Raw genomic sequence first — 144,179 nt, forward strand, 5'->3', positions numbered from 1 at the left:
CCGGTCAGCTAATGGGAGAAATAGCCAAGTATGTCGAACACACGTACACACGTACACACGGTTTCAGTATGTGTATGCAAATACATGCGAATTATTTGCAAGGTAGCAGGTAAACTGTGTTGTGTTATTAGACACAAGGTGTTTTATTTAGAAGAAAAAAGAGTTCTGTTCAGAAGAAAAGTAAGGCTCCGGTCATTTGACCTGATTATGCGTTGGATTACCTTTATGGGTTTTCCCAGCACAATAATATTTCTCCTTTCTGTTTGTGTGTGTAGATCTACTTTTATGTATGAGCAGTTCCCAGAGGTGATGAACATGCTGTGGACCAGGATGCTAAAGGACAACAAGAAAAACTGGAGACGAGTCTACAAGGTATGGTTCCAATCTGGTTGGCGGGTTAGTTGGTTTATTCCCAGGTGTGTGTGCTTGTGTTGTAAATGTGTCGGGTTGTACTGTGCAGCTCAGTTCTGTATCGTTTTATCAGGATTTAGGAAAGCTGAGTGCCAGGGTTTCTTCATTCCTGCAGTCAGACACCGACATGGGTTCCAGTGTTTACACGACTGGGTGGATCAAATCTTTTGAGATTTATTGATTCTCTGGTTTTATCTCTTTTTATCTTAGATACAATAATTATTTTATATATAGAGTGTATATATATATATTTGTATATGTGAATCCTGTATATGTATAGTGCAAAGATCAGAGCAGTGCATCCCAACTACATTCTCGAATCTTACCCACATATTCATGAGACTTAAATGCAAAGATTATAAATAATGCGAGAGCCATGAGTTTAGGACTAGGTACAGTTGAATAAAGCAGAACTGACTTCAAATTCTTTTAATGAAAGATTCATCCTTGCTGAGTGGTTCACGTTACGTCCCCTGCATGGTCTCTTATCACGTCTCTTACTCCATCTCTTACTATCTCTCTTTAACCTCCCTTTTCCAGGCTTTACTTCTGCTGGCCTATCTGATCAGGAATGGGTCTGAAAGGGTCGTCACCAGTGCCAGAGAACACATCTACGACCTGCGATCTCTAGAAAACTACCACTTCATCGGTGAGTCTCTAAATAAAAATGAGCTAGTTCTTTTTCTTCTTCTTCTTTACTTTTATATAAATTTGTGTGCAAAAAAGACGCTATCAGAAAGATCACTGAGTGTCCAAAATAGAATGTGTTCATCTTCTGGGGATCATTCTTGTGTACAAAACTTCATTTTGACCTGTTGATGGTTTTAGAGGAAAGTTCAAAGGTAACCAAACTTTTTATGACTGATCCTCTCTGGACAATGAACATCTCTGCAAATGTCATGGATTTAAACACACCTTGCCTTTAAAAAGGGTGGGGGACACTGGATGAAAGGTCAGAATGTCATCAAAGTTACTATTTACAAATGTCTCATGTTTGACTTTCTGTATGTGTGTGTGTTTTTCTTCTTCTGACCAGATGAGAACGGTAAAGATCAGGGCATCAATGTGCGTCAGAAGGTGAAAGAGATGGTGGAGTTTGTCCAGGACGATGACCGACTGAGAGACGAGAGGAAGAAAGCCAAGAAGAACAAAGATAAATACATTGGAGTCTCCTCCAGCAGTATGGGTGGAGGAGGAGGAGGAGAAGGAGGAGGAGAATGCATTAAGAACTGTAAGTAATTTATTACATCTCCTTTGACAGCTAAAGTCAGATAAAATGCTAATAATAGCTTCCCCTATCCAAACCCAGAGGAATTAAAATGTATTAGAGGAAGGATAACATGTTAAGCAAGTGTGAGCCTTTTTGAATCAAACATAAATTTCCTGTAATAATAAGGGATTTATAACATTTCTTTATTGATTAGTTGATTAATCACTAAGTTTATACATGTCTAAAAAATGGCACACATCACAGGAGCCCCCAAAATAACTTCAAGTATATGAAACAACATCCTCAAATTAGAAGTGTGGTGTGTGAGGATATTATTTAAAAGAGGTATAAATCAAAATACAAAACATTTTCAAGGTCCAAATTCTACAATGTGAGGATTTGCTGTAATTCTGTTGTTTTTTTGTATTGTGTAGGAGTGACCAAAAAAGTACTCAAGAATTTTAGAACTTTTTTTAGCAGCAATTTTCATTTTATTGTTTCAGTGTCTTTTATTTTTTATAGATCGGAATTTTTACACAACATTGTTCAGGGAAAATTAGGAGCTTATTAAAGGCTGTACATGTCAATTGGTGGATGCCTGTGAAACTGCTGAAGTGCAAAAGTCATGCTCTTTCTCTCTCTCTCTCTCTCTCTCTCTCTCTCTCTCTCTCTCTCTCTCTCTCTCTCTCTCCTTTTCCTTGTTATTCCCTCCAGCAAATGAGATGGATCGTAGTAAGTGGGATGAGGACTGGGATAAGAGCAAAGGGGCTTTCCCCTTTAGTGAAAAGCTTGGAGAGATCAGTGACAAGATAGGCAGCACCATCGACGACACACTCAACAAGTTCAGAAAGAAGGAACGAGATGACTCGCCCGACAGACTCAGGTAAACTTACAATGTCCTCATGCACAGTTTTTACATATTACATTATACTCATGTATGTTTCTAAATTGCCTGAATGAATGCTTGTTTTAAAATGATTTTAGGGTGTATACTGAAGTAACTACATGCTTATTTGGTTGGTAGCAGTGGTGTTATATATCAAATATCAAAACAATCACCCACCTGCTGCACATCAGAGGCCTTTTTGTGTTTAAATTATTTAAACCATTACGTCTTGGATTATCCATTACATAAACGAACACACACAGACATACAATAATTGCAAAGGAACCGAGTGGTGCTTCTTTTCATAAGTTCTTCGTGTCTGGTTGCCATAGTGACAACGAGGAGGACAGAGCATCGAGAAACGGTAGGCAGGAAACCCTTGAGTTCAAAGATGAGGAGGAAACTGTCACAACAAAGAGCATCCAAATCACACAAGCAACAGAAACCACCACCACCACCACACGGAAACGCAGCGGAGCAGCAAGCAGCAAGACTTTGGACCTCGGTGCTGCTGCTCACTACACTGGAGACAAGAGCCCGGAGGAGAAGGTACTGACACAAACACTCGCGCTTTTCCAAATTTCGTGTACATTTTCAAGAGTTCACTTTTAATCACCTTGTCTTTCTATTTCTATCTTTAGTCATCAGTCAGGCAGTCATCCAGTAGCGGTCTAGCTGACCTGCTAGTGATTGACCCTTTATCCAATCAGAGCACTGCAACAGGTAATTACAAACTATTACACACACAAAGAAATGAAAGAAGGCCAAGAAGGTTAATGTATGTGTCCTTCCATCCAGGCGGCAGTTCAGACCTCATTGGTGGCTTTGCTGACTTCTCCTCTCCCGCAGCCTCGGCCAGCCTCCCGACTTCCACTGGTAAACTTGTTTTTGCCTCTCTCAGCTCTTCCTGTTGTAATCTGAGGGTGCTTTGAAGCTTGTAGTTCGGTCAATTTGGTCCAGAAAGGGGGGAAATAATACATTGTTTTATCTTCGCTCTCCTGTGTTTGGTCTTGTTTGAATACCACAAACACATCGTACCAGAGCACGCTTGGACCAAGACCCTCCTTTTGAAGCAGTTTTGGTATGATAGTTTGTTCACACCAGGGTTCCACTGATTGTACTAACTGGGCAAACCTTTTACTGAGTGTGAAAGTCCACAGTGAAAAAAGCAATTTGAATGTATTTAGATTATTTATGTTTTGGATTTGTAGAATATGAGTGTAGGTTTAGGACACATTGAAGGAGTTGGGCAGTTCATGTCAAAATCCAAGATGAATGTTACAATCACAACTTAACATATCACAACTCTCTTGTGGCCAGCTGCTGCACCATCCAATGGGAACGGAGAATTTGGGGATTGGAATGCTTTCTCGGCCAATACACCAGTTTCGTCTAGCTCTGGTCCCTCAAAGCCCGTCACTGATCTGTTTGGCAGCGTCCAGTCAACCACAGCCCCAGCCTCTAATACTGCCCCACCTTCTGCCGAGCTCTTTGACCTGATGGGTGGAGGGAACCATCAACTAACCAATCCACATACAACACTGAGTGCCTCTCAGAGCATGACTTTCTCTCTGGGAGGTGCAACGCCAGGAGCTTCTGTTGCGATGCCAACCATGCCCCTTTCTCGCTCCCAACAGGTAGGTAGGGTGTATTTCACATGGAGGTCTAATTTGTCTCAAACTGTATGAAAATCTGAAAATGTTGAAGAAAATGAATTCCACTGAAAGAATAACTTAGAGGCTTCTAGTGTGTATTAAATGGTCCAGTTAATAGTCCAAATAGTGCCGAAAGGAACCTCTAAATTAGTGGTGTAAGTCCATCGGGTGGGAGGGTGGGCTAGGTAGGTAGATGAGATTAAACTAGATACAATGTATTGTTTGTTTATTGTGAACATCTACAATAAAGTGACCAAGATCAATTGCTTTCAGTATGTTTTGTTTTTTTGTATATGTCAGGAAAAACTTATTTATTTTTGTAAAATATTTGTAATTCCCTTTAGAGCTTGGGAGGAATGACATCTGCAGGACAACAGCAGAAGGTTGGTGTTGGAGGTCCAGGATCATTAGGGTCAACCTGGTCCGACCCCTCCGTTAACATCAGTCTGGACTTCCTATCAGCAGGCCTCAACCCCACTAAGACACCGCGCACACTCAACAATATCATCCAGCAACAAGGTATTATGTTCCATACTGTTATTCATTTTCAGTATTATCTCATATTCATTTAATTTCCTATATATTAAAAACTTGGTCAATCCATTCATCCATCCATCTCCTGCTGCGTATCTAGTAAACTTTTTATGTGTACGCTCTTTAGATTAGACTGGTCAGTGTAACTATCTGAACAACCCCAGTGGTTGAACAGGGTGGACTAACTCCTCCCTGTCCACATGTGTCTGTGCAGGAGTACCTCCGGTTAACCTGTTGACCCAGAACTTCGGAGGACTGAACCTCAGCTCTCCGCCCCACGTTACACCCTGCGGACCAACAGCCAATTCCATGATGGCAAGCAATGCAACGACGATGGGCATGCCCGCTCCCTTGGCATCGAGTATGCCCCTTTCAATGGCCACAGGGACCATGGGGATGGGGGGAATTCCTGTCAACCAAGGCATGATGGGAATGAACATAAGCATGAATATGGGCATGGCCACTCCTGTGATGATGGGTGGTATGGCTGGCATTGGAGTGCCAGGAATGGGGGCGGGCCTAGCACACTCCATCACCCCAGCTGTGGTTCCACCCAAACAGGATGCCTTCGCTAACTTTGGCAGCTTTGGGAAATGAAGGAGTGCAAATGTGTGCGAGTGTGAGTGTGAGCATGTCTGACATTTTGAGAGTGTGAACCAGAGGACTGATGAACTTGAAGACAACCTTGCATGTTTCTCTCTCTGCTTCTGCTGTCTTTGGTGAGCTGGCACCAGTGATCCTTCACCATCCCAGTCTGTTGACATGATCTTGGACGTAGGGGGGGAGTGCCCACTGCTGCCCTTCACCCATTTGATGTGTGAAATGATGTCACACAGAGGACACCTGAAGAACTGGGAAGGTGTCAACCCAGAGCCGCAAGTCATTACTTTCCTGTGGGGAAAGGCTCCTCCTCTTTAGCTGTTTTTATATAAGAACTACAGTATGTCCTCCTTCATTACAAAAAAAATAATTGCAAAAAGGTTTTTTTTTTCTGTAAATTTGCAGAGAATCAATCAGAAGGAGTAACTCAAATAAATATGGCATTGCTGCCTTCATTTTGCATTTTAGCCTGAGATATTATGTTATAAATAATTCAACCAAACTTTAATGCAAACATTAAGCCACATTATTGCCAGAGGGTGACTCTATTATTTTCTGTAACTCCTTGTGCGAACAGTATAACAGTTTAAAAATCTTGTTCGTACATACTAAATCCATACTCTGGTCTTCCAGCAGAGGGCAGGATGGGTCTATTACTTGGGACAAAATTGTATGTTTTTGAGCCATATTAGGGTGGCTAAATTATATTACATCCTTTTCCTCCCCTCTCCTCTTTGTATCAGGCTCAAAGCAGTTCACAGTAACTCAGTGTAAAGTAGAATGCCTACAGTTTTATTGATGTTTAAAAGACAACATGAGTGAAACCTTGAAGTGCTCAGAACAAATGTCCCTAAAATACTGTCTGGCTCTATATATCACAATAGTCAGTTAGTTAATAATGACAATTTCCTCTACTTTCCATTTTGGATGCCTCTGTCAGATTAATGCCTGATTAAAGGTTCAGTCAGTATTTTATTTTGAATACTAATCATTGATAGTATCTTTTGATGCCCACCCGACATTGTGTCACTTCAGACATGATGTTGTAGGACATGTGACTTTATCTAAGCATTGCTTTATGACCTGCATAGATCTCTTCTGTCTATTGTACTTTTTCATACAGACACTGTTGATAGATAAATAATGTTGTTTTTGTTAAGTATTTGCCAACTGGCTCGGGAAAAGAGGGTCAACGATGGTCACCATCTACAAGACTGAACATTACAATCCTCTATACTTCTTCCATGATTAAGGCAGTGACTCGCCTCAAAATGTGTGGGTCAACCCAGCAGTGTACCTTTTCATTTCAATTTTTTTTGCCAGCAAACATTTATAAGCCTGCAGCTCTCTTGGTGGTCACTTGGTGCACCTCACAAACTGTTTACCAGAAAATAATCAAATGGATTATACACATTGGAGGACATTTTTTTCGTTAGCTGAGTTTTAATAAATTATTTCCATAGTTGAGACCAATCTAAAGGGTGTCGGGGGTCTCGAGTGAAGTGTGTGTGTGTGTGTGTGTGTGTGTGTGTGTGTGTGTGTGTGTGTGTGTGTGTGTGTGTGTGTGTGTGTGTGTGTGTGTGTGTGTGTGTGTGTGTGTGTGTGTGTGTGTGTGTGTGTGTGTGTGTGTGTGTGTGTGTGTGTGTGTGTGTGAAAAAAGTGGATGAGTGTGTATGACTGTGTTTGGGTATAGTTTTCTCAGTTTGATGTGCAAATAAGCAGAGCCTATTGTCATTTCCTGAGGCACTGCACTCCAAATGACCAAATCTTTATTTTGTTACTCTCAGAAGAATGATTCCGTAGTTATGAGTTTAATATTTTGTTAGTTTACTTGTAAGGTTATGTTCATACAGGAGCTACCAATAGCATAATTTAGTTGACTGGAACCATGTTTTGGGGTTGTTGTTTTTTTTTGGGGGGGGGGGGGGTAAAGCTTGTTTCATTTTCTGTACTTCATTTGAAAATAAATTAAATTATAACATTAAAGATTACATCTTTTTGAAATGCAGGCTTTTGTATCATGCTCTGGGGCTGACTCCGGTATTTTCTTAATTTAATAAGACAGAAATTAAATTAAGAGAAATTAGAATATAATATACAAGAGCACATAAAGACAGAGGTAAAGTGACATGGTATGATTTATGGCATCAAGTCTAGAATGTAAGCACTGCACACCGGATTAACACATACTGTGATTAAAAAGTAAGACCTAGTGTTGTCCTTATTAATATACCCAAATAGAAACGTAGTATATGATGTAAAGATAGTATAAGATATTAACGTAATATAGTATTATATAGCATAGTATGGTATGGGGTATAATATATTTAGATATAAGGTGCAATATAGTAATAACAATATAATATAACATAGTAGTATATTGCAGCTGTATAACAGAATATTAAATGTAATATGGTATAGAATGGTATCTTACTGTATTGGATAGTAAAGTATATAGTATAATATAGTACATTAAAAAAAGTAATAATAGGCTATAGTTTTAAATAAAGACTGTAGTAGGCTGAGTATTTAACAGGTAACATAATTAATACAGAATCAAACCTTTATTTGTGTTTTTTTTCTTATAGAGGTTATTTTCTGTCATAAAACCTGATTTCGGTGGTGAATGCAGCTAATAGACTGGAATGTTCGTGCACCTCGTTAACGTCCAATAACGTTCTGTTGTTCGGGCAACCGAAGTGTTTTAATCTATCACAACCCAGATCTAGCTAAACCCAGAATAAAAGCACGGCCATGGACATACACCTCAGAAAAACAAAACAAGAACCGGGTCCGCCAAACAGAGACACGGGCCAGGATCCGTCAGCGGAGGTGGGAGGCAGTGGTAACGGCGGGACCGGGTCAGACACGGTCCCTTCAGGGTCACGTCCTCAGGTCGGTCCTGGAAAGCCGCGACCATCTGCGAGCCTGGCTACGTCACAGGGTGGACGTGGAGAACCCCTGAACCAAGACGCGGTCCACGTCACAACCTCACCACGACTCGGAGGCGACAGTCCGGTTTTTACCAGTTTTACCATCCTGCCAACGGAGGAAGGTGCAGTAAACCCTCAGGGCCGAGTGTGTGATAGTGCTGCTGGGATGAGGAGGGATGAGGAGGGACAGGGAAAAATAAAGATTAAATGTTTGGAATGAAATAAATTAAAACATCCTAATAATGAGATGGTAATTCAGCATTTTTATTTTCTATCTATGAGATAATCAAATCACGTCTTTATTGTGATTTTTTTTCTTTGCCTGGTGGAAATTGGTTTCCTTGACATCTGTGAAGTGTCTTGCAATCAGCATGGGTTATGTGAGCTTCAATTCACATATACAGAACAAATCATCTGTGCCCCGAAATGTATTTAATATTGAAAGGGAAGAAAATATATATGAGCATTTCATTAGGTGTTTTGTCTATCCATGTGTATTTTGGCTGTGAACCATTTTTGTTGTCTTACAGATTAATAAGGGAATCTTTGTCTTTATAAGTGATGACTCTTGTACTAACACAAACCTTGTGTATAATACTGAATGATTTCTACAACTGTGAGTGCACAAATCAGTCTCCCCAAATGTCCTCTTCAGATCTGAAGCAGTTGCAGTCTGGCAAAGGCAAGAATGGATACATTAAACGGCCACCAAATGCCTTCATTGTTTGGTCTCATATCCACCGCCGACATGCCCTGCGCAAAATCTGCCCTGGGGCCAACATGATAGACACCAGTGTTGTGCTGGGCTGTGAGTGGTCCAAGCTCAGTAAGGAGCAGAAGAGGCCCTACTATGAAGTGGCTCACAAACTGAAATACATGCACAGACAGCAATTTCCTGGTATGGACAATTACACAGCTGATTAGAGGATAATGAACATTTACTGCCAAGTTTTACTGTCAAGTCTTATGTGCAGATATAAAGAAAGACATGTATTCAGTTTGAATCTGTTCTGGTATGGATAATGAACCTCTGACTTTCACTTACTTTGGCTCTTTGCTTTTTTTTATATCATACCAGATTATGAGTTTCGCCCCCGGAAGAAGAAAGACATAGAGTTTTTGTCCTCAGGGCAGGGAGCAGGACAAGACCCTGGCTTTTCCTTCTCACAGGCCGTACCTCCAGCTGAGTCCAAGTTGCAGGGCCCCAGCGTGTATCCATATCCCACCATGATGCCCTACACAGTGGGCTACTATCCGTACCAAGCTTTTACCCCATGTCATCAAATGGGACTCTATTCCAGGGTCTGGAATAACCATCCAAGGTTAAGCATATTCAGTGAAATATTCCAGCTAGCTGATGTCTGAGAGCTGGTTTATACCCTTAAATACTCCTTAAATAAAGCACATTTACTGAATTTATTTTGATAACTCATAAATTAATGCAAATGTTAATCATGAAATGTTGATTTTTTTTTTTTATTGCTAACCCACAGTATCACTATAAAAAGCAAAAACAATTCTTCCTTTAGATTTCATGTTCCAATTGACTTCATGTGTGCTTATATCAGGTTTTTCTACAGATACACAAATGGCAGCAGCTCCCCGGAAGATGTGAGGAATTACCACAACACTCACCCGCAGAGTAACGAGACCACATCAGAGATTCAGCAGCAGTCAGATATTGACACAAGGCAGCAACGCCTTGCCATCAACAAAATGGAGTGCAAATGTGTGGATGATGTTGATGTTGTGGAGTGATCTAAGAGACATTCAACACACCAAAGACATCAACGGCAGTGATATTTAGAGTCATACATTTCATTTTATTGCAAAATAAATGAAATGCTCTGTGACTGTATCTGTTGGTCAGCTTTTATATGATAAATGTTCCAATACAAATACAAGTTCTGTCTTTGTTTGGATTTCAATAATCTGTAGTGTACACAAATGAATGCAAGGAACACACAAATCAAATTAAATCTGCTTATGAAAAAACATAATGTTACCTGAGGGGAGTTTCTCTTTATCCGATGCGAGTGTCCAAGGACAGAGGATGACATATGTAGTACAGATTGTAAAGCCCTCTGAGGCAATTTTGTGATTTGTGATTTTGGGCTATACGAATAAAATGAAATTGATTGTCAGCTGTAGAATATATTGTGCACTGGCACTTTACATGAGTTATTTGTCAAACACATTATTCCACTGCAAACAGATCAACAAAGATGACACTACATTAATTTGGCAGACACTTTTGTTCAAATAAGGGACTAAGAATGAGGGGACATGAATCTCTTTGAATATGTTTTTTAAGGTTATAGCATGCAGATATAAAAAAATTTAGGACACACAAAATACCCATCAACCCATAGTGATAATAGTTCAATTTATTATTAACAACACCCTGCACATTGACTGAACAAAGACATTATGGAGAACGGGACCCAATGATTGCTTGGCCAAGCAAGTATGAGAAAACCTTTCATCCAATCAGAGCTCACAGAACTCTGACTGCGTTGTGATTGACATCCAACCTCAGCGAATAGGAGAAGCAGACACCACTTAGGGGCGTTTCCAGGAAGAGAGTGGTTACATTTTCCTGTAATGGCGGAGCAGACAGAGAGCGAGACTATCGGGTTCAACGACAACAGGTCAGATAATAGCAGTTAAAGTGTTTGCATGAATACGAGCTCAGTGTGCTATTAACCACAAGCCCGCATTGTGTATGAAGTTGGGTAGGATAGGTTTCGGTCAAAAGGTTTCGGTAAACAGTGGTCTTACTTGTAAACGTAGCCATGCTAGCTAACTAGCTTCTAGCTAACTAGCCTGTATTGCCAAGCGGCTCGTCTCGGCTCTTGGCTCGTGGCACGCGGCAAACACAGGCAGCCAGATCAAACATGGCCATATGTTTCCCTCTCTCACCAGGCTGCCCTCCTTCACCATGCCCCGAGTTTGTGTTCAGACACAGCTCCTGTATGAAGTGTGCGCTCTGTGCTCAAATGTTAATGTAACATAGCCAGCTAGCTAGGCTATGCTACATTAATTAGTAAGCAGGGGCACACAGTTCAGTCCATTCAGTGTTTTGAATGGGCTGGCTCTCTGTTAACGTTAGCATAAGTTAGCAATAGACGACACCATCTTGAGTGTTTGATTTGTGTTAGGATATAAGTATGTAAAGAACATGTGGAATAATAAACACCTCACAGCTGCATAACGTACAGTCACGTTACTAACGTTACACTCAAAGGCTGCATAGCAGAAACATCATTCACATCAGTGTAATGAACGTGTTTCTGGAGCTCATTTGCTTTACATGTATCAGCAGAACCATATCATTACAAAAACATGGTTCTGTTATAATTGTGCAGGTTGTTCTGCAATAATATAACAATCAGAAGTGGGCCTTAAGTGGCAAAAGGTTGAGAACCACAGGTATAGACAGCAATATTATTGTGTTCTGTTGCCCAGCCTTACCTGTAGTTAGTTATTTTCAAGCATTATATCTACCTGCAGTGTGACAATGTTAGCCCTGCTCAAAGTGCTCATATCAGAGGTTTTTAAAGTTTAGAGATATGCCCCTGAACACTGGTTGTAACTTGATATTGTTTTGTGTGCTAGAATGGTGCAGCAGGCAGTACGGTTCCGTGGCCCTGCTCCTGCACCTGCGCCTGCCCAGACCCCAGTGTTACGAGGACCACCGCCACTCCTTAGGCCACCGCCACCTCCTTTTGGGATGATGAGGGGACCCCCGCCGCGACCCCCATTTGCACGTCCACACTTTGACCCCAACATGCCGCCCATTCCACCACCAGGAGGGATGCCTCCGCCCATTGGACCTCCCCATCTACAGGTGACTGTTTCCCATTCTTATACGACATGCATGTTTTTCTTTACAGAAGTGTGTTGCTGAACGATTAACTTTGTCTGCAGTGATGTTCCACATACCATTTAATCGAGAGAAATACAAAGACTGAAATTAGTTGCAGAATAAGTCATCTATAATTGATAGGAATAATACAATTACATATATTGTAATAGACCGTAATAGCCAAAATATAAGAGATAAGATAAGATAATCCTTTATTAGTCCCGCAGCGGGGACATTTGCAGGATTACAGCAGCATAAGGTAAAGTGCACACAAGAGACATAGTAAAAGAAAGACAAGATAAAAATAAAATGAAATAAAAAACGAGTATTAAAAAAAAAAAGCAATAAAAAAACAGTAAAATCCACAATAATTGAAATATTATATGTACAGACAGAAAAACTATTATAGCTATAATTGCACAGTGTATTTTATTGCACATGTGTCATGTACGGTATTAGATACTCAGAAACAACATTTAAATGAGAGACAGAGAACCCATGCAGGGCAGTTATGGGAGGAGCAAGCATGCTCATGAGCAGAATAACTTTTATCAGGAATTGACAAACCGCTGTCTAATATGAATTGGCTGAATGTGGGTCAATCATACATCTAGTAGACCAGCGTCATACTAGGAAATGTGGTACTAACCTGTTTCTCTGCTGTATATCGCAATAGATTAATCAATGTTGCAGCCTACGAATGGGACAATATAGGATTTTATCGCAGATCTTAATAGGAAAGAACATTAGAAAACATCACAAGTTGTTTTTTTTTATCCTTTATTTATGCTTGGGGAGGTTATGATTTATTTGAGATGGTTACTATAATTGTTGTTCACTAAAAAAGACGTTTCCTAAAAGATCTTTCCTATCTGTTATGCAATACTTAAACAACAACAAAATGTAAGTTAAAAGGGGATGTATGATTGTTCTTTTTTAGTGCTGTTTTAATCATATTTTTCAGATTATTTGGTTAATATCATGATCACAATTATTTTGGCCTGGATAATTGTTACATGGGGCTCCACGGTGGTGTAGTGGATAGCAATGTCGCCTCTCAGCAAGAGGGGCCCGGGTTCGGTTCCCGGGCTAGATGGCCTTCCCTGTGGAGTTTGCTTGTGTCCCCGTGTCAGCGTGGGTTCTCTCCGGGTTCTCCGGCTTCCTCCCACAGTCCAAAGACATGCAGCTTAGGTTAATTGAAGACTCTAAATTGCCCGTAGGTGTGGATGTGAGCGTGAATCATTGTTTGTCTCTATGTGTCAGAACTGTGATAGTCGTCAGACTAGATATGCAGATACGGAAAATGAATGAATGAATGAATAATTGTTACATGCAATTTTCATATCTCAAATGTATAGTGAAACCATTTGGCAGGCAGAGTCTGCAAATAAATTGACCACAAAGACAGCTTTAGTCCTCACTGGCATGAATAACAGCAGCACTAGCTCTTAGAACAAGACACCAGACAGAAACAAGGATTCTCTCTTGAATCATACAATTTGATGACTTGACTCCTAATTTGAATTCAGAGGATTTAAGTGCTGGCGGCTGGCTAAATAGTCAACTGCTTTTCTATCTGGCCACCAGGGATGACTGTAATTTGGCAAAGTATATTCCTAGCCCTACTCCTAAAAGTCTGAAAATGTAATACTGGGTCTTTATCTTTTGCTGCAGAGACCTCCGTTCCTTCCCCCTCCCATGGGGAACCTGCCTCCTCCTCCGGGAATGCTGTTTCCTCCTGGGATGCCCCCCGTTCCTTCATCTGGAGCCCCTGCACTCAACCCTACAGAGGAGATCTGGGTAGAGAACAAGACACCAGAGGGAAAGGTAAGCTCGAGATCATATGTAAGCACATCGTAGGGCCCCTATACTGGGAAAAGCAAGGAATAATTAATTTACAACTTTTACAGTCTTAAAGTTTTAAAAAGCATTTTTGAATATAGCGCTTAAGACAGAGGCAGAATTAATTATATTAGTGGTTGTTGTTGATGTGGAATTTGTTGTCTAAGAATGAAATATTTAGATGATATGAGACCTGAGATACACTGCAGATTCAGTGTTGCTAATCACTTGATTGCCTTCATTGCTTACTGCTTAAAGAAGCCACTGTCATACTATAAATTGTCATTTGCTTCATTTGAAAATCCCATTGTAAATCATATTAATATATGTAATAATGGACTGGATATTGGGCTGCCTTTCTAAACTAAGTCAGTTTGGGAGAAATCTTGCTTATTAAGCGGACGTGCAATGTATAACTTTAGCTTCAATGTCCATATAATCAACGGAATTGGTTGTCAACATGTACTCAAAAATCCTGTGGTGTGATTACGGGGTAGTTGATAAATATACATTTGTTGCCAAGCTTTATATTCTAGTTAATGTTTGTTCCCAAGTAATATGTTTTTTCTTCTTCTTAATTATCTCTTCTAAAGGCATATTACTACAACGCCAGGACCAGAGAGTCCTCGTGGAGTAAACCGGATGGTGTGAAGATCATCCAGCAGTCTGAACTCAACCCTCTTCTTGTAGCTGGGTCTGCGGGGCCGGGTCAAAGTGTAGGGGTGACTGCAACTTCAAGCTCAAGCAGTGTTAACACTACAGCCAGCACGACAGCCGCAGGCTCCCTAGTCAGGCCCTGTCCACAACCCCCTCCCGCACTCTCGCCTCCAGTCCAGACTCCACCTCCTCCCCCTCTGTGACCATTGCAGGTAAGTTCACAGTCTTATATGAAACAAACAAACAAACACACACACACACACACACACACACACACACACACACACACACACACACACACACACACACACTCACTCTAAAGCAAAAATAAAAATCATCTTTATTTGTGTTTTTGTATCTCAAAGCCACTATTGTAGCAGACATATCCCCTGTTGCCACAGTTTCCTCAGCTGTGGCTGTTTCTCCAGTCACTGTGGTTACTGTTTCCACGGTGCCCTCACCTGTTACGGCGGTGCAGACCATGCCGCTGCTTCCTGCAGGCCTTCCTCACAGTGTGGGTCAGCCCACTGCAGGCATCCCTACCTTCCCTCCTGTCATGGTGCCACCGTTCAGGGTGCCCTTGCCCGGCATGCACATCCCTCTACCAGGTAAGAACTACAGACTATGAGCAAGAAACTAACAGGCCACAATAGCTAGCTGCTATCACAGTGCTTAGAAACAGGTAAATAATCCTAGAAAGAATACTACAATAAGCTATCTTGCAGATTTATTGGTCATGCTCCATGAAATAATTTTCAGACTTAGTATTTAGTAAGTTAACCAGTAAAGATTGCTCCATTACTTCGATGCTAATGGGCTACTTAGCTTAGTTTTGTGACAAATTATATGCAGTTTACACTCTCTGTGAAAAAACTAACTCAGCATTATGGGTTTATTTTTGATTACAACAAAAGAGGGTAACCAGTGGACTCCAACTCTAGCTGCTATTGGAACACCGCATGAGGGGAGGATTATAAGAACACTCATGTAAATGTCACCAATGTCTCTGAACATCTTCCCACTGCATTTATCCTGGTCAATGATAACTGTATTTAGTTCAGTTAGCACAGATTTATCAGGTGACATTTTGTTTAGGGGCACATCAACAAGTCTTGAATGCAGTGACTTGAATTTAAAGTTAGACTTATGTTAAATGCATTTGTGTGTTTGCTTTCATGTTTTTTCTTTTGCTTTCTCTTCTCTGATTATTTTTTTCACTCTTTCCTTCATTTTGATAATTTGCTAAAATAAGCTTATTCTGATTAATTCTCTCTGTATATTGTGTTCTTTGTGGATGAAGTGTCTGGCAAAGTCAGAGTTACAATCTGACAGGACTAGTTGTAGATTAGGGCTGATTGTTATTCAGCTGACCAATATCTGACAGAGAGCTTCCCGATTGACTTGAGATTTGTGGTGTTCCAACAGTATACATTCCCCACTTTAGATGTGATTTTTATTTTTTTTATTTTATCATTTAATTTTTTTCTATTTATCATAATTGTTAATGGAGCAATGGCCTCAAAATAGATCTTAAATTGTTAACTTAATTTACACTGTGACCGCATCTGAAAATACATTAACTGTTGTAACATAACAATAAGGCACAGGCCTACACACACAAAAACTCTGTGTCCTGCTGTGTTCAACCAGATGCTTGCTTGTCCGTTGTTCTTGCAGGTGTAGCAATGATGCAGATAGTAGGTGCCCCCTGTGTAAAGGCAGGCCCAGGCCCCAACGGTAAACACCCAGCCGCTCGCATCTCAGATCTACAGTAGATGGCATGGCAGTGAATGGTGTCTATATGAGTCATATGGTATATATGGGAGCCCTCAAACAGTGGCATGGTGGTGAATGCTGTGTACATGATCCATCTGGTGTACAGTAGAATGTTCAACAGAACACAGGCTTGATTGTCTTGCAGACTTTATATCACCAGAATATTATTACTCAGAATAATAATAAGATATTTACTAACTGAAGTTTAATTTAGTACTCCCTTGTTTAAACCAACAAGATTTAAAAAATATTACTTGGTGCAAACATTAGAGTATTCAGCTCTCATTAAATGATGAATGCACTTTGTCCAGTTGGTTGGGCTTTGGTAAATGAGACTTGAAAATTAGCAACTAAATAGTTAGTTTAAGCTGAGCTGTTGATTGTTGGGATCAGTCATTATGAGGTGTGTGTTTGGTGACTATAAACTTGTTGGGACCGAGACCTCCTTGTTAGTTCAGTTAACGCTAGCTGGCTGCTTTTGCCAAGTAGAGACTCAGTAGGAATATAGCAGTAAGGGCTACATGTTGTGTGTTGTCTGCCTTTGTGGCATGGTTGTGTGTGTTGTCACTGCTTCGTTTGTTTGTCAATGTGGCCTGTGTTCGTTGTCAATGAGTTATGTTTCTTCTTTAAACTCTTTTCCTTCCTTAGAAAGAAAAGAGTCTAAAGACTTAGACTTGAGCTTTAGGCTTAAGCCGCTTCTTCCACAAAATGATGAAAACCTTATTCAATCACTCATCTTCTAATCTAATCCTCTAGATGACCAGGCAAATGGTTAGAGGGATAGCCCTTTTTAGGTTGCAGTGAATCAGTTTTATTCTGCCTGTGCAGCTCTCTCATTCCACTGGGACATGACATTTCACAAATGGATGTATAAACGAATGCATTTTCTAGAGTATAGTGCATTGCAAATACTAGATGTGGCTTAAACAGAAAGACGAGTCTCCACCAATCTCTCTTTCTTTTTCCTCTCTGACTAATGACAGGCATGCTTCCTGGCATGGGCCCGCCTTTAGTTTCCATGATGCACCCACAGCTGGCTCTCTCGGCAGCTCCTGCCTCCATGGCCGGATCATTGCACCTCCCTGAGTGGTCAGAGTACAAAACTGCTGATGGGAAAATGTACTACTACAACAACCGAACACTGGAGTCCACCTGGGAGAAACCACTGGCCCTGTTGGAGAAAGGTAGGCACTGCTGACTAATGCACACGCACACACAAGCTTTGTCAGCTCCAACATGATGAAATGATCCGCAAGGCTTGTAGTGCAACATAAATGGATTTGGTGGATGATGGGTGGTAGGCTCAAAAGCTTTATCCACTTTGATTTTCTTCTCACCAACAACACATCTGTCAGACAAGCTTTACAGCCAAATGCACAAAACCCCTGATCCAGCATTATCTGTCCTAAGATTTACCAGTGTGACTTGCAGCAGGTATACTTCCAGAACATAAATTCCTGGCAGAATTGATAACGAGCTGAATTTGTTGAGCTACACTACACTACTTTTAGTTACCTCGCTGTTTGTGTCTCTCCTCGCTATCCTCAGAAAGAGAAGCAGAAAGGATCAAGGAGCGTCTGGCCCAGGAGGAAGCTGAGGCGATGGAGATGGAGGACGAGGAGAACAAATCAGAAAACACTAATAATGTGAAAGAGGTATGTGATTGTAAAAAAACCAAAACTCTAATCTTTTAATTCCAAAGTTCATCGCTGCTGCACATCTGGTGCGCTTTGAGAGTAATTAATGGGAAACTGATCATAATTAAGTACAGTGTTGTCATGTTGTAAAAGGTTTACATTATATTAGTAATTAGGAGTTTAAGAAATGCTACACTGCACATAATCTATACTGCATTACTATTCTACATGTACTATAATGATATATAATGAAAGACACACATTTCTGAAATAAATCAATCATTAAGATATTGTTTAACAGTATGAATGCAATAGTAATGGAGATAACTGATTCTTATCAAGGAGCCTAAAGAAGAAGAGATGACTGAGGAGGAAAAGGCAGCTCAGAAAGCAAGACCAATAGCCACCAACCCTATCCCTGGCACGCCATGGTACGCACACTACATCACAGCCCACGGCTTCACAGCCCACGCCGTCACCCTACTCCACTTAATAGCAATGAACCTTATGCCTTTTTTAAAATATCAGGTGTGTGGTGTGGACGGGTGATGATCGCGTGTTCTTCTACAACCCCACAACACGGCTGTCCATGTGGGACCGGCCCGAGGAGCTGGTTGGTCGAGCTGATGTCGACAAGCACATCCAGGAGCCGCCACACAAGAGAGGCCTGGAGGACAGCAAGAAGACAGGTGAGGACAAACACTCGTTCACATACAGTCAGGGATAATGACATTCAGTGCAGCACATGATAATAGTCAAATATAAGCCAATTGTTTGATTGGTGTTATTCATAAATTATATGAATGAATTATCTGTTCAAAGCCACAAAACCAGCGGCCACAGAAACACAAGTGCATTCATGTTTTTTATACTGAGCCAGAGAGTTCTGCTATCACTCTTAAATGTTGTGCACTGCAGTGTGAGTGTTTTTTTATTTTGTGTCCTTGTTTATTGACATATTGATATAGGTAACAATAAGGAGGAGCCAGAATTAGCCATTGCGACTGAAGAAAATCAGGATGAGGAACCAACCAAAGCCAAAAAGAGAAAGTAAGTCATGTGTGACTCCCTTTACTTAATGCTATAGTGCTGGGGCGCCACAGTACCTCACCTGGTAGAGCGGGCGCCCCATTTACTAAGGCGCTGTCACTACGGCTCGGTTTCTAATCCGACCCACATACCTTTGCTGCATATTGTCCTCGCTCTCACCCCTTTCCTTTCTATCTTAAGTTGTATCAAAAAAGATATAACTTTAACTTTTATTTTCTATCTTCCTTAAACCTTTTTTGCATATGCTGTCTTTTCTTTCTACTTCGTCTCTCCACCTCTCTTGACTTTTGCCGTTTCACCCTCAGGAAGGAGGAGGTGAAGGAGGCAGACTCTGAGAAGGAAGCAGCAATGGAGGCAGAGCTCAGAGCTGCCAGAGAACGAGCTATAGTGCCACTGGAGGCCCGGATGACCCAGTTCAGAGAAATGCTGCTGGAGAGAGGGGTAATGCACATTTGTGAAATTTAACATAGCAATGTTATGAGTTTTGTGTAGTTGTTTTTTCTTTACTTTACATAGACAAAAACTTTTTAAACTTTTAATATAAACAAGTTTATATTGAACTGTCTTTCTAATGCTAGCATTGTCTATATCACATTAAGGTGTCTGCATTCTCGACGTGGGACAAAGAGCTTCACAAGATTGTGTTTGACCCACGTTACCTTCTGCTCAACCCAAAAGAGAGGAAACAGGTTCAGTCTCTCATTCTCGCAGTATTGTGTTATTTAATGGCCATTTAATTACATCTTTCAGTCATAATTTTGTTAATATGTCCTCTTCAGGTGTTTGATCAGTATGTGAAGACACGAGCGGAGGAGGAGAGGAAGGAGAAGAAGAACAAGCTGATGCAGGCCAAAGACGAGTTCAGGAGGATGATGGAGGAGGCAAAGTTTACACCAAGGTAAAGAAACAGGCCAGTTGTTCTACTGGTAGTTTGTGTTTAAAAAGACAGTATTGATATTTATCAGTTACTCTATTCTTATTATAATATTATTGTTCTGGGAGAGTAGGTTTTCTGACTTTTCTGTTTTATTTTAGAGCACGAGTGAAACGGATATATGATTTTATGGAACAGTTATTTTACAATCTTATTTGTTTGGTAGTTTACACACAATATTTAATATCACAATATATTATTACAATTTAACGTACTATGTTTTTGGTATTTTATTTTCTTCTCGTTTTTTGTGAAGAGGTCATTTCAAAGTTGAAACTGCAAAGTCTTTTTTGTTTTGTTTTATTGTTACAGAACAACGTTTAGTGAATTTGCAGTGAAACACGGTCGAGACCCGCGATTTAAGACCATAGAGAAGATGAAGGACAGGGAGGCGATCTTCATGGAATTCATCACCGCGATAAGGAAGAGAGAGAAAGAGGACTCCAAGTCCAGAGGAGAGAAGGTATCACCCGCTCACGTTCAAATGTCAATGTATGGTATCCCTCTAGAGCATGACTGTGGTGTTATTCAGCTGACCATGAGTCAAGGCCCTGCAGGCTTTTACCATCTGCAGGTCCTCTCTCCTGCTGACCATTTGTTTTTGGAAAGATTTCCAATTCTGATTTGTATGTGTTTGCTCCCAGGTGAAGCTAGACTTCTATGATCTCCTGAGTGAGCAGCACATAGAGGTAGGCCAGCGGTGGAGCAAAGTGAAAGAGAGGCTAGAGACGGACCCACGATACAAGGCTGTGGAGAGCTCCGCACTCAGAGAAGAGCTTTTCAAACAGTACATGGAAAAACAAGCAAAGGTACGAGCCGTTCTTTTTATGTGGGATGATTGCTTTGATACATATGTGCTAGTGACATGATGTACATGACAGCAGCTGTGAACTTAACCTTGCTTTTTAACTAATTGATTTTATAAATATCTGTGGATTGTTAACAAACGTGTACTAAACATTTTTAAAAGAAGGAGCTATAAATATTATTTCTGGAATAAATATGTATATCAGGACAGTTTGCCCGCTATGTGTATATTAGGAAGAGTTTCACGAGTTTCTTCACATCCATTCATAGCCTTTTTTGAGTCACTCAGATTTTAAAGTGTTCATGAAACCCAGTTTTTGACGCGTCGAGTAGCTGGTTTTATTAACATGGAGCTGATAAATTCCTTATGAGTAAAAACGAGTCAAAGCGTCTAAAAATGATGACTTCAGAAATAGAGTGAATCATCCGTAGCAGGTGATGAGAAGCTCCAAAACACTGTGACGGAGAAATCATTTTAGGTCCCAGGGCAAACATAGCTGATTTCTTCTAAGTGAGATTAATAAATCTGTTACCAAGTTTATTACAAGACTTCTCAACCTGTAAAAAACATGAGAATTAATATCCCTACATGAATAAACCAAGTGTGTTTTGTTTCTGTACATAGTCCTCATTGTTGACATCATATGACAAACAAGACTGATGCAGACCTCATGTGTCGTCCTCCACAGAGCGTGGACCTCGACAAGGAGCGAGAGATGGAGCGGCAGGCTCGTATCGAGGCCAGTCTCAGAGAGAGGGAGCGGGAGGTGCAGAAGGCTCGATCAGAACAGACCAAAGAGATCGACCGAGAGAGAGAGCAGCACAAAAGGGAGGAGGCCATCCAGCATTTCAAAGCTCTCATGTCGGATATGGTGAGATGCTCTGCAGCATAATTATTTCCCCATAATGTGATTTTAAAAAAGTGAATTATTTGAATTTTTATCAAAATGCATTACTGGTCAATTTTCAAATTTGATCAGAGAAGTTGATTGGATGGAGGGATAATCATTTCTGAACATTTGAGAAATGCAAGCATGTCGATGGGAGCACAAGACTGACTAGTGTTTTTTGTTCACTCATTCCTCAGGTACGGTCTTCAGATGCAACATGGTCAGACACTCGCCGTAACCTGCGGAAAGACCATCGCTGGGAGTCGGCGTCACTGCTGGAGAGAGAGGAGAAGGAGAAGCTGTTTAACGAACACGTAGAAGCACTGGCCAAGAAGAAGAAAGAACATTTCAGGCAGCTACTAGATGAGACCAGCATGGTGAGGAGTAAAAAGGTGCTAAAACCAGGAAAAGTTACCACTCATCTATACTAAGCTTTTCATTTTGTCTCCATTTGCTTTTTTTTTTGTGAAACACATTGGCACATATAACCGACATGGCTAGAAGGAACATAATACTTTTGATGGCATGTCCATTCATGTGCTTTATCAATTAATATGATCGACTTTCTTCAACTTGATCCCTGATTCTTTTTCTAAGCTTATTGATGGATTTTTTGTTTGTGTTGTAGATCACTCTCACAACCACATGGAAGGAGGTGAAGAAGGTTATCAAGGAAGACCCTCGCTGTATTAAGTTCTCCTCCAGTGACAGAGTAAGACATGTTATTTTGCTCATAAAATTCTAAAAATGTTTATTGTCTTTCTGACCACAATTTACTTGAGTTTTGTGAGTCTAGTGACGGGTTAAGACGCACCGTAGTTACATTGCAAGAATTCAGGAAGCAGAATGATGGGGGGGAAAAAGCAAAGTAGTCTTCCTGGTTAGGGAAGACAAACAGAAATAATCTAGAAAGACAAAAACTAAGAGCTCATCAGCCCAACATCGGCTGGCTTCTTTCATAAAAGTGTGGTGTGGTTGATATTTATCTGTCTATGATGTGAGTTTAATAAGGCTGAAACTGTTTCATCCATTTTTATCTGAGTTTTGTGTCTGATGTGTTAATTTGTGTGTTTGCAGAAGAGACAACGGGAGTTTGAAGATTACATCAAAGACAAGTACATCACAGCCAAAGCTGACTTCAGAACCTTGCTGAAGGAGACAAAGTTCATCACATACAGGTGTGTACACTCACTTGACATACTAGCTGAACAATATAAGTGTCTAATAGCAATTATATTATTACAAATTGTTTTGTTGCACATGTAATCAATATACACTGCTGATAAAAACAGTAAAAGTCCGACACCAAATGTATTATTCACATTTGAAATGGCTTTGGACCCCAAAAAGGAAGAATTGGATAACTAAAACTTTCCTTTAGCTGATGTCCCCACTGTGCTGCATGACAAGCAAGAATACTAACCATTGTTTTTCTCAAAGACCCTTCAATTTTGAATTTGTTTTCCAGCCCAGAAAAGCATAGATGACCAATTATGGCAATTATTTAACCACAACGGTTAACCAAATATTTCTCTTTGGGCCCTCTGCAGTCATCTCAGTGGTTCGATTGATGTTTAACTGTGATTTGTCAGCCTATAGTATGTTCAGCTGATATTTCCTGATTGATTTCAATAGTGCTAACTTGACACTAATCTTCTGTTGTCGTGTTTTAAGAATAGCTTTGCTCTAGCAACCCGCTAACATTACAGCTTATTACAGGCTTTGTCACTTGACACTTTAACAGTAACCTGCTCCTATTTAACATTTCACACATGTTGATGCCAAGCTTCCGGTTTCTTTGTCCAATGACTGGTGATTCTTTATTTAACTGTTGCTCAGATGGATCTTTGCGTGGTTGATGTACAGTGTTTTGTTTGCCATGTAGAAAACATTACTTTTATTGCAAACCTGTCATAGAAAATTAAAAATTTGTACAGCGTTTTTTCTACAACCTAAAAGCATGAATGTGATTACATATTTTAGAACGGCAGTGCGCATAAGCTTTAATATCTGCAGCCCAGAATTCTACACTGTTATACGACGAAAGTATTTACAAGCAACTCCTCTTGTCATACTTTTTCAATACTTCAGATGTGGTTTCAGTAAGTTTCCCACCACATTAAGCAAACTGTTTTTAACATTTTAAATGTATACAAGAAATCTGTTAACTTTGTACTTATTTTCCTGCAATGGGCTTGATCACTTTGGTACACGATTGGAGAATTCTTAGACAAGTAGCAGTTGAGTCTAGACAAGCTGCAAACATGTAGTGGCACAGGATGTGATGGTGATAAACATCTTGCTACTTTTTAACCATGACCAATCACAGTGACTTGTTGCAAAGGAAGGTCATGCGGTATAGAATTGTACCTAATGGAGAGCCTTGAACCAAAATCTGAACATCAGCTGTTGTACTTAAATCTCACAGAGAGGTTAGAGTTCATAGTATTAGCTTATTTCTTCTGAGTTCCTTCTGCCCGTCTCACATCCTCTCTTTCCTCAGGTCGAGAAAGCTGATCCAGGAGTCCGAGCAGCATCTAAAGGATGTTGAGAAGATCCTTCAGAACGACAAGCGGTACCTCGTTCTGGAGTGTGTCCCCGAGGAGCGCAGGAAGCTCATCATGTTCTACATTGAAGACCTAGACCGCCGTGGCCCTCCTCCTCCCCCCACTGCCTCTGAGCCGACCCGACGCTCTACCAAGTGAGCAATACATCATCTTCTTGGCCGGTGCCCTACTCCTCCTTGCCCTCCCTTTTGGCCAGAGCATGATCTCCCCCAAAACTCACCCTGAACCCAGCCTTTCAGGCCCACGGCTGGCCTCGCAGTGTTATTGCTGGGGCTCGTGTTGCTTAGAGATGTACCATAGAGATGAACGGTTATGGTCTCTGTGTTATGTCGCATCCCTGAAATAGCCCTTAATTTGAGGCAACAGCAGGGAACAGAGGTTACCTGATCTCAAGGTGAACCTTGAGCCCTCACCTCTGACCGGCCACATTAGAGGGAGAGGGATAGTCATGAGGCTGCTGCCCGAGCAGCCATAGAGGTGTAAGATAGCTGTTGTAAATGAAGATGAGTGTGTGAGAATGCGGGTGTGTGTGTGCGTATGTATGTGTGTATGTATGTGTGTGCGTATGTGTGTGCATGTGTCTGAGGCGTCCTTAAGCCTTACTGCTCCACTTTGCCAGTCATTGTTTCAGTGGCTCAGTGTGAATGTTAGTTTATGCTCAGTGGTTTACTCTGATGTTGCAGCAGTTTCTCTGTTGAATGAAATAAAGGCAACTTCCACTGTTTTTCAATATGTCGTCCTCTGGATTTTCTTTTCTGAATCAACACTTCACATGTAGTCTACTTATACTCTTATGTACAAGTAATACATTATGTTTTCTTTGTGGAGAATGATATAAGTATGATGTATAATGTTTAAATTAGCCAATGGGACTAACGTTAGTTTCATTGTTCCATGAAGTCCACCTTTTGACCGGTTCCGGAAGTAAATTTCTCATTCATTCACTCCTTTAACGTTTCAGAACATTCTTTTACATTTTTAAGCATAAAACTAAACCAACTACGAGATGAATCGTGACAATAAAACATTTTTATTTGTAGTTAAAAAAAAATAAACGACTTTGCAAATGGAAAAAGGAAAACGTACAAGAGAGAGTACATAGTCATCTTGTGCTGACGGCTGTGATTGGTCGACACAAGCCTGTTTTTCAAATCACGTGATGTTTCCGGAAGTGGACGTGAACCACCGTTGATTGGAGAACTGATCTGCATTGTCATGAAATCCATCTTTTGTGCAGCATCACAACCCCATTTAAAAACGCAGTCCTGCTCGTTTACAGCGACAGAGCCGGCTGACTGTTGTTCTGAACATAACGTCACTGTCGCAGTGAAGAAAGGAGCTAGCTCACGTTAGCTTTAACCTCATGTGCTAACCGTCTCTACAGCCTCTCTCCTCCTCTCCTCCCGGTCACCTCAGCCCCGGTGTCGCTATGTGCGGCCTCCTGCTGCCGCTGCTGCTCGTCGTGCTGTCAGCCTGGTCTGGAGCTGGAGACCCGGCGGGATCCGATCAAGTCGACGGAGCTCCGCCGTCTAAAATCGGCAAGAAAAGCCCCGTGTTAAACATACCCGTGTTAAACATACCTGTGTTAAACATACCCGTGTTAAACATACCTGTGTTAAACATACCTGTGTTAAACATACCCGTGTTAAACGTGTTAAACATACCCGTGTTAAACATGTGTTAAACATACATGTGTTAAACATACATATGTTAAACATACCCGTGTTAAACATACAAACATACCTGTGTTAAACATGTGTTAAACCCGTGTTAAACATGCCCGTGTTAAACATACCTGTGTGTTAAACATGCCCGTGTTAAACATACCTGTGTGTTAAACATACCTGTGTTAAACATACCTGTGTTAAACATGCCCGTGTTAAACATACCCGTGTTAAACATACCCGTGTTAAACATACCCGTGTTAAACATGTTAAACATACCTGTGTGTTAAACATACCTGTGTTAAACATACCTGTGTTAAACATGCCCGTGTTAAACATACCTGTGTGTTAAACATACCTGTGTTAAACATACCTGTGTTAAACATGCCCGTGTTAAACATACCTGTGTTAAACATGCCCGTGTTAAACATACGTGTGTTAAACATACATGTGTTAAACATACCCGTGTGTTAAACATACCTGTGTTAAACATACCTGTGTTAAACATATGCAGTTCACTAATGCATACCTATCCATAGAGGGTGTTACATGACTGACAGCTAGAAGCTTTTTCAGTATCAGTACATGTACATTTTGCAACTACTTTTTTTTTTTGACAAAGGTACAACATTGATTGTGCTGTAATTTAAATTCTGATATAAAAAAGAAAATGTGTTGGAACAAGCAACATGACATTGGAGTAATAATTATTTTCATTATCTTGTCCAGCCAGCAGTCTAAAACCCAAATATATTAAGTGTTTGTACAGTGATATTCAACAGAAAGAAGTCCATTTCCTATTTAAGATTGTCATTTTTGTTTGTCAAATTATTTGAACAAGCAATCAAAATAGTAGTAGAAAAATTTACTTTGAATTGGTTAATTGTTTCAGCATTAATTGGGACATACCAAGTGGTTAAATAAATCCAAAATGCAGAACAAGAAGTTAACCTATCACAGTCTGTTGCCTGCATCAGTAAAGTTAGGTTGAAGGAGGAGACTCTCATGATTTTGTATTGAATCATATACAGAGCGCTGTTTAAGGTAAACCCTGAAATGGAAATTCCCAGTGGGAAATAAATAATACAAGAAAAAGCTGCTCTACATACTTCCCACTACAGCATCACCCCAACAAAGACACCATTGTTTCTCATCTCGACTCTTCTGTCCAGCTGTAGATATGATGAATGACCACTAAAAGCTGCAAAATAACAGGAAACAAATATTGCTTTTTAATCGCTCAGTGGTGATTATTTTATATTATATATTGAGTAACATACATGTTATCATGTCTTAAAACTCCCAGATGCCTTACAATACTATAAACAATTCAGAATGATTAATGGTACTTAGTTTTCTTACACATCTCACTTCAAAGCCACATTATGGTTTCACACTTCTTCTTTGTCTTTGGCTATGATCGTCTGTGCTCCAGCGGTGGTCGGGGCGGGGATAGGAGGCAGTGCCACAGCCCATTTCCTGCGGCAGCACTTTGGCCCTGAGGTCCAGATAGACGTGTTTGAGAAGGGGGAGGTCGGAGGCCGTCTTGCCACCGTAACCGTTAATCACAACGACTACGAGTCTGGAGGCTCCATCATTCACTCCCTCAACCTCCACATGCAGGAGTTTGTCAAACAGCTAGGTTTGTGTACATACACACACACAACACTGAAAGCTTAATAGGAAAAGAATACAATAGGTATATGTGACTGCGTAGCATTCATTTAGCCACTGTTTGCATTTTTCTAGTACTTTTTATCGGAAAGGATGAGTGGTTGCATGTTCAATAGTCACAAGTGAGTTAAAAGAAGAGCTTGGCTTCAAAAACTGTAACAGAGGAGATTCCCAGTGGAACCCGCAAACATCTGTTCAGGTTTACGAGCTAAGAAAATGGGTTTCTTTGTGGAAATGAGTTGCACTTTTTGTAGAATACAGAGATCCCGTGTAACAGCGATGAAGATAAGTATCTCGCTTGATCAGAAACATTGTGTGCCTCCAGCAGATGTAAGCTGAGCAGGAAAAGTGATAATCAGTCAAGACAGATTGATGGTTTGAATTTAATAAGCAGCACTACATATGTGGCTCTCTAACTGGATCCAGTATTTAGTGCCCTGCCAAAATAATCAGACAACATGACTGTTTACATCTTATTATGCTGCATTCAATTTCAAAGTCAAGAAATGATGAGAGAAAAATACATTTATCAATGTCAAATCACAGTCCGTAAAATATATAGGGGAAAACATATATATTTTAATTTGAAAATGTTCAACTTTTTCAAATCCTCAATATTAAATTCCTGCCTGTGTGTATCTGTGTTTGTCCTTTGTGTCATCCTGTGTCTGCCCCTCAAGGTTTAAAGTATCGACGCAGCGTGGCGGGTAAGACAGCAGTGTTTAACGGCGAGGAGGTGATTCTGGAGGAGACAGACTGGTACCTGCTGGACCTGTTCCGACTGTGGTGGCGCTATGGCATCAGCTTCATACGCCTTCAGATGTGGGTGGAGGAAATTATGGAGAAATTCATGAGGTGAGCCAGAAATATTGGTGCCCTGTTTGCTTTGACAAGATGTATCTGTGGTCCCGCTAAACCTTGATCTATGCTCCTTTGTCAAAGCGTCAGACCTTTGTTGTAGATGTCTGACATGCAGGTGGTTGGAGGTGACGCCCTTTCGTTTATACTTGCACAACTTCAACATAATACGTGATTGATCTGCCTGGACTGCTCCACATTTAAACCCATCTGTTTCTTGTAGCCCGAGATATCATAGAGCTGATCTAAAGAGTATTCTTCACCTTTAAATGATGCCAAACTAATTTGCACCGCTGATCCAACAAAGTCAGGTTTAAACCTTCTATTTGCCACAATTTTTTTCATTCTATAACAAATTGAATCAAGATTTTTAAAACAATTACTTCAGGTAAAGAATAAATGAACAATACTGCCTCACAGTGTGGACGTCAATGGGTAAAACCTATGCTGAGCTTTTTATAATTTCCTCAGCCTGCAGCTGTTATCACTGAAAACTCAGTGTGTGACTTTCAGAACATGACATCTGTAAAAGTATGACAACAGAACTGATGTTTTTGATCAGCCAGTACTGTTTCAGATATCAGGGACAGTCAAATATGGCCAAGACAATGAATATTTAGCTGTAATTATGTTATTTTGGCTCTGTTTCTGTTTTAACATGAACCACACTTAGAAGCACTGTCTCTGTTCATTGACCTCTATTTCCTCCCTCAGGAAGTGATTTATCTCTTGTATCATTTTGTCTTTCTTGCACTCTCTAAATCAACAACTGTGGACCTGTATATCCCTCTGTCTGTCTTTGTCTTTTTGTTTTGTCACAGATTACTGAGATAGGAAGATAGGCTTTCAGATAGGAATGAGGAAATCTGCCCACTGATTTAGTAATTGATTATTATAATTGCTAGTTAACCATTTGTCCCATGTATATTACAGGATCTACAAGTACCAGGCCCACGGCCATGCCTTCAGCTCGGTGGAGGAACTATTGGACTCTCTTGGGGGGAGTGGCTTCATCAACATGACCCGGAGGCCGCTCTCTGATTCGCTACTGGAGCTGGGTGTGTCGCAGCGTTTCATCGATGAGGTCATCGAGCCTGTCATGAGGGTCAACTACGGACAGAACGTCAGCATCCCTGCCTTTGTAGGTCAGATGAGTGTGAAGAAATGAGCAGTAGAAGAAGAGGAGGGAGCGAGGTGGGGTTAGTGAGTAGAAAAGAGATGGGAAAGAGGAAGGCTGCAGTGCTGAGATAAGGGCTGATGTATGTAAGGAGAGAGGAAAGGGAGGGAAAGAAAAGAGATGTAGGAGATGTGGAAGGGAGGAGCGGGAGTCAAAAATAGAAGAGAGGGAAGAAAGGTGAGAGGAAGGGGTGACCTATGGGAGCAAGAGAACAGGAAAATGTGTGAGCAGCTGGTAATTGGTTTAAAGCACTTGGCCCTGCCTGTTGTCAGAGTGTTTGTGTGTGTTACAGGCGCTGTGTCTTTAGCTGGTGCCCAGAACAACCTGTGGGCGGTGGAAGGAGGCAACAAGCTGGTATGTTCTGGCCTGCTGAAGATGGCCAACGCTAACCTACTGCAAGCACAAGTCAGCTCCATCTCGCCTGTCTACTCAGGTACCGTCCACAGGAGCAGAATATTAGCCACTAGTAACCTGGGGCAAAACTAAACACCAAACATGTTTCCGGTGTTGTGTTCTGGTATAAACGTCATTAAAAGTGTCACTACTGGTGCAGACACAAGTATGGAAGTAAAGAAAGGCCACGATCATTTGAGTTTTACAGCAACTGAATACCTGATTATTAATTTTAACTACTACTTTACTTAATGGAGAAAGTTAGACACCACTGAAATGAAAATATTTTTCTTTGAAAACCATCTACAGTATCTGAATTTATTTGGTTTGCAACCTTCTCTTTGAAATCTTTTTCAGAAAGGTAATTTCTAAGAAAGAAACCTTTTTTTCCTGTCATAATAATGCATATTCATCACTGCAGTGTGAGAACACTTGCCTGTTGGCACAAACATCTTCAGACATGAGAAATGTGCTGAATGTTTCTAGATCATATCTGCCAGTTGATGCTAGCACTATATGGATTTTTTTCAGACGATATGATAATTACCTGCTCCTCATTGCCTTCAGCGATCACATAACCAATCATATTACATTTTTGTATTTTTATTATTCATAACCTGTAGTTTATGCACACCTGAGGGTGAGGAATGCAAAGAGGTAGTGAGCAAAGATGGATGATTTAATGTTCCATACCTCTGACTTCACCAAATCTAACTGACATCACTGTTGTCAACACAACATATTGCAATCATGTTGTCTTCCACTGAAACATCCACACCAGCAATGACCCCTTTTGCTTTCCAGTCAGTGTGCTGTGTTTGTTCTAGTTCTCCGAGTGTGGAGATGCTATGCTTGCTAACGGATCAGTATGTAGTATTTTGCAGCATCTAGCGGTGAGGTTACAGATTGCAACCAACTGAAACTTTACCTGCATGCCGAGAAAGTAGGAGAACTACTGCAGTCCATGTGAAAACGCCCTATTTATGGCCACTGTTTTGTTAGTCCGTTGTGGGCTCCTGTAGAAACATGGCAGCCGGCTCAGTAGATATAAACGACTCATTCTAAGGTAACAAAAACAACAATTCTTAATTACAGTTGAAAACATACTTGTTAAAATGATATTCCCTTTCTGCCAATAGATCCCCTAAATGTTACACACTGTTCTTTTAAGTCAATTAAAGCAGTATGGTTTCGTATTATCAGCTCTAATTTATCGGCTAAAATGTTTCTATCGGAATTATACATAAATGTATACTTTAGCTATTATTGGCTGCTAATTTTCGGGCCTAATATATAGTGCATCCCTAGCAGATACCAGTGGAGTGATTTAGATCAATTTGTATCTGAATCATGTAGTACAGTGTTGACATTGATTGTGTGTGTTTTCCTGACAGGGGAGGTTCCCCAGTACGAGCTGAGCTTCACCACAGCATCAGAGACGGGAGCAGAACTGTATGACATTGTGGTGTTGGCGACGCCGCTCCAGGCCAGTGTCAGGTCAGGGGTCCGGTTCCAAGGTTTCACCCCTCCCTTTGAGGAGCTCCCCGGCGACTATCACAGCACTGTAGCAACCATCGTCCATGGTTACCTCAACACCACTTTCTTTGGTTTCCCGGACCCTCGCCTTTTTCCCTTCGCCAGCGTCTTGACAACTGAGACGCTCGATCTGTTTTTCAACAGCGTGACAAGTGTTTGTCCCGTCAACATCTCCACTGGCTTCCGGCGTAAGCAGCCCCAAGAGGCAGGAGTCTACAAAGTGTTCTCACCACAACCTCTGGACAAGACTCAGCTCAAAACACTGTTCAGGTCAGCTGCTTCCTCCCTGGTAAAGTACTCATGGTATTAACCAGGGCCGCAACTAACTATTATTTTCATTACTGCAAAATTTTGCAATTATCTTCTCGATTAGTCATTGGGTTAGAGAATTGTGAAAAATGCCATCATAATTTCCCAAAGTTGACGTATCTATTTTGCTGGTTTTGTTTGACCATCTGTTCGAATCCCAAATATATTCAATTAACTATCATAACAGACTGACAAATATTCCCAATTCGGGATGTTGGTCAAATTTTGGGAATTTTTGTTAAGAAAATTTTATCAAACAACATTATCAAAATTATTGCAGATTCATTTTGTAAAAAAAATTCAAATGTAATGTAAAACATTGTCATGTTCACCAGCTTAGTTTAGTGTGTAAGCATGCTAACATTTGCTTATTAGCACAAACCAGAAAGTACAGCTGAGGCTGATGGGAATGGCATTAGTTTTGCTGGTATTTGTTCATTAACAAAGTAAAAATATTGACCTGATGATAGTGCTACATGAAAAGTTTTGGTCTCACAACTCATCTTGAGGGGACCATGACTGTTTGTATCAAATTTCATGGCAATCCAAATATTTGTAAAGATATTTCACTAAAAAACAAACACTACAACCTCATGGTAGCACTAGAGGAAAATTAAGGGTATCACCAAAGTTAGTGAGATTCATCCTCTGGGGACCATGAGTTGTGCGCAACACTTCAGTGCAATCTATCAGAAAGATGTTGAGATATTTCAGTCTGGACCAAAGTGGTGGACAGACCCACATTGCCATCTAAAGAGTACGGCGCTAGTGTAGCTAAAAAGCTGAAGTTTACTCATTTGTCAACGGCCTTGTAAAAAAATAATGGCAATGCCCTATCACAACGAGATCTTATTAATAATCAGAGTAACACATTTTCTTCTTTACTGTATCTCTCAATCTCTACTATACCTCTCAATCTCAGGTCATACTACTCCGTGCAGGTGACAGAGTGGCAGGCCTACCCTTGTTACGGCAGCAGTCAGGGACTGCCGCCTGTGGAGCTCCACCCAAATCTCTACTACCTCAATGGCATTGAGTTGGCTGGCAGCGCGATGGAGATGAGCTCAGTAGCGGCCAAGAACATCGCTCTGCTGGCTTACCACCGCTGGAACCGACAGACGGACATGGTGGACCAGAAAGATCTAATGCACAGGATCAAGACTGAGCTATGACCTGGTAAACTGAAAACCTTATAGCATCACAAAGCCGATGTATTAAGGTGCTAAATTTTACATTTCGACTGAAGTCTCTAGTGGCCAAGTATATTGAGACACATCCAAAAATACAACATACATTTAATTGACTGAATCAATGATAAATTAATTGAACATAATCTGACCCTGCCATTCTAAAGAAACTTAAACATACAAAAGAAAAACAAGTCAAGTCGAGTTTAAAATTCACTAAAGACAACCGTGGTCCTGCGCTACCTTTCAAAGATTGCTTTGTTTTCTATGTGAGAGACATTGCACATATGAGACAGTACTGGTTGAGGATTGATGCTAATGCTAGATAGTGGTTTTATCCAAAAATTCAGCTGCTTGAAGCTTTTCTTTGCCAGGAAATAATGAAACCAAGCAACCGCCGCACTTTATCTCAGTCGGACGTGAATGGACTCTTGAGAGCTTGTTTTATGAGTTGCCGCTGGTGCGAGTGAACACCAGTTAATATGGGTATTAGTTTAAGGTCACTGGTGATGCTCTGTGTAAATAAACATTGCTGTGGTCAAATTTAAGAAAAACACTCTTGGAATCAAGATTGAGAGCATGAATGAGATTCTTATAAATGGCTGCTTTCTGTCTGCGCTGCAACAGCTATGAGATATGAGACAGATCAGTGTTTTAACTGTCATATAATCAAAAACAACTGCAGCTCTGCTATTACTGTCTATACATTGTACGACTGTTAATGGATAGGCTGCTGGCCCAAATCTATAAATAGATTTCTGTAGGATTTTTTTTAAATTAATGAAATAATTATTCAGTGACTCATGGCAGGGGCCACTGGTTCTATTCTATGTTGCCCCTTTCATCAGACTGTTTCATTATCTTCCCTTCCTGCTGCTTTTGTTGCATAATACAGTGGAAAGAATTTTTTTCAGGGAACAGAGCCAACAAGCTTTCACACTGGACCGCATGAAAGCAGAGGACCGATCAGTGGAGCTGCTGGTGGTAATGATGACACTTTCACCCCGTTTTCTCTCAAGCCCTATAGCTTTATTGAGATCCTACATATAATAGTCGCTGTTATCTTTAAAAAAAACATTTGAAGATACAGTTGGACATTCGCTTTCAGAAATGGCAAGTGCAAAAAAAGTTGGCGTGATATGAAAACCCTGACTGTTGATTACCTTCATAAGACTGAGAATTGCTTGTTTTGTTCATTTAGAATTGAAAAACTGTGGATTTAGACTGAAGTGGATTTCTGGACTTGGAAAACCTTATTTAACTGTTGTCAACAGAAAACTTTGTTATTCGAAAGGGCTTTAGTTGACAGATAATGTGATCATGTTCTGTGATGAGAAAACGCCACAACCCTGTAATCTGATGGAATTGTGTCAAAACTCTACAATGGCGTCAGAAATCATGTTGGTCGATCTGTTATGAAGACTAATGAAATTATCTTTTTTTTTTTTTTTTTTTTATTTCACTCCGCAACAGCTTTTGTACATAGAAGAGTCAAATATTTGTTGCAACAGTACCTTTTATTATATGCTGTAAAACGAATGGACACAATGAGTATTATAGAACCATTTTGTGGATTAACCATAGGGATTGACAAAACAATCTCAATTCAAGGTCCATTTACTGGGCTTTTGAAGAGCTTTCAACATCATCTAAGAATCCACATGGACTGACAGACTGAGCAAACTCCATCCACTGATGAAGGTTGTGAGATGTGATTTTAAAGTGAAGACAAAGTGAGTATGGAGACCTTGAGTCAAGGTTATTATGTCAAACAACAGATCTGTGTGACTGTTCACACCTAACCACTATTGCTTTACAAATATAACTTTTTGCTAAATATAGCATGTATCAACATATTTCATCTGCCCGATAAACAAAATAATGCAACTGTTTTTAATCAATGAAGTGCACTATTTTGAGTGTTGATTAAATTAAGTTTGGATGGATTGCTATGAATTCTTTTCTTCTTTTTTTTTAAATACTGAAAACTCACTCTGATTTATTGTGCGCATTCAGGTTTTATTCAATGTCTAGTAATAATTGCGCAGAAGAAGATTGATTTGTTGAAAAACTACCATTGAGCACTGAACAAAATCTCTTTTCTTGCTAAATTTCACTCTGCCGGTGTTTGAGTTATTTAAAGTTGAACTGTCTTACTTGAATGGGAATAAAAAAGAAAGTTATAAAAGAGATATGTCACAACAGGAGGTCTACCGATGGTGGTTGAGTGTTTGCAAATTCTTACCACGTTTATTCCAGTGGATAGTTTTAAATTGTTGGTTTAAAGATTTAAAAATCAGATTCATGCGGTTAAATGGACGACATGCCGCCGCTGTGTGTCACTGTGAGGGGAGTTTTCATACTGGGCTCTAATTATGAGATCCTAAAGCTGCCTAATTGACCCACTAAATTATATATTTCAGCCTTTATGTCCTGAAATTGAAGAAGTGGCCATATATCTCAAGAAAGTCATTTGAGATCCTGTCACTGTCCTTTAGATCACTAATTATTTCATGTCAAAGATGCCAAAATTAAGTTTATTGGACCATCATGGACCCACACCTGCTAAGCTGTGTGACAGACTTCTGCTCTTCGTGAAGAAAGATTGATTCCTCATCTAATGATTTAAATGCTAAGGAAAATTACTGTATTTTCCAGCTGACCTCTTGTTAAGTGTTTGAAGATGAGCCATTTGAGGATGACGCAGTGTACTGTATTAATTATCAAGAATGTAAAACTTTCAAGGAAGTGAAAAGCATCAATAGGCAAACAACAAAGCTTATCCTCTTCTCCCCAGTAGTCTGTTTATTATGATGTTGTGTATAATGGGGCCTGTGTCTCGTCCTCTTTGGCTTCCCAGCAGAAATGGCACAATCACAATGCTGATAATAGAATGAAAAGGGAACATTCGAAACAAATAATCTCAAGACTCAGACATTTGATTAAATATGCTGCAACATGGGTCCCTTATGCTTATAAATGTCTGTTAAGTCACTATCGCTGAAAGAGGTGACACTGTGTTGATTGAGCCTATAGCAGAATGATGACGTATTACAACATACACTTAAATATATACTTATATATTTGCAGAAATTAAAACTGGTTGTCCATGATGACATTCCCGGACAAATAATGCTGTTCTACAGTTGTTCTCTGTTGTATAAGCACAACAAATGGATCCCACACAATTTTGCACACTATTAAAAACAAGACGGCAGACTGCTAAACTCAAACAAAATTCCATTGTTTACACTCAAATATAGTTCCTAAATCAACCAGGACTGAAATATCTAGGATGCCACTTTAAATCCTTCTACTGTATGTTGATGAGCCATCAGTCACCTCAGTCAAACTGCAGCAGTGGTATCCAGATATTTTACTTAAATAAAAGAAGCATTACCATCATGTTAAAAAACCTATTACAAGTTTAAAATACTGCATAACTATTGCTGAAGAAAAAGTACCAAAGTATTATTATCAAAATATGCTTAAAGTACCAAAAGTAGCTTAACCTATACAATGTATTCGCTATTTTTCATTTTGTATTAATAATCTAAATCTGCACTTAAATAGTTACTAAATGTAGTTAAGTAAAAACTACAATATTTGCCTCCGAAATGTAGCGGAGAAGAAGTATTGAGTAGCATTAATTGAAAATACTTGAGTAAAGTACAAGTACCTCACTGGGGATTGATCCATTGCATACATAAACAATCAATAAAACGGTACAAAAAATAGTTTATTTAAGTTTAGTTCATTTTCCTGATCTGTTTATTACAAAATAAACACTTTCTTTTAACCTTGAGCTATTCTATAGTAACATTTTGAATACTTATATAACTAATATGTGTGATTTTGTCGTGTGGAATTTTTATTTTTATTTTATTGTATTTTGGGTTTCTGGCAGCTATGTACTTTTTTAAATCGACAAAATTATCCGTCAGACTTAAACTAAATCTGTGCTAAAAAAAGAATAGTGTACATGTGTGGGTAAGAACAAAAAAGAATGCATAGAATTTGAGCATGCATTAACCAAAATGAACCTAGACTCCAGAGTTATTAACACATGATACATCATGTTGTGTGCCCTACATGAATGAAATTTGTTTAAATAATAACAATACTGTTGAATGGAAAGACAAGTCTCTATTCAGTAGAAGCTCACAAATTCCCCAGAATTCGCACACACTAACACACTGCATATTTCATCACATCATCAACGTGACTGAGCTCTCTGCAGGCTGTTTGATGTGTGTGTGATATCTGTAATCAGAGTGTTAGATCTGCGCAGTGGAAGCATGTACAGCTGCTGTGTTCATGCTGCTGCCAGCTTCAACTGACCTGCACAGATACATTGATCCAACGGTAGGTTTAAGAGAAAGATCCAGCAACTCGCTCTCTGTCCGCTGCAGGGTGGAGGTCAAAGGTTACTCTGAGAGATCCCTTGCATCTTGTGATGTTATTTTGTTCCCTGGCTCTGCTGTTTGGCCTGAAACAAGGCAGCTTTCAGGCCCAGTACTGTTGACGTTGGTCTATTTCTCCTGAGTAATATTGAAAGTGAAAGAGTAATTGTGTATTTTTCTCTGTGACTTCTCTTTCTCTAAAAGCTTCAACTAAGACCATAACTGCTTTAGAAAAATTATAATAGATGTATTTAATTTCTTTGTTTATTGTCTGTCTTTACCTGAGGTTGTAGCACTTGTTAATGGCTGGAGTCATAGTTTCTCTTTCCAGTGAATGTGGGGCGGTGGCTTCCTGGAACAGCTGGTTAGAGATAATTTATTTTGGACTGAGCTGAATAGAGACCGTTTGTGATTTCATGTGGATCAGGCAGTTGATTGCTTTTAACTTATCTTAAAACAGTTATCCACAGTTGGGACTGAATATTATACGTTATTGAGAAATGTAATCAATAAATGTTGTTGAAAGTTCACAAAGTTGTAAAAATGTGGAAAATCTTTGTCACAAAGATTATGATAAGAAAATAATTTATTGTAGAGTTTTCCTGTAAACAAAGCTCCTGTTCACATCCAGTGTCACTCACCAAAATGCATTACGAAGCACAAAACCTTTACAAAGCAGAATTATTATTTTTTTATGTTGAACCTTGCACTACATCTTGATGACATGCTAGTGATTACTCTTCTTCCCTGATGATGGTGCCATGCTTTGTTTCTCTGCTCGTTTTTCCACCTGTAAGACGGTGGGAAAGTGTGAAACCACTTGTCACCGTCATGCATGTATCCTTGTGCATGAGAACAAACAAAAAGGAGATCAACTTGCAAAACCATTTGCTCTAGAGTGCTACTACTTGTCAAAACTCCACAGGGAGCCTTAATGCATTCAAGTTAATGATGCCTTATATGTCTACACCAGAGTTGTTTTCATGGCATAGTGGAAAATCCCTAAACAACTGCATTCATGACCTCATGTGGAGAATTAACATTTTACAGAAAAAAAAAAAAAAGAAAATGTTTTTGAGAATGTCTTGCCGGTGCTTGGTCTTAACGAGACAAAGTAGATATTGGGGACGAACAACTTCAATATTTCTATCCAATGCAATATTACATGAAAACGGCGAAATGTTTGCACCCATCTCTGGGCTCTGCTCCTATTCGTCCAGCGCCGCACCACGTGGTCAGGCAGTCACGCGCTTTCCAGCAACCCGTCAGGAAGAAGAAAAACAAAACAAACCCGAGATATAGCTGTAACAGCGTGCGGACTCCATTGGAAAGAGGGTCCTGTTTTCCCAACGGGAGGACATACACGAGGTCCAAAACCAAGCGAGACGCATGCATGTGCGTCCTGAAAGTGAGTAGGGGCCTCGATTGATCCGTTTTGGGGGTTTCTCTGCTGGACGGAGGATGTGTGTGTCCTCCGCGGCAGAGCATTAGCCCGTGAAGCTAACGGTAGGTTGTTGTTTTGTATCGGGCTTCAGCTGGGATGAGGAAGGGGGCGGGCGGAGGCCATACTGACTGAGAGCTGCGGGTGAAAGGGAAACGGGATCCGTCGGTCCCGAATATAAAAATATTATAAAATAAAAAAACACAGTTTGTGGTAAAAACACTCACCGTGTTTCTTAGTGTGTACTGCAGTTTATCCAGCTCCTGCAGGAAGTGTTACGGTGTAGAAATGTAGTGATGATCTGAGAGACATTTCCGTTTCTTCGCGCTAAACCTGCACAGATATTGTGTCCCGTTGGTTTTGTTGATGTGTCATTAGCTGGTTGCTTTGTCCCAAAAGTGAGGTTACATGTCCCTGTCGGGGTGAGGATGTTTAAAACCTCCACTTATTGGAAGAAGATTGGCTTCTCTACTTTTAAACTGTCCAAAGCATGCTGCACCTTCTTACAACAGACTTACCTCTATTTGACCTGTCATTGTTTTAATGCGTTAAGAAGAACCTCATTTAATCTAATTTAAGTGTGTTTAAGGTGAGAGGACTTGGTGTGCCAGTGAAATATGCGACACTGACTTTTTGAAGGCAGCCCCGTGCTCTCTGTAGGTACACGCCCCCCAACAAGACACTCTGCTGCTGCGAGAAAGCTCGACACAGATACACATTTACATGCGATGTAAGTCAAATAATGCATCCGAATCAGACTTCTGTTTACACCCAGGATGTGTGTTAAGTAACGATGTGTCTGTGGAGATAGATTATAATGGATTTCCACCTCAACAACCCGCTGTATAGTTTAATTACAACCGATTTCGGTTAATACATGTTTGATCTGGTGTCTCCTCTTAAGTTTAAATACAAACAAATGTCACGGTTTGCTGCAAAACCTTATGTTGTGTTCAGGTGTCGTGTTGGGGGGTAGATTTGACATTAAATGTATTTTAAAATATATCTAACTAGGCCACGGGCTTATAGGCCTCCAACTTGTTTATCTTCTGCCTCAACCTAGATTGAAACGGGCTCTTTAGTAGGTAGCAGTTTCCGGGATTGACAGTCGTAGCGGCCATTCCCGCACGTCAGAAGGCGGGACGTCATTTCGGCTCGACCAATAGGATTGAAGGATTTGGTGGGTGTTGGCGCAACGCGTTAGATTGAGGTTTGTTTTGCTTTGCTGAGGATCTGTGATGAGTGCAGAGACTGGCGTGATGCTGGTGACATCCATGGATTCATTGGCGTTGATGAAAGGTAATTTGTAATTGATACCCGCCTGTTCGATGGGGATAATGCTGATGTTGGATGGTGATAATGATGATGGTGATAATGAGGATTTATTTTTAGATGTAGACGTTTGTGCACTATGACTGTGCTTCTTCAAAGCAAGTGAATCCATCACAAAGAGATGTAGAGATGTCATTTTTTGTTTTTAAGACATTGAGTTAAAGAATATTAATATTTTCATTACTATGTACTACTGTTTCATACCGTTTTCTGTAGTGTTTTGTGTTTTTATACTGGAATTGTAGGTGTAAATATATGGTTTTGTGAAACTGCAAAGCTCAGTGTGCATTCATCAGCAGTTGCAGTGTCTGTAGAGCTGGTCATTTTTAAAATTGCTTTTGTAACAAGCATTTGTAGCCTACAACATAAGCATCACATGCATCAAATTCAGGGTATTTTTAAAAGTCCCTTTTAGTATTTAATTGTTCTATTGTTCTTAACTTATTATCGTAATTAACTTGTGCTTGTGTGGTTATAGCAGAGGATCCCAAACAGAGATAGCAAAAAGAACCATGTTGAATCTTATTGAAATAACATGACCAAGAATATGATCTGTGTGTTCCTGTTTGCAAATATTTCTCATTCTCATTCAAAGTTAAATGCCCAAACATTTTTAAACACAAGGCTCTCCTTCTATATTGATGGTGAACTTGAGATCAAGATAGACTTCCTCATAAACTTTGTCATTTTGATTCAACTGACTTGGTTGCTAGTTGAGCATCACCAGCAGAGCTTTTCTTGTACTTTCAACTTCAGTGTTCTTGTGTCATGTAACTTGTTAGCAGAAGACATTGGTTGAAATGTGTGTGAGAGTCGGAGAGGAGACTGCTGGTGTTGACAGAGTTTGTTGTGTTGGAGTATAGTAAGCGTAGATAGTGTTATATAAATTATGCTCAATGTCATGGCAGAATATTGAGCTAATATTTGACAATGTGGATGTGATACGATGTTAGAAGTCTCCAAGTCAGAAACACAAAAACAAATAAACCGGATCTAACGAAAGATAATGAAAAATGTTTTATATTTCTGTAGGGTCCTTTCCATAATGTCGTCAGCTAAACAACAATCTGAGCCTGTCAGTGGTAAAACAACAAGCCCTTTTAGTGGACATACATAGACATTGAGAAGTTGCCCCGAGCGTTTACATCTACTGCTTGGCATCAGCCGTCTGCAGCATTCTTTCTTGCTCAACACTGGACCAATTACAAAAAATGTTGTTGCCATTTGTCACTTATACACAAGAACATGGTGAAATAGGATCCAGGTTAGAGATACCGAAGTTACCCTTTACATGTACTTAACGCTGTATCGTTCCAAAATTAATCTGATTAATTTACCTTGTTAACAGCATGCATATTGACCTGTCGTAGCAGGAAAAGTACAGGGGAGGCTAAAAACGTAACCATGGCTCAGTTTAAGAAATGATTGCAATGCAGCACAGCAACTAACAATGGTATTAGTTACACCTGTGTTTGATACGTCAATCAACAGTTTTTCCTCTGGTCATGTGTGCTCCCATTGCAATAGCTGTGTGACACCCCAAGGGGGGGCACCCCTCAACTGGCTTACAGTAATTCTCCTCTAGCTGTGTTGTTGTGTTACAGAGCTGCTGTGGATAAGACCCAGACATCTGTAGTAAAGAATACCTATCAGTTGTGACATATACTTGATGATTGTTTCTCAGTGCTGAACCCATACTCATACTCATTGGTCTGAGCTGTAGAAGGTAGTAAAATTGAGGTAATAGATGAGCCAAAATATTTACAAGTAAGACAAACAAATTAAATAACCCATCAAAATTTGTTTAGCATGTGTCTTTTAAATGCTCACCAGGATTACCCTGAATAGCCACATAGCAGCAATGAATTTGCTCCCTTAAGAGATGTTAATAGTGCAGAACTCTGGTGCAAGGGCTGTTCAGTGAACTGTAGAAGGAATTTGCACTGGTAGTGCACCTTGTTGACTGAGTGGGCCGGTCTCTCTAACCATGAGTTTTAACCATAAACCCATCTTGTGTTATCTGTTTAAGATAGATATCTTATCTGTCAATACGCAAGTGATACATTGTCACTGTTATTGATTTGCTAGTCCTACTGTCACCTACCTGGTTATACCACCGTCAAATAGGAAATTGCCATATGAGTGAAATGCTAAAAGTCCCAAACTTTATGCACAACTGGCTGTTGTTGAGCATCCATATTTTGTGTTTTGCAGCGATGTACAAACACATTAAAGAGTGTTGGATTAATTTCCTCACATGGTGTTCAGAGCTTCTCTCACATTAAGCAAATAGTCTGGCATCTCCTGCTTCTTATCCGGTAAGGAATCAGGGACCGACTGGTATCCGTGGGTAACTCATTCCAGATAAGACACTGCTGATTGGCCTACTTGGATCACGTCCAATGTTGTGAGGCGGAGAATGTGAGCTGTTTGCATGATAGTGCTGCAACGAGCACAGTCACCACAATCCTCCTCTTTTTGTTCAGACCTGAGCTAACAGAGACGGGTCGTTTGTTGATATGTAATATAATATGAATATTTATTTTTATTTTAACTCGATAAATGACAACAAATTAATTAAAAACATTTTTTTAATTATTACTTTTGCATTAAACTTTTTTCCACACTTGATTAATTAATTAATTAATTAATTAACAGAGTTTTAGTTAATTAATTAATTAATCCAGAAATTTGGAATGGTAAAAAACATTTTTTTTTCTTCAGCTATCAGATAATACTGCAACCCCAGCTGATGCTGCAAAGAAGACAGCGCTGTTGTCCAAGTCCATTTTGAGATCGTAAGCAGCAGCTTGTGCGAACTTGACATCGACACAGGAAACGGTGCATCTGTAGAGAGACTGCATCATAACCCCACATGTCAGAGTAAGTTGTCAAGAACATAGTACATTTTCTAAATTGTGTAAGAAGACATTTGATATATCCAACATGTGAGCTGCAACAGTTGAGAATGATAAAGCCATCGTGCATCATAACAGCATAATCAAAGTCAATCAAATTACGGAGAGTGAGGGTAGTGTTCTGTTACCTTGACTGGATGGTTTAAAGCCGGCCCTTGTTTCAGACTCAACTAAAACTCTCTGTCTCTATGCAGTTCTGAGATGTAAGCATGATGCTGCAAAATTCTGTCTTGTTGAGCAATTTCTATCTTCTTCAGTTTATTTATTTCTTTAGTGAACATTTCTGTTTCTGTGTATAAAATAGATTTTTCTGTTTGCCATTGAAAGGAAAAAAGGAAATCTTGTAAAGTTGGCTGGTAGAAAATCTGAAAATTTGAATCCTGACCTAAGCCCACTGTTGAGACTGTTGTGACTCTGAACCAAGCAAATTCCCTAAGTATAAGGGCTAAAAGAAAATATATAATGCTGGCAGGTTTCATCACAGAACTAAGTCTGACCAAAGCCGGAGAGAGGCATTCAGCTTGAGTGTTTTGGGGCCTGTCAGGCTCTGTCATAAATATCCGACTCTACATCACAGCCTGTGTCAGCTACTGAGCAGCGGGTTGGATTATATTTAATTCTGCTACTGAAAAATATTCAGTGCAGCTTTGCCTGGAGAGGTGAGCAGCGTTGTGACTTGTTTTCTGCATGTTTGTACACACACAGGCTTTCTGTTTCTTTCTGTGAGAGCAAAGAGTCTGGATCAATGCTGCTGCAGTTACTGTTGTGTACAGGCCATATGCTTCCTCATTCTGCTTCTGCTGCAAGTGACACCAGACACAGGTGTACTAGAAGGAAGCACATATTTTGATTATGATCACGATTCATATGTAAGAGGCTGAGCTTCCAAATATACTGTTTGTTATTAAAAGAATGTACATGTATATTTATGTCTTTAGACTTGTGTGCTTGCATGTTGTTTTGATTTTTACAAATGTGTTTCTTTGACATTAATTGTTGTACTCGGTAGTGTTGTATTGATGTGGTTTCTTTTCCACTTCCTGTCTCTATGCAAAGTACTGTGAACACACAGAGACAGAGCTCTGGGGTGTGAAGTTCATTTTAGTCAGTCAGCACCCTGTGAGAGGAAGTGATGTCGTCCCCCTGGCCTCAGAGGAATGGGATTGATGCACGATTGTGTGTCAGCTGTTCACTGCAGGGGTCAGGTCTCCATGCAGATTTTAATTTATTTGCTATGCAAAAGCAGCAAAGGGCCCAAAGATGAGTCAGTAGGTGGTGCAGGAAAGTGAGAGACTGCAAACAAGCAGAGAATAAGGGGAGGGTGGAATTTGATTATTGAAAATGAGGGTACGGTTAAACTTAATGAACACAAAGCAAATCAGATGCCCTCTGAACCAATGTTGGGGCTGTTGGGTACTTTCCGAACAATATTGGAGGCAGGGATTTGAGTACACACTGAATTTCTTATTCTTCTAAGAAGCTTACTCTCGCAACAACTTCCAGCTGCTACTGGGTAGGCGGAGAGCTGCTGTGCACTTTGCTAATGGACTTGCTGGTTCAGTGTGTTGGTTAGACGAAGGGACAATAAATAAAGAGAAACCTGCAAGTCTTTTTAAATGCAGACATATATTTACAGATTCTTTCAATACCAGACACCTATGTAACAAGAACCTTTACTATGAACACTCTGTTTTTTTAACTTCATGTCAGAGTTGAAACCATCAGTCAATTAATCAATTAGTCCATCAACAGGACAATAATCTGCATCTATTTTGTAATCATAAAATTCATTACCTAATTATAACGTCATTATTGTGAATATTTGATGCTGTTTTATATAATTTAAAACTGAATATCTTTTGGGTTTTGGACAAAACAGTTGAAGATGTGAACTTTAGGCTCTGCCAAACATTTCTACCATTATTTTGGACATTTTATAGACCAAATGATTAATTAATTATTTGATAGAGCAGTCATCATATTACTCAGTTACTCACGTAACACTTAAGTGAACGGTAGACTTACATTCTACGCATCCACGCACACAACAGGTGACTACTTAGATAAAGTCCCTTCACAGCGACTGACTGGGGAGACTGTCTGCTGCATGGCAAAGAGGATTTCTGGAGCCTGCCTGGTCTGGCTTTATCATAGTGATTAATTAAATCATTAACGAGTGCACTGCAAGAGCCTTATTACACTCTCTGTTTGTTAGAAGTCCTGTTTTAAGACCAAATTACTTCTATCTTTGACTGCATTATCATGGTAGTTAAATGTGATTTTACAGACATATGAAATGTCTTTTGCTCTGGGACAAATTTGCAGCAAGGCTAAGCTGCAGCGATTTATCTTTTACAATGATGTCTCCATTTTTGAAGTGATTTTTATTGGTAAGTTTTTGGGCTCTTAATATTTTACAATTTGATTCCCAAAAGTTATGGTTGAGTTATGCTCATACACTTCAAATCTTCAATTCAAAACATTGGCTTTACTTTTAAGACCTGGAGGTTGCCGCCTGGTTGCTGCTCGATCACGACTAGTTTGTATGACGTGTTGTTCGACCATGTTGGAAGGCAAAAGTGTTTATAGTTTTTAAGATTGGCCAGATTCAAAGCATAAGTATAAAGCTGGACGCCATGGAGAGGGGGGCAGTGCTGATTTAATATGAGGATAATGTTGCACATTTTTAGATAGTCTCTCCTGGAAGGTCATTCATAATGTTGCTCTAAGTTGTACCCATAAAAAGGGAAACATATAATCTTGTTGAGAACTACTTTCTCTCCTCCACTCAGCCGACCAATCACATTGCGATATTGGGTCCAAATGTCTGATTGCTGGTTTTGGAAAGTTACTGAAATGGTTGGACACAGCTCCCTCAATCAAGGGGTTCCCGAAACAAACCGACAAGCAGTTCTGATGGAGTACACTGGCAGCTTTAACCTGCCCTGGCTGTTAGTAGTGTAGCATTGGTTACCTTGATAATCTACACTGTTTAAAAGTGAGCGTGCCCCTTAGTCAAGCCCAAAGATAGCTGGCTATCCACTAATTTAGCTCCATCATACAGGCCTCTCAACAAAATTTAGGTCATGTCTGTGAAAGCGGAAGTGGACAAGAGGGGTAGGGGAGGAAAGAGGAGATTTCGATAGACTTGCGTGGCCCAGTGCATTGTTGACTTTAGGTCTAGCTCTAGAGATTAGACAGAAGGCCCAGCCTCCCATCCAGCAGTTATCAGTAAACAGAGGGAATCCCGAAGGCAACAGTTCTGCATTTTCAGAAGCACTGGGACAGTTTTTCCCCATGATGTGTTCCTTTAAAGATACAGAGGCTTTTTATGTGACAAAGTAAAGCCTGGCTTTAGGCAAGGGTATTTTCAAAACCTTAAGTAGTTACAGTTTCATTCACACTGTACTAAAGTGACGTGTTGCAACCTAGCAATGGAAATCTGCTCCTGATTTCACACTTTTTGGACCTGCAGTGTGAGACCACTTTAAGAGAGGATGGGATGTACCCCTCCATTATGAAATATTACCTGTTTATACACTTATTTATGCAGCTGCATGGTTAGATAACACAAGCACCAGAGAGGGTAGCGTGCTGCATGGCTGGCACTGAATAAAAGGACATTGATGATAAATAGTGGCAATAAAATGTTTGATGAAAAGGTTTCTAAATCTAAATTTACAACAACAAAATGCTGATGTCAGCCAGCTAGCTATTAGAGCTTGTTTTGCAGCCACACAAACATCATTTCCTGTTTGACTTTCTTTTCTCCGCATTGTGCATCTAAATTTCACCTTCCCAATTCTGGTCTGCCACACCAGAAGACCTGACTAACAATTGAAAATGGATTATTATATCCTCGACAATCATATCAACTACAGAGAAGGCAAACTAAATGCATATTTCCCTATCTGCAAACCACAAGAGACAAACTGGTTGTCTGTTTTGCTACTGCTATTTACTTACAATTCTGGTATCAATAGCTCTCACGGTACATTTCAAAAGAGGCAAAACAACTCTCCATATAAATAACATTGTAAATGATGGTGGGTTAAATAAACTGTATGGATATATTGATTTTAAGTCTGTATGCCTCTTGTGGTTTAGTGGGAAACAAACAAACTCAGCAGCAGTGGTTAAAATGTACTTGCATGAAACTGGTGGCTTATTTTTTGGTTTTGTCTCTATTTATTCTTATTCTTCTGCTCTGTGCACTCTCTGTTTTTTTACCACAGACCTGAAGCATACGGAGAACCACACCAGACCACAACAGATCAGACCAGACCAGGTTGAGCCTAAATATTGACACCATCCCTCTCCCCTTACCCCTCACCCTCAGCCTTGCAGGCTGCATCCACCAGATCGTCTCTTTTAAGCAGTAATTTATTGCTGCAGATAGGACAACCTCGGACCACTGGGACTGCACAGGAGACCCAGAGGTTCCCCTAGCTAGAGCTGTTTGCTGTGCCCTGCAATGCCTCAGGTGAGTGGGACAACAGAGGGAGGGCACACTGGTAGACGGGGTTCCACCTGCACAAAAAAAGTGATATGAAAAAAGATAAATTTTGGTGATAATGACTTCTACTACTGTTGGTTCACCATTTTTCATTCCTGTTGTGTTGCAGCCTAGCGTCAGTGGGATGGAACCTCCATTTGCTGACGCCTTTCAGAACTACTCCTTTGCTGACCAGGCCCTCACCAGCACTGAGCTGCTCGCCACCAGCTCTGACCCAGATTTCATGTATGAACTTGTAAGTGGTTTCGCACAAACACACTATCAAACACACACAAACAAACCAGCAATAGCCTTTAATTGCGAAACACCTGCAGAAAATATAGTCAGATTATCAAAGAGTTAGCTCAGATTTTTCTGCGTCGTTATTCTCCAATAATAATATAAACAATTTTATGCAATAAATATGGACATATTTTGAGTTACTTTGTCAGCTGGTCAGTTTTAAATATTTCAAGGTGGAATAGTAAAGCAGAAAAATGCAACAGTGAGATGTTTGATGAAGAGCTGCGGATTCTTTACGTGGTTGGCAAGATTCAGCACACATTTAACACTTCATCAAGTTAAACAGCTATCTTCTACCTGGCCATGTAGTATAGTGGAAAAACACTCCCACCGTGTCAGTGCGTCTTGAGTGGTCACAGTTGCTCACGGCTTGGCACGACTATACCCACCCGTATCAAAAAACAATATTAGGTTACATGTTACACAGCACAAGCTACCAACAAACAGCAGAGAGAATTTTAATTCACAGGACAGTAAGTGGAACACTGATGTTTTGTTTTTGTTAATTCCCTTGTATATGTAAGTAGAGTTTCAGACATTAACAGAAGAAAGCCAGACTTCCAAGTAAATTCAAATTCACACTGGAAAAACTGTAAATAAATGCGTGCATGTAGTCAGCTTGGCTGCCAGACTAACATTCAAAACAGAGAGGCCTGTGCCTAATTGTTTAGCGGCAGTGTGCCAATTGCCAGGCTCACAGGTGGGTGATGTGAGACAGCTCACCTGACACAACTCACGTTGGCAGCCACAGGTGTCTACCTCAATTTACCGTCCACTGTAGTCCAAACAATAGTGATTAACTGCTACACTCTCAATTTCTTGCACCATAGTAACACATTAATGTGGTAAATGAGTGTAGGATGATAGGTCATCTTCTTCAACCCTCCAGTTAGTTTTCACTGTGGACAGATATGGTTTCTGCAAACTCTTTTAGTGTATGTAAAATATTTTGTTATGATCTTCTCTTTCTCTCTCCTGTAAAGACAGTGAAGGATCTGATATTGATTTGCCTCATCCTGGTTAAATTCATACACTTCTGACAGAAAAACTAATTAGAATTCATAGACATTCACCTCCTAGGCTAATGAATATATATATTTGCCAAACTGTGCAATGGTTGTGTTGATAGTAAAATGAAAAAACTTAAATATAAAATTAAAACTTTGGCATAGTTTTAACATACTGTGATCACCGGGGCAATTTAACTGTGCAGTTATAGTAGATAATATATATATACAGCGGGTAAAATAAGTATTGAACACGTCACCATTTTTCTCAGTAAATATATTTCTAAAGGTGCTATTGACATGAAATTTTCACCAGATGTCAGTAACAAACCAAGTAATCCATACATACAAAGAAAACCAAACAAATAAGTTCAGAAATTAAGTTATGTGTAATAAAATGGAATGACACAGGGAAAAAGTATAGCACCTTTAGAAATATATTTACTGAGGAAAAAAAGTGAAGTGTTCAATAATTATTTTACCTGCTGTATATATATTCCTGGAAAATCAATTGAGAAACTGTTAATTGTTACAATCACCAGGTGAGAAGGACTGTTATTTGCTCAAACTTGACAAATTAATATACTTTATCACATTGATGCATAATTATTACAAAAATGTAATCTGGTATACTGCCACTCTCAAAAAAAATTCATGCACAATCCTTCGCAAATTAATTTTTATGCCAGTAATTGCAAAATTCGCGTGGAAAGAAATTCCCTTTTACTCTTTTGACTGTGATATTTTTATTAGTATGTACCGTAATATTAGTTTGCAGTAATCAGTTCTTGGCTTGTGATCTTAAATGTCTTTGCAAGTTAACAAAATCCTTTGAATACAATGGATCTGTTACAACAAAAAGTAAACTAAATAGAATGAGAAATAGACCGTCTTCTAACCTCCATTTTTCCTCGTTTCTGCAGGACAGAGACATAACCCACCGGCAGAGCCCCTGTCGGGACAGCATCATGGGGGACGGAGGCAAGGAAGTGGAGGGCTGTGTGGATCAGCTCATGGGTCTGAACGAGTGTGAGACAGTCTGCAGCAGCTCAGCGTTTGAACAGTGGGACTCCTACTGGGAAGATGTCACCAGGTACTGAATCATTTATTTATGTGCTGTGGCTTATTATAGCAAGAAAATAAGACATAAAAACATATTGATGAATCTAATGGAACTCAAATGGCATGTTAAAAGTGGCTTACATTGCCAGTAATTTTGCTTAACATTACCTACCTATTGTGCTCTAACCAGCATGGTATTGAATAGTAACCGTACAGGAGGTCTTATTTAGGGTCCACAAGATTTGTCTGTTTTTAATTGGCAGCAAATAACTTTGAGAAAGAATCGCCTGCTCACATGAGCCACTTAAAGTTGACCGGTTGAAACCAGTCGGTTTTGAAGCTATTGAAAGAAACCTCTTTGATTTTGTTGTGATGTTTTTAATCCCATGAAAAGACCAAAACTAACAATCAATTAATCCTATTAAGAAGGGCTGTCTTGTGTAAGCCTTAAATACTTATTCCTCTGTGCCATAGAGCTCCATCATTATCCAAAAACTATTGATATTCATCTTTGACCGCTGCACTGGGTCACATGTTCCTTCATTATGATCAACATGGTTACTGTAGATTATTTTGAGCCTCACCATCGTGCTGCTGTAAATATTCACTATTTACATACCAAATGTGTAGTAATGTGCAGCTGAAAATACACAAAAGCACTTTTTTCACCTGCTCCAGTAACATTTAAAGAAAAACGAATGTTGAAAAACAGTTTCTTCCCTGTCTGAGAGTCACGGGGACAATCTGTACCCCACAGTTGAGTACTTTTTTACGTAGAGGTTCCCTGCGTCATAAGGCTCAGGATGTCGGGATTTTATCTTTTTAGAAAGTCAAGGAGAGGTCAGTCTATGAATCTGTGAATGTTATGCGTTAGGACAGGTGCCTAAAGCTTTTTATAGCATCAGAGTTCACAATCACTGACCGGTAAACGTTGAGGCAGGTCATCTTTGTTTGACACAGACAGAGGATGATTTCGAGGCAGATACCGGTATTCCTCGAAGGGAGGGGCTGGTTTAAGAGGCCAGTAAACAACAAAGCTACTGGCTGACGCAGTCTCCTGAGATCTCAGGTGCTGCTTTGTCTGTCTTGCACCTATCCTGTTGCTTTGCTGCCAAAATAGTTTGTGTACTTGCTCCTCTGATGGAGAGTGTCAGCTAAGGGCAGACAACATTTTCTAAAGACTAAAGACGATTAAAACGGAGGTGGAATAGTGCTGGCTGTGGCAGGGTTGGTGGGAATCTTCTGCTAACAGGGTTGATTGAGGTCATGTTTCAGTGGAACAGAGGAAAGTTCTGTATCTTTTTGGCTAATGAGTGGGTCCATCTTTTACTACCTCGACTGTTCAGATTAGGCCCACAATGCTGTTTGGTAGCTCAAATGTCTAATGGAGCGTGTTTCTGGGTCAGTAGAAGTCATATTCTCTCTCTGAGCTCTGAGGCACTGTGGTTTTACAAAACATTAGTTTTCTTAACCTTGATCTATTTGTATGTTGTGGTACTGGTAGGAACAAGTTTGATTATCTCCAGGTTACATGGCGATATGAATTGAGGCACAGTTGCATCTTTTAGGATTGACATCTTTCAACTTTTCACTTATCCCAATCATGGAGCCATTGCAGTTCGAAATCGTGCAAAAGATATGTTTATATCTGCCCGGGCTGCTGCTAACAATTATTTTTATTATTAATCTCTCAAATACTTTATCCATGAATAGATTACTTTAGAAATTTCTGAAAAAGTAATATAAACTGTTTTCTAGAGTCAAAGGTGACATCTTTCAATGTTTTGTTTGGTCCAAATATATTAGCTTAACAATGATTATAAACATTTTGTTGGTGATGTTCAGGCCTTATTTCCTACATATTTGAATGAAACACAGCCGATAGTTACATTTTAAAGCTTGTTTACAATGAAAGCTTTGACTGTTGATACTACTGCATGTCTCTGTGTCTGGCAGATACACACGGCTGGCCAGCTGCGACATCTGGGGCACCAAAGAGGTAGATTTCCTTGGATTAGATGATTTCTCTAGTCCCTACCAGGACGAGGAAGTGATTGGAAGAACCCCGACTCTGGCTCAGCTCAACAGCGAGGATTCGATGCCTGTGTGTGAGGCGCTCTACCCCCCTGCTGACCTGATGCTGTCTGCCCCTCAGCCGGCCCTGCCTCCCGGTCACAGTAGGAGAGTCCTGGTCCCTGGCTCTGCACGGCCCTCCCTGAGCTCCACATCCTCTTCCCGTCCTTCCCGCAGCTTTCTCCCAGACTTCCCTGAAACCTCAAAAAAAGCCACCCGACCCGTCCCCTCCAGTACTGAGACTATGGCCAAGACCCAGAATCTCCTCAGTCTCACGCAGGACTACGGCCAAGCAGAAACCAAGACCCTAGGGCGAGGAACCAAGATGGCAGCCCCGACTTCTTACGGCACTGACTTTGTGCGGAAGGCTAAAGTCCGTGTGAGCGCTGTGCATAGAACTCAGCCCAACACGCCCTCCCAGATGGATTTTGAGAAATCAGATCCACCTCTACCTGTCTCCCAGCCACAAGACGAGAATGCCTGCACTTCAGCGAGCAACACCTTGGTGGTAATTCCTGTTGCTGCAGCCAGTAGCTCTGCCAGCCTGACGAGCTTTGAGAGGCGGGCAGGGGGGACAGGAAAGGAGACACTTGTTGGCTGGTCTGCCACCGTGCCTCTGCTGGTGGAGGCGAGCCAGGCCATGGAGGGCAGCACCTCTGAGCTGGGCAGCACCGACGATTGTGTGGCAGGGGCTAGCGGCGGTCCAGATGTCGAGGGCACGGAGAAGAGCAAGGAGGAGGAGCACAACTACTCTCTCTTCCTGACCCGCAACAGGCTGGCCGGCAGAGCCCACTCCCAGCTTGAAGAGGAGGAGGAGGAGGAGGAGGAAGAGGAGGAAGAGGAAGAGGAGGAAGACGAGGAAGATGCGGAGGAGGAGGAAGGCGAGGGGCTTGAGGTGGATGACGAAGACCACGATGAGGGTTTTGGCAGCGAGCACGAGCTGTCTGAGAATGAGGAGGATGAGGATGAGGAGGAGGAGGAGGATGAAGACTACGAAGCCGACAAGGATGACGACATGAGTGATGCCTTCTCAGAGCCAGGTAAAAGCCTGTCATCGTCATGCTTCTGGTTGTGTGTCACCAATCAATGGCTTGCCATTATTTGAGAAATTTGTTGGTTATTTCTTAAATTATTACCTTTCTGTCTTTATTTTACCCCTAATTTTCTTTCTCTGTCTTTTTTTTGCTCTGATTTCCTCTCCACTCTCCTGTCTTGTTTTCACCAGGCTGTGACATGGAGCTAATGGATGACATAAAAGGCCTGACAGCAGGAGTCTCCAGCCGGAAGAGAGGCAAGCGTCGCTACTTCTGGGAGTACAGCGAGCAGCTCACCCCCTCCAAACAGGAACGTATGCTTAAGCCGTCTGAGTGGGACAGACACACGCTGCCTAGCAACCTGTACCAGAAGAACGGGCCTCTCCATGGTATACATACATATACACACACACGTACATACAGTGTGTGTATGTATATATATATATATATATATATATATATATATATTATTACACAAGCGCGCACTGTGGGATGTAAGCCTTGCTTGTGATGTTTAGTCAAAAGCTTTCTGAGAATCTTCCAATGCATTTCTTTTCACCAGCTCTATCACACATCACTGCATAAAACGTGTCTAATACGCCTTTAAGTGGGGACTGCAGTACTGAGTCTCTCAGTGGGACTGTGACGGTTTGGACTTACACAACAGCAGCTGTGCACAGCATGTAGCAGTAATACTATAGTTTAAGTGATCACATGTTGTATTCTTAATTTGTCACAGCTGCAAAGCACTTTTATTGCATTTATTTTATCCTTTTGTTTGAATTCCTGAATCTATCTAAGTTAGCAGTGGTTTTGGAAAGAAAAAACACTGAAAATAAATCATTCCTAATGGGTGGCAGTCAAACACACACTCAATGACCGTTTTCTTTATAACTGAACCTGCTGGGTTCACACTGGATGTGGAAGTAAATTGTTGCGTAAGCAGTAACCTGGCTGTTCACACTAAAAGCTCATTTCTCTGTGCCAGTCATCAAGCAAACCCACTCTCGTTTCTATAGAGCTAATCTCTGTCTCACTGTCTGTCTGCCTTTGAGTGTGTGTCTGCTCGTTGCACTCGCTCTCTTTTTAGGCACAACTATCAAATATATTGTATAAGTTCAGAATTTAAAAAACACAATCACAAACAGCAGTGACATTAGGCTATTCTAATAAACAAAGTGAATGGATTTAAAGATTCGGGAGGGGAATCGGGGGAACTGAAACTCTGGGAGAATAGCATGGAGAGAGGGATGTCAAAAGCTTTAGATGCATTATTGTATAATTTATCAGAATGAGATCATTTATAATATATTTTTTTTATCTTTAATAGTAGATAACATTGCGTTTTCTTGCTTGATCTGTCGCGGCACGCATAGAAAATATATCAGCCACTGACACTATTGCTGGAGGTCAGTAGCCGGCCCTGTGCAAACACCCGAATTGTTTTTTAGAGAGACTGTAGGTGTACCCAACTGTGACTGAATGAGTGAATGACAGCAATAAAATGTCTAAATGCTCTAAAATATATTTAGTGAAAAGTGAAAAAGTATTTCTTCCACCTAAGCACTTCAAAATGAAGAGGAGTTTTGGCTGATAGAGGTGCAAACAAAAGTTTCATGAATATTATATTTTTCAGTCACAAATTATTTAACATAGAACAAATAATATTAACTTGGTAAACAATACGAAGCCAAGTAAAAAGAGCTGTCATACATACTCGTGTGCTTCATGACTGCTGCAACATTGAAATGGATGTGAGAGTCATCTTTAATGCCTCCTATCATTGGTTGTCATGAAGGAAAGTATATGCTGAAGAAATCTCGCCGCACCGACGTGGAAGACCTGACTCCCAATCCACGCAAGCTGCTGCAGATCGGCACCGAGCTCCGTAAACTGAACAAGGTGATCAGCGACTTGACGCCCGTCAGTGAACTGCCGCTGACCGCACGACCACGGTCACGCAAGGAGAAGAACAAGCTGGCATCCAGGTAACACATGCACGCATGTACTGTATGTAAAAACAAGAGTAGGACGAACCTTCTTTTAAAATCACACTGACCTCCACAGTATATTAGTTTTAAAAGGTTTTATTGCTTAGACCGTGAGTCTAGTTTTGAGTTCAGTTGTACCTAGGAAGTTTATTTGGGAGAATCATGTCATGTTTCCCAATGACTACTATTCTCTAAAAAGAGCTCTCTCCTGTTATGCGTAAGTAAACTCATCTCTTTTTTATCGTAGAGCTTGTCGTTTAAAAAAGAAGGCCCAGTATGAAGCAAACAAGGTGAAGCTCTGGGGACTCAGCACGGAGTACGGTACGTTGCTTACGACACAGTTTTTACACACAAGTTAATCAACCTCTGCATTCATTATTTTTATACCTTGATAAAGCTCTTTGTCAAATGTACTACTCTTAATCCACCTGTATCTACTTTAAGGCTTTGTCACATTCAAAATTGTTAAAAATGACCTAAAAGTGGTGCTGCCACCAACTGTTCCTTAGTGTGTTAACTTTGGTCCATGCTTGTTTGTGTGCTCCACCATTTGCCCTCCTGTAGATCGGCTGCTCTTCGTGATCAATGCCATCAAGGAGGAGATAGTTGCCCGAGTGGAGGACTCTTCTCCCCGTCCAACCAACATGGCTGACACTCTGGAGAATCTCATCCAGGAGACACTTGGTAAGAATTGAATAGGAGTACGACAGCTGACAGACTTAACAGGCAGTAACTTGGAAAATATGAATTACACACATTAAATGTACTTCAAATTACATTAAATTTAAATTACTATTACCATAATGAAATTCAAACACTGGAAGGTTAACAGCTCTTTATTTGAAGATTCAAAGATTAAAGAACAAAGAATAAAATATACATTACAGTCATTTAGCAGACACTTTTATCCAAAGCGACTTACAGTCAGTAGTATATTACATATCATTCACCCATTCACACACTGATGACAGGCTACCATGCAAGGTGCCACCATCAGACTAACTAACATTCATCATCCAGTCCACACCGATGGCAAGCCTTCGGGAGCAACTTGGGGTTAAGTGTCTTGCCCAAGGACACATCGACTGCCGAAGCCGGGTATCGAACCACCGACCCTCTGATTGGAGAGCTACCTTGCTCTCCACTACGCCACAGCCGCCCATATACCATACATACTTTAATGGAAGGCATTTCTTTACTATGTATTTGAGTTGATTAAAATATGTTGTATACAGAAAAAAAGGTTTGTAAAAAGAATTGCTGTCAGACATTAAATAATTACAAAACTCTCTGTTTTTGATAATGAAATATGGGTTAAATTATGATGTGACGATATCATTCAGGATTGGAAAAAACATAATCTTAAAAGAGCAAAATTAAACTTTTATGTAAGTGGTAAAGAAAAGCTAGTATGCTACAATCTACATGATTGGAAAAAAATCAAATGATGAGAAATAATATAGCTAAAGTAAGACCCCATTAACTCAATCACTATTGATCCTTATTATATTATAAAGACAACCAGGGGATAATACGGCGAAAATGTATGCATTTTACAAGAATATCAAAGAGCCCTTTCTGAAAAAGTAAAATTCTCTGGAGAAAATGTTATGGATACATGTATATGTATATGTATACTGTAACTGCTGTTTTTGGACACAAGATAGTTACATAAACAAGGTGTTTAACATCTCTGAATGTGTGTTCATGTGTCTTACTGCAGTGGCACCACCTGTTGCTGGGCAGACTTCAGATTTTGTCAACAAGATCTTGGAGAACACAGGACGGGGTGATCCAACCGGCGGGCTGGTCGGCCTGCGAGTCCCAACCTCCAAAATCTAGACAAACTGCGGTCCACTGAGAGGAGTGGTATTACCACCGTGCGGTCCCATTGTAACTATGCTCCCCTCTGCATGCCCCCTCCAGCCCAGAGTACATACACATTGTTAGTCACACAAACACACATACCACTCCCTGTGTGTATGTATGTGTGTTTGTTTAAGCCATGCACCTGTATGGCATACACCCTAGCTTACTGTCTATGCACACTGTGTGCAGAGTCAGTGTGTCACTGTCTCCCAACCCATTGTCAGCATCTGTTGGGAAAAGCGCCTCTTAAAGCAAGTGATGGTTAGGTGTATAGCTAATAGCACGTCCGAAATCCACTGGTGACTATTAGATGTGTTTAACATAGTGTTGTGTAGGGTCGGTTTTGTCGGAGGTCTGCCTCCGGGGCGGACACAGAGACAGTCACACGAGTGTAACCACTGGAATACTTTCACACAGTTTATTTGAGGTTGTAATGATAGAGGAATAATTGTTACACATCAGACACCATCAAAGGCTGGAAAAAGTTCCGGTTATCATTTCCTAGAAGAGTCTCACCTTACATGGCAACACAAAATGAACCCACTCCAATAAAAAGTACTTTGACGAAAACAGCTGTGGTTGCCAAGACGGCTACAGAGTGAAAAAAAGAAGAGTGCTCCGAGGCGTTTTGGGGTGGCAGGAAGTATTTTGTATTGAAGGCCTGAATATGTTCATGCCATCCCCTGTTTGCCAATCAAGTCAGCTGGTGTTAAAATATAGGAGTTCACTTTTAGCTAAATAAAGCTGGAAACAAAAAAGCAATAGAAGCTTAAAGTCAAAATTAGACTTTAAAGATTAAGCGACAGCCATCCTGCTGGGCTGAAGTTTGTGGAAAGCAGGAGGAAGCTTAATGCCTCATTTTGACTACGTTAACTTAAAACAGCAGGAGGTGGTTGACCATGTGGAGAGGAAGTGCATGTAGTTTGGTGCTTTTGGCCTTGTGCTGGTTATAACTGGACTAGGTGAAACGGGCATTTTGCCAGAATGGGAGCAGACTGTGAGGAAGATGATGGTGGTGATGGAGGTGATAAAGATGACAAACAGTGATCCATCTCCTCTAGGAAACTGTACATAAAAGTGTCTCCCAGTGAAAAACGGCACTGGCTCCCCTTTTTGTACAGTAGAGATGACCAGGTGTGCTCATACTAGTGTTTGATCAGAGTTCTATTCATTGTGCCTTGTGTATGTATGTGTGTGTTTCTGTAAGTCTGAGTGAGTGCATGAGAGGAGCTGAACGAGACGATGTGATTGGTCATAACTCCCTGAGGTCCAGCCAAGGAGAGGACAGCTTTACAATGAGGGAGATTGGTAGCGAATGCGAGGAGGGAGACAACTGTGTGTTTTGTTGTGTATTTCAGTTGTAAAGAGATATTCTGAATGTACAAAATTTAAGTGGAAGCTCTTGTTGCGTCATGCCACAGAGTCTGTGTATATAGGAGGGCTCTGCAATGGATTACTTTTGTGTTTTGGTACTCTGTCTTTAGGGATGGGGGGTGGGGTTAACAGATATTTTTGTTTAGAGTTACAAAAAAATATTTGCACACTATATTTTGATTGTTTTTTGTACCAAAGACACATGCAACGAAATGGCGACCAGCCAGTTAAAGTAAGGTTTTGCACAGCTTACCTGACGCCGTATTGAATGTAAGAAATGTGGGAAGGTCAGGGAACTTCATAGAACTGTGAAATTAGCTTGGGTCCAATTCTGTACAGAAAAGGAACATTCAGTCATTTTTTTAAGAATTTGAAAATGATCTCCATCTGTGGGCTTCTCCTGTAGATGTGTTGCAGCAAGCACTTCATTCCTGAACTTTTTCCTCCCTCCACATGCTAATTGTTTTTGTGGCGCTATCTAGGACAAAAACCAAGAGCGCTAGTAGATAAGCTATGTTACATTTTTCTTTGTCAAAATGTCACCAACAATAACCAAAATGTTTTGTTCCTGGTGTCACTTGTTGGATTTCTGTATCTAGATGAGGTCTAGTCCATCAACAAAATATTAACTGAATTGTGTTTTAAAGTACTGTATATAGAAACATTAATTCTATATCTATCAATGGTGAAATGCCACTTTTCATGACAATTGATTCATTTTTAAGCATGACACATTTCTAAATCCTATCCTATCCACCGAGAAAGTAAAAAAAAAAGAAAAAACACAAAAAAAGTGTATTGTTATATTTTTGTACTTTAGCTGCCTGCTATCTTTCCTGTTGGGTTGGAAGTAGCCCTGTTAGTGGAAAGAAGGCAATGGGGAGGAAAAGAGGAGAAGGTCTTAAAGAGTAGCCAGTTGGTCTGATAGTTTGATATTTAAACTGGCACCTGACCCTTTTGGTATCATTTACTGGCTGAGGGATTTACAGAGAATCAGGACTGGATTTATTTGAAACAATGCAGCAAAGCCATGGTCTAGTTTGAGTGGTCTACAAAGAGAATGGGGGCATGCTGTCCTTAGCAAAGACAGTGGCATGTCCAGGAAAGAAAGAAACTCAGAGGACAACAGTGTGGAGATGTGAAGGCAGTTGCTGTATGAAAGACAAAGAAATTTTAGTGTTTCCCAGATTGATCTGGATTCAGCACTGTGCATTGTGATACCAATTATCACACATATTCCCTCTTTGACCATGAAATCGGTTGAATTTTGCATTTCCTGGGACTGGCTTTGCTGCCTTTGAGGTTGCATTGCTGATATATTTCTGCCTGGCCTTACCTTCGGTCCTCAGCTCACATCCTTCCTGACCAGTTGCAGAGAATAACTTTCTTCACCAAAACACGCAGTTACAATATTCAGGCCACAGATTGGTAGCATGTCCAACTTTTTGAAATGCATGATGCCCGTGTGCTTTCCTTCCTGCTGCCTCCTAAGAGGAAATGCAGCCATTCCCAGGAATTTCAAAATTCAACGAGAGTTCTCTCTGTTAGCAGGCGAATACAACAAAAAATATATGTTTGACAAGGCTGAATTCAGGTTAGTTTGAAGTAAAGAAATAACTCCTTCACAGAATGAACTCTGATGTATGGTGTTGGCGATGCAGCGCTGTGGTCTCTCTATATTCTGTGATTGAATAACAGCTAGTGCTGCATATATATATTTTTTACTGATTTCTGTTCCGTCTAAAAAGGGAGAAATGGTGCTTTTTTCTGAAACTAAAATGATGAGTATCCATGATTCTTATTTGACTACTCAGTGCTAGTTGTAGCCTAATGACTTGCTCTCCCCTACCGTCCATAGCTATTTTCTTAGTAGTGATTCCTTTTTTGTAAATAGACTATAAGTTGATATGTACCTTCTAAATGTTAGATATGTGTATAGAGTACTCTATCTTATATGTTTGAAAAACAAAAGCACTTTGTCCAAAAAAGGAAAAAAAAAACAACAAAAAGAAAGCATTTTTTTCTTCCATTTGCTGCTAAAAAGGCCTGGTGTGAATGCTGCAAGTGTACTTTGATGACTACTTGCGAGGATAGGTCTATTACCTGACTTGGCTAGGTCTATAAACTAGCAGGGAATAGGTGTACGGCCTGACAAGGGTTAGGTCAACATGTTTCTGGAGCCATGTAATGATATAAGATGCTGTATGAGCATGTATCATTGCTTGGCTTTGGGAAGCCCAGATAGGATAGATCTATTCCCTGGTCAAGAACCGTGTGGATAATGTGTTTGTGGTCTTAAAAAAAAATAGAGGGTTTTGATTCCAGGGCCCCTACAATGATCCTGACCCCCTTGGCGTCATGATTAATTTGCCTTCAGTAGAGGTTTCCTATGGAAAAATTGATTCTGCTTTGGCTTCCTCTTCAGGGTGATGTACAGTATAGACACATTTCTCCAGAGAGCTATATTGTTATCATTTGTAAACTGATTTCTACTTGTGACTTAATGAGGAGGGGGTTTAGCCCAGGGTGGCCAGGAAGAGCCCGTTTGAAAGATGCTGATCCGGGCCGCCTTGGGGGAAGTTACTATATCACTGTACTGTATGGCAAGCCAGTTACAAATGGAGACTCAATCCGGACACTTATTGCCTTTTTGAACTTTTCACTTACACACAAAACAAAAATAATAACTTGGCAGACATGTCAGTTGCCAAGGGTTGTGCCTGAGGTTTATGACATAGTCCTGCCAATATATTGTCAACAACAACAACAACAACAACAACAACAACAACAAAACTGTTCAGCCTGATTTGCTCAAAACAACCTTGACTGAAGTAGCAGACGTGGTGAAATAAGTCTTAAAAAATGGCTTCAAAAATTTGAACTCCTTGTGCTCAGTTATATCTTTTGGGGCAACATTTGAAGCAATTTTTAACTACAATTTTGCCCAGGTCTGATGGGGGGTCAACGGTGGTTGAATAGCCGCTAGTTGGCCATTGACCAGCTGAGCAGAGTGTGTGTGTGTGTGTGTGTTTTGTAGACGATCACGAAGCTGATTCAAGATAGAGTCCTCACAGGTTTTTACATTTAACATGATAGGTGCAAGCTGTGCAACTTTACATTTAGACCAGGAGACTCTGTGGCATTTTAACAGTCAAGGAAATGAGTGAAAATCCTCGCCAGTAAAACTATTCCTTATTCTTTTTATTTCTGATGATATAAATCCTATACAGTCAACTATTAAGCTAATAGAGTGTGTAACCTTGTGCTCCTCTTGTCCAATAAAAGCTTAAGTGGATCCATAAAGCTCTTCTTCAGCAAATCAGGGTAATATCGTTCTTCTATCTGACATATGTGATGACGTATAAAATCTAAAGAAAATATATTTATGTATTCCAATTATTGTCGCCATTCTTTACTCTGTACAAAATATTTTGTGTGTGTGTGTGTGTGTTATGAACTGTCAATGTCAATCAATATAGTGCAATGCTCGCTACACAAACTGAAAAAAGGCCAACAGACTTGCCACAATAATTCACAAAGTTCTCCGCTTTCTCCAGATCGGTATTCAAACATACACAACCTGCAACATTTTCCTTTCACAAAAGATTTGACCGCCGTAATCAAACTGGGGTTTGTCACATGGTGCTGATAACATTTCCAAGAAATCGTCCGAAAATGATTATCCACTCACAAGGATAACAGGTGATTCATGTTCTCAATAACTGTCATCAGACCAGACTTCCCCTCCTGATCATTTGCATTGAACTGTCACTGTTGGACCAATCAGAAGAATATTGTTACCCTGAACAACAGCAGAATGGTGATTTCTGTATTATTGAGCTGTATGGTTGTTATTGTTAGGTATACCATTATTTCTTATGTAAAAGTCAGACTCCTTGATTTGATACCATTGCCCAAAGTCACAGAGGATCTTTATTCCCTCTGAGAGGTGCAAAACATTCACGAGAACTTCAAATAAATGCATATTTTTTGGTGTATAAGGACATTGCTTTTGCTGATTTAACTTCTAGGGGGAATTTCCTTCTAATGTTAATATATTGGCGTTATGTATTCATGAACAATCTCAAGAGGAAATATTTGGTGATGCTTTATTTTATTATTTCTGTAATTTCAGAATAATTTCAAAAAAGTTTCAAATAGTTCATTGATACACTTACAATTAATAATTTCTAGTTTTAGTCAGTGCAAAACAGGTAAGCTGACTATTCCAAAACATATCATTGTAAATTAATGGAGAATAAGCTTTCAATAATAAATTTATATATTTTTTAAGGTTACAAGCTGCACTAATCATTATTTATGTATTAAACAAGTATAAAATAACTATGTTAACGCACAGATGTTGCTTGCCATAAAGAACCCACATAGAACTGAATAGACTCTGCAGCTTCCCACAGCTTGAGCATTTTAGCATCTTAAACTTGTTTTTTTGCTTTTTTACGGCCTGCAACTTCACTGTTTTGGTTTAGTCTCACTGCTATCATCAGCGCAGTTTCCATCCCCAGATGTAAAGCTCTGAAAAACTACCGTACACTTCCTGCTCAGCACCAAACAGCTAGCAATATAGTGGGTGAATATAGTGGAACATTTACCATCTGAATTGCCATATATTTTACCCAAGAGTTGGTGGAGACCAAAAGCAGAGTTAAAATAGTATATATTGGACTTGGACTGGAGAAACGCAACTACAATGATACTGTTTGCTAACTTGTTCACCACAAGAACAAAGTGAAAATGAATCAAGAAACTTCTTTGAAATTATTCTGAAATTACAGAAAGAATGAACGTTTCCAAATATTATTCTCTCAATAAATTGGGTTTGTAAAAACTACAAACTAAAATGACTTCACCTCCTGCTGGCTGTGATGTCAGATCTCAGAGTCTGGCTTCGAGTTTCTTTCGGGGCATTTCAAATGTTTCCTGTCTTGTTTGAACCCATGTGGGCTACCATGCTTGTCAAAACACCTCATCTTCAGAGGCTGTATGCTCATTAACCTGCAAATTTTTCCCAGTATGAATAAGATACATACAGAAATGTACTCAGTGACAAACAAAATGCTGTAGGAATGATGTTTCTGCATGCTGATTTCCTGCATAGCACTGAGAGAATCAAGTAATGTCTGGAATTCTTTGTGGATCGGGATACAATTTGGCCATTCAATGGAAAGTGTCTCCATTGTTATTGAAATCTCAATCGAATGATTTCATACTTGCTGCTATTGAATGAGCACAAAGAGATTTACGTTTTTGGTTTAGAGTGTCTATGACACAATTCCAGTATATTATTACTACACACCCTGGTTTTTTTTTTCACACTTTTTCCTAAAACAGTCAAAAGACCAACAGTGTTACTCACCTTGCACTTGGTTTTTGAATATGATGCCTGCTGAACCAGGTGCCTTAATCAAATATATGAGAACACAAATCTGCACCTTATGTCAGTCTGGAGGGGATTCCCTACAGATACAAGGGGCTGGGTTTCCCAAAACCTAAACTTGAAGTTCAAAAATTTACTGAAAACTTAATTTCAATCCCAAATCAATACATTTTGTATAATAATCAGCCTTAAACAGCAGATATGCTCTTTGTCGTGTCTACATAGGATTGACCTTTTAACGTATAACAGAAGAGGAACTAAATATATAATATGAATAAATGTAAACTCTAAATTGAAGTTGTTTTGGGAAACCTGGTTCCGTTTTTAACTCTTTCTCTGCCCACTATGCCACGTTATTGTGTTTTCTGTATTGGCTGCTGCTGCTATCACCGCTGGTGTGTCCGTCTAGAGAAGAGCAAACTTCCACTGTGTTTGAGGCAGAGGGAGACTTGGGCCTGCTTTTTCCCTTGTCAATTTAATTGCATTCTTCTTCTTGTGTGGGTTTGACATGGAGCACCGTGTTGCCGCCTCTTGAGACCTTTTTCGAGAAAAACAAAACAAAAAAAAGCATAAAACAAAACTTTCCGTTTCTTAACTTTGCTATTATAAAGTGCCAGACCCTCCTTAAAGTCAGTGTTGGCACTGAGTCGCAGGTTGCGAATGAAGCGACAAACTGAGCATGGAGGTAAACTGTGGTGCTAATCTGTCAGTGGCTGGGTGCTAACATGGCTGTGTTAAAAAGCCGTTTTAGCCATATTATTCCTTCTGTCGATGACTCTCGTCAGTCTTGTGTTTCTGACTGCTGCACTGCTGTATGCTGACATAGCGAGGTATAACTCTGCTGCTGCTGCTTTGCTGATGAATGTAGACTAGTCTTCCTCAGCAGGATCATACAGACAGACAGACGTGAGTGTCTGGTTGAGCTTTTCCTGATGTGCTATTTCCTGTTAGACTTTTGTTTGGATACAGAGGTAGACTTGTTGTCAGGATCCAGAAAGAATATGAATGTTGTATCTTTATATGGCGCTGTCCTGCTTGTATGTTTAAACCTTTTTTTTTTTTTTTTTAAATTAATATTATGGTATGATATTTATGCTCTGACTCTGTCAAATGTTGCATGTTAGAATTTATTTTCCTAAATTATATTTTGTTGCTTATTTTTCCCGATCACAGTGTTCATACCATTACTTTGATATTTATTTCGTCCTGTAAATTAACATGTAAGGAGATAATTTGTTGAAACTAGACTTTCCACTGAAGCAGGCTTTACCAGGAGTCACAGACTTAACATGTAGTTCATAGACATGAATCAAAGTCACAATGAAACCAGTTTTATTTTTTTTACTGAACTGAACTTTTTACTGAACACAACATAATATTACTTAATGAATTGTCTTGTATCTTAACATAAAAATGTTATTAGATGTACTTATAGTATATCATTAATTCATTAATGTTTAATTAGACAGTAAAGAGTGCTTGAATAGAAACATCAGATTGCAATTTAGGTTGACAACAGAGATAATACAAATGATATAAATCCAATAAATCATCTTAAAATTGACTTTTAAGACAATTCAAATGAACAATATCAAATAATTAGCATTTTATTTTGCTAATTGTTTCCAAATGTTTACTCCTTTTGCAACAGATGCTATTATCGTTTACATGACCCAAACATTCACCAGTCAGCACCTCTAAAGCTCACTGGTTAACATGTTATATCTCGTTTGTTTAATCCGTACAAAAATAGAAACCATTTTAACAGGGAATATGTGCCGGACTATTTCTTGGCGAGGGGTAGTGACTTCCCGTAGTCCTGTTGTCACTGTGAGGTTGCCAGGCAACCAATGGCGACTGCAGTTATTGGCAGCGTTGCAAACAAACGGGAAGATGAACAAGAAATATAGTAATTTTCTTTAATGTTTGTGTGGCGCACATCGTTTTCGCAACAAATGGCATTTGGGAAACATGTGTTGGCTCAGTGCAAACAGGGTCTGATATTAATAACAAACAGACTGCCACAAAACTTACAATATGTCATCAGAATTATTTGTATAATTACATTAAAATACCACACATCGTGGTTTCAGTCATTGCCTTCCTTGCCTTCAGTTTCCTATGACTTCCTACTTTCTTGCATTATGTTCTGCCCTAAAGCCAGTTAAAGGAAGCAAATGCTTTCAGAGCTGCAGTTTCATTGTGACTTTGATTAAGCGTTGTCTGTGAAGCTCATGAAGCGTTCTGTCATTGAAGGTTTGAGGCGGTAAGATGGGTGCGGTAGAGCCCTAATCCAGACTCACAGAGTCAACAGAGAGACCCTCTCCTTCACACAACTCTTCTTTAGTCATGACTTGGGACCGAGGTTCGGGTGCTCCACAGCCTTGAAGCTCAGGTTGGAGTCGGCTCGCCTGCTCTCTCTGACTTTGGTGGGGAAAAAATTAAACATCTGATCAGTTTTCTGGGAAAACTTCACCACTGCGTCAGAGATGTTTTGTCCCCTTCTGGGTGCTTTTTTTAGAAGGGCTTTGGTTTGCAGTTGTCTTGTCAGGGAGCTCCTGATGTTAGCCAGGGGCCACTAAAGGCTGGTGGGCAGAGACCCCTCATCCTCCCCTGCAATGAATGATTGGGGGAGGGGAGTAATTTCCTGTTCTGCAGACTGATCTTATTGAAGCAAACGACAACAACCCATCCTTGATAATATAAACAACCCCTCTTTCCATATCTACACATGTCATCATGCAACACTTCAGTGATTTACATCTACTACCAAGATTTGCCAAAATGCATGGAGAGAGAGACATTTAACAAACAGGAAATATTTATCCTAAAGCATATGTTCTGTTTCTTTTTTTTCTTTTTCTTTCAATTTTGTTAATCATACAGACAGTAAATGATTTTGTAGTAAAAATCCATACAAGTCCATGTAGAGGATGTGGGAAGTATCGATCATTCTAAGCTCCACAGCTACATGCCATTGTTATGATGCTTCTGGTCTTGTATGGTAACTTATTTGACTAGATCAACAGCATGGGATCTTTCTGTAGTTAGTCCTGTGTGTGTGTTCCTCTCCCCAGTCTCAGTAGGAAGGCTGTACTCCATTGCTAAGTGCTCTATAATAGATCTCTTGGTGATTATAATTTCTTTAACAAGCAAAACCTGCAGAAAGTGTATCCTGCTGAAACTAACTTGATCCTCTCTTTAGCAATGACGTCTATATTTGTAGTTCACATATATGCCTGTTCGAATACAATATCTTGACAGTTGTTATATTTATGTTGTGTAATAAATGTTGTGCGGGGTTTTTACCTTTGTTTTATCTAACTTTTTCTTTTGTTTTACATTGTTGTTTTTGTTTCTTGGAGGCACAGTGAGTGGCTTTATGCACAGGCATGGAAATATAAAAACATTTTTTTTTTGGTTTGTACTGTAACAACTCATTCTGTTTCAGAGCTTCTGACAGTTTTGTCTCTGGCTGCTTGACATCCTGCGGACAGCTGCCCGGAGTCTCTGTTGTGTTATTGTGCCTCTCTATTTTTCTTTCTTATTTTTTAAACCATTATTTCTCTGTTGTATCAGCGGGGAGTTGGTACCTCAGCTCTGCTTGTAACCACAATAGTCTGATTACGTTTATTGATTTTCAATATCAAAATAATAAAACCATTAGCACCCGATCTTAAATCTTGTGTGTTTAATTGGTACATGTAACTGTGAACATGGGGTTAAGGATGACTGAGATGAAGAGCCAAGTGTACAGACTGATTTTAATAGCATAAGCAAAAAAACAGCATCACAGGTTCTCTTATTCCTGTATATAAATGTTTAACGTATGCATATGTCCACTCTAGCGAGATAATATATGGAAGGGGAAAAAATACAGGGCCAAAATACTTATTATTATTATTATTATTATTATTGTATGACTGTTGGAGATTTCAGGCTCAAGTCTATTTGTTTCTACTGAAGATGTTACTCTTTAATAATGGGTCACAAACGTATAGTTTGGTTTCTAGAAAAGGCTCATTAATTTCCTAAAATTACTTTTCTAAGCAGGTGGTACTTAAAGAAGGGAAATATGCTTTTGTATAATTTGGTGCTCTCCTAAGTATTTATGACATTAGGACGGTGTATGTGGGATTGACCTACCATAAACTTCAGTGCCAACCTTTATCATAATGAAAGAACAGGTAGCTCAGTCTAATGCTGTGGCTCAACGAGTAGACATCTGTGGCACAGAGGGATAAGCTAGTTCAGAGTTTTAGGCAATACCTGTTAGTAGGTTTAATTTGCTGTTGGTTTGGGTTTCTGGGACATTACATAAAACCAACAGATTGAACAAACCAAATACAGTATGGCTGCCAGGATGGATAACTGTGCCACATTTATTTGGGAGGGTAATATTTTGAGTTTTTGCGCAAGACATCCAGTGTATTTTCATGCAATGTAATGGTGAAGCCATACAAAACGGCTACAAAATATAAAGACAAAATAATTCCGAGATCATAACACTAACAAAGTAGGTTACACATTTCTCACGTTTCAGGACAAATTTTTATTTATTTTGCTTGAATTCCTATAAAACAGTACATAAGCCATGGTATTGGTTAATTAGAGGTAAACTTATATTTTCTTACATCACTAATTCGTTGATAAGTCTATGTTATATGTTAACAAAATACGTTATTTATTGACCACACAGCTGTTTTAATATAAACACTGTGACAGGAGAACCGTAAAAACTATTTATTCCACTTTAGCAGAGCGCGTTATCTTTTGGGCTTCCAGCTTGCCGTACAAAAACAAATATGGCGTCTTCCGCGGATGTCCACGTCCGAATTTGCGGACAAGAAATTATAAAATATGACCTAGAAATTAAGGCTATCGTTCAGGTAAGAACTGACAAAGTGTGGTTTGTCTGTTCGTCGTTTTAATCAGACATGTCCCCGAAGGCATCGTCAACACGTCGACAGACTGCTCTCACCGTTAGCTAACAAAAACAGTGAAGCTAATGTTAGCTAACAGTTAATCAGGTAAAGACGGTAAAAAGAGGCCCAGTAGTAGAAAGAGGAACAACGAGTGTCGGTCCATTGGTGTTATTATTATTATTATTATTATTATTATTATTATTATTATTATTATTATTATTATTATTATTATTCCTGTCACTCACTGTTAACAGTTATGCTCCCTCGGTTTAATGTCTGACGTTATCTTGAAACCAGCTAGCGTTAGCCGACGTGTCAATGGGGAGTTAACCTATATAAGTTATAATTAGTTGACAAATGGGTGTTAAAAGCTGATCTGTTTTAAGGCATCACACCACACGTGTTGACCAAACAATGAACGTTACTAAAGTGACTTTGTATTTACCCTTGTAACCACAAAATGTACACCCAGTTACTTAAAGTTAGAGATTCAATGCAAACCCCATTTTATGTATGTTTTTAGATTTAAATATATAATACAGCATGAACAATTGGGAAGCAAGATAATTAATTATTGGCATTCAGTCAGCTTTTCAATTGTCAATATTTCCTTGTTTTCTTAGACTTCTTGTTATAGTGTCGTTAGAGTGAGTATCTTGTGTTTTGGTCAGACAAACAAACTGTTAAGAAAGCCTGGGCTTTTTTTTGTGGTGAGCATTTTTATTTATTTCAATTTTATATTATTTTGTAGACGAAACGATTAATTGATTAAACAAGAAAGAAGATACATCTACAGATAAATCCATAAAGAATTGCAGCCTTAATATTATTATAACATGTTATTTGAAAATCTTTACACAACATAAAATATGCTTTAGATTAATAATCCATTTAAATAATTGTAGCCGACTCTCGACTACCGTAGGTTCTCCCCAACACAGATACGGCTTCAGTGGGTAGGTTTAACAAAGGTATATTTATTTCATCCAAAATACAACACAAAATGCGGACCGTCGTGCGCTCCGCTTCGCTTCTCGGGCGCACTCGGTCCAACGTTCCCGGAACGCCACCACTCTGATGGCTTCACGCTCCCGTCTCAGTCCTCGTTCTGCGTGTGTGACTGTTCCTCTCCCGAACTCCCGTCTGCTCCTGCTTAAGTAGCTTCAGCCTAATTAGCACCACATTACAGCTGTCATGATTGAACTCACCACGGCACTGTTCCCATGAACCACTCCCACACCTCTCTCCCCTGCAGCTGAGCGCAGACCACGCCCACTGCCACACACCTCCACCGCCCGACTTAGGCCGGGGAGCCGTCCAGCCTAGCCTACTCCCCCCCCACCTGTGAGCGGGAAAGGAAGTCTGCCACAGCCATCTGCACCCCCGGCCTATGGACCACTTTGAATTTAAAAGGCTGCAACGCCAGATACCACCGAGTGATCCGGGCGTTGGCATCCTTCATGCGGTGGAGCCACTGTAGAGGGGCATGGTCCGAATAGAGGGTGAATGGGCGTCCCAGGAGGTAGTAACGCAGGGCATCGACCCGGGGCATTGGATAGGCATCAAACCGTGACTCGTCATTCACCTTGCGGTAGTCCACACAGAACCGTATAGACCCATCCTTCTTGACAACCAGAACGATGGGGCTACACCAGGCACTATTGGACTCTTCTATTACCCCCATCTCCAGCATAGCTTCCAATTCTTTCTGAACTACCTTTCTTTTGTGTTGAGGCAACCGATAAGGCCGTGATCGTACTGTCACGCCTGGGCGAGTTTCAACATGGTGTTGTATAAGGTTGGTGCGTCCTGGCAGAGGGGAGAACACATCAGCAAAGCGCTGCTGCAACGCAGCCACATCTGCTCTCTGGGACTGAGTGAGATGGTCTTCACAACGGAGCGAGGCTGGATTGGTGGAATTTGGCACCTCAGGCCCCAACTCATCCCTCTCTTTCACGGTAGTCACCAGAGAAACAGGCTCTGCCTCTCTCCATGCTTTGAGGAGGTTGAGGTGGTAAATTTGTGTTGCCCCTCCCCTGTCAGAACGCACAACCTCATAGTCTACATCGCCCACTCGCTGTGTGACCACAAAGGGCCCTTGCCACTTAGCGAGCAGTTTGGAGCTGGAAGAGGGAAGTAATACAAGTACTTTATCTCCCGGTGCAAATTGTCTCAGCCTAGCCCCTCTGTTGTACAGGCGTTGTTGACGCTCCTGGGCCCTGAGCAAATTCTCCCGTGAACATTGCCCCAGTGTGTGGAGTTTTGCTCTCAGGTCCAGGACGTATTGAATCTCGTTTTTGCTTGGGCTCGGACCCTCCTCCCAGTTTTCCTTAACTAGGTCCAGAACCCCACGTGGTTTTCTGCCAAACAGCAGCTCAAAGGGAGAAAATCCTGTGGAGGCCTGGGGCACCTCCCGCACTGCAAACAACAGAGGGTCAAGCCACTTATCCCAATTTCCGACATCATCGTGTATGAACTTACGGATCATGGACTTCAAGGTTTTATTCAGGCGCTCAACAAGGCCATCGGTCTGTGGGTGGTAAACACTAGTCCGAATTGCCTTGACGCCCAATAAACCGTATAGTTCCCTTAATGTGCGTGACATAAACGAGGTGCCCTGGTCGGTCAGAATCTCTTTCGGGATTCCAACTCGGGAGATGACCTGAAACAGTGCCTGCGCAACACTCTTTGCAGAGATAGTGCGCAGCGGCACCGCTTCAGGATATCGCGTTGCGTAGTCCACCAGAACTAACACAAAGCGATATCCTCGAGTGCTCCGGTGAAATGGCCCGATGAGGTCCATGCCAATGCGCTCAAACGGGACCTCAATTAGTGGCAATGGGCGCAATGGAGCTCTTGGGATGGCCGGTAGGTTTACCAGTTGGCATTCAGGGCAAGAGGCACACCAACGGCGCACCACTCCCCGAATCCCAGGCCAATAGAATCGGGCCATTATCCGGTCTAGTGTTTTGTCATACCCCATGTGACCAGCCATTGGGTTATAATGAGCCGCCCGGAAAACCATTTCCCGACGGCTTTCCGGCACCAACAATTGGGTAATATCTTCACCAGTCTGAGTGTCACGACTCACTCTATACAGTCTATCCCTAACCAATGAAAAGTGTGGGTATGTCGGTGGTGTGTCAGGGTGTACCATGTGACCATCAATTTGTATCACTTGGTCGAAGGCAAAGCGTAGAGTATTGTCACGAGACTGCTCCAGTGGAAAATCTTCCATGGAGTGTATTTTGGGAACCGGTGGTGCCCTCACAAGGGGCCCCGCAGGTTCCCGAAATACACTCCCCTTCAGCAGCGTCGGACAACCTCGCATCACCACTGAGCACAGCACACATCCCACATGTCCCTGCCGGTCGCGATCGCACACCCACACATTGCCCCACTAACGTATGGAACCCAGACCAATCCGTGCCTAAAATCAGTGGGTGTGCAAGGCGGAGCTAACCGCAGCCCTAATTCTATGCGTTTTGCCCCTGTGTTTAATTTCGACTGACACAACAGGATATCTGTGAACATCCCCATGCACACACCTTATCTCCACCCACTTTGCCTCTACCAACGCCCCGGGCCGAACCAAGTTCTGGTGGACCATGGACTGTGTACAGCCCGAGTCCACCATAGCCTGGTGTACACCCCCTTGAATCCTTACCGGAACGCTGTATGTCCCCCCCGGACCGGAGGAGGGTGCTGGCGGGCCGGCAACCCGGATCACCTGGCCGACCTCCATCAGTGGACATTCTCTGCGGAAGTGACCGGGCTGCCCACACCTCCAACACTCCTGCTCTGACGCCTGAGGGGCCCCCTGTGGGTTGGGAACAGCGCCTGGAGCCTGGCGATGGGAGGAAACAGAGGGAGGGTTATTGCGAGGTTGAAGTGCATGAGCTTGTGGGGGGGCGATGGAGGGAGGCTGAGGTGAGGAACTTCCTGCGAGGAGCAGGAGTCGGTCGGACAGGCGCTGATGTCCACCCCTCTGCTCCCTGTCCCCGGGGTTGGACGGCGAGGTGATCCTCCGCGAGGATAATGGCCGCCCCCAAGTCCCCAGGTCGGTGGCACCGCACCCATTCCGACGTCCCAGTCGGGAGGCCCTCCGCAAACTGTTCAGTAACGATCCTCTCCAGCATCTTCTGCTCACCATCAGACTCCCCTGGCTGTAGCCACCTGTTAGCTGCGTCCCTCAGCTTCTGGGCATACACGAAAGGACGGTCAGTGGGTGTCCATTTCGTGCCCCGGAACCGGCGACGGTGGTCCTCGGGGAGAAACCCGTCCTATCAAGGACGGCTTTTTTATGTCCTGGAAATTTCCCCGCGAGGACGCTGGCAGGCCGAGCGCCGCAGTTTGGGCCTCCCCTGACAGCAAGGGGAGCAGGCGCACGGACCACGCCGCCGCCGCATGCCACCCGCACGCCGCCGCCGTCCCCTCGAACATCTCTAGGAAGGTCTGTGGGTCGTCTTCCGCGGACATCTTGTGGAGCGCGATGCCCTGAGCGGTGACGGAGGGGGTGGAGCCGCCGCCCCCGACCGGGACAGCAGGCTCTCCAGGACCCGGGTCTGCATCTCCGCCTGGCTGTGGAGTGCCTCCATCTGCCGCCGGTTCACCTCCGTCTGTTGCTGGTGCATGGCCGCGATCTCCCCCAGCATCTGGGCCAACGCCGCCACCGGCTGTGTCTGCTGCTCCGTCATCACCGTGTTGAGGTCCCTGTTCAGGCGCCAGTGTAGCCGACTCTCGACTACCGTAGGTTCTCCCCAACACAGATACGGCTTCAGTGGGTAGGTTTAACAAAGGTATATTTATTTCATCCAAAATACAACACAAAATGCGGACCGTCGTGCGCTCCGCTTCGCTGCCCGGCTTCTCGGGCGCACTCGGTCCAACGTTCCCGGAACGCCACCACTCTGATGGCTTCACGCTCCCGTCTCAGTCCTCGTTCTGCGTGTGTGACTGTTCCTCTCCCGAACTCCCGTCTGCTCCTGCTTAAGTAGCTTCAGCCTAATTAGCACCACATTACAGCTGTCATGATTGAACTCACCACGGCACTGTTCCCATGAACCACTCCCACACCTCTCTCCCCTGCAGCTGAGCGCAGACCACGCCCACTGCCACAATAATATAAGTAAAATCAATAAATCATCACTGGGTTTTTTTTGTTGCTTTGATTTACAGGATCAATGACAAAAATGTTTGAGCTTATATAAAACAAATATTAGAATAGAGCATTGCTTTTGGTGTGTGATTGGTGCTTCCCTTTATTTAATTTTATAAACAAAATTAAATTCAGTACATCTGTATGTGATTATGGTACACCACCAGGCTAATTTAAACCTATAATAAAATGCATTTTATTTAAGGAACAGAATGATTTAAGTCAAGCTGTATTTCCAAAAGAAAATTCATTATATCATATAGTTGTGAGTATTTCTGTTTCCGTGTTAGTTTTACTCTTACAGACTTAAGGCTAGATTATGATCAATGTTATATAATCATGAATACATACCATGCAATTTTGTTTGTTTGTGTGTTTGTGTTGCCTCCAGGACATCAGGGATTGCCCTGGACCTCAGTCAACTCTCATGGAGCTCAACTCTCAGGTCAAAGAGAAGTTCAACAAGCTCAGACTCAGAATACAGGTCAGGCCTCACATCACATGTGTACCGTTTGCGTCTGACAGATTTCTTGCTTGTTATCCAAACTGTTTTATTTGACGTGGTCTGCTGTTGTCAGGATCTGGAGCAGATGGCCAGAGAGCAGGACAGAGAGACGGACAGACTGGCCATCCAGGCAGAGACAGAGAGCCAGCGAAAGCAAATGCTGAGGTGTGTGAACTCATTTTCCCCCTGAATCACTGACTTAATTGACGTCATCAATCCTTCTTAAAAGCCAGCGTCCAGTCAAGTGTTTTAGTGAGTGAATCCATTTATATTTCACTCTCACACAACCCATCACAATGAGCTATCATGCTTGGGTGTAACCCCTCTCTGCATCAGGTTTGGTGGTGCCTCTGTCTCCTGAAGTAGGTTGGAAAGAGGCCATAAAGATTGGTATTAGTAAGGTAAATGGGAAGCTCTCATTTATCGTGTTCACAGTGCTTTTTGGAGTAGTTCACATTCTAGGTGTCTACCCTTCAAAAAATTACAATACATTCATACCTGGATCTAATAGTAGTTCAAGAGGCAGGTATTACATTTAGTATTGATGAGTTTAAACAGCATGGACACAAAAAAGATTTAAACACACAGACTAGTTGAGATGAAGAAATCTGTAACATAAACTGAAGTCCTGAAGGTTATTTTTTGTGTTATTTTTTTCCTGTGGATTCCAGTAACCAGACAGCGTGGAGGAAAGCTAACCTGGCCTGTAAACTAGCCATAGACCACACGGAGAAGGACGAGCTGCTGCGTGGAGTAGAAAACCAGAGCACCAGACAAAGGTCAGTAATCAAGTGACTTTTTGGAAAGAACTACAAATTATGTTAAAAAGTGTTTCTTCTAACAGACAGACTCTCCAGCTCTCTCTGACTGTAATTGTATCCATGATATAAGTAATTGAGGGAAATTACAGATCATCCATCCATCCATCCATTTTCCGTAACCTGCTTATCCAGTTAAGGGTCGCAGGGGTGCTGGAGCCGATCTCAGCTGTCAATGGGCGAAGGCAGGGTACACCCTGTACAGGTCGCCAGTCTGTCGCAGGGCTGACATATAGAGACAAACAACCATTCACACTCACATCCACAACTACGGGCAATTTAGAGTCTTCAATGCACCTAAGCTGCATGTCTTTGGACTGTGGGAGGAAGCCGGAGAACCCGGAGAGAACCCACGCTGACACAGGGAGAACGTGCAAACTCCACACAGAAGGTTGTCCAGCCCGGGAATTGAACCCTGGCCCCTCTTGCTGTGAGGCGACAGTGCTAACCACTACACCACCGTGCAGCCCATTACAGATCATGAAAAGACAATTCTTTCTAATGATGAAGAAAATTGTTTGTCAAAACACACTCCATGCCGAGCAGGTGAAAGAGCAGAGATATTCTGTGAAAGCGCTCCCAAAAGTAATTTGCGTGGGAGAATCTTTTGAGTTGAGCGTGTGGAACCTCTTGACACACACACACACGTGTGTGAGTGTGGAGCGCATTTGTGTTGCAGATATGGACAGTGATTTGACCCCATTTGTTTGTGTTTTTATATCAGGAAGGTGACCAAAGAAGGCCTAGTAGAAACCAGTAGCAACATCACGGAGAGTCTGATGTCTATGAGCAGGATGATGGCTGAACAGGTGAAGCAGAGCGAGGACACTATCGGCACACTGGGTAAAAACAACACTCTTTGTCCATGTGTTTTACTTTGTCAGGGTTATGGTTTGTGTACAAAAGGTAAATCCAATTTACAAAATGTTGAAAGTCCTTTTTTGTTTCTATCTCTCATCAATATTAACTAACACAACATCTTCCCCCTTAACCCTTTTATACTTCTCCTCCTCCTCAAACAGCCACTTCCTCAAGGACAGTACAGGAAACCAACGAGGAGTTTAAAAGCATGACAGGAACCATTCACCTGGGGAGGAAACTGATCCTCAAATACAACCGGCGGGAGCTGACAGACAAGCTGCTCATCTTCCTGGCTCTGGCCCTCTTCTTCGCCACCATCCTCTACATCCTTAAGAAACGTCTCTTCCCTTTCATTTAGCTGCCTGGCTAAAGATCTCAACCAGTCTGCAGGCTTTTATTTCACTCAGCAGAAAGTTAGGTATGGACTACGTGCAGAGTTGGAAGCAGTACTAAGACTGGACCTTTTGAACATAGAGACAAGTGTCAAGGGAACATTTATTTTTAGCTTAACAATATGCAATCTGTGAGATATTAAAATGGGTATAAAGGGTGAACTTAAATTGGTATTAGTTTCATGCAACAGTCATAGGGTTAAAGCCTCAGCATGCTTCAAAAATGTGTGTACTGTTTAACCATGTCTAAAGGCAAAAGTTTGTATACCTCTTGCCAATAGCCACACTCAAAGCCAGCTGTCATAGCCTCCTCCTTCTTCCCACATCACAAGAGCTATGGCTTTTTAGTGACTTCTCGTCTTTAAGCGGCGATTTATACAAATAAAGATAAGGGTGCAAACTCTCCGGTAGTCTTCTCCTCAGAGGCTGTGACAGTGTTGCATGAAAAGCGTCAGCAGTGGAACAGCATTGAGAGAAGTTCAAATTCTGTCAAATTTACACCTCTGCACTTCTGATGTGACTGATTTAGAAAAGCACTTTGAAGCATTCTGAGGCCTTAGTACTTTATCTGGCACTAAAAAGGGTCAAAGCCATAGTATACAACAAATCTCACTGTGTTTACTTTTTGTCAAATTACTATCTGTGAGTGTGTTCAACATTGAAGGAATATGTTTATCTGCTCTGGACGGCTATCCCAAAGACGCCATTGTTGCAGTTATCGACTTCCTTCTTTCTGACGTCTAGACAACTGATTTAGAAATCTGATGACTTACTTAACCCGTAAAAAGTAATCTGCCACATTAAGTTAGAGACGTAGTGAATGTTGAACAATGCTTGTTAGAATAAAGTTGAATACATTGGAGTGAAGCATAAACACAGATGTGCCACTAGATGGCAGGATACACAAAATTTACCAACATCAGAGATGTTTTATCGTTAAAAAAAACAGGTCTGACTGACTAACACACTTTTCTCTGTCAAGTGACATAATTGTAGTTTATTTAATTTCAATCAAAATGAGTACACATGTATTTTTTAATTATTTTAAATAAAAAGTTACAAAACTAGCTTTGAAACTTGTGGTCTGTATGAATTGTGAGTCAAGTAGAGCATCAAAAATACATTTTTTATAACGCCATAACCAAAGAGTGCTTTCCTTCCTGCAGACTGAACACTGATGTTTGATAGCATGTCTACTTTACGGTGCATTCTAAAACAATACTCATAAATACAAAAACAGATTTAAACAAGTAGAATACTGACTTTTACCCATCATCTTCACTTGAGTGATTCCCTGATGTGTTTACTTGTGTTTTCTAACTGCCCTTTGCTGAAGGATGTAGCCACTGTGGTTTACTGTGATGTTGAAGTGAGGTAGATAAATGGTTTTCACCCTTGTACAAAGTAAAATGTAAAAAATATTAATATAGCACAGATGCCCAACGGATTTAATAAGTTATGTTTCATTGCTTTCACCAGCAATAAGACACTAAAATACTACCACTACTACTAATATAATAGTAATAAGTGCATGAGCTTTGTGTACCCTGTCTGCACCTAACTTGCCTGTCTGTTTATAAAGCAGTAATATTGAATTTCTCAGACATGGGGAGACCAAATTCGGTGGCGTTGTTGATCTGACTCAGCCCGTTCCTGTCCTCTGGTTCGTCCATTTTGATTGGCTGCTGCAGGGGTCCTTGATTGGTGATAGGCCAGGATAGAGTGGACACTGTGGGTGGTGGAGCGGTGGTGTGCTGCAGCGTGTCTGATTGGCTGTGAGAGCAGGTGCTGCCAAAGCTGCTGCACAGTGACCCCCAGTGTTGCTCGCACTGCCTGCGCAGCCGCTGGCCGACCCACAACCCGACCTTGTCTCCACACTTCAACAGGAAGTTCATCAGCTCCACGTAAGGTCTGATGGGAGAAGCACACACACCTTTTAACACAGACTTATGGTATCTTAAAGTAAAACTCTCTTACTTTTTCACAGCAGATATTTTTGACTTATTGTATGATATGGCCTATATAATACTGTGACCTTTTATGATGTTTTAACGATATGCTATACTATGACATACTATACTATATATTTTTGACATACTGAACAATGTCATTCTATGACGGGTTTTTTTCCATGACTTTTTTACGAGATATAATACTATGACTTTTTTTTTGACAAACTATACCAAGACTTTTTGCGACATACTGTTCTTTGACTTTTTATTATATTTTTTTGACATGGTGCTGAATTACTTTTTTTGACAAACTGTACTGTGACAGATTTTTGACATAATCTACTATGACGTTCTCAACAAAGTATACCATGACTTTTATACGTTTTTTTGTTTTTTTTTTATAGTGCTGAATTTGTTTTGGCTTTGTATAAGACTTTATTTTTACATACTTTACTGTGGCTTCATGGTTACATACTACACTATGAAGTTTTTGGAGGATTGAATACTATTACTATACTATTACTTTTTATGTTTTTTTGATATGCTATACAATTACTTTTTTTTACTATATTATTCCTTTTTATGAATTATTTTGTCATGCTATTATATAATATTTTTTAAGACTCATGTTTTATAACATACTATTTATTTGTGACTTTCATGGTGCAGTGAATACTGGAAAAATTACTGAAATGCAGACTGATACAAAAGCAGACAGTAGAGGAGGCAGCAGGATGAATTCAGTGATTTATTGTACAGATATGCTTACAGAAACTAAATAAAGCAGTCGGTACGGCAGACAGACAGGCAGCGAGTAACAATCAGGCAGGTGACAGGCAAGCAGGTAGCAAGCAGAAGGGCAACAAGCAAATTTGACTATTGTGATTTCATGACTTACCATAAGATGACTTTCTATTACATTTTTCACGCCTATACTATTATGTTTAAAAACATATTTTGATGAAATACTTTATTATGATTAAAATATTTTTTTTATGACACTATATTATTTTATTGTTTTTATTATTATTTTTATTACTTTTTACGACATACTACAACATGACTTTTTTCAAAACACAATACTATGACTTTTTTTGACATACAATGACTTTTTACGACGTACTGTACTATGAGTTTTTCATGACTTTTTAAGACTTTTTATTTACATACTTTTCTAAGACTTTCGACATACTATGAGTTTTTTCGACATGCAATACTATGACTTTATTATGACTTTTTTCGAACTACTATACTATGACTTTTTATAAAACAATTTCAGCATACCCTCCTATGACTGTTTGAATTTTTTTGACATACTATACTATGACTTTATTAATGACTTTTTTCGACATACTATGCTATGACTTTATTATGACTTTTTTCGACATACTATACTTTGACTTTTTATAAAACAATTTCAGCATACTATACTATTACTTTTTTATGACTCATTTCGACATACTATACTACGACTTTTCTGATATACTCTACTATGACTTTTTTCAAGACACTATTCTATTACTTTTTTGACGTACTATATCATTATTTTTTTCGACCTACTATACTATAACTTTTTTCATAATTTTTTTTTCAACATACTATAATATGACTTTTTTCAACATACTATAATATGACTTTTTTCGACAAACGGTACAATTCTTTTTTTTACTTTTTATCGACATACTATACTAGGACATTTTAAGGACTGTTTTGGACATACTATACCATGACTTTTTTCAACATACTATGCTATGATTTTTTTCGACATACTATACTATGACCTTATTCGACTTTTTTGAATTACTGTTCTTTGATGATTTTAATGATTTTTTTGACACATACTATACTATGACTATTTTCAACTTACTCATTTCTGAGAAGAGGATTGGGTATTTCTTTTTTCAAAAGTGACATTCTCTTACTTTAAAGTGTTGTTAGACAATATATATTAATTTTAAACTACAGATCAATGCAGCATTATTTCACAGAGGGTGTTTGGTGATAAAAGTTTACTGATTATTTGTGAGTCTTTGCTTCTTACCCGGGGGGAAACATTAGATGGAACTGGACCAGGTTGCCCATGGTATCCATGTGGTCTCGTGGCGCGAGGCAGAGCTGGTGTTTGGAGTAACACTCTCTCTGTAGGGAGAACACCATCTCTTTTACTGCTGAGCACCGGCGGCTCACACAGCTGAAGCGCTGCCGCAGTCCCAGCGCCATGCACCGCAAGGCTTCCTTCACAAATGACTTTCCCTGGGAGGAGGAGGAGGAGGAGGAGGAGAGCAACAGGGGGAATCAGTTTCATTTCTAATGACTTGGTCAGCAAAGCTGCATGTACTGCAGCTCACAATGTCAAATATGTGTGCCATCTCCCCTGCTTCCTTTATTTATTCTCATTGGATTCACCACAATCTGACATGCTTGTGTGTGGTCATTATCTTAAGTCATTAAAGAAACAGTGTAACATTAAGCAGGCATAGGTGAACGAAACTAAATAGAAAAGTGACCATGTATGTGTTGTGAAAAAGAGGTCATATATGTATCATTTTACAGAGTCAAAATCGTTATCAGTGTCCACTTACCAGAAGATAGTTGTAGGCAAGGGCAATATTTTCCTACATTAAGACACCATAGCCATAGTTTATACCTTTTTTTATGACTCTTTCGACATACTATACTATGACTTTATTATGACTTTTTACGACATGCTATACTATCACCTTTTCATGACTTTTTCGACTTACAATACTATGACTTTTTTCATTACATTTTACGACATACTACAACATGACTTTTTACGAAGGGCTATACTATGACTTTTTTCGACGTATGTACTATGACTTCTTTAGGACTTTTTTGGACATACTATACTATCACTTTATAATGACTATTTTCAACATACTATACTATGGTGATAATATTGTCAGAAAGTATATCATCATTTAAAGTTATAGTATAATATGCCAAAAGAATAAAATAAAAATAAAGTAATTGTATTGTATTGTATGCCATAAAAAGTCAGTCAAATTAAAGCATATTTTATATTAATAATAGTATAAAAGGCCATAAAATGTTTATAAAAAAGGTCAGAGCATATTAAGCCAAAAACTATTTAGTGTAGTATGCCATAGAATTAAAAAGTTATCGCATAGTATGACATAAAAGTCATACTATAGATTGCCATAAAAGTCATAGTATGAAACGGCATATAAAAGGTCAAAGTATAATATTCCATGAGAATTCAAAAATAAAAAAAGGTCATTGTATGGTATGCCATGATAAGTCAAATTATACGATGTCACAGTAAAGTCATTGTATAAAACAGCATAAAAAATATCATAGGGTATTGATTAAAAAAGTCATAGTCATAATAGAGTTTGTCATTGAAGTCATAGTATTGATTGCCATAAAACTCGTAGAATGAAACGCCAAATAAAAGTTATTAAACACGTTATGTTATGTATGGAGTTAAAAACTCATAGGATAGTATGCCGTTGAAAACATTCATTCTAAAGTACTATATATGCCATAATAATGTCAAAAAGCAATCGACCATACCATAACAAATCAAAGTAGTATGCCATGAAAAATTAGCCAAAAAAAGTAATAGTATGTAATAAAAAGTCACAGTATAGCATAGTATAAAGGTGTCATCATATAGTATGGTATAAATATGTCATTGAATAGTGTACCATAAAATGTCATTAAAAAGTTGTAATATAGTATGCTTAAAAAATAAGTCCTAGTAAAGTATTTCATGAAAATGTCATAGTATAGTCAGCCATCAAAATGTCATGGTAAAATATGCCATAAGACAATTATAGTATAGTATGTCATGAGAATTTCATAGTATTCCATAACAATGACAGACAAGACTAGCTTAAGTTTGCTAAAAAATTAAAAGAAAAAAAGTATAGTATTTCTTTAAAACAAAAGTCATAGTATATGAGGCTAAAAAAGGCAAATCTCTCAATTCACCAGTCCATCTACGTTCTGACCCTCACCTATGGTCATGAGCATTTGGTAATGACCAAAAGAATGAGAAGGCGGATACAAGCGACCAAAATGAGCTTCCTTCGTAGGTCGGCTGAGCTTTGAGGTAGGGTGAGAAGCTCAGACATCTGAAGGGAGCTCGGAGTAAAGCCGCTGCTCCTTCAAGTTGGAAGGGGATATCTCCTAGATCAGGATATCTCCGAGACGCCTCTCTTTAGAGGTTTTCCGGGCTCCTCCAACTGGTAAGAGGACCTGGGGTCGACCCAGAACACGTTGGAGGGATGATGTATCTCGTCTGGCCTCTGCTTTGGGTGTTGTGTTACAACCACCTCTCTTAAGATATAGGCTGCAGTTCAATTATTTTTTGCCTTACATTGTAATAAAACATTAAATATTTCAGGAACTGAACAGCTGCTTGGGGTTGACCAAACTGCTCTTTGCCAGTAACAGATGGCTGCCACATCAGAATACTAATCTGCTATGGCACAATATCCAGATCTCTTGTAAATGTATAAAACTATACACGTACCAAATTTGCTGCTCTCGTCAAAAAATGTTTTATTTTGCAATGTTTTGCTGCAGCCCACCTGTGAGTCATAGCGCCCAGCGTTGTTCAGCAAAGTGAGACAGATGTGGTGCAGCCCTTGGATTTCACAGGAGTTGTTGTTGAAACATTGAAACGTCCCACAGCCGACATCCCCTGAACTCACCAGGCAACTCTGAATCTCCGCTGGGAGAGACAGAAAAACACAGATCAGACTTAACATCCCTTCAGTGATACAGAAGCAAGTGAGTCTCTCAAATAATATGTGCTATTGTGCTGTTTTGTGATTAGAGAGGACAATATAAGCATTATAAATACTATGATATCACACATTAGGATGACCTTGGGAACATCTGGTCATGTCCAGACATTGGACAGCATTGGTTTTACAGAAAGAAAAGTCAATTGCCTTGTCATGTTATTTTAGGCTGTTGTGAGTTCAAGGTTCTTGTATAGTTTGTTTTAAGATTCAGGGCAGTTAAGATGTCCTTTAACACAAGCTGCTCTGTAGTGGACAGCAGGATAGGATGCCAACATAAACCAGAGGAGACAGTGTTTGAAATGTACATTTTGCTTAATGGAAGAAAGCAGTAAAGGAACTACTTTCCTGTCGTTTAAAAAGTCAATTCTAAACAAACATGTTTGCTTAGAGAAGAGTTTTTGTTTTCCTTTGCAGAGGAGACAAAACATTTTTTTGGGGGGAGGATTACTTAGTTAGCTCCACGTTAACCTTTACCGAACAACATAGGATTATTATGTTGTGCTTGCTGATTTAGGTCTTTACTAGTTATTGCTGCTGTTGATAAGCAGGCCGGAGGCGCTGTCATGCACCGCCCTGGTGGGACGGAGGGAATGTGCTTTGACAGGAATCGAGCCGCCGGAGCTGCGCATTGAGTTACAGCCACCAGCAGAGCAGGAGGACTGAAAGTGAGGCTCTGCTGCCCGACTAGTGGGATTATGGCTGGAGCGGTCCACTGGTTATGGTTACAGTAGTGATTAACTGTTAATACATATCAATACTTTTTTTTTGTCTTTGTTGTTGATTTGTGTCATCAAGGCTATTGAACAGTGGCATTAAGTGGGAGCATTTTACAATACCGCAGACAGACCACACATACACCTTGCCCAGTTGTATCAGTGCTATATTTGAACAGAAATTAAGCCACAAATACTGAATGTTTTCTTAGCAAAGTAACATAACTTCCAATACATAATGCAGGTCCAAAAACAACTCAATTTGATGAATTACAAAAAAGCGCATATTCAAACACTTAACCAAGCCTCCCAACATGTTCAGTGTCTACAGGCGCTTTCATTCATGAATGGTTTTCCTGCAGAGATTGCTCTTGGTAACCTTGCACTTAATTTCAAACAATTAGACAGCCTATGACTAATCTTTTTTTTCTAGAGACTCAATAGTTTGAATAAACCTTGTTTATATCTGGATGCAGTGTGACTAAAGTGTAGCACATGCAGTGTAGACATGCAGTGTAGACAGTTAAGGCGGCTGTACACCTGCTGTTAGAACTCACCTGTGCTCTGCAGAGTCAGGCGTTTTTTGACTTGGCTCACGTATTTCTCATGGACATCATGCAGATCCATGGTCAGCACCTGTTGACAGGCCAGGAGCAGAAAGAACACAGCGGACATGTTCGCTGGCATGCTTTAGACTGGCCAAAGCTTTGTATTTGAGAATTGTTGTTGTATAATCTGTTGGTTTTATAGGTTGGAGCAGCACGGGTGCAGCCTTGCAGTGGAGTTTCCGCTAAAATGTATTCCCCCGGCATGGAGGCTGAAATATATAAAGCCACATGAGCACTGCGCGTTCACATTATATCTCCACCAATCACAGCGCAGCCCCGTGAACACACTACAATGGAGGCAAAAGTTTATCATTGATGAGAGAAAAAGAGTACCGACAGGAGCAGAATGTAGCCTATGTAGCTGTGTTTGAATAAACTCGATTGGGCTGATTTCGTTTCCTATTTATTATTATTTTGTTGCATGCAAGGCATCCCTATATGGCACAGCATCACGTTTTCCTTCATTTAAGGGCACCCATTGGTGCACTGCATCTTGTTTCTCCACTGCTAAGACATCCTAGAGGGTGCTTTTGTATATTCTATCTTATGTTGGTGCTTCCTAGAGGGAAATTATTCATGTTTGTTACAGGGACACCCCAAGGCGGTGTTTGTGTTTAAGAAGGTTGTGTCTGACACTTTTAATTAAACTTGACTTGAAAAAGGTCTGGTTGAAATGTCTGTGATCAAATGTACATACCTGTAACTTATTGTGTGGACATCCTCCATTGTGCTGGGGTCAAATCATATATAAAAAAACATCCACACACTCAAATAATTTAAATAAGCAGGCTTTCAGTCAGAGTCCTCTTTCACGGCGGGAACACCAACTGGGCTGTAGGCAGAAATCTCAGAGACAGATTTCTCAAAACCATAGCAGATACAACTAAACCATGTATAATCATGTATACCACTAGAGGTAAGTGATATTTTTTTTTTAACTAACTCTTTAAAACTACAGGGGATAGGAAACAACTGACTACTTTGTACTCTCAGATTGGTAATGAGGCTCTATTTTGTTACAATAACTGTTGGTTGTTTCAGACAATTTGTAAGCTATAGCAGTTACATCAAAGAGTAACATGCTTTTGTTCGCAAGTCCAAGGTGAGTTATGCTTTGATACGCTCCATTATTGGAGCCCAGTTGTTGTGGCCGTGTTTTGTCTCTTAACAGCCATGAACTCTGACCCCTTGACATCAACAAAGAGGGAGGCCACAGTCATGTGACAACACGGCATCGGCATCCCCAAGCGAATAAAAAAAACAACCCTCTCAATTCTTGCTACTATGACTTCTCAGGTTTATCCACCCTCCACCCAAAAGGCCTTCAGTGAAGACGGTTTAGAACAAGTGTATGTGTGTGTGTGTGTGTGTGTGTGTGTGTGTGTGTGTGTGTGTGTGTGTGTGTGTGTGTGTGTGTGTGTGTGTGTGTGTGTGTGTGTGTGTGTGTGTGTGTAGTGGGAGGTCAAGGTACAGAAACAGGGTGTATTTATGTGTGTGTCCATGCAGGGGCCCAGTTGGGGAAGACATACTCTTTAGGGGGGCTAATGTTCGGACGTGCGTTAAGAGTATTTTTTTCCTTGACCTTTTCAGCACGTTCTGTCTCATCCTGCTTCAAAACAACTTCCCTCACTCAACCCTTGATGACCACCCATGCAATGACCCTTCACCCCGACACTGAACGAACACACACACACACAAAATTCTACACTAATACATATAGACACCACTGTGCAAACAGCACACATGCAGGAGCCCCTTCTGCTCGGACTCTCACATGACCATGTTGTGAATAACGTGTTTCTGCATGCAGACAGTTTAAATCACATTCATTCAGTATCTGCTTTATGATTACTGAGCTCAGGAGGGAGCATTACCATAATGTTGGGGTTTATGAACTCAGATCAGTTGCTAGCTTTGCCCTAATGTCTTTAGTGCATGATTGAACCCACTTCAAGAACAATATTGCTTTTTTTCTGGTTTTACATGTAAGTAAACATTCTGTTATTGAGTTTTTGTTTATAAAACACACGTTTGATGCTTTGAGCAAAGCTAGGGGTTAAATAAAAAAAATAGGATTTTGTTATTTAGCTGAACTGATATGGAGGACCATGAGTGTAACTAAAATGATTAATAAGTGAAGTGGTTAAAAAGTGATTAATACAATGATTAAGTTTTTCCACCGAGCAAAAACATTAAAAAAAATAAACTATTGGGCATTTTAATAATTGATGTTTAAATGGGCAATAAGGATAATTCAAATAATTTACCAATATTATCCATAAATTAAATTTGTTCAGTGTCATACATAAAAGAGTAATTGACTTTACACAACACACATAGGACACACACGGATTTTTGGACGCACTCTCTGAAACACATTTGTGTTAATTTGTGGACCACTGCCAAAAACAAGTAGTTAAATCAATAAAGTTACGCAAGTTGCGATGACACACACACAAATACTCAAAACTGATTAACTGAGGTTTAACACTGGATTTGTGAAGGTTTAGAGAGTGAAACTGCTGAGTAGTACATTTTATCCTCTGAGCAAATAAAAAAAAAAAAAAAAAAAAAACAGACAGGGATGCTATCGTGGCTTTCGTCGATTTCTTTTTAGATACATATTACATAAAAACGTTTTTTCTTCCACCATTATGAGCGACTGCAGGGTTTGTTGTACATTTTACAGAAGCAAATGAACACAAGTAGCTGGAATGTATATCCACCTTCCTGACCCACATGACAGGCTCATGCATCGCTTAATGTACCTTAATGCCTCAAAGTTGTACACCTCATATAGTCATAGTTAATGTCCCATCTCAAACATGCAGATGGTAGATATATGTTTCATGTGGTGGAATCTCAGGGTTTGCCTTGAAAATGTAAGCCTCTGATACTTTTGGGTGGATTTTGGCTTTGAAATGCAAAACTGAGAAAAACTACCCCACCTAGTGGTTTGGTTTTATGATTATGCAGGAAACAAAGCTATTCCCATCATTCAGAGGGAAGAATTGACTGAGTAGCTTCAAGAACTAAACCAATAGCTTTGCATCAGCAGGGTATCTTTAATTTATAAAAAAAAAAAAAAAAAAAAAAAAGGCACAGGTACTACATATTGGTACAAAAAGAAAAATAGAGGGACATGATGTCAACCGTGTTTAGTAAAGCACATAGGATACATAATTAATGCCACATACTAAATACATGCAACACAAGGAAATCTGACACAGTTATAAAAAATTGAGACACCTGAACAAAATATATTTACATAAATGTCTTTCAAAGATTAAACCTGTTATACAAAACTGAAATGAAATGAGCCCAATGACTTCACCCATCATGATGAATCAGTGCAGTTTACAAGTTTAACATATTGTTATTTAAACATGTTAATTGTGGAAAATGTCAATACAACAGCCTGATTGAGAAATCTGCATTACATAATATACAACTTCAATATAAGTCCGATATCTCACATTTTTTATAGGCAGAGCTACGCAGCAAAAGTGAGCCGCTCCACATTGTCAAACTTCTCCAGCAGCAGCCAAGAGCAGCACAGACGAGCCATGAAACAACATCTCATGCTGGTAACTTTGAATGCAGATACACTCCAGACTCCTCACTCTAGTCTTTCAAACAGGTGTAGCAGGAAAACAACCTCCTCCTCCTTCTTCTTGTCTGATGCTGCACCTTTCAAGTGGCTAACACAGCCGTACCACATCATATGTAGACCAACATGTGTACCTGCAGCAGGAGGGAAAATATAGATTTCTTAACTTTATCTCTAAATCATTCTCGACCTTACACTGTACTTGAGTTTTGTAAACAGACCTCAAGGGGTTTTGGGGCCAGAGGCAGATGGGGCCTCCTGTATTTCTGTCTGCTCAGAAGGTGCAGAGTTACAACTCGAAGCGTTCTCCTCCCTCCTCTCCCCCGACAAGAAATCATGGATAGCAGTTTCTATGTGCGGCCGGAAAGTGTGGTTCATCTTGGGGTCGACGACCTGAGTGATGATCCTGTCCACACCGGACTCCAGCATACCCGATCTAGAAAAAAAAAACACACATAAATAAGCATTAGAGAAGTACTGTTATTTGACTTACTAAAGCAATATTGTTGTAATTATTAATTTCAAACGGCTCATGAAAAAAAAAAGTAATGAAGCCTTGTTCAAGTCTAAACAACAGTTTGGTATTATCACCATTAAAGTCTGCTGACTCTACACAGGAAGATGAGTTCAATCTTCCTGGAATGCACTACATATCCCGTGAAAACAATTGCACGGTGACCTTACGTACAGTATAGATCAGTGGTTCTCAACCTTTTTTCAGTGATGTACCCCCTGTGAAATATTTTTTCAGCCAAGTACCCCCTAACCAGCGCAAAGAATTTTTGGTTGAAAAAAAGATGGAATACACAGCGCTCTGCCATCAGTGTCTGATTTATTAAACTGTCAACACTGAAGATTGCATTGTGGCATTGAATTCAGTTCATGAACTTACACTTATATTTTATTGAATATTTATCAAATAACTATTTTGAAAGGATTTTTGAATGGATGCTAATTTTAAATATATTCTTTAAAAATCTCAAGTACCCCCTGGAGTGCCTTCACGTACCCCCATTTGAGAACCACTGGTATAGATGACTGGATTGAACTGTCACAAAATCATTAGCTGCAAACTTCTCTATAGATTACAATAAAAATGACAATTCTTCAACCAAAAAATGTTCTAAACTCATAAAGCAGCTGCTCATTTTACATGGTTAATCCTTTGAATTGCACAGATGACGAGTAATAAAGCAGAGACAGCTGACAGTAGCACTCACTGAACAACACTTTGTCTCAGCCCGTTCCTCATCTGGTTCTTGTTGATGGACGGGTTCCAGTCCTGTGTGCTCAGGTGCGACGTGACGTAGTTGTCGACTTTCTGTCGCAGGTTCTGATAGGCAGGCTGCAGGCAATAACAGTGACAGCCATGTAAACCCAGGCATTATACAGTGATGCAGTATAGTGCACTGTGACACAAATGAGAACAACACACTGCTAAATGATTTCTATTTAAATTAGCAACGACTTAATAACTAACATTTGCAAGATATAGTTACCAATTATAAGAAGCGACTAGCTGAGCTTACAGTCTGGTTTGCTGAAGTGAAACAAATAGATGTAACTTATCTCATATACACGTATAGCCAAGGTGGAGCTGTCGTTAGCCGACTTGCTTAGTTTACCTTTGTATCCACGTCGGCCAGACAGTCGCGACGGAACTCGTCAAAGAGGCCCCGGTTCTTCAGATGCTCCACAATCATACCGATGAGCTGCGGGTCTCCCGGGGGAAGGTCTCCCGGACTGACGTTAACGCTGCCGCTACCTTCCGCCATGACAAACCGGAGTACAGGTTTGTTAGCTCAGCCGCTAAGCTAGCCGCATGGGCGCTTGTTTCCTTTCAAGACGTGGGAGGACCATTCGTGCGGTCCTCAGCAGACTGCGGGCGGTGCGACCGAGGGAGACGCTGGACGACAGATCGAGCGCTCCTTCCCCAGTCGACGCGCATGCGTGTTCGAAACATGACACCGGAAGTGCTTCAGTTCACGTCGGGGGTAAGGGTAGACGTTTGCGCGTTTATCTAAAGGTAATATTCATTTACACTGGCTGAATCCTCAAAACACAGAAGCCAATCCGTCCCGTGGTTGGCTCTGTAGACGAAGCGGATCTGTGTCGTTCACCTTTGCACCGACCATATTTTAGACTGGACTCACGTTATTGTCGTTAAAGGTAATGATGGCTAGCGTTAACCAATGCTAGCTTCACATAATGCATTGCCTTACTTTCTTAATACTCACAAGCACAGACCTTTAGATGTTACCAGATGTTCATCAGTGAATTATCTTAATGTAAACTGAACATTGACCGCCGCTTAAACACTTGCAGCATATTGCTGACACAGATTCATGCTGCCAGTTCATCAAACACACCATGGTGCGATGAATTAAAACGACTGACTGCCATCTTTTTCATGACTTACGGGGCGGTGACAGTGCCAGTAGCAACATTTGATTGGTTGGTCCTTTGCCTGGGGCTGTGAATGTACTCTGTTATGGTCTGTCGTCTGTCAGGACCGGTCAAGAGCAAGCAGATGGGAAGTCAAATAGGCTTTATAAGCAGAGTCGTTTATTGTTTGTTTTTTACAGGACTGGCATATGAGTTTACTGTCCTTCTTTGATACTATTGTTCAACCACACATACTTTGTCAGATGCTCACTTAATCTATGAGCGCAGAGAACATATACACGTTGATCTTCTTTACTTTCTTTTCTGACTTTTGCTGGTTAGTAACCGAATGATCCTTCCCTTTGCAACATCTTCTGAAATTAGAAATAGGAGAGGGAAAAAGCATAATATTGGGGTATACATTGGGGTATATAATGCAGCTGCTTTTATGCATGTTGAAATGGAATGCTTGTTGACCTGGATCCTTACACGTTCTTGTTGCAGATGAGTGGTCAAGCAAATGCCAACCAAGAGTTTATGGAGCAGCTGCGGCTGCAGGAGCTCTATGGGCGTAAACACGAGGATGGCTCTGACGCCAACACCTACACTGACCCAGAAGACGGGACCGTGTATGACTGGGACGCGGAAAAGAAGGCCTGGTTCCCTAAAGTATGAACTTTTGTTTTCCTACTTCATATATTTGTTCTTTGAAGGCTCTCAGTCTCTGAGTTTCAGATCTATCCTATTTTTGTTGCTGTTTGCACAGCAATCTTTGGCATATTTATATATTGTGGATTGTATCCTCTCTTTAGTCCCTCTGTTTGCAAGTTTAGTTGGAAAACAATAGCGCCAATTATGTTACAAAAAAGTTCAAGGTCTCCATCATACCACCTTATATTGGCCCCTGGCCAAACCTGGCAATAAAATGCATTATTGGTGAACCACACACAAGAGGAAGCACAAACTACAGATGTCAATGCACCCCAAATTGGATCGCAGACCTCTTTAGTATAAGTAGTTGTAACAGTTTCAGTGTTTATTTCAAGTAGGTTTTGCTTTGTTTCTCTAGATAACAGAGGACTTCATTGCTGCCTACCAGGCCAACTATGGCTTCACTAAGGATGGAGATCCAGACGCCAACAGTGCTGCAGTGAGCAGCTCCAACCCAGCAGCCCCAGAAAGCAAGCCCTCGGAAAAGGATAAACCAGGAGATTCCGTCAAGAACGAGGACCCTGACCAGCATGAGACCTCAGCTAAAGATGCCAAACAGAAAGGGGAGAAGAGAAAACCAGAGCCAGGTAAAATGACATCCACAACCATAGAGAAGAGAGAAAAAACAGTGAATTTACTAACACACAAATGGTAAATAGTAATTGTGTTATAAAGTACTACAGTCATTGATGTATATTTCCACATGTAGCCCTCTCTGCATAGTGATTATTACCAGTATACATATAAATGTACAATTTCTGAGTTTAAGTTTGTACAAACGTATCTTTTGATAAAACCTTTTTTTCCCCTTTTTCTTGCTTTTAGGATGGTTTGATATAGAAGAGAATAAAAACACGAATGTCTACGTATCAGGTTGGTATTGCTAACATTTCTTTTTTCATTGTCAAGGAGACAGCTGACCAGTGACTGTTCATCCTATCTCACGCTCTCTGTCTTATTTATTTGTTTTATCGTGGTCTCCTTCCTCCTTAGGCCTGCCTCCTGACATCAGCAGTGATGAGTTTGCTGAGTTGATGTCCAAGTGCGGCATTGTGATGCGGGACCCCATTACTGAAGAGTACAAGGTCAAACTCTACAAGGATAAAGAGGGAAATCTGAAGGGAGATGGTCTGTGCTGCTACCTCAAGGTCTGTCTGTGCCTAAACATGGGTTTTGGCTTGAATGACACAGTATAGAGAAGAAGTAGTAGTTACAGTAATATTGCATTGCACTACAGTGAAGTGACAGTGTGTGTTTGTTATTCTCTGCAGAAGGAGTCAGTGGAATTGGCTCTGCGTCTGATTGACGAGTCAGAGGTCCGAGGTTACAGACTCCATGTGGAAGCAGCACGGTTTGAGCTGAAGGGCCAGTACGACGCCAGCAAGAAGAAGAAGAAGAACAAAGACTATAGGAAAAGAATGCAGCAGCAACAGAAGTAAATTCTACTTCCTTGTTCCTTTTTAGTTAAACTCCCACAAGTCCCACTTTGCATGTAGGGATCAACAACCATAAATGTTCAATAGGATTAAGAGAACACAATTAATTGAGTATTTTCTTGTCTGTGTCTTTGTCCATGCAGACAGTTGGACTGGAGGCCAGAGAAGCAAGGAGAATTGAGGAAGAGGCACGAGAAAGTTGTCATCATTAGGAACATGTTCCACCCCAGTGACTTTGAGGTGCGGAGAGACAAACACATGCACATACATACTCAAACACACAAACACTGTCCATGGCTGGTACTAATCTATGTGGCCTCTGTGTTGGCCTTCGTAGGAGGACCCACTGGAGTTGAATGAGTATCGTGACGATCTGCGGACAGAGTGTGAGAAGTTTGGGGAGGTCAAGAAGGTCATCCTCTTTGATGTGAGCTGAATGTCATTTATGTTCTTTCATAGTCATAGTAGAATGGTTTAAATATGTATGTTAGCGGCATCAATAAGTAACTGGTATGTGGTTGTGTTTGTGCTGTAGAGACACCCGGACGGCGTGGCATCAGTCGCATTTAAGGAGCCCGAACAAGCCGATGCATGTATAGAGTCGTTCAATGGTCGCTGGTTTGGAGGAAGGCAGCTGACTGCTCTGCTTTGGGATGGAACGACAGACTATCAGGTAAACCAAATGCAACAGACAAATGGGAATTAGGCAAGCAGGAAGGATGATGAAAATACGCCATTGTATATCATTATGTAAATGTACGGATGCAGCATTTTTGAAGCTTCACCCGTACAAGTGAATAACGCAGGATAACAAATCAGAGCCTGCTAGTCATCATTCTTACCAACAAGTCATGTGATACTTGAGTTATGGTGATATCCTCGATTTAACTTAAACTCTGCATCTGGAAAGAATTTGCGGACTCAATGCGGATACTGTTTGTGCAGGTTGAAGAGACAACGCGTGAGCGGGAGGAGCGTCTGAAGGGTTGGTCTACTTTCCTGGAGGGAGGAGATAAAGGCCCGCAGAACGACACTGCCAAGCCAGCAGAGAGCAGCACCACCAAAACAGAACCCACAGAACCCTCCAGCACCACAGAGCCTGAACAGCCTCCCAAAAAAGAACCACAGCAACAGGAAGAGGAAGCAAACTCTACAGATAGCAGCCTGGAAGGAAGTGATGATGAGAAAGCATAGATTTTTCTATGCACATCTTTGGTCCCCATGGCAACCAATAAGGACAGTCCTGCTAGATTGTGAACTGTGGTAAACACCTGTTTTGAACAGGTGAGGAGTACGAGCTGGTATTTGGACAGTTTGAGCTGTTTTGTAATGTAGAAAAATAAAATTATGATTTTGTCTACCATATTTTCACTATTTTGGTTTACACCGCAATCAAACCTGCACTGACTTTCACTGAATTTCAGTGTAAAAGTTTGTTTGCAGTTTTGTGCTGATAACCCTGAAATATTGATCAATTATGAAAGACAACATTGACTGAAACTGTGATGGATTTGTTTTGGGATTTTGCCCTTAACTGCCAACAGATATCAAAGGGAAACTTACCTTGGTTTGAATCATTAAGTACACAAATGTATATTGTTACATGGTAAAGATCGTCATTTTCCCCAAACCTTGTAGAAAATATATGTTTGGCAGTAAAAAGTCTGAATATCATAACTTCAAACTAAAGATAAGTTTAAGTTTTAACACGGCACACATTTAACGGAATCCTTTTTTTCGTTTCCAAAATAGTTGCATGTGTGCAGATCAGAAACCTTTTCTGTGGTTTTCATATAGACAGCGTGCTGACTACTTCAGTTCCAAAGTGAACAGCCATAAAGATTTTCATGCAAAAGGGACTTCAAAACAATAACCAATATACTTAAATGTACACTAGATAGATAGTGCATCATCTTAGTGCAAATAGATAATTGCACTTTTCCCTCTTAGTGTCCAGTTCTGGATCTCTGAGGTGGAACCAGGGTCTTATATTATAAGACAGACTTATTATTACAAACACACACTCCCTTTGGATGCTGTCTTGTAGATATGAGCATTTATGTGTTTAATAAAGTTGTTTGGATTTGTAACTTTTTGAAGTCTCATGACATCATCTCATTCTGAAAACTGTAATCACACAAGATGCAGTTGCTATGACGACATACAGATTGTGTTTGATTTAAACCTTGTGTCACATTTCCAGTGAGTTAACTACAACTTGACCTCCAACAGAGAAACATCTCTGTGTAAAACTACAATAATGGAAAGTACATCAGAAGTACAAGTAAATACTACAACTCCAATACCGCTACAGTATCTATGTTCAATAGACATGGAGAAAGGCAGCAACCCAGAAGACAAGGTAAGATTTTCTAAGCAGGAGACACATGCAGACATATTTTTTTAATGCTTCATTTATTTAGGACAGATTAGTTTTTCTTCTTTTTCTTCATCTTTTGTCTTGAGCTTCAACAAATATAATTATTTTGAATAGTTTTTGAAAGAGGTTAGCCAATATTAAGATGGACTGGCGACTTCTTTTCCCCATAGTATTTATAGGCTATTTTTTTTTTAAGGAGATGTGGTCAGTAGGATGAATGAGTTAATGCTTTATCTTTTATGACCACAGTTTTTCTAGAGTTTATCAGACCATCATTACTCAATACTTAATTGAGAATTTGAGAATTTTTTTACTTTTAACTTAAGCAATGCATGAAGGAAATTATTTTTTGCTGGTGGGGATGTAGGGCTCTTTTACAACAAATGCAGACGGTAACACTTAATTTACTTGTCACTTGCATGTTTATTTGTAACTTTCAGTCCTCCGATTGTGATCTCATCACAATCCTTCACAGCCTGCGGCAAGTCCTTATGGACTACAAAGCACAAAGCAAGGAGCTGGCTTCAGATAATGCTGCTCTGAGGGAGCAGACAGCCAACAAAGAGCTCAACTGGGAGCAAGAAAAGAATAAGCTGATGGGTGAAAAGGCCTCTTTATTGGAAACTCAGTTGATGGTCAGAAATGACATGGTTAAGGCTTTGGAGTCTGCAAAAGCCAGTCAAAAACAATTTAACACTCAACGCCGGGAGATTGAAGGAAAAATGAAAGGAAAGGAGACGGAAGTACGCTTCTTGAAGAAAACTCTGCACCACCACATGATGAAGGCTGAGAAGTTCGAAAAATTCTGGAAGGCAGAGCGCGACCAGCTCAAGGTGATTAAACTTCCCTTTGACAAAACTGTGATGCAGGTAAATGAAGAGTCGGAAAACCGGTGGATTATTAAGGAGATAGCTGCTGAGCTAGAAACTCTGCAGCAGGACTGTGGGAAGAAGTTGAGCCAGGTCATCCAGGAAAAGGATGCTTCCATCACAAGTATCAGAAAGGAAATGATGGCACTGGTAGAGGGAAATCTGGAAAGCTTGGCCAAGGTGAGAGCAATAGAGACAGAGGTCCGCGAGATTGACACAGTGACAAAAGAGGAGAGCTTTAAGAAAACACAGGAGCTGCAGAAACTTATAAGAGAGGTGGAGGAAAAGTGGCTCAACAACGAGAAGGAGTGGCTCAACACGACGAGCAAGATGGAGGAAGAGATGCAGCTCCTGGTCCTGCAAAATGTAGAACTTCAGGTACACTATCTGATCATTCTAATTAAATTGAACCTTTAAAAGAGAATAATACTAAATTATATTCTGTCTCTGTCATTTCAGGAACTCGCTTTAAAAACTGACAAAGAGAAGGCAAAGATAAAAAAGGAGGATAGGAAGGCAAAGGAGGAAACAGAAAAAAGCTTGAGGAAGGAGATAAAAGAGAAGGAGGAGACAGAGAAGAAAGAAAGAGAAGAAAATGAGAGGAAGGAGACAAAGAAACTGAAGAAAGAGAAGAAAGGAAATGAGGAAAAGGAGAAAAAGGAGAGGAAGGAGAGAGAGAAGACGGAGACGGAGAAGAGAGGAGTAAAATCCTTTTTCCTTTTCTAACCCTTCACATCCCCTTGTCAATTTTATCCCCTCCTACCAACCGCCAGTGGGCTTAGTCTGTAGTTAAATGTTATTTTTCAGTGCCTATAAAAAGTTCTTGCTTTGATTTCCTTCTTGTTTTCATTGAACATTGACTCACAGAATCAACATGAATAGAGAAAAGGGTCCATTAAAGTTCAACTTTAACCTCACAGAACATATATTCACATTAGTAGAAGTGGCAGTAGTATACTCACATTTTCTTATTAAAACATTTTATAATTTAGTAAATCCCTTCTAATGATTCTGAAACTTTGGAGCATTTACATTCCACCCTGCCTCACCACTAGAGAGCACTGTGATCCTGCTGTTGCCTCTAATAGGTGGTGAACTTTGCTTTAATATAAATAAGATATCATAGTTATGTCACATTAGCACCAGCAACAGGACTGTTTTCACAGTTTCAAAGTAAATATTGCTTGATGAAAGCAGTGGAAAGTAACTATGTACATTTAATGTGCTAAAGTATAACTTGGAGGTAATATAGTTATTCAGTCGCTTTGGTGCTTTTATCAATATTTAAATTTAATGTTTGTTTAACCTCCAATCATCTAGTCACTTGTGCTCATTTATTAAAGCAATTATTCATTAATTTGAACAAATGTCATATGCTTTTACATATACATTCATGCAAAAGCATATGAAATGTTTCCTACATTATCAATGCTTTTATCATGTTGATCAAGTGGTTCTCTGTTGAATAGTCTTACCGCATAAAACATTTTGGTATTGTTTCACTGCATAAGTCATAACATGAAATATGGTAGTGTGGTTATGTAATTGAGAGGAAAACCAGAGAGGATATAATTGCAAGAGTAAATAACGTATGTAACCAGGGTGTGATTGAGAGTGATGGTGCTGTTCTGTGTGAGCAACGGGCGAAGACGATTCCTATTTCAGAGATGAAAGTATGCAGGCCGAGTAACATCAACAGGTAACATGTTGATCTGTGTTTCAATAGACTCTTGACCAGAGGGGAAGGAGATCAGCTTTAGCCAAAGTAGATTGAGTACCTTCAAGGAGAACATCAGTTGGAAATGTACTTTACTTCAGTTTTGGTTTTGAATCGAAAGATATGAGTTTTTCGTCTACCATTTTTTGCAGATTATTGCCATAAAAAAACGTATGAGAGCCAATTTTAATGCAAAGATATTATACAGCAATTCATATAGTTTCTTTGTAAATACCTATTTTTGCAGGGGGGGAGTAAAGGAAACAGCACAGATCTGGTCATAATCAAATAATATCCTTCAGTGTTTTTCAATAATAAATCTACTAAGAAGCTACAGCGATCCATTAACCCTGTAGGTGCATTGGTACTTGTGATGTTCTGTCTAGTTAAATGTGCTGCTATAGTCTCAACCAGGTCTCCATTGTAAATGAGACCCTAAGTCCAGTTGGGCTAACCTGGATAAATAAAGCCTTAAAACACCCAAAAAGCATTTCATTTACAAATGAGTGTACGTGGTTCAGAGAGTTCTAGCAGGCCGAGAACACAATACTTGATTTTGTACTGTGTTCTCTCTTTTCCAATAAACTATGACTGCAACACAGTTTAACAGTAATGCAACAATATTATATGAGTCAACAAGAAGATGCAGACAGAGAAAGATATGGGGCAGGAGCAGAGACGGAGGAGGAAATGGACAGAGCATGTGAAAGCAGGGTCTGTGTGTGTGTGTGTGTCTGTGTGTGTGTGTGTGTGTGTGTGTGTGTGTGTGTGTGTGTGTGTGTGTGTGTGTGTGTGTGTGTGTGTGTGTGTGTGTGTATGTGTGTATTTTCTGTTCCCTGGAGTCCACCCTGGAGATCGCTTGGGAAAAAGACCTCTAGGTCTGCCTGAGGTCTGACATGCAGCCAAGAAAAGCAAGACTAAAATAGTGAGAGAGAGAGAGAGAGAGAAAGAGAGATAGAGAGAAGAGAAAGAGAGAGAGAGAGAGAGAGAGAAAGAGGGGAAGATGGAAGATGGAGAGGGCGCGAGAGGAAGGAGGAGCCAAGAGATGGAGAAAGAGTGTGGACAAAGAGCTTTGTATCTGTGGAGAAAATGTATGGAAAATAAAAACATTCACATGGTGTCACACACACACACACACGCACGCACGCACGCACGCACGCACGCACGCACGCACACACACACACACACACACACACACACACACACACACACACACACACTGCTGATTGGAACCATATGCTGACAGACAGAGAGAAAAATGGGAAACTTTGAATTGTTTGATTTGTTTTCCCTCTTTGTTTCGTTGGAGAGTGGATGGAGGTTGCCGGGGTTGAAGGCGCCCGTGACCAAAGATGACGATCAGCCATGGGAAATTCCAGCCTGTAGATGTGTCCATTGCGCTGCATGGACAACAGGTCCTGCTCCATTAACAGCGTGCATGGAGTGGGGGTGGTTCAGTGTGTGAACTAGGAACTTGAGCAGTTGGGTGACCACAAAGCCTTGTACTGAGTACAAATGGTTGTTCTGATACTGATTGATCACAAGCCAATTTTACTGATGACCAATGAAATAATTTTTCTGTATCTCTCTCTCTCTCTCTCTGTCTCTCTTTCTCTTCCCCCCCCCCCCCACACACACACACACACACACACACATACACAGAGAAACAAACAAGACTTTTACTGATCCTCTGTAACCAACCCAAAAGCAGCTGTTTTTTAATAGGTTAATTCAATTAACTATTTAATAGAACAGAGAAAAAACTCAACACCTGTGTGGTTGGAATTAACAAGGACAAAGACGTATCATGAACAGGACAATAATACTTGTGTCTGTCAAGAAAACATACAACCATATAAACATAAACAGTAGGTGAAATGGATCACAATGATTCCACCGTATGCTGCAATTGAATAGTTGAGCTCTTAAAAAGGTATGGGAAAGGTATCTAGTGAATAATTATTCCATTTTCCTTTCTATTTGGAGTCTTGGGGCACATTTTTTACTGCTGAGACAGGATGAAGACAAGCACCTGTGCACGACAGTGTGTTAAGTTCAGAGATACAGTAGAGGAAGGATATATTTGGCCAGTAACACTTAACACTTTTAATAACTGAAACATAAATAAATAAATAGAGGAAGCAAGCGAGTGGGAGACCGAGAGAGAAAAGAAGGAGGAAAAGTGAGGTTGATTTGCTGCAGATGCTCCAGTCTACTGGAAAATGACATAAGGTTGATTCTTTATGGAAATGGGCGTGTTTTTATTGGTGTGTGGGTTAGTGAAAAAGACAGTGTCTTGCATTTATAAAACAAAATTTTACCAGCTAAAGGGGCCAGCAGTATCTTAATGGTAACAGCATTGAGTTTGCCATCCCATGGTGGTTTGAAACTTGAACAGGGGAAATGGATATACATGGGAGAACAGATGAAGGTAAACTTCATTACCTTTATTAACAATTGTTTACCAAGAAATCATTGAGACAGGCAGGGTAGCGTCTTCATCCTCCATCTTGTGTTCTTGTTGAATGCAATACTGGATCGTTTTATTTTGAATGCAAAAAAATGCATACATCCCGGTACCACATACATTTTTCTTTTTATTATTTAAAATGTATTTAACTAGGAAAAGCCTCATTGAGATTAAAAATGTGTCCTGGCCAAGACAGCAGCAGCACATTAAACAAAGTTTATCATGAACGTCAAGCCGCGACTGAACCTCTAAACTTGCAATGAATTATGTTTTGGCCACCGCAGAAACAAGCTGAAAACACGACACTTGACAAGTTAGCGTTGGTTTGTTAGACAAGCGTTTATATATTTTTCATATAAATAAAAACCATCTCAAGTAACTAAGAAGTCAGAAAATCAAACAAAAAGAAAGCTAAATCTTAAGCGGATGGTCTCCATTTATTTAAGCACGACAGCAGCCGTGTGAAAGTTCAGAGTCTTGACCACATCTCTCTCTCTCCTTTTTCTATATTCTGCTTTCTCCCACGGGATGTATGGTGCGGTATCCTGTGTTTCTGTTGATGTGTCCTCTTTTCACAGGGAAACTATGACTGTAACACACAGAGAGACTTGTTTTTGTCACTTAGGAGGATATTATATATGAATCCCCTGGAGAGGTCCCCCAACCTCAAGCAAAAAAACAGGTCTTTACCCTAAAGTTTAATGTTTTACACTAACTTGTTGGGACCAGCCCCCAAATGGGAGGTGAGTCCCCATAATGTGACTGTGTGTAGACACTATGTTCTTACTATGCCAGATATACAAGTAAGACACACATAATCTGGACACATCTGCACGTTCACTTGAAAAGCAAAATAGCAAAAATGTATAGTTTTCATCCATCCATTGGTCTTAACAACATAGCCAACAGCACACAGTTACAAAATTCCTATTCCACAAATTGAAATGTGTTAATTTTAATCAATATTTTCTCATCAAGTCAGTATTAAAAACAACCAGAGAACCAATCCAAGAGCTGTAAAAACCTGGCGTCAGACATTTGAACACCACAAAAGTGTCTCTGTTTCTCCTGTGAGTTGGAATCATAACTCTGACTCTCATTATGTCTCCTCTGCTTTAACACTACGCCTCAGGCCCTCAGTTGTTATTTTAAATCTTTGCTAATTGTCAGAATTTGGCTTGGTTCCTTTCCTTCACCTTATGAAATCCAGTTCATGGAATTAATGTGTTACGTGTCCTCTGTGTGTGTGTGTGTGTGTGTGTGTGTGTGTGTGTGTGTGTGTGTGTGTGTGTGTGTGTGTGTGTGTGTGTGTGTGTGTGTGTGTGTGTGTGTGTGTGTGTGTGTGTGTGCATGGTGTGTGCATGGTGTGTTTTACTGTCTGGCGATATCAATGTATTCAGGGCATGCTTGTGTAAATAGAGTGAAGTCACATGCAGGGATCGTTTCCACTTTCCTTTTCATGAATAATATTATTGTAAACTATCTGTGACCTAACCTTTTCTGCTATAACTTTCCTGCTGAATAAAAACACATGTGGCTGATTTGGGGAAGGCTGGCCGCTGCTCGAGTGCTGGGTTACTGATTGATGACATCATGGCTCCCCGGTGTGAAAGTGGCAGATAAGAGTTACTCTGGATGCTCATAAAGTTCAAGTTTGTGCTGTATTTTAGCTTCCAGTCATAATAACAATGCCAAGTGTTTTCCCTATAGGAGTTTACTTTTTCATAACAGATAATTACAGGTTTGTTTGAGGCACTTATGTATTTATATTCCACTGGTGATTGTTTTTGCCAAGTCACTCTTTAATTTGGACACTTGTCAGTGCTTATGTAAACATATGAGGGTGTTGTGTGTTTGGACGGTGAGTCTGTGAATGTGGATGTTATTCAAAAAAAAAAGATGTCGTGTTTTCAAAAAGCACAGAATATGTGGGGAAATGGGGGAAGACTGAATGTGTGTGAAGTGATGGTGGTCGTGTCTTAGGGCCTGATTTCAAGGTCGGACAGGAAATGCCTATGCAGATGGTGGACACTGAGAACAGTATACAGGAAACAGCCTACTCTGCAGCTGTGTGTGTGTGTGTGTGTGTGTGTGTGTGTGTGTGTGTGTGTGTGTGTGTGTGTGTGTGTGTGTGTGTGTGTGTGTGTGTGTGTGTGTGTGTGTGTGTGTGTGTGTGTATTTATATGTGTGCAGCAGCAGTTTGCTATTATATGTTATATACTCAAAAGAGGCAATAGATGAATGCAGTAATAGTCAACAGAACTGACGGTGTCATGCTACACCACTACAACTGAAAATGTAAGGCATGTCTCTTTCATTCTCTTTGTAGATTGCCTTTCAATATAAAGGGCAGATTGTGTCGTTTGGCACTGGAAAACTTAAAAAGGAATGCTGAAAAAAACGGGTTAATAAGCAGTAACAAATGCATAAAATGTTGCATTTAGTAACAAAAATTTTAATGAAACAAAGGCAAAAATGGAACCCAGGAAATGTACAAAATTGAAATAATCTTAAGTAAAAAGAACACAAATCTAATGAAAGCTGCAGCCTCACAGCAAGCTGCACCTCCACCCTTCCATCTTCTCCAGTGAATGGCACTTTATATTCTCAGCCTCACTTAACGGGAACCTACCACTTTCACAGGTCAGTACTGGGTGAACTAAACAAAGAGCAAGCATCAAAATAAAAATTAATTAACTAAATGTATTTGCAAGATTATTTTATTGCTGCTGAAATCACAATTTATCTATGGGCACCCATGCACAACAATGAGCACACCAAATGTAAATAGATGTAATTTACTGCAGAAATATTTTACTTATCTTCCTACATCTTAAGATACCCCATCCCCTCCATGCTGAGGACATAATCAGACAAATCAGTGGTGTTCATAGTTGATATATCTTCATATAAACTGGCTAATAAGCAAATGTTATCATCTAGCTTGTATGGTTGTGCGCCAATCAACACTCAAGTCATATTTTTACTTGTTTGGCTGTCTGAACTGTCAACTGTATAAAAAAAAAAAAAAAATGTGAACTGTCTTTTAAAGGAAAATTTAAATATTCACACTTACATTTGTTGGTCACAGACACTGTTATAGACATCTGTAAATGAAACACACTACTAGACAAAAGCTCATTGCTTGTTCTAGTAAAATTATATCTAAAAAATGTACAGACTTTTTGGATCTTTTTGGATTATCTCCAATTTCATGGTTTGAGGAGTGATTTTAGGGATGAACACACACACAGACACACAAACCCTCTTTCACTCGGTCACTGCTTTGATTGACAGACAGACAGGTAAACCACAGGGCATTCCAAGGCTGCTAAGGTGTATGTGTGTATATGTGTGTGTGTGTGTGTGTGTGTGTGTGTGTGTGTGTGTGTGTGTGTGTGTGTGTGTGTGTGTGTGTGTGTGTGTGTTGTAGCCTCATCACTATTCATCAGGCTCCACAGTATTTGCGTCTCATCTGCATACTGGTCCAACAGGGAACAGATTAGCATTAGAGAGAGAGAAAGGTGGAGGGAAGAAGAATCACTTTAATTTTTAACAAGATGATATGAAGGAGACACAAAGACCCAAGTAGCTGCTGACACAGCCAGGAGAGAGGGGGAAAAGAGTTGTGGGCTGTGATGTGTGTGTGTGTGTGTGTGTGTGTGTGTGTGTGTGTGTGTGTGTGTGTGTGTGTGTGTGTGTGTGTGTGTGTGTGTGTGTGTGTGTGTGTGTGTGTTTGGATGGGGGTGTTTGGATGTGAAATGGGGGTGAGACATCTACACTGAGAGTTATCAGTCATGAGAGAATGAGGTTTGTGGAAATGGAAATAAACAGTGTGTTTGTGTTTTGCAAATGAAAAATAACATTAAAGACCATCCTGTGTTAATGTTGCATATTGATCTCTCTGCCTCGCTCATTCACCGTGTGTGTTTGTAGGAACTCAGCTGAACCCACACATCAATTGTGCATAAATAAATAAGTGGGATAAACAATGTACCACAGTCACAATGGAGTCAATATCTCATTAGTGGGCTCCACACATAGTTTCCAACACTTATCGCCAAACACTGTAAGACATCAACTTTGTTCACCACATGAGTTCTATTCAACCTCTATGTTCTGGTGTGAGTAGGAAGCTAATATTTTCACCAGATCATTTTTAAACTGTAAAGGTCTAAAGTGCTAACATTTCTACACTACTGACTTCCATTTTGCGGTGAAATGTAATTGTTACCTGGACAATGTTACCTGGCAATGTTTTTTTTTTGTGGGAGCTAAATTTATTTACTGCACACTGACAAAAACAACCCGTCTCGAGCTTCAAGTCACTTTTTACTTTTTACAATTTTTTTAGGAAGACCACAAGCTTTCTCCAACTAGTGCTGTGAGCACTAGTGTGTGGTTGGTTTTGTGTATTTTAGAGAGTCCTGCCACTCACCTGAAGCATTGCTGTAAACAATTCAGAGGGAAACACACTCTGGTCTTATATTCGCCAAAAATGGGCCTTAAATCAGCAGTGAGGGAGCATTTTGGATATAAAAAAATGACCAGGGAGTCATTTGAACCGTGATTTGTGATACACTGTGTTTCACAAATCTGTGTTGCAATCAGCAGGAGGTTAGCTTGTAACGCTTATAACGTTGGCAGCAAACAGATGTTGTTGGAAAGTAGTAAGCAGATCTGTAAGGATGTATGGAGGTTTCATTTACTTAAATTGTGTAAACTGTAATACAAACAGCTCCGTTTGTCAAGTGTATTATGCAACATTTTTTTAGTTTTTATGACAGAGTCGGTCAGTCTGTCTGCTTGACTGACAAACCATTTTGCTGCAATAAAACTGACTAAAGTGAATTGAAAGAAGTGAAAAAATATTATCTTAACTACCAAAAAACGGTAATAGATCCCAACATATAGCAATGTTTGATACCACAATACTATATATCTGTATATACTACATATGGCAAAATGTTTAAAATAGCAATAATATTGTATTGTGACGTAAGTTTCGTGATAGTATTGTATCGTGGGGGCCCTGGTTATTCCCGCCTACAAACCAGAAGTACAGGATTATAATTTAAGTTGCTGCACTGGTTGTGGCTAATTTTCATTGCAGTAGCACTAGTAGATATGTTTTTTACCCTTTTATTGTCCTTTAAAATTCAGATGTCTTGCACAAATGTTCTACTACTGTAGATTTGTAGATACTGCATTTTAAGCTGCGCTTTGTCTTGGTACTGCCTGCTCGAGTGCAACTTGATAGCAAAGAACGCTTGGAACGTAGCTAACCCCTGATTAGCAGGACAGTGGTATTTTTCGGATCGTTAAAAGTACTGAATGTGTTTTTGAATTCACAGGGAGACATTACATTAACACAAAATGTTGGTTTTATAATCAACTATTCAAAACGTTTTCCCAGTTGTTACATTCTTTTACATTTCTTTTACATTGGCTTGCAAGCACTTTATGTACAAAATATAGAAGTGAATAAACCTTGGTTTTCCTTATAGCAGCTGTGAATGTAAGTGTATTAGGAATTATTTTTCTGTATAAATGTTGCTGCAAGCATTGAATCACATGGAGGAACTAGAGTGCAGTGGCAGAATGAAGGTTAGTAATGGTACTACACTAATGTATAGTTTTGAAGTAATTGTACTTTACTTTATACTCTGCTATAACTGATAGGGAACTACTTTACTCCACTGAATTCATTTATAGCTATAGTTACTGGTTAATTTGCAGATTAAGATTTGACACATACATTGTAAAATCATATAAATTAGCTCATTGACAAAATCAAAATGCTGCTCACAAGTTGTATCATTAATTTATATACTATACAAATAACACTCTGAATGGTGCCATTGGTCCTGAGTACTTTCACTTTTGAAACTGTATTTTGCTACTAATACTTTAGTATTTTATACTGCAGTATTGCTACTTTAACAAATTTTAAAGGTCTCAATATGTATATAGAATAGAAAATATAGCAAAAAAATGTTTTGCAGAATTCAGAGAAACATTAAAAAAATATATTTTATCCAAGACAGCAGTTTCCTCAACTTTTCTGAACAGAGTAAACCCCAAATCAACACTTTTCTTCAAACTGAGCTTTCGCACCATCACAGTTTTCCAGCACCAGGCACCTCTTGGGTTTGTGTGATGTGCATGTCCATGTCTCCATCATGAAAACATCAGGCCTGTGGAGTTTTCACATCAGTGCCCTGATTATAATTAATACCCATCTCTATATTTCTCCTCTGATTAGTATTTCTGACTCACACCCTCCCTCCAGCCTTCACTGTCACACCATCCCTGCCTCTCCCTTGTGATCCTCACACCTTGATCTGTAACTCCCTCACTGATACCTTTATGCCACATTCAAACCTTTTATCTCTATAATGTCTTTTTTTCTCTCTCTTTATATAATTTAACTCCCTCAGTAGCTTGAGGTGCTTTCATCCTTTTGCTCTCAGCTCACTTCCCTAATAAAGTGGATAGTTTATAAAATTGTGCCTGTTTGTGGTGAAATAAAGTGCCGCTCAGGTCTTGGACTGTGGAGTGTGCAGGCTTATTGTCTGTCTGAGACAAACAGTCTAAATTTGAGCTGTCAAAGCAATTTAACAAAAGCCTGTTTGTTTAAGTGTTGAGATTACCAACTGTTGTCCTCACCGTACAAAACACAGCAATATTGCACTGTTTTACCAGCCTGTTGTAACATATCTCTAACTTGCTAACAAGTATGCCATTTTAACTTAAAATGTGATATTATGTGCGTGTTTTGTTCACAACTTGTTTCCGCTGCCCTCGAGTGGCCAAAAAAATCTGTTATTGCCGGTTCAACCTTTGTTCTTTTAGAAACACATCTTCACAGGTTTACATTCCATAGTGTTCATACATATTTTGTCTGGTTTCCTCATATTCCTCTATCCTCTCAAAATCCCATTTGAATGAAATGTATATTGTTGACAGTATATGAAGTAATGTCTTTGACTCCAGTTTTGGACAAGATCATGTTTGATGTGTGATATCTTGACAGCTTTGCACCCACCACGTCTTTATTACACTCTGAGTCTTTTATCCACCTTTCACTACAGCAGGCCATCCTCCCTTTGGGGCCCTTGATGATGATTGGGCCCCACTGTTCTCCAATCGACCTCCCTTCTCCCTTTCTCCCTTTCCCTCCATCCCTCTGGGCCCCTTAGCTGCCATGATGCCCCACTGTAGTGCCATTCCGAAAGTGTCGAGGCTCCCTGAGGACTTGGACTGGATGGTACCGAGCTGGCACCGGCATGTTCTCATCTCATCACACACACACACACACACACACACACACACACACACACACACACACACACACACACACACACACACACACACACACACACACACACACACACACTTTTAGTCTCCTCTTCAGACAGCAGTGGTCTCAGCGGGGCTGCCCTGGAGCGTCGCTGCAGCATGCTGGGTACCTGAAAAGCCAATGATACCAGGGCAAGGCCAGAATGTTAAGTGTGTGTGTTTGTGTGTGTGTGTGTGTGTGTGTGTGTGTGTGTGTGTGTGTGTTGTGTGTGTGTGTGTGTGTGTGTGTGTGTGTGTTGCATGAGTGGGGTCAAAATGTTAAGTGGTGTATTAATCAGTAGTAATTGTATGTATGGTCCATTAAGGCAGTGGCTGGCTGACAGACAAGGGTGAGAGAGAGAAGGAAAAAAAGCGATGGGTGTGTTCGGATATATGTGAACATGTGTGTGCGTCGACCAACAGAGAAGTGAAACTGTTAGAAATAGCATTTTAACTGTACAGCCTTTTCTACGGCGCTCTAAGCTCTATATCTTTTTATAAATCCCTGTTCTTGTTTGCTTTTCATGCCCCCCAACCCCCCGTCATCATCCATCTTCCTCTCTTTTTTAGAAATTCATCCATCTGTGCCCAGAGCTGTTGCGAAGTTGCTCTCCTACTTTTAGAAGCGGGAGTTACCGAACAACGGTCACCACTGGAAAAACAAGCTGCTTTCTGCTATCTGTCTCACTACTGCAGACCCACACACTGACACTCACACACACACACACACACACACACACACACACACACACACACACACACACACACACACACACACACACACACACACACACACACACACACACACACTACACCTTTCCCCCAGTGATCTCTGCTGGCTGATTTGGTATTCAAGTGCTGTTGCGGGCCCAGCAGGCCTAAAGCTCTCTTTGTATTGTTTTATTACCCAGGGGCTAGGCCTTGCCACACTAACACACACACACAGACACGCGCACACACACATGCACGCACAGAGGCATGCACACGCACACACACTTTAAAACAGCACAGATAGCATACAAGTGCAAAGCAGGATTAGCATATTAGCGTATTAGTATCCTGTCTGTCAATTGGCTCTGTCTGGTTTTCTTTCTCTCACATGCTGTCAGAATGAAGAGTTGCGTGAGGAGGAGGGAGAGGAGAAATGGAGGGAGATAAGGAGGGAAGTGAGGAAGAGAAGGAGGAGGAGGAGGAAGAGGAGGAAGAGGAGGAGGAGTAGGTGGAGGGCTGCTCACTGTTCTCCAGTAGACAGATGGTAGTCCGACTCCTACTGAGTTGTCAACTGGCCAAGAGAGAAAGACGAAGAGAAGGGGATTGAGAGGAAAAGGGGCAGAGGGATGAACCTTTCCTCTACTTTTTCATCCTCCTCTTTCAACCTCTCACTCACTTTTGCTGCCAGCTTTAACTCGTCTTACCCGTCACTCTCCTTCTAGCCTCCATATTTCTCTCAGCCGGCCATCAATCTCTCCATTCGCATCTCTGTTTTCGTCGCTCATCCGTCACAGGTTACTATTTTTTATCTGTACTTTGTCTCCTTCTTCTCTATTTGGGCATCCATCTCTCCCTCTCTATGAAGCTCTCGCTCCCTCGACTGCTACAGGAGGAAGTTAGCTGGCCAAGTTTGGAAACATGTAGCAGAGAGAAACGAAGAAAGAATTGAGAAATGTGGGGTCATACAGTACAACCCTGATTGTGTTACAAGTAACTTACAATCTTAAAGGAACCAATTAAGTACACACATAATTCACAATTTCTGCAGCTGCATTTGTAAGTTAGTATGCTGGTTCCCAGTAAGTACTTTAACTCAAGTACTCTACTCAAGCACAATTTCGATTTGCCTTACTCAAGTATTTCCATTTTATGCTACTTTATATTGACACTCCACTATATCTATTTGATAGCTGTTACTTTCATATTTACATTTTACCTAAAAAAAACAAAAACATATAATAAGCTGTTAAAATAAAATTGCTTGAATATGTTTCTCCCAGCTTTTTTGGCTTGTGACACCTAGGTAAAATGATCTGGTCCGACTTTAAAACAACTAATGTAATAATATAAAAACAAAGTAAGTTTAATTTTGAATGCGAGACTTTAACTTGAAATGTGGTCATTTGTTGGCACTTTTACTAAAGTCAAAGATATGAACATGTCTTCTACTGCAGTAGTCCCAGAGGTAAAGACATATACACCTTCTTGTCATATTGAATAAATCTCACCTGGCTAAGACATTAAAATCATTCCTCCTGAGTCTTTCTCTGAGAGTTGCTTTGTGTTGAAAGACATACTGTGCCATGATCTGTCTGACACAACAGGGGGCAGTATGGCTCTGTCCATCACCTCCTTCAGCGAACAAAAATACTCTTAAATGAAACGCAAGACAGTATTTTAAATACAATGAAATAGATGTGTGTGCTTAGTTTAAAGCAACTCTATCTGATTGTTACAGCCGCAGAAAATCTAAATAAAGACTCATAGACTTAAAATACCGAAATGATATAGGTAGTTTGGAAATATATGTAGAAACTTTACAGTTCAAACCATTTTGACAGGGTTATAGAATGACATAGCTCACATTTTTTTACTGTTTCCATTTTTTTTCATGTGGAAAAATGCAACACTGCAGTTTGGTAGTTGGTGCAAAGGAGAGGGCTAGAAGAAGCAGTGAGCTTGTTATCAGAGACTCAAGTGGAGCTCCCAACGCTCACCCATTTTCTTTCAGCTTCCTTATGTATCATAAAGGGCACAATTACTCCACAATAACAAGGGAACATTTGAGCCAACAAAAGATCAATCCTACTTATGATTCTGTGTTTTTCCATTGCAGCTTGGCTTTTGTGAGTCGCAACTGCTGGGTCAAAACTTGTAAAGAAATTTAAATATCATATTTATAAGCCAGTTTTGTAGTAAAATGCACTACAATAAGTTTTTGATGGTTTTAATCAAAAGATAATCGTCTTTGTTTGTATAAATGTGAATAATTGAAGACACAGAATTCTGTGTTTAATACATTAACACTTGTTTAAGTTGATTTACTGAGCTCACCAGTGATACAAGGGTGTAAGTCAAATTAAAATATTTGTTGATACATTTCAAGTAAATAGCTCAAGAAAAATAAATCACTAAGCGCTAATTAGTCCTGAAATGTTGTTGGCCTGTTAACAAAACACAAATCCTTTATGTTCTGAAAAAACAATCCTTTGTCGAGGTAAACTATTCTGACATATCAGAGTGTTGAATGCTGTATGATATTTACACTAAAACTCATCATCTTAATGCCAGTGGTGTCTCAGTCCCTTGAGAAAATAAATTTGACAGTTTTTGATGCTAATATTACCCCATATGAACATACATCCTTGTATCCGTCACATCAGTGTTTGTATTCATTAGCGCTTGCTGTTGGAGCTTCATCAGAACTAAAAAAAGGCAGTTCGTTTTGTAGAAACACACAGAGTTTTTGTTGCTCCCTGGCTGTGCGTTCACTGTTTGTGTTAAATTGATTTTTCCGCATTTGTCAGCTTGGTATGGTACTGTGGCTGTGTGTGTGTGTGTGTGTGTGTGTGTGTGGCTGTGTGTGTGTGCATGTGTGAACACATTTTTGTCTTTGTGATGTACTGATGAGAAACACTAAAATGACAGCCGTGAGCAGTGTAATGACAGTGTGAAAAGTGTCACTTTTCAAACAAATTTGTTTGGAGTGTGTGTTTGCGTGCTTGCTTGCTTGTGTGTGTGTGTTTTTTTTTCCTTACACAGGTGTTTATATGTGTTTATGAGTGTATAAGTGTGTGTGTGTGTGTGTGTGTGTGTGTGTGTGTGTGTGTGTGTGTGTGTGTGTGTGTGTGTGTGTGTGTGTGTGTGTGTGTGTGCTGTCATTTATTTGTCATCTGCCAAAGTAAGACAGAGTATCTTTCATCCTTTACTTCTCATCTCATCCCTGATAGAGAACCTAGTCGTGTTTGCACACACTTGTACAGACAGACACACAAACACAAAGACACTGGTTGTTTGTCTCAAATGAGCCCATAATTATACTGCTTGTTTATACTTTGTCTCCAAACAGAATGCTACAAAGTGTTGAATCTTGTTTTGTTTTCGCAGAACAAAAATAGTTTGCTTTGTCTCTCTGTAATGATGCTCTCTCACTGTCACACATTATAGCATAACAGAGTGAATGTGTGTGTGTGTGTATGTAACATGCATGTTATTCAAACAGAGGTTTTCTCTGTATGTGTGTGTGTGTGTGTGTGTGTGTGTGTGTGTGTGTGTGTGTGTGTGTGTGTGTGTGTGTGTGTGTGTGTGTGTGTGTGTGTGTGTAAGAGAGAGTATGTGTGCTTCCAGTTGTGAGATGCTGTGCTGATGTGAAGTGAGGAAGTTGCCGTGGCATTAATCACTGTGGATACAGGAGGCTGTGGTTACTCACCTCACCTCCAAGTGTGTTAACATGTCAGAGGTGTTTCCAACTTTTTCTCACTCTGCTTGTCTCCTGAATATGCTTGTTTAACGTATATCTGCCACACAGCTATGAAGTCTCCAGTCCTAGGTGGAAAACTTTCAACATTATCCCTGTGAAGATTAATACAACTTTGCCAAAGTAAACCATCTCAAATTATCAAGTCTGAGGCACAGTAACCCAGTGTCTCTTCTCATATCAAATCAAGTTTAAAAATGTGTTCACACTTTAAGCAAAGCGAATCTGGGCCTGTTTCCTCCAGACACCACTCCTTTTTATCGTCATAAGTTCATGAATTGTAGACATTTTCTTTCAGGATAAACATTTTTTTTTTTGCTCAATCAGAAACATTTGCAACTCATGCAAGGACACCTTTGCTTCAATTCTCACTTCTCAGAGAGAATTCATGTCCTTTTGTGTTCACTTGCTACTAAGTGTTGACTGTTTATGTCATATGCAGTTTCTATAATTGGTCTCGTATTTAGTTGCAACATAAGTAAGTCAGTCAAACTGTTATTCAAGTCAGAGTAGAGTCAAAATTATGTCAGATCTGCCATTTCAACCATTAAAAAATATATATTTTGCAAACTTTGTGTCACTGAAGACACAGATGCCAAGATCACCGTTGGCCACCGGCAGATCGAATAAAGATAGTGTTACATTCTAACACTTTGGCTTCTGTATGCATATTTATACAAAACATTACATTATTTCAACAAGGAGAAAATGAGAACTTGTAGTGGCAAATTTTTGTATGTTTTAAAAGTTACACAGCCATTAAAAAATATTCCACTGTTTTGAGCTACCACGTATGACTTTCCTTGTTTGCACTCAAAGTGATGTTCATTGGCAAAAAATATCCATCCATACATCCATTTATGGATAAATAAAACCTCCATTTCCGTTTGGTTTATTTGCCTACTGTCCCTCAACATGCAGTATTTACAGTAACGTTAAAGTGTTTGCATGGAGCACTTGAGGATCTATGAGAAAATTAAGATTTAGAGAGTTTCTGTTTGTTCAGCTACTCACGAGTGTTGATGTACATCTCTTAACACTCGATGGTATTCAGGTGTGTTTGTGTGCGCCAGAAGCTCTCTGTGGTCTGCTTATGGTAGATTCCATCCACTCACATACATATTCATAGCAGGAAATGGGAACGATGCCCAAATATGGAAGAATGTGGCTTACATGAACAAATGAATGTCTGTCAGCGAAATTAAGTCAAGAAACTGTATGTTGGTGTGCATGAGTTGACATACAAATGCACAGAGCAAGGAGTATAATCTTTAACACTAATCATTGTTACAAAACTTAAATCAATTTAAATCAAAGAGGGAAAGTAGCTGCACCAGGAAGAATGTGACCTTAGATGTTTGCACAGTTCTTTCTTCCCTCCATCTCCATCTCTCTCGGTTTTCTACCCTCCGGCTACCTTCTGGCTGTCCCCTGAGGCATCATGGTTAAATGTGCAAGTTGTGGCTTGTTTGTGTGTGTGTTTTTTTGCCAGTGAGTGTGTCTGGGTGCTAATGAGTGTATTGGTAATTGTGGACCTATAGACCATAGGGAGGGTGCAAAGAGGCTGTGGGAAGTTGAGCAAGAGTGACAGGCGTGTGTGCTCCTGTAGATAGATAGATAGATAGATAGATAGATAGATAGATAGATAGATAGATAGATAGATAGATAGATAGATAGATAGATAGATAGATAGATAGATAGATAGATAGATAGATAGATAGATAGATGGAACACATGTACACACGGACGGACAGACAGGAACACATAATCCATCACCTAATTACATGTTGTGTGTTTAGAGAACAGATTCCTGATGCAACCAGTTGTAACCAGTACAATAGACGTGGGCCCAGCTTTGCAATATTACAACTAATGGTGGGATACTGTGCAGAGAAGCCGCTCCCTTGTCAGTATTCAAGGGCAAATTTCCCTCGAGGGCCATCAGGAGCATGCAGCATGGGGTTACAGATGGGAGAGTAGTACTTTCCCAAGTTTCGTGAGGTGTCAACCTTCCTTGTTTTGGATAAAACGATAAAACACAAGAGGGATGACAGAAGAGAATATTGTGGCTGGTGAGATTCTGTGTATCATCTTTTGGTTAAAGGTATCCATAACACATAAAAACATAACACAAAATGTTTTTGATGTTCAATATTAGAGGCTACGTGACGCTAATTGCATGACAGTGGAACAGACTTCATTACGAAGGTAATAGAATATATATATTATATATATTTGATATATATCCTAGCAAAATAAATGACCATCTGTGATGTGAAAAGAGCCAGTCTACCTCGCAGTTCTCCTCAGCTCCATGTTTTGGTTAACAGGATACAACTCTAGTATGTGGTTTACTCTCATTATTCTCATCAGTGTCATTTCCAGCAGCTGGTCGCTGTTTTAAACAAAAAATAGCATTGATTACTGAACACATCACTGTACACTACATGCTCAATACCAAATGACAGACAGGTGGAGGTTGGTGGAGACCAAAACAGAGCTAAAAGGAGAGTGGACTTCAACCGTCGGATGTCCAGACACACAACTCTGAATAAATACTAATGCTACTGTTTGAATTTGTAAGATAAAAATATGGCAATGTTGTGTGTAGTGGCCCAAACATTACTGCTGGTAAGACATTAAACACTAAGTACTTTATATGTCATCTTGCATACATTTGCCATACTGTGATAGACAGTATATTGAAACTGGAAAAACCAGATGTTGATTTCTGGCAAATCTCCTAGGCCTAATTATTGTGTGTGTTCCTGGTGCTATTTATCTCTATGTATCTTAAACTTACAGCAATAATATGGGAAAAAAAACATTTCTACTGTCCAAGAGGCAGTTACACAGATGGTCTCTCATCTCCTCTCCTCCTCCTCTCCTCTCCGCTGTGATAAGATGATGGGATTGTTGCTGAAGTTGTACAGTAAAAGGACGATGACGGTAGAGCTGACAGAAATAAGTCACGGTGATGGAGGGATGGCAGGTTTTCAGAGCAGGAAAGAGACATCAGTCTTCATCAGAGACATCAGTGCACTATGAATAGACCTCTGCAGCTGTCCTGTCTTTTCACTAAGTAACACACACACAAACACACACAATCACACGCACCCATACACACATGAACACGCTTGTCCTGGGTGGCCACAAATGAGTGGCTGCAGCTGCCCCTATGCTTTGCCCAGGACCTGATCTTAGCCCCGAGCTGCTCCCCAAGTTCAACAGTATGACTTACCAATCATTCCCTCCAGGCCACAGACTGATGAACACTTTATGGAAACCATTAGACCGCTGCGTTTAAGCCTCTGTGTGGATATGTGCATGTGGTATGTTTGCAGTAAACTGGGAGAAAAAGGTCAAAGGATTAAGACTGTCAGTGTGAGACTAGTTTGTTTTATGATATTCAATTTATTCAGCAAAGGCGTTTCCATATCTCATTTGTCGCATCAATTTTTTTTTTGGCAAAGGCAAACCTTCCTCAAGCAAGTGTAAAATGTAAGAAGTCTGATCAGAGTTTGATGAGAAGATTGCAAGAAGTTACTCCTCTGTACCATGTTGTACAATTACGACTCAAAATGCATCAGCCACACTGCTGCAATGGATAACATGAAGAATATTTTAGGTACTCTCAACAACAAAATATACCTTCTTAAACAGAGTTGTTAGTATCACAAAAAACAATTGCTAGTTCAGGTCACAAAGTTTATTCAAAAGACATATTGACTCCTGCGTCCTGTCTCATAACTGTCTGCTTATCATTCCTCTCGTGGAGCTGTTTTTAATGCGACAAAGGATGTTAAATAAAAGTGGGACAAATAATAGACTTTCAGTACTGTGAGAATGAACTAGAAAACACAACTCCCCTTCCTTTGCTCCTTTAAGTGGTTATTGTCACTCATTACAGGCTTCATAATAAGTGCAGTAGTGGCTCACAAGATAAGATCATGTCCTGTAAACCCCGAGACCAAACCTGGCAACCCAGATCGTTATCATACCTGACCTAGCCGCCCTGATAAATATCACAGCCATTACACACAACTGCTGCTCAATTAGAGTGGGGGCTGCTGCTGATACAGGGCACTGTAACACACACACACACACCCACACAACCTGGTCAATTCAGTGTTATCATGCTAACTGTACATATTGTAGTAATTTACAGTGTTGTCTTAACCTCAGCTAAACTAACCACAAGTAAAATGGCATGGCTGCCACCCATGAGTCAGGTGTACTATAATCATCATAGGGAGGAAGGGGATTGTGTGTGTGTGTGTGTGTGTGTGTGTGTGTGTGTGTGTGTGTGTGTGTGTGTGTGTGTGTGTGTGTGTGTGTGTGTGTGTGTGTGTGTGTTGGTGGGATTTACAGTGAATTCAACAAATTAAGTTCATTACACCGTCATTTTGAGAACCGACAAACTAATACAATGTGGAGATTTAGGATCTCATTCGAGCTGCATGGTCTAGACAATCTGTGTGTGTCCCTGTATGTGTGTCCCTGTGTGTGTCTGTTTTTTATGTATAATCAATGCAAGCAAATGTAGACTCTGACTTTCCACCTTCAAACTACTTTTATGTTGAGCTTTGTGCCAATGTCCGTAAGGTGCAATCAAACCTACCATGATTTTTTTTTAAATATGCTAAGAAATGCCAAACTTTAAAATTTCTGTTTTATTTTCTTAATTTCTCTTGATTTTTAAAATTGTGATAATGTTTTTTTTCAGCCAAGTCTTAGTAATTCAGTTCAAAGCAGTTACTGTATATTCCTTTTAACAGTTACTCCCTCCACATTTTTGTCAGAAGTATAGCATTATGTTTCATATATAACACAGATTGAATGATACACCCAACTTCTTTGTACATACCGTCTGAAAAGAATAAGTCTTATTTGATTAATGATTATATTTTACATAATACACTGGGGTTTGGTTGAAGTGACTGACATTCACATGTTTATTGTAACCAAATGAATTGAATTCTGGGAATGAATACATGTCTCTGGGTCATGTAGGAGATTTTAATTTGTGCTCCCAAGGTTCCCAAGTTGCACCAACATCTCTGGATCTTTGAGATACATTTAACTCTTTATTTTATTTTGTAGTTCTGCTTTGGTACCCTCATGTTTGTCTTCACCCATTACACTACTTCACCATTATGTTAAACATACATTCACACTCCACTCTACACAACCCCTATTCTGTACTGTATATGCTTTTATATATTCTTTTAACTGTTTATGCAAACTCTCTGTACTCCCTGAGACACAAACACACACGCACCCACACACCCACACACCCACGTACACACACACACACACACACACACACACACACACACACACACACACACACACACACACACACACACACACACACACACACACACACACACACACACACACTTGCATAACATGTGGAAGCACGGCTCTGTTCTTAAGTATGAGAAATGAAAATCAGGCCCATGGGCTTCCAGGCAAAAACACATCCTGACAATCTTTACAGCTTCAAACATCGACTGTCAGATATCATGAGGGGGCATGTGTGTGTGTGTGTGTGTGTGTGTGTGTGTGTGTGTGTGTGTGTGTGTGTGTGTGTGTGTGTGTGTGTGTGTGTGTGTGTGTGTGTGTGTGTGCACGCACAATTGTTTGTGCATGAATGTATGCTATAAGGAGGAGGTGGTGGGGGACCTGGAGACGCGAAAATTGATTTAGTTTAAAACTTAATTGCTTTTCACACGCCTCTGACAAAGAATGAATCACAGTCTGTTTTATATGAAACCAGAAATGTCAACATTTGTAAATGTTTATTATTGCCTCTGATAATCAGTGATTAAATCTATAAAGATGGACTTTTTTTAACAGTTGCCAACAGACAACTCTTTCTTTCACGCCACACACAAAAGCACATTCATTATGAGATACATCTTTCTGTACCCCAAATAAAAATACATTTGGTTGAATCTACATGCAATTTTTTAAATTTATTTTCATGTATCTCTTGAAACTTCTACCATTACATTTTAATTTGGTGGTCTCTGTCTCTGTTAGTCTTAATCCAAAAAAATAAAAAATAAAAATAAAAAGCAACTTCTAGTCAGTTGTTCTTTGGCCAGAGATGTGAAGAGTGCAAACCCATTAGATCTGGAGCTTCCACTGACCTGCTCACAGATAAACTAGCAGTTTAAATGTAATGCCCGTGACAGAGGCAATGAATGAACACCTTATTGATTTGGAGAAACTGATATACAGTAATTATACTGGAAGGCCATACTAACATCTACTCTAAGACCCTTTGTATAAAACATATTTTTCTTTGGGCTTTTCATAAGGGGGACAATACCAGGACCCTGAACCTGAAGCAGCTAAAAGCAGTTCAGTTCATGTTATTATTCACACCAAAAAAGGCCTGTTTACCTGGTGAGTATTGTGCTATCGAATTAACTTTAACCATGATTTCATTGGCTTGCAGTGATCAGACTTTGGGGTGTAACATACATTTAGTTTCAGTCTGATCTGATATTGATACGAGGTACACCCCGGACTGTTCTGTTGTTTGGGTTACTGTGTGGGAGACGAGTGTTTGACCCCCGAAAGGAGTCACAACAGGAAGCTCTGAAAAGCTTCATGACTGGGTCTAGTTACAATTAGTCCTCCAGCAAGGACACATGTGCATGCAAACACACACACACACACACACACACACACACACACACACACACACACACACACACACACACACACACACACACACACACACACACACACACACACACATATACAAGAAAACAGCTGGATCATGTCTCTGATAGCGGAAGATTAGAAAACCCTGCTGCGGATTTGACCAGGTGTATGTTATCTTATGCATGTGTGTGTGTGTGTGTATGTGTGTGTGTGGGTGTGTGTGTGTGTGATTATATCCAGTGTCTCTCTCTCGCTGAAATTAAACTGTGTTTTCATCACAACAGTTGCTGTGACCACCACCTAACCTGACAGATATGACCATTTACTCTGCATCATGATCTTCATCAACACACACACACACACATAACCTCCACCTATCATCAGCCCCCTCTTTCTCTTCAACGCCCCCTCCCACCCAAAGATGACCTCTGTAGTCTGCGGAGAGTACGTGTGTGTTTGTGTGTGTGTTTGGTGCACCACATGTGTCTGCTGCTACTGACAAACTAGAGACAAGTGATGACTGAGATTATGCAGGGCTGCGACTGCTGGACAGAAGCCCCCCACCAGACTCCAGCCTAATAACTCTTATTTATTGTCACATGTGTCAAACTCCAACCATCTGCCACCACAGAAGGCTGTAACATTCTATAAAACATTTTTACAAATACTTTTAAAGCCCAAAGAAGCCATATATTTTTTTGTCCTGCTGCTCTCTTGCTCTCTGCCAACCTGTTTGACTCCCCCCCTCCCCTTTCTCCTTGCATGTTTTATGTTCTCCTAATTCCCCTGGCTTGGCTCTGTCCCCCCTCCGTCTCGCTGTTGAATGAAGGAGAGCTGACAGAGCTAACCAGAGTTTTACTGCCTCCTTCCTCCTCGCCCACCTTCGTCCTTCCACTTCGTCCCTCCAAAGTCTTCCAGAGAAAACAGAACCTGATGGAGTTTACGACCTGATTACTGCCTGGACACACTGCTGGCTTCTCCCCCACAGCGCCACAAACACACACACTCACACAGCGGCTCAGCAGTGGCCGCTGGTATGGGGGACAGACTCACAAGTTTACCTGTCATCTCACATTAGTAACACTCCACACGACTGCTCACACCACGGAGAAAAGCTAACTATTCCAGCTCCAAACAGCAGCAAGGCTATATTTGTGGCCGAGGAGTGGGCTTGTAATAAATGCCAGTGCATTAAACGGACGTAGCTGTGTGTGTCTGGGAAATGTTTGAGTAAACTTAGACATGACTGTGTTTCTGTTGATCCATACAACAACAGCAGCAGCAGCTAATTATAAAAACACTGGGAGCAGCTAGTTGCAAAAATAGATCATGATAAACCATTAAGGCCACTTTCCTGCGTTCCTGGTGGGTTAAACAACATTAGACAACTTGTCAACATACCATCTCATGACTGCTCACCTGCCTCTCTGAGCAGCTAACTGTCACCCTGGGAAACAGGCCCCTCCCACAGGGCGAATAAGTCATTTTCAGTTAGAAGCCAAGCCACAAAGACAAAAATAGCTTCGAAAAGCTCAAGCTTGGTTCATTTTAATTTTAAATTTTACACTTTTGAACTACCACCCAAAAGAATGTACAATATAGCTACAAGTCAAGTTGGACAAGGCTGTCACTCTGTTTTGATGCTCTCATTTTATGTCCATAATAAATGTTTGCTTTTAAACCTTTGTTTATCTAATGTTTCATGTATGCTAATTACAGGCTTTTAAGGTACGTGCAATGGGCCTACTCCCCCTTTAATAAATACTAATATAAAAAAGAATATAGACTAGATGAAAAACTAATAAGCATTACAAAAACATAGCTTAAAACATACAAAAAACTTCAACCCATATGTAACAAAGCACATAATCATAATTTTATATTTAGCTAAATATAATGCTGCCAACTTATTCAGTACTTCACTACGTCGATTTTTAAAAACCTTTTTTCTCAAAATAAATAATACTAGATTTTTATTTTGCATCGGGAGAACCTCATCAGTTTTTGTCTAACTGTGACTGCACATAATATGAGCTCAAGTTTATTAAAATACAGACATTGCTTTGTTTTGGGGCGGCTTTGGGTCAGGGAGGAGAGCGGCTCCTCCTTTAACCACAAATTTGACGGTTTGATCCTCAACCGCTTCTGTCCGCATGTCCCCAAGTTTTCCTGAGAGAAACACTGAACCATAAATTGCACATCACAGAAGCCCACAGCCTCTAAAAATGCTAAAGATGGGTTAAATACAAAGGTATGTTCCTCTATGTATAGGGCAATTGTTATAAATTAAATTTTTATCATTTAATCAAAATGTTCAGGTGTCACAAACCAAAAAGGTAGGGAGCCAGTACAACACTGACACCATTTAAATGTGTAATCAAGGTGTAAAAAATGCTATTTTCAGGCTTGAATCTGGCCTTTGGAGGTGATAAAAAACACTTTAACAGGTTTTACTGGTCCTCCCAAAAGGGAATAAATGATGTCGGAACTCTTTCAGTTGCCAGGCAGCATTGTTTCTGTGGATATTATTGGATTCAATGATGTCACACAAGTCAAACGTTGGAAAATCCCAACTGGTACATCGGAGTTGCAACCTCTTGGAATAATCCGGGGAGAAACACAGCAGCCTCTAACATGTTTATTTACTTGGTTTCTTTCCACATACAACAGCTAACATTTCAGTGATGGTTGGAAACAAATGTTTAATCCTGATTATACGTTTTAAAAAATGACATGTACAATTCATGTGCCACATGTGCCTCATAAACCACAAGTGAAAAAAAATTGTAAGATCTTGCATTGTGAAAAATCCCTAAAGTAAAAATGTAAGTATAAAAAAAATCTATATATCATTTGCAATAATGTGTTGATTGGCCACAGTGTTGACATACTGTATCAGATAATTGAATTTCAGCATGCTTCAGATTCACAATCAATATCTTGAATTTCCACTTTTATATTCAGCCTTTAAAAGCCATTTCACATTATTTTCCCATGGAGAAAGTCAGAAACTTTCCAGCAGCCGTCCTGAAGTTCAGCTCAACAATTTAGGTCTGGTAAGGTCATCGAGGGAAACATTTTCAGCAGATATGATTGGCCAGCTGTCAGGATCAGTCTGTCCAGGCTCTTCTATCTGCACCGCAGTTCCCATGAGCACCTTCTGCTGTCATCAGCAGGTGTTGGATGGCACCTGTGGCCTGTTGATGATTTAGACATCAGAAGTAGACGCATGCCATAAACAACACATTCACAAGCACCGGCGTACATCGCTGTCCTCAACACACACTCTCCTTTCGTTTTTAAAGACACACATACACACGTTAGCATTAAATCAACTATACAGAAACATTGATATATAAAGAAATATCTTGGGGCATTAATTGATTTAGAGGAGTATTCTAAGTAAGAAATACAGAAACACACACATGCAAACATACTTCACATGCAGGTATGGACACACACACACACACACACACACACACACACACACACACACACACACACACACACACACACACACACACACACACACACACACACACACACACACACACCTAGTTGGTGCTGGATTAGTGTGCATCCTGATGCTGGGCTACAGTGGGTCTCTGTGCCTGACAGTAATGTAATAAAACTACCAGCTCACTCCCACACAGACCTGCCTGTGCAGCAAAGCACTCTGGGTATAGTCACCACAGCGTCCCCGAGACGCAACGTGAAACCGCTGAAAACGGTCTTCTCTGCCTTTGCGCTCACACACACACACATGTACACGCACACCCGCACTCTTACACACACACACACACTCACACACACACACACACACACACACACACACACACACACACACACACACACACACACACACACACACACACACACACACGGCACTTGCTCCCACAGAGAGAAAGAGAGAGGAAACCTTTATGAATAAACAGATGAGAGTCCATTAGTTGTAATGTTATTATCCAGCTGTCAGATCTGTGACCTCGCTGAGGGTGTGTGTTTATCTGAGCAACACAGACAGTGAGTGACAGATAGTTAAGAAACCTATTTTAGTAGCCAAGACTATTTTTTTTAAAGGGCTCCTTTTTCAAAAGCAACACATTAGCCCTTGACCTTTTTCTGGGATGGTCATGTCGGTCATCTCTCACCCTGTAGTTACAGTCTTACACAGCATGAGTCAGGCTGTGTTTTACTTACTGTGACATGTCAAATGGCTTCTATGAAAGAGACTTCTTATATGAAATATAATTAGCTTTACTCTCCTGAGTTAAGCTTATATGTGTCTCAAAATCATTAATGATACTGCAGATCAACAAGAGTTTATAAAGCCCAAGTTTCAAGCTTATGTCTGAAACTTTATCTGAATAAAATGTGATTCAAAGTAGGTTTCTATCAACTACATTTACGCAAATATATTCAAGGTTAGGACATGACAATATTTCTTAATTGATCAAACACCAGTGATTCATATACATCACTCTATTTCACTGCACCTTCCCATCTAACTATTTCCCTCTCGGTTTGATCTCAGCTTTGTATCAGTTTAGCCCTGTGGTGACCCCATTTTTTTCATGGACTCTTTCCCATCGATCTGCTTCTTGAACATCCGCTTAGTCAGTGCCAAGCAACTTCTTCTGCCCTTTATATTACAACCACCATGCATTAATAACTTTATGACGACCTTCTAATGAAGATCACTTTTCAAACAAGTTTTTCCAAAATGTTTTACTTTTCATGTAATAATTATCCTGTATGAGTGACTGTTGGTTTTCCAATTAGAGCGATCTACTATCATGTCTCTTTGAAATAAAACTCTCCCTATGTACCAATAAATAATAATTTACAATAATTTGCCAGTCAAGTAGGTTCACGCAGTCTTTTGTATTTACAGGTACCTGATGTTAACAAGCTGCATGGGAATCTCCATCATCCACGTTCTCAGAGCTACTCCCTCGAGTGGAGAGGCGGGCGTGTGTTGATTCCGATGATAATTAAGTCGATGAACATGAAAATGAAGATCCTTTGCTCTAACATAGTGTAGGTGCTGACGCACGTGTGTGTGTGTGTGTGTGTGTGTGTGTGTGTGTGTGTGATGTGAGAAAGGAAAAGAGAGAGAGGGTGTGTGTGTCAATGTGGTGCTGAGAAGAGAACCAAAGGGCCATTTATAGCTGTCACACACTGACAACCATTACCCATGCATTTACAGTGCTCTCAGCACATACTGTCAGGAAGACTCTGCATGCACACACACACACACACACACACACACACACACACACACACACACACACACACACACACACACAACACACACACACAACACACACACACACACACACTCCCCACTCTACCTGACAGAGCCTAATTATCGACACCTCTCCGTGTCGGATGAAACAAAAAACTGCTCTATTTTCAGACTGATAGAGTCTGATGTCTCTCTGTCGTTTTCTTCTTCTTCTCCCCCTCTCAGCGTCTTTTGTCGTCTCTGCGCCGCCTCGCCCGCCGCCCACCCCCTTATCCGACGTTTGATTCTCGACTCGTTAAATAAGACTCAAATTAAAACAGACAATGAGGAAAGTTTCCCCCTCACAACCACTTTCATTTGTTGTGATTGTTATTCAGAGTCATGGATGGCAGTGTGCCTGTGTGTGTGTGTGTGTGTGTGTGTGTGTGTGTGTGTGTGTGTGATTGTGTTCAGAGTGGAAATGGCAGGAAGTGCCATCTTGTCTTTGAGACCTGCTTCATTAGTTGTCAAACAAAACAGCCGTGCTCACCCCTGGCCCACTATCCTGTGTGTGAGTGTGTGTGTGTGTGTGTGTGTGTGTGTGTGTGTGTGTGTGTGTGTGTGTGATGTGGGTGGGGTGAAGGTTGGGGATCAAGTGGTGCCTGTGTAGCTCTGCAGAATCTGTTTTATAGGAGGTCAATTCAACATATCCAAGCTCTGATTCATTATTTGTCACTCTGCCTTGAATGATGCAACCAACATCACAATAATGACATATTGTGTGTGTGTTTGTGTGTGTACATGTGTGTATCTGTGTGTAAAATAGACAATACATTTCTCCAGGACATTTATGGGCTGTGTGTTCAGTTTCTTATGGAAGAGGAATGCACTGAATAAACTGATTTAACCGACCGCATAACCAGCACACCCAACCCGTAATGTTCATCATAGCTGTACTGTGTTTGTGTGTTTGTGTGTGTGTGTTCGTGTGGCTGTTGGCACTCTCTGGCGAGTAGATCACATTTCAGAACATTCCTTTGCCATGTAAACATTTATACACAAGCAAAGAAAATCACACATACACATTCTTCATATCACTCTGAATGCTTCGTAAAAGAAACAGTCAGTGCAAAAAGCCTGGATCTCGCTATTCGTCAGACCTGTATGGAGGAAGCGAGGAAGAGAGGATGAGAAGAAATGGAGAAGAGGAAGTGTTCAGAGCCCTCAATTAATTCTTCCGAAAGATATGGTTTGCCTTTCATGTCTCCGAGCAACACAGCCTTCCTGGTTTTCAGTTCAGGTGACTTCACTCTCAATTCAGTTTCTTAAAAATTTGATTTTTTTGTGACTAGAGGTTTGTTCAAATACAGTTAAATTTATTCAGCATGTCTGTGTGTTTGTGAGTGTGCGTGTGTGTGTGTGTGTGTGTGTGTGACAACTGAGATACTCACCCACGTTTATAATTTAAAGCCACACAGCATCAAAAATAAATAGTGTAGACATGTCTTTGTTTTGGTTCGCACCACCTGAGCAAAGTGTTTTTGTGTCTTTTCATTGACTTTGTATGAAATCATGACACTGTCCTCCCAATAAAGAAAAACAGAATCTTTTGTTTTCCGAAAACAACACAAGGTTACATTAAAATGACTGAGCCTCGTAGCAGCCGTAGAGATTAAGACAGGAGTAGAGTTGAAAGTCAGATGTTGGTTGCGATTGGTCAATAAAACATCCGACTTTACCATAGACGACCGGTGTTAACTTCCTGTTTCTATCCCACAACCAATATCTGTTTACTTTAACCTTGACTGCAGTCCTTTTCTAAAGTTTTTATTGTTGTAACCATGACGACAAAGATCCAAACCTAAAAAGTACTTATTTCAATCCAAACCATGATCTTTTCCTAACCCTAACCATGATGTGTTTGTGCCTTAACGTTACGTCAGATCATAAAATGCTTCTATGTCAACATTTTGTGTTGTTCAATTCAGAGGTCTTGATGGAAAGCCGTCAGTTTTCATGTCGGAGGAATGAGGGAAGATATTGAATGAATAAAGTTTAATTTTGATTGAGTGAACTGAAGTTACTTACTCACAAGCCTTTGGGCAGCATTGGCCATCAATATGTGTAAATACAGCACTTTCTGACATCACGTTACCTGGACAACAAACACATGTTTATTTATCTTGAGCAGAGGAATTTCTAATGAACAACATAGTAGTGTTGGCCAATCACATCGGATAAAGATTTTGTTCAAAAACATAGTCATCATAAGAGAAACTGTGAATCTCTTTCTCCCTCTCTCTCAGTTTTTTAATCACCAAGCCATTTTCAACTGGTTATTGTGCAAATTGTACTTACTCTTTTGTGCTAAAATATGTGCAATTTGCTTGAAGGAATGACAAATACAAATCTGTATTCTCATCCAAGAATTGAGCCAAAGCAGAAAAGAAAAAACGTAAGAGTTCTGAGTTAATACACCAGAAAGACCACAAGCTGTTTTAGACTTTGAGAGAACAGTTAGGGTCTTTCCTACTGACGTCAGTGCAGTGAGTTTTTGGGATGCGTTTGAGGAACTAAATCTTGATGTTCTTCCACACTGGCTTCAACATTTGGCTCCTTGTAGTTGATTCTTGTTCCAATCTCTAATATTTAACATAAACCCCAATTTACTAATCATAAACTGACCGACGGAATTGACCAATGTTTCATCACTTGTGAAAATGTTTTACTTGAACGGCCTTAAACTGGTTCTCACATTGATAGAAGAACAGCGCACACACACACACACACACACACACACACACACACACACACACACACACACACACACACACACACACACACACACACACACACACACACACACACACACACACACACATGCACACACAAATACACACTCAAACTGAGAGTCCAAATGCTGCTCTGGCCCTGTATGACTTTCCGCTCCATTCATCACCACTCCTCTCTGGTCCCACGCTGCTCTGCTGAAGTAAATAAATAAACAGAGTGAGGATGTGTGTAGAAGAGGAAGGTGATGGGAGGCTATTGGGGGAGGTGTTAGCTCAATCATTCATCAGGTCATGTATTAGACTGCCATTCTTATTTATCTCACTCTGCAGGGACGCTGAGAGATGTTTTTTTCGGACTATCTTCTCTCTTGCTCTGCTTCTCTCTTGATGCTTACATCTCTCTTTCTGTTCTCTCTTTTCATGCTCTCTCCAGACGATGGATGAAGGTGAGTGTACAGCCAGGAACTCAGTGCATCGATCACCGCAGCATTGGCAGGGGCTGACCGGATAGCAGGTCTGTGAGTGATGCAGCGGGAGGCTCCACTCTGGATTCACCCAGGAGGGCTGATCTCAGACCAGTGAGGATGAGGCCGACAGCTGGCTGGACAAAGTTTTTGCTTTTCTTCATCTGCAAAACAGCCACCGGACCTGTTTCACACACTGTACAAGACATGTATATTGTTTACTATGAGTGTTGCTTTGTGAGGATCTTCTCCCTGACTGTTGCCACATTGCCTCACTTAACTTCACTATGTGTGTAATGTTTATGTAATCAAAATAGCTTTCAAATGATTCTGAAAATGTTTGTTTATAAAAAGAAATACAATGCTTTCGCTTCCTTTGAGTACATCCACGGTTCTTGTTCCATGCAAAACTAAATGTAAAGTTCAGTTGGAGTTATAGTCTTTTTACCACATTCCTGTTTTGTCTTACTTTCCCAGCAAGGAAACAGTGTCCGTGGAAGCACAAAGAGAGAATTTCATACTAAAAAAGGCTGTAACCTTTGATGATACCCTCTTGTTTAGTCTAACTTTAACCGCTGAAGCCTCAGATTAGCTTCAGATAAACTTCACAATGCATTTTTGAACAGAACAAAGACTGTGGATTTTGTCATCCATCATTTACACTAAAATTGCTTTAGAAAGGGAATCCTTTGGAGAAACAATCACAGCAATTCCTTTGTGTGTTGTCATGTTAGTATTGTTTCAAGACAGACTTGATGACATGTGAACCTTTCCTTTAAATACAAACACATGCATAGAATGGTATTCACCTTTGAATGAGAAGCTTGGTGATCCTGATGAAAAACCTTAGTCCATGTTCTTCATTTTAATTAAAAGGATCAGGTTTTTTTTTATCTGCTTGTGCATTGTCTCAAGACTGATGGCCATTCTTTCAAAATGTTTCATGATGATTTCAGCTCTGTGTTTAACATTATTAGGCCACAAATTATCATCCAGAAGTTAAAAAATATGCATATTCCAAGTTCACTAGTCACTGGTCACTTGTTTTTTCTTCATTGACTCATAATGAAACACTTTCTAATATTAGCTTGTTTGGATGATCATTTGAACCAAGCAGCATATTAGCTGGCCAATCTCAGCTTGTTTGCAGGTAAACAACACAGAGTGAGGACTGTGTACTTACATTCACGCTAGATTTACGTTCAGAGTGCTTGCAGCCCTCAATCCATTATGTGTAATTATGCACTCTGTGTGTGTAATAGTGTATGTATGAGTGTGTGTGTGTGTGTGTGTGTGTGTGTGTGTGTGTGTGTGTCCCGATCTGCATGTAAATATCTGTAGAGCTAGAGCTCGATCTCATTGCATGTTTAATTCGCTGACTGCACTTTAGGTTAGTAAATCCTTTTATTTAAATGTTTCAGAAGGACATGAGATAAACTGTGACAATGTGTGAATAATGTCTCATTATGCTGGTGTTCACTATTCCCCCTTCTTTTGTCAATGTTTTTTTATACATCTTTTCCTCTCTCTGTCTCAGTATGCAGCAGTGTACTTTTTATAACACACACACATACATACATACACACACACACACACACACACACACACACACACACACACACACACACACACACACACACACACACACACACACGTTCGTGGTGAAAAGTAGGTAATGTAGACCAGCTCTCTCTCTTAAATACAACACAATTACAACAGATTACATAGCAATGGCTTCCACATGGTTCACAGAAAGTGGGATTACCACCCTAACAGTGTGCGTCTGAGTGTGTGTGTTTTTGTATGTGTGTGGTAGGGTGCTTTCCTTTGGACCACCACCAACATAGCACACTAGTCCGCAACATAAATTGAACCGGACAAGGAGTGGAGGGAAGCACGGGGGAAAAGGGTGAGGGGGTGATGGAAGAGAAGGGGAAAGGGAATTAGGGAAGAGGTGGTTGTAAAAGAAGACTAGAGGCATGTTGTGGGTCATTGTGCATCTCTGTGTGTGTTTGTGTGTGTGTGTGTGTGTGTGTGTGTGTGTGTGTGTGTGTGTGTGTGTGTGTGTGTGTGTGTGTGTGTGTGTGTGTGTGTGTACGTGTGTTTATGATAGAATTTAAGTCTCCTGGGATGAGATTTAAAACACAAGTTTAACTTTTCAGTGACGCTGCTACAATGAGTTGAGCTGCAGTCATGCAGACTAAATGTGTGTTTTATCAAATGCTGCCATTCGCTGGAGAATTAAAATGCCAAATGGGACGAATTTAAAACTGCAGCCTGCACCTGCATCAGCCCAGAGAAAGATATGAGACAATCACAGGTGCTGCTGAGAAACGCTAGAATGCAAGTTAGGGCCAACGCAACACCTTGAAAACTGTTCCTTCACTGCAACGTGGGTGATCCTGCTCTCTGATGTGATCCGGTTGCTGTATGTGTGTGCCGGCCAAAAATATCTCTGTCTGCTCGTGTGCTGATATGAAAATAATTCTGAGAAACACACCAGGCCAATTATTTCATATGATCTACCAGAAGAGTGAGTGAAGCCTTTTCCATTAATATAAGCCATGTGATGGGCCGGTGTCAGAAACACTTTGCAGTACCAAGATGCATTTTTAGCGTGGTGGCTGTCTGCTGGCAGCCGTACTACCATACTCTTCTTACAAGACCACAAAATGTACAGCATGTGCACAGTTTATTTTAACAAAAAAAAGCTCAGTATGTATTCACAGGGGGAAGACAGATGATAAAAAAAACATATGCTCATTGAAAAAAATATACTTTATACGTCATGTATGTCATCATACAGTATGAACTTTATTGACAGAAAACACAAAAACACTTAGAGTCTGAACAAGCAAAATGTAAAACACAGGGACACTTTAATTATGTCTAGGTCGTCAGTGTGTAGGTTTTAAATGAACATATATTCAGTGCAGATCTCACGCCAACAAGTAGACTCCCCGTCACCTCAAAATTAAATGTAATTTCAGCAGATGTTGATTGTATTCTGGGGATGTGTGAAAGACTTGAGAGGTCTGCTGGAAACACAACTCTTCAGTGTGTCAGATAATCTGAATATTGTAGTGTAAGGCCCCTACAAGAGGCGGACCAAGATATTTAAGAGCCAAGTGTTCAGATTGTAATGTTTTACAGTACAATTATCTTTTTTTCTCCCTGGTAGACAAGTTAGGAAAACAATATTCTGGTGGCTTAATGAGGGAATTGTACAGATCAAAAAGATAGTACTATATATTTGAGTTTATTGACACCATTCAATTTTTAGCGAAGCACGAGGTGAGGTGTAGCGAGGAGGAGATGAAGGGGAAGCAGGAGGAGGATGAGAAGTTAGATGAGCTGAGAAGAGAGTGAATGTCTGCGGTGCACCTGGACAGGTGAATGATGGATTAACCCCTCACCCAACCACAGGAGAGCAGCCTCCATCAATCCATCAACAAAGACAACACACCACCAATCACACCACAGGGTGGAGAAAAGACCCGCCCCACTCTCCAGCTCAATTTTCACACTCAACACATTCAAGCCAACATGAGCAAATCCAAAAGATGAGAGCCTGAACTCAGGATTAAATGAAACTACCGACTTTCTCCTGAGATGAACTTACATGACTTCACCCTCTCATTTTCTTCTCCGCAACAAACAAACAGACATTTCTCAGCTCATTTTTCCTGTGTTTTCCCCTGCCACATTCTCAGGCTGTCCCACTGCAAAGCCAATGTTTGCAATAGAGTAGCATATCAACCAGAACCCAATGCGGAGGCTGCAACCGCAGGACTAAAACAATGTAAGACTCCAGGGACACCTACAAGTACAGGAGGTATATGACCCCCTCTGTCTTTTGCAAATTTTGTTTTATTTCGTCTCTCTGTTTCTTGTCTCCAAGTGTCTGCGCTCTTTCTTTATCTCCTGTTCCTCTCTGGTGGTGATATGTGGTAGACCTCAAACTATTGTGTTTCAATGTGAAAGTTTTCCTAAATAGACCATGGTCTATTCTATTTATGGGAGACGGACAGGCCGCAGTATGTTTTTTTATTTTTATGAAGGCCTAAGGTTTTTCTTCCCTGTATATTACATTTACATCTGTTTTTCATTCTAGGAGCAGCATTTATCTTGTTACTATTTTTGTTAACCAGCAGCTGGAGCTACTTAAAATAACATGTTCTGCAGTTTAATTTTGTACCTTTAAGAATTGTCTCTTATTTTAGTTTTTGCCTTTATAACATTGTACTCACTAAGTTAATTGCTGATATCTGGAAAAGCAGCAAACAAACTCAGAGAGGGAATTAAACCATACAAGCTATAAAATTGATTAGAGCCGCATTAAATAAAATAAAGTTTTCAGAGCATAATGCACTTTAAGTAAAATAAAAGTAAGATTATTGCAGGCAAAAAAAGAACTCTGTCAATGTTACAATATGATATTGTTGGATGTATAATCCAATAATATGATATTGTATATACGTATAATATGGTATTGTTAACATTTTAAAAATGTAGCTGGCTGTGGTAGGGCTTGTTTATCCTTTTTATAGTTGGTAGTTTAATTTACTATGTATCAATGCACATCATTTTTTTAAGTAAAGGTTTTCAAGATTTTAAATTCTTAAGTAAATGTAGTGTAGTAAAAAGTAAATTTCCCTCCACAATAGAATGAAAGTATAAAGTAGTACTTGAGTACATGTACGTGGGTAGTTTGTAAGTGTAAGAAATGATGGTGAGAACTATAAAAACATGACAGACGTTGTAAAAAAGACACAATTATAGTTGAAATTGATAGTTGAAATCGTTGATTCTGACCATCACTTATCAATTGTAGATGTAAATGTTATTTCAAACATGTTTTAGGTTAAGATATCAGTTTAAAATGAGTTTAAGACACATTTGGTGGTGACTCCTCACTCTGTGCAGAACTAAGAGGTCAGTGGAGGACCCGCTCTGGCTTCTCAGGTTTCTGTTGTCATATTTCTGGGAATTTGATGCAATGTTTGGAAACAGAGAGGCAGTCAAGCAGGGTGGATCTCAGTTTCAGTGTGATTGTGTGTGTGTCTTCTCTCTACACCAACTCCATTCAGCCAAAAATGATTACGTTATTACAGCATCTAGGGCGTGAGAGTCCCCCTCCCCCCTCTCTCACTAACACTCACAGCATCAGAGTGTATTCCCTCTCTTGTCCTGGTCTCTGTCAGTCAGGCACCGTGTTCTCACTCCTCACTCTTCTGATGTCATTTGGGAGTGGATTGATGGGCGGAGGAGGCTTATGAGAAAGACACCCACACACAAACACACACACACACACACACACACACACACACACACACACACACACACACACACACACACACACACACACACACACACACACACACACACACACACACACACACACACACATCTGGTGGGGTGTTTTCTGAATTATGGGGTTTTAATGGCTAACACTGTGGCTGATCCAGAGAAGAAAGTCAGGCCAACTAGCCGTTAATCAAACCATTTCCCTGCATGTGTGTGTGTGTATTTATGCGCCTCACTTCTGATGCCTGTGTCTACACAAAGCAATTCACAGCGGGCGTGAGATTCACATGCATGCAGGTCGTGCAAAGCAAACACTCATAAACACAAACAGCATGTGAGAAACCGAGAAGAGAGAAAAGAGAAGGGAAATTAGAAGAATGAGGGGGAGAAAGTCAGAGAATGAGAAGAGAAGGGGGAGAAGAAAAGGTGAAGATAAATAGAGAAAGCATAATGGCTTCCATATGAGAATGTCAGAGCTTTTTCCTGCTTGCTTCTCGGTGTAATCATATCAGCAGTCGGGCCGTTTCCAACCTTCATAAATGTGAAGTATGCAGTGAGTTTCGGGATCCAACTTCCTTTACATAAACACCCCTTAGAAAAACAACCCAGTTGGAGTACGTGAGTGTGTGTGCGTGTCCACTCTTGTGCAAAAGAGAGTGTGCATACAGCAAGGCATACACATATTTGTGTGTGTGTGTGTGTGTGTGTGTGTGTGTGTGTGTGTGTGTGTGTGTGTGTGTGTGTGTGTGTGTGTGTGTGTGTGTGTGTGTGTGTGTGATTAGGATGTGATTAGATGTGATGAGTGAAGTGAGTAGAAGCCCTCTTGTCAGCCATAAAGTTAATGTTGGGAGTTCAGATACTCCTGTATCACCAAAAAGACTTTATTGTAAAGGAAGGATTAAGATTCCCTAATGTGATGTGTCAAACTGTGTTGGTTTAGTTTTTTTAACTGTATGCACAGATATGGAAAAAAACAGGACAGAATAGCTGAAAAGTTGTTAAGTTCTTCCTGATCTGACCTCATTGCTAGACTTGAGAGAATGAGCCCAGTTGGTTAGGGGTAAAGCTGCAGCCTGATCTTCTAAAGATGACGTTCCCATATAACGAAAGTGCATTGTCAATTTCTTCTTTTGATTTTGCAGGATTACATTTGTTATTGACGTATCACAAATACTGTGTTTTACTTAACCTAACCAAGGCGTTATTCTTGCTTTTTTGTGTCATATTATGTATTCCCCAAAAGTTTGAGCCAGGTCTTTTTAGGCTGCATTTAACTTAACAAACATGGAAAGTTCTCTGCTTTGTTTACTGAAAGAAACTGGCACCCAAACTGGGAGGCTAAAATCAGCAGCACACAACGACTTACTTAACTACTTTTATACTTCTGCTGAATTTTTTTTTTTTTAAATGCATAAAACATAAGTCTGTTGTACCAGTGCTGACAAAAAGTAGATCACAACTGATTTAACTGAGGCATTGCTGAGAAAACAAATTAAAATGTATGTTTTTAGACGAGATGTTCCATCAGAAAGAGGTCAGCTAGATTGCAGCTCCGCACAGAAGGGTTAAAGTCCATGGCAGCTGCTGAACTATTGATAACTGTTCGATCCCCGGTGGTGTGTTTCTGTGTTTACTGCAGCAGGAGAGCAGCAGCAGATCAAACCTCGCTCAGTGCTTGGTGTTACACACTCGAACCACGGTTCTCTGAAAAAGACTCCCAGGGGTCGCTGAGGGGGTCAGCGGAGGCAGAAGACCTCCTGCCTGAGCACTCAGCTGGCAGCACAGAGCTTCACAGGGCTGCACGTTGAGAAACTGTAAAAACACTGTGTGTGTGTGTGTATGTGTGTGTGTGTGTGTGTGTGTGTGTGTGTGTGTGTGTGTGTGTGTGTGTGTGTGTTTATGTTCTGTAAGCTCCCTCTGCTCAAATATTCACAAATTAACTAAAATCCGGGGTTCAGTTACACACATACACACACACACACACACACACACACACACACACACACACACACACACACACACACACACACACACACACACACACACACACACACACACACACACACACACACACACACACACACACACACACACACACACACACACACATACACGCGGTTGACTAGGCAGAGGCATTATTCAATTGGCTTGGGTTCAACAGCAACACTCAGGGAGATAGAGAGGATTACGGGGGTGTGAGCTCTGCCCGAGAAGCTAAAGTGATACATATTTCTCATAAATATGTCTGTTTTTCTACTTTTTATTGTTCAATGAAATAACCCGGTTCAAATTCAATGTAGACTCAAAATCATCTGCTATTCCACTTACTTGACTTTGGGTTATAAAATGATATGGAGCCACAGTAACTGTTGGGGTTTGTGTTTTCCTGCATCAGGAAAATGCACTTTGTTTGGAATTAAACATCAAAGGTACCTTACAATCGAAGAAGCAGGTGATCCAGGGTTGGTTGGTCTCAAACTGTCCCCGATTAGTAAATGAAAGTGGGTGTATGTGAGGCACTGACGTATTCCATGACAATGACAAAACAGGTTGGCATTTCCACAAACTTCATCAACAGTTTCATGGCTTCTGTCCATGTTTTGTTACCCAATGATACTGATCAAAAGTCTATTCTGTTTTTATGATCCAACGCAAAACAACCCTCATAACATTCAGCCATGGTACCCTTAAGAGTGATTTAATTATAATTTCAAAAGGGAGACAAATAGGGTGGTTTCTTTACACTCATTCAACCACCTACCACAAAACCAATTTTTTTTTATAGTTTCTTTAAATATTCAGTTAATTTTGATGTGTTACTCTTCACTTCAGCATGAATTCAACACTTTAAAAAAAAAGAAAATACGCCACTTTTAAAGCTGAAAGCAAACTTCACGGAAAACAACAAGCGCGAAACAGCACCACTGATCTGTTTTAACCAAATATTCACTGGTCTAGTACAGCTAAAAACAAGAAACACTGAATCTGTGCGTGTTGTTAACTATGAGAGTGAGATGAGTGAATTTTGGGGGAACAAGAAGGTTCAGTTGATTCATTACACAGTTTGTTAATGAACAAGCTACTAGCTACACTTGTGAGTGTTGGTTTTTCTTCAAAGCAGGTCTTCAATTCAGTCTTATTTATGCATGATTGTGAACTGGTATGTGAACAAATGCCAATTGGCAATGCAAATCAGCATTTAATCTGCCTTAGAACGAAAAATCTTTATGAAAATGCTGTTCCTTTGCTTCCGTTGAATAACAGTTAACAAAGCTGAGAACCTTCAAAAACAATGTCTATAAAAAAAGATCAGCAATCTTATTTGAATATCAGAAAACTGGTGTTTAGCTGCCTGTATAATCTGTTCTTTTATCTTATATGTTATATGTGAAAAGAGGTGGGGGTATCAACAAGTCAAGGAAAGGTTACAAACAAATTTTAAACTACAAAGATACTCTGTATTCATTCCCCAACAAGCATCTTTCTCCTGTGTTTCCTCTCTGACGTACTCTGACGAGCGGTGTGTTATCAGAGCCTCCTGCTGTCAGGGTTGAAGCTCAGTTCCTGCTCAGAACGGATTCAGTGTTTCTGCAAGGTGAACAGAAACTCACAACCGTGACATTTGACTTTAATGTCTGGCCTTTAACAGCGGCTGGACGAGAGCACTGCCAGAACACTGTGTGTGGTCTGTGAGTGTGTGAGATCCCTGAGATGATCGGGATAGGCATCACTCCTGGTGATGATATCATATCCACATTCTGTGGTGCGACACACACAAGCGCACATACACACAGCCTTCACACAACGGCACTGACATCATCATCGCCATGCACACCAGAAGGGCCGTATTTTTCTTTTTTTATGGCGAGCATCAGGATGATGTCATCACCTTTCATCCCTGCCAATCACCACACATTTCTGGGCATTCACTCATTGATAATCTCAGTTTCCTGGCAGCGGGTGATATCATCAGGTAGTAAACGAGATTAAAAGATTAAAGATTAAAAGTGACTAAGAAAGAGCAATCTGACAATTAAATTCTTCACAGATCATCAACTGACAACAAAAGGGGATGCTGGAGATGACTTGACATATATATCAAAAGAGTCCAAGACGAGAACCCAACAAACAGACAAGATTCATGTTTTCTGTTTTTTAGGTTAACCAACAAGTCAGCAAAATACATTGCTTAACTAAAATTACAATTTGTTCGGGAAATTCATGGTCCCCTGAAGATTAAACCTACTGACTTTGAACCCCTAACTTTTCCTTCATACCCACCATGAGGTTGACATTTTAAGTTGTAATAAGTCGTTTTTAGTGAGATATCAGGACAACTATTAGATGGATTGTCATGGAATATGCTTCAGATCTTCATGTGCCCCTCAGGATGAATTGTAACCACTGTTATCACTTTTGTGATCCCTTCACTTTTGATATAATATCATCATGAGGTCAAAATTTGTATTTGTCCAATACTTGGCTAGCCTCAGATGTACTCTGTTTAGTTATAGTTGGCAAGCTTGCAAACACACTAAACTAAGATGGTGAATATGGTAAACATTAAACTAATCATCATGCTAGCATTGTCAGAGCAGCCTAGTCTCAGACCCAGCGCTTCAAATTCTGACTCTTGGCCAGTGACCTTTGGCATCTTGATACAAACGCACAAGGCACACTTTAGCATCTGTGGGAGAGCTACTTAGCTTTCAACTAAATCTATTGACAATCCATCTGTGTCAGGGCAATGGGCGTAGTATTAAGAGCGAGCATGTGGTCGTTTTCCCTTAAAATACTTATTCGCACCTAATTTTTTACAAGGTTGATATTGTTCAGGATAAACTATAATATGAATTACAGATATCATAAAAGTGAATCTTAAGTCACAAAATACAACAGTAATTCAGTAACACAACTGACTCCAAAATAAACTTTTGATTTATTGATTTTTATTATTGTTTTCTGAAACCTAGTTTTTCCTGCTTTTTACAGATTTATGATCATTAAAATACATTTACATTTTTCTGTTTCCAGGAGGAAGCTACATCTTCCAAACATAGTGTGTCACTTGCAGCTAATAACCATAATGTGGACATTATGTGACAGGCTGCCATAAATCAGAAGCATGATTGCTGTATTGTCACATTTTGTCCGAGGCCTCGAGGGAAAGTTGCCATCACCTTTGAAGGAGGAGAAAAGAGGGAGGTGATAATGTGTAAAAGAAGAGGACGAGGAGGGAGGGAGGAAGAGCGGGAAAATAAAAATAAAAGAGGCAGATGTGAATATATTCATGGGAAATGGATTACTAGACGCAGGAGAGAGAGAGAGATAATTGTTTGGAGTATTCGTTCCAAGTCCCAGCTCAATTTCAAACCCTCCACTTAAGTGAGTGGGTATGAGTGTGTTTCAGTATGTGTGTGAGTGTGTGTTACAAGTGCTTTTGGAGTGGCAGCAGGGGAAGAGTGTGATCCCTATACTTAGCTTTATACCTCCCATTCAAATGCACAGGTCAGCCACATACACACACTCACACACACACACACACACACACACACACACACACACACACACACACACACACACACACACACACACACACACACACACACACACACACACACACACACACACACACACACACACACACACACACACACAGTGGTGATATTTTATATTTTATTGTTCTTCAGCTCTCAATTGTTAGATCATACAGCAGCATCACCTTCTTATCGAGAGAAGACTCCATTACCACTCACCCTCGTACATACAATCATCATGTCACCCTCCTCTTCTCCTCTTCCTCCATCTCCCACTCATCCTCATATTTATCCTGTCTCTCATCCTTTTATCTGATGCTCTTGTTAAATTGATGCCTCGTTCCTCATTCCTCATTCACTAAGTTTTCTTTCACAGTCTTCTTGCATTTCTTAAACAAGCCGTCAACCTCAACCACCTGAAAATGACCGTATCAGTCATTTCAGCCGTCGACTGAAGACCACGTACTGCATGTTAATGCTGAAGTGACAAAGCCCTGTAGCCCTGGACCTCCAGGCAAAGCTACTCAAACTGAACATTAAGCTGGCACATGTAGGCAAACCTTTCTAGAAGGCAGGAGGTATGTTTTCAAAAAAGTTACAGCCTCTCAAGTAGAAAAGAGACACAAGAGAGGAGTGTTTTGACACCAGTATGCCAAAGGGACATATAATTATATATAATTTAACAAATGCACAGTGAAAGTATAGGTAAGCAAAATGTATTTACCAAATGTTCGTGCACATATGCATGTTTAACAACAGCAGCTCTTTACTTTTAAAGTATGTAAACCTGAAAAAAAATGTTTCACCATCATGTGAGGTCAAAGCTGCTCTGTTCAGTTTTCACTGTCCAGCGTAACCGTAGTTACAAATTTGTTGGTCACATTCTTGTTTTTCAAACTGTTCTGTGAGCAGATCCAAACCTCAAAAGAAAGCTTGATGTCAGCATGTAGAGCCTGCGTACATAAAGGGTTTGAATCCAGCTGAAGGAGGATGGAGGAGGGAGGAGAGAGGGGATTAGGGTGTGTGTGTGTGTGTGTGTGTGTGTGTGTGTGTGTGTGTGTGTGTGTGTGTGTGTGTGTGTGTGTGTGTGTGTGTGTGTGTGTGTGTGTGTGTGTGTGTGTGCATGTGTATGTGGTTCCTCCTGATGGGGTTAAGAGCAACGGGAGTGTGATGTGGTGATGGAGAGAGGATGAGAGAGATAAAAGAAAAGGAAAGAGGAGAAAAAAAATTTGAGAGTCGGGAGATCCATTAGCTAATGGATGTCTTCAGTCGTGTCTCGTCAGACTTATCACACGCACACTCACACGCATGCACGCACGCACGCACGCACGCACGCACAGAGGCAACAAGCTATCGAACCGGTGTTTTTTGTGAATTGTGAATGTGTTCAGTTAGTGCGCCAACAAATTGACTGCATTCTTTAACCCATCTAAACGAGGCCATAAATAATCCCAAATTCAACTGATATCAACTCTATAAAACCAAAACGCAGATGTGTGTTCACACTCTAAATACATTAATGTGTGTGTGCGTGTGTGTGTATGTGCCATGAGACAGAAACTAATTGGTGTCAATAAGACATCTGTGGCTCCTCTTTGATTAAGCCTGCAGGCTAGGAATAGGAGAATAACACCTCACAAACACACACACACGCAGGCACACACACACACACACACACACACACACACACACACACACACACACACACACACACACACACACACACACACACACACACACACACACACACACACACACACAAACAGCCTGTGGTTGTGCTGATAGCTAACTCCAGGCAGGGCCCATCTGTCTCATTACAGAAACGGTTCTCACTAGAGAATTTGTATTGTTTATGGACACACACACACACCACACACACGCACGCACGCACACACACACACACACACACACGCACACACACACACACACACACACACACACACACACACACACACACACACACACACACACACACACACACACACACACACACACAGTATGTATGACCACATCGCTGGCAGTGCTGGTAGCCTTGCTCAACATCAGAGCTGCTGGAGACAGAAACAGCTTATCTTGACAGAAGAATGGAGGAGAAATAGAAAGAAAAAGATTAAAATAATTAAACAAATATATCTATATCTAACTCTAAATCTGTCTGAGTTTTACAACTTATTGTGTAACAGTTTGACCCAGAAGCCTCTCTGACTGTGTGATCTTTACTGGAATAGAGTTTAACTTTTGAACAGTCAAGGAGTTCACAGTCACATTTTAACTATTTTATTTAACTTTTATCCACATTTAATCTCACATTTAACTTTGTGTGCGCTACCCTCACAATGTGTTATAGTCTTTCAGGTTGTGAGTCAGCTGTAAAGCACTTTTGACAGCACTAATCTGTACTGTATGGAAGGTGAATTCAAATAAAGTTAGATTGAATCCATTAATAATTGGCTTTTGACATTTTCATGATAGGACAAACCATAATTTATTGTGTGTCTCTTTTAGTTATCAGTGGCACGTGTTTTTTTGTTTTATCCTCTTTGTGTGCGTTGCAAATTTTATTGCATTTACAGAAACCTATTTTCTTTAAATGCGTGGTTGTGGGTCAAAGTCACAGTTGTCAAACCCCAACAGCATACTGCAAAAAAATATAAATAAATGTACGCATCTGACATGCATGTATTTATTTTGTTGTGCAACTGTGATGTGTCACACATGCTGCATCAGTAGCAGGGGATACATTGAGATATCGTCACACCTGACGCCTCATGTTTGTCAGGTGAGGCCATTACTGGTCTGATATGGTGCGATACTGTTTGACCAAGGCATTACATTTTGCATGGAAGGTTTCAAATTCAACTGATCTTTTACTTTTTGCTCTGCAGGTTTGATTCCCAATATTGTAGGGAATTAATCCAGTGCTGTCACGGAAAACACTAAATGATAAAGGAATTCACTTTTTTTCATTCACCATGAACCCTCTTTCATTACTAGCCCTGTCTCTATCTAACTTCATCACCATCTGCAGGTTAATTAAATAGAAACATCAAAGTTCAGCAAGTCCATATTGGACATGTGTTTTGGGCTTTCTAAGAAGTGATTGTCCCAAACAATCTTAAGGTCCTTGAAGTGGGACAAAGACCTGAGATCATGGACTAAAACTGGTTTATCTAAGTGACGAGGAAATGAACGAAAAAGCGACCTTGATACAACCTCTCTAAAGGAGGAAAGCCTGACTCTCACCAGTTTATATAGAGGATTCAGGTAGCTGACACAGGTGAGCTGAATCTCAGTGACGACCTGACTCCTCCCTTCAGGCTCCTGCAGAGAGAGGTGCATCTCAATTCCCTTAATTGCATCCTCACTTCTTTCCCTTGCATGTGTGGTTCTCCACATCATGCTGCAATTTAAGTGACAGTGATAAAGTCAAAATAATAAGTGTAAAACCGACACCTTTTTCACAGAGAAGAAAGAACTTTAATTAAATATAGAGAATCAAAAAGTTATTTTACACTTCAAAGTTTAAAATAAAAAAAGAATCAACATTATCATCTTTACAGTAGTTTCCTCTGTACTCTTCCCCTCCACACTGATACTACTGATAAACGTGTGTGTGTGAATGATGACCACCACTGTGAGCCTGGACGCAGACAAGCCATGATAACTGTTGTTACTGATGCTGGACAAGTGCTTCGGATCAAACCTCTTTTAACCAAACCCTCCATGTACTTCTTCCTGTACAGGTATTTATATATGTACTATAACAAAAATCATCCTTTAGCTTTAAAACATCAAATTTTTCTATTTGAGAAAAATCATGACACACTCAGACACACGGTTGCAGACACTCTTACATGTAGACACAAACAGAAAAGTGGTCTCCAGACCCATATTTGAGATAAAATAAATAGGTGGCTCATTTTGTGAGGGAAAGGAAATAAAGAGGGCAAACATACAGAGTATTAAAAGCACAATGAAAACAAGGTGGAGGAGGGAAATGACAAAGGGAGGATAGAAAAGCGTTCATTAAGCAGCTCTGTTCCATCTTCAAATCCATCACATGGAAGACACACACAGACAATCATAAAGACATATTCATGAACTCTACACCTAGATTATGCAAACTTTAACAATAATGATACGAACAACATTGTGACAAAATGAAAATGTTTGCTTTTCTGACTTACAAATGATAAAAAAACAAAAAAACACCATGGCTTATTTTAGTTAGATTGAAATTAGCAGTAGAAGTATGGCTTTTTAATTAACAGACACTATAATACAAAACAAAAAAGATGAATAAGGTTCAAATGGTTAGACATGAGAGAGACCGATCAAGGGAAACATCTTCTAGGAATTGAGTTTTCTAAAATCACAACAGTTTTTATTCCATTTAAAAATTGAAGGATGTTTAGGATTTTTTTCCTTTTTTTTATTCAATCAATAACATTCAGGCTGGATCCCCTCAGGCAGGAGCTACACATGATTCATATTCATCAAATGAGAGGGGTTTACTTTATCAGCATGTGATGCCAGTTAGCTTTTCTATCCAGTTAAGAATCAAAATTCACTTTCAAATTGTTTCTATTTGTGGCAAAAGCCATGGACATGATGACAAATAAACAAGAAAAATAAATGTGTGATCGCTGCCTGCTGCAGGTCTGAAAACGACGCAGACAGTTGTAAATCCTATGGCATTCTTACACAGTTTCTTTAGTGAAACAAAATTAAAAACAAATAGCATTGAAGCTGTGGCATAAGACTGTTTAGGCAGTAATGTCTGAAATAAGGGCTTTGGCAAAATTAACATTCTCATAAATTACTTAAGACTGTTTAACCACACACACTGCAGTGACTTTCACAACAAATCATCAGCGCGTCTAAGACATGTCGCTGGCTAATTGTCCTGCGCTGCAAAAAAAGCCTTTTTTTAAACAATACATGAGGTATGTAAATTCATACCTCATCTTTACATCAGGAGAAGTGCAAAATGAATTACAGTTGCACTGTAAAAAATGAACTGAATCAGGGCCAGATTTGAAAAACAAGTGAACCTCAGGGGAAGATGATTGAAATAAATTTGGATTTTAAGCAGCTTGATCGCACAACACTACGTGAAATGACCGTGACGTCTTAACAGCATATTACGTTGAGGTGGTAATGTGTTAAAATGATGTGCCGGCACCACGGAAACTATGCCAATGGAAAGTGAATATGTTTTAATCAAAGGTAGGCAGGTGATCCCGGTGGATTGATGGATGGGTCAAACAAGAGACTTTCACCCAGGTAACTGGTGTATGTGTCCCCTGTGAACCCAAAAGACAACAATGGCTTTTTACAATTAGATAGACTATGTCATTAATCTTACACCAAGCCATAGTGTTTTCGTTCCTAAACCTAACTAAGTAGTTTTGTTGCCTAAACCTAAATTGTTCCCTGTGGTGGAAGCCTGTCATTTTAAAACATTACATGACAGCACCAAGTAAAGCTCTGTTAAGAGGTTGTGGTCATTTCACGCACTTCCCTGAAATCACATTGATTTTAAGACTCAGTTGAAGAATTAATGACATTCTTTGCAGCGCAGCACTTAAGACACACTACTGGACATTTTCTCACTAAAAACTCTCGGTCACAACAGATAAGTGTCCAGGTTAACAAAAGAAACGCAAACTGATTGGCCGGCTAATCACAGGAAGAAAATAATAAATACAGCAAACCAAAAGAAAAACAAAACAGAAACAAGGATTTATGTATTAAGACAATCATTAGAGAAGGCAAAACCTCACAACAAAATCAAAGTCAAAATGGCAGCAGTCCTTAAGACGTGTTACTGTGGCGGCGTCCGACTTTATAACAGATCATGTGGTACAGGGGCCGACAGAGGACTCTGCGGAAGATTTAAGTCCGTTCCTAAACAGTGAAGCTGCTGTTGGCACCCAGTGATCACAAACTCATGCACTTATTTATGGCCTCTTTATAGTTAGCTCATCAGATCTGCAGCAAGTCTACTTTCTCTCTTGAATCTTGCATGGTGTCAATACATTTATTCCTGGTTTGTGAAATGACTGCATTTTGTTTCTCTCTGCACTTTCTGTTGGCTGAAAGAAGTAGCAGTGCAGATTTATGTGACGCGAGCTCAAAGCAAACATGGGGATTTCTTAAATGGCTAAAAACTGCAGCAGGCGGGAAGCATCTCAATCCTTCAGCTGATCGATTAAATGCAGAGGAAGACCTCGCTGTCTGAGGGTTTGTGCTGACGGTGGTGTGGATTTGGCAATAAGAAGTGAAAGTGTGTGTC

The 144,179-nt window shown here is 40.3% G+C and overlaps 9 protein-coding genes across 14 annotated transcripts in view; 7 read left to right on the plus strand and 2 right to left on the minus strand.

The window, feature by feature from the left end:
* The window catches only part of LOC129113481 (clathrin interactor 1-like), a 10,739-nt gene extending 3,904 nt beyond the window's left edge, over positions 1-6,835 (plus strand). Inside the window, exons 2-12 of the mRNA XM_054625804.1 lie at positions 1-28; positions 276-372; positions 952-1,060; positions 1,448-1,642; positions 2,336-2,504; positions 2,840-3,056; positions 3,149-3,230; positions 3,306-3,383; positions 3,828-4,144; positions 4,507-4,681; positions 4,911-6,835. The exon at positions 1-28 is cut by the window's left edge and continues 77 nt beyond it. Coding sequence (XP_054481779.1) covers positions 1-28; positions 276-372; positions 952-1,060; positions 1,448-1,642; positions 2,336-2,504; positions 2,840-3,056; positions 3,149-3,230; positions 3,306-3,383; positions 3,828-4,144; positions 4,507-4,681; positions 4,911-5,293 — 1,850 coding nt within the window. The 3' untranslated portion in view covers positions 5,294-6,835. The remainder of the gene's footprint in view (positions 29-275; positions 373-951; positions 1,061-1,447; positions 1,643-2,335; positions 2,505-2,839; positions 3,057-3,148; positions 3,231-3,305; positions 3,384-3,827; positions 4,145-4,506; positions 4,682-4,910) is intronic.
* A 1,215-nt stretch (positions 6,836-8,050) lies between these two features.
* LOC129113909 (transcription factor Sox-17-beta.3-like) lies at positions 8,051-9,987 on the plus strand. Its single transcript, XM_054626392.1, has 4 exons — positions 8,051-8,351; positions 8,885-9,127; positions 9,308-9,551; positions 9,798-9,987. The coding sequence occupies exons 1-4, from the start codon at positions 8,051-8,053 to the stop codon at positions 9,985-9,987; spliced, it is 978 nt and encodes a 325-aa protein (XP_054482367.1).
* An 836-nt stretch (positions 9,988-10,823) lies between these two features.
* LOC129113729 (transcription elongation regulator 1-like) lies at positions 10,824-24,971 on the plus strand. The gene is given in 22 exon segments (XM_054626185.1): positions 10,824-10,880; positions 11,848-12,079; positions 13,772-13,924; positions 14,533-14,719; positions 14,722-14,808; positions 14,962-15,204; positions 16,274-16,333; positions 17,356-17,556; positions 17,921-18,027; positions 18,352-18,440; positions 18,538-18,698; positions 18,978-19,059; positions 19,365-19,500; positions 19,659-19,748; positions 19,839-19,957; positions 20,306-20,456; positions 20,638-20,802; positions 21,490-21,672; positions 21,888-22,067; positions 22,319-22,402; positions 22,768-22,868; positions 24,194-24,971. Coding segments are annotated over 22 exon segments (3,060 nt in total). The 5' UTR covers positions 10,824-10,833; the 3' UTR covers positions 24,396-24,971.
* Positions 24,972-25,293: 322 nt separating this feature from the next.
* On the plus strand, positions 25,294-34,985 carry LOC129113730 (prenylcysteine oxidase-like). Its single transcript, XM_054626186.1, has 7 exons — positions 25,294-25,795; positions 27,357-27,563; positions 28,276-28,450; positions 29,387-29,598; positions 29,923-30,063; positions 31,418-31,829; positions 32,791-34,985. Exons 1-7 carry the CDS (start codon positions 25,687-25,689, stop codon positions 33,038-33,040), a joined length of 1,506 nt encoding a protein of 501 aa, XP_054482161.1. The 5' UTR covers positions 25,294-25,686; the 3' UTR covers positions 33,041-34,985.
* Positions 34,986-38,551: 3,566 nt separating this feature from the next.
* On the plus strand, positions 38,552-62,444 carry crebrf (creb3 regulatory factor). 4 transcript variants are annotated; one of them, XM_054626188.1, is made up of 11 exons: positions 38,552-38,866; positions 42,956-43,114; positions 47,385-47,632; positions 47,775-47,900; positions 49,878-50,047; positions 51,973-53,129; positions 53,315-53,512; positions 54,922-55,111; positions 55,362-55,435; positions 55,679-55,798; positions 56,838-62,444. In XM_054626188.1, the coding sequence occupies exons 3-11, from the start codon at positions 47,624-47,626 to the stop codon at positions 56,954-56,956; spliced, it is 2,163 nt and encodes a 720-aa protein (XP_054482163.1). In that variant the 5' UTR covers positions 38,552-38,866; positions 42,956-43,114; positions 47,385-47,623; the 3' UTR covers positions 56,957-62,444. The 4 variants fall into 4 exon arrangements, with proteins under 4 accessions (XP_054482163.1, XP_054482162.1, XP_054482165.1 ...); XM_054626187.1 differs by lacking the exon at positions 42,956-43,114; XM_054626190.1 differs by lacking the exons at positions 42,956-43,114; positions 56,838-62,444 and adding an exon at positions 56,135-56,742.
* Positions 62,445-68,541: 6,097 nt separating this feature from the next.
* On the plus strand, positions 68,542-77,483 carry bnip1b (BCL2 interacting protein 1b). Its single transcript, XM_054626442.1, has 6 exons — positions 68,542-68,644; positions 74,230-74,322; positions 74,417-74,508; positions 75,015-75,122; positions 75,886-76,004; positions 76,184-77,483. The coding sequence occupies exons 1-6, from the start codon at positions 68,561-68,563 to the stop codon at positions 76,378-76,380; spliced, it is 693 nt and encodes a 230-aa protein (XP_054482417.1). The 5' UTR covers positions 68,542-68,560; the 3' UTR covers positions 76,381-77,483.
* A 505-nt stretch (positions 77,484-77,988) lies between these two features.
* On the minus strand, positions 77,989-89,871 carry LOC129113910 (uncharacterized). Its single transcript, XM_054626393.1, has 7 exons — positions 89,722-89,871; positions 89,317-89,441; positions 88,322-88,532; positions 84,436-84,514; positions 82,947-83,089; positions 80,408-80,619; positions 77,989-78,325 (listed from the first exon to the last, which is right to left on the minus strand). Exons 1-7 carry the CDS (start codon positions 89,869-89,871, stop codon positions 77,989-77,991), a joined length of 1,257 nt encoding a protein of 418 aa, XP_054482368.1.
* A 47-nt stretch (positions 89,872-89,918) lies between these two features.
* htatsf1 (HIV-1 Tat specific factor 1) lies at positions 89,919-94,722 on the plus strand. Of its 2 annotated transcripts, none has more exons than XM_054625587.1 (10): positions 89,919-90,122; positions 90,986-91,150; positions 91,551-91,779; positions 92,018-92,065; positions 92,186-92,340; positions 92,464-92,627; positions 92,772-92,868; positions 92,966-93,055; positions 93,164-93,301; positions 93,574-94,722. In XM_054625587.1, the coding sequence occupies exons 1-10, from the start codon at positions 89,919-89,921 to the stop codon at positions 93,820-93,822; spliced, it is 1,539 nt and encodes a 512-aa protein (XP_054481562.1). In that variant the 3' UTR covers positions 93,823-94,722. The 2 variants fall into 2 exon arrangements, with proteins under 2 accessions (XP_054481562.1, XP_054481563.1); XM_054625588.1 differs by having other exon boundaries at positions 90,065-90,265.
* A 46,651-nt stretch (positions 94,723-141,373) lies between these two features.
* LOC129113364 (transcription factor COE1) overlaps positions 141,374-144,179 on the minus strand; it is an 87,251-nt gene continuing 84,445 nt past the window's right edge. For both annotated transcript variants that reach the window (XM_054625601.1, XM_054625600.1), the window contains exon 17: positions 141,374-144,179. This exon is cut by the window's right edge and continues 617 nt beyond it. The gene's annotated coding sequence lies outside the window, so the exon portion shown is untranslated.

This window comes from Anoplopoma fimbria, chromosome 24, assembly GCF_027596085.1.
Source record: "Anoplopoma fimbria isolate UVic2021 breed Golden Eagle Sablefish chromosome 24, Afim_UVic_2022, whole genome shotgun sequence".
Classification (NCBI taxonomy): Eukaryota; Metazoa; Chordata; class Actinopteri; order Perciformes; family Anoplopomatidae; genus Anoplopoma; species Anoplopoma fimbria.

What these genes read in the sequence shown, in the direction of transcription:
- bnip1b (XM_054626442.1), top strand. Translation starts at nt 68,561, where the DNA reads ATGGCGTCTTCCGCGGATGTCCACGTCCGAATTTGCGGACAAGAAATT. An exon ending in AAATTAAGGCTATCGTTCAG is followed by an intron (nt 68,645 to 74,229) that starts GTAAGAACTGAC and finishes TGTTGCCTCCAG; the next exon opens with GACATCAGGGATTGCCCTGG. An exon ending in AACCAGAGCACCAGACAAAG is followed by an intron (nt 75,123 to 75,885) that starts GTCAGTAATCAA and finishes TTTTTATATCAG; the next exon opens with GAAGGTGACCAAAGAAGGCC.
- LOC129113910 (XM_054626393.1), bottom strand. Translation starts at nt 89,871, where the DNA reads ATGGCGGAAGGTAGCGGCAGCGTTAACGTCAGTCCGGGAGACCTTCCC. An exon ending in TGGCCGACGTGGATACAAAG is followed by an intron (nt 89,442 to 89,721) that starts GTAAACTAAGCA and finishes TATTGCCTGCAG; the next exon opens with CCTGCCTATCAGAACCTGCG. An exon ending in CCTCTGGCCCCAAAACCCCT is followed by an intron (nt 84,515 to 88,321) that starts TGAGGTCTGTTT and finishes GCCTGTCAACAG; the next exon opens with GTGCTGACCATGGATCTGCA.
- crebrf (XM_054626188.1), top strand. An exon ending in TACTGGGAAGATGTCACCAG is followed by an intron (nt 50,048 to 51,972) that starts GTACTGAATCAT and finishes TGTGTCTGGCAG; the next exon opens with ATACACACGGCTGGCCAGCT. An exon ending in GGGACTCAGCACGGAGTACG is followed by an intron (nt 55,436 to 55,678) that starts GTACGTTGCTTA and finishes GCCCTCCTGTAG; the next exon opens with ATCGGCTGCTCTTCGTGATC.
- LOC129113730 (XM_054626186.1), top strand. Translation starts at nt 25,687, where the DNA reads ATGTGCGGCCTCCTGCTGCCGCTGCTGCTCGTCGTGCTGTCAGCCTGG. An exon ending in ATTATGGAGAAATTCATGAG is followed by an intron (nt 28,451 to 29,386) that starts GTGAGCCAGAAA and finishes TGTATATTACAG; the next exon opens with GATCTACAAGTACCAGGCCC. An exon ending in CAGCATCCCTGCCTTTGTAG is followed by an intron (nt 29,599 to 29,922) that starts GTCAGATGAGTG and finishes TGTGTGTTACAG; the next exon opens with GCGCTGTGTCTTTAGCTGGT.
- htatsf1 (XM_054625587.1), top strand. Translation starts at nt 89,919, where the DNA reads ATGGGCGCTTGTTTCCTTTCAAGACGTGGGAGGACCATTCGTGCGGTC. An exon ending in GAAGAGAAAACCAGAGCCAG is followed by an intron (nt 91,780 to 92,017) that starts GTAAAATGACAT and finishes TCTTGCTTTTAG; the next exon opens with GATGGTTTGATATAGAAGAG. An exon ending in AGAAGGTCATCCTCTTTGAT is followed by an intron (nt 93,056 to 93,163) that starts GTGAGCTGAATG and finishes TTTGTGCTGTAG; the next exon opens with AGACACCCGGACGGCGTGGC.
- LOC129113909 (XM_054626392.1), top strand. Translation starts at nt 8,051, where the DNA reads ATGGACATACACCTCAGAAAAACAAAACAAGAACCGGGTCCGCCAAAC. An exon ending in GCACAGACAGCAATTTCCTG is followed by an intron (nt 9,128 to 9,307) that starts GTATGGACAATT and finishes ATATCATACCAG; the next exon opens with ATTATGAGTTTCGCCCCCGG. An exon ending in GTCTGGAATAACCATCCAAG is followed by an intron (nt 9,552 to 9,797) that starts GTTAAGCATATT and finishes TGCTTATATCAG; the next exon opens with GTTTTTCTACAGATACACAA.